Source organism: Ischnura elegans, chromosome 1 (genome assembly GCF_921293095.1).
Source record: "Ischnura elegans chromosome 1, ioIscEleg1.1, whole genome shotgun sequence".
Classification (NCBI taxonomy): Eukaryota; Metazoa; Arthropoda; class Insecta; order Odonata; family Coenagrionidae; genus Ischnura; species Ischnura elegans.
This window is the reverse complement of record NC_060246.1, coordinates 103,757,819-103,894,690: the sequence shown is the minus strand read 5'-3', so window position 1 is coordinate 103,894,690 and position 136,872 is coordinate 103,757,819. Positions and strand designations below refer to the sequence as shown.

At 37.5% G+C, this 136,872-nt stretch overlaps 1 protein-coding gene across 2 annotated transcripts; it reads left to right on the top strand.

The window, feature by feature from the left end:
- The first annotated feature begins 35,746 nt into the window (after positions 1–35,746).
- Positions 35,747–132,929, top strand: LOC124167545. 2 transcript variants are annotated; one of them, XM_046545503.1, is made up of 14 exons: positions 35,747–36,079; positions 36,304–36,496; positions 64,709–64,787; positions 68,614–68,776; positions 76,168–76,285; positions 76,690–76,769; positions 78,154–78,218; positions 80,845–80,932; positions 81,447–81,717; positions 88,123–88,257; positions 88,346–91,589; positions 95,475–95,591; positions 131,627–131,701; positions 131,838–132,929. In XM_046545503.1, the coding sequence occupies exons 2-14, from the start codon at positions 36,422–36,424 to the stop codon at positions 131,873–131,875; spliced, it is 4,548 nt and encodes a 1,515-aa protein (XP_046401459.1). In that variant the 5' UTR covers positions 35,747–36,079; positions 36,304–36,421; the 3' UTR covers positions 131,876–132,929. The 2 variants fall into 2 exon arrangements, with proteins under 2 accessions (XP_046401459.1, XP_046401468.1); XM_046545512.1 differs by lacking the exons at positions 35,747–36,079; positions 36,304–36,496 and adding an exon at positions 55,041–55,241.
- The last annotated feature ends 3,943 nt before the right edge of the window (positions 132,930–136,872 follow it).

Genomic DNA, 136,872 nt, shown 5'->3' with positions numbered 1-136,872 from the left:
GAATCAGTCGTCTATCCCTCCAATCTACACCTATTCTCTTGAGAATATCCATTAACTTTACCCAGTTCACCCTATCAAACGCTTTTTCAAAATCCACGAAACACGCATATACGTCCTGGTCGTATTCTAGGTTCCTCTCCACGAGGGACCTCATTATTGCTATTGCATCACGAGTTGATTTCCCCTTTCTGAAACCAAATTGATCTTCGCCCAAATACTCGTTTGCCCTCGCCTCCATTCGTCTGTTCAATATCGTCAGCACCACTTTCGCCGCGTGCGATATTAAGCTGATAGTCCTATAATCTCCGCATTCCACAGCTTTCTTCTTTTTCGGAAGCGGAATTAAAACCGTCTTCACGAAATCTTCCGGCCAGCATCCCTCCTCATAGATCCTGCGCACTAGTTCGAAAAACCTTTTCTTACCTTCCTTCCCTAGATTCTTCAGAAGCTCACACGGGATATTGTCTACGTCTACTGCTTTCCTAGCCTTCATATCACGAAGTGCTCTCTCTATTTCCGAATCTAATATCCCCGGCCCAAGATTATCCTCCTCCACTGCACTTTCCTCCTCTAGAGTCAATCTCTCTGGTCTGTTCATTCCGTCATACAGGTCCTCCACGTATTCCTTCCATCTACTCTGTACCTCTTCTCGCTCGGTTAGCATCCTCCCATCTTTCGCCTTAATTTTAGACATGGCTTGTCCTCTTTTGCCGCCCGATAGCGACTTAACTTTGGCGTACAACGCGCCTATTTCTCCATCCTTCTGGAACTTTTCCATTTCCTCACACTGTCTTTTCCACCAAGCCTCCCTTGCCCTCTTAGTTTTACGTCGTAATCGATTATTCAGTTCCCTATACATTCTTTTTCCCTGTTCTGTGTCTACGTTCTTCCACTTCCTCCTCTCCTCCATTTCCCTTATCATGTTCTCCGTTATCCACGGCTTCTTTATCCTTCTACAGTCAACGTAACCAATTGACTTCTCCGCCGCTTTGACTATTCCCGTTTTAATATTATCCCATCTTTCCTCAACAGTCTTAGTACTTTCAATCTCCCGTATACTAATGTCCACTAGTTCCTGATATTCTCTCCTCATACTCCCCTTCAGGGCTTCTACGTTCCATTTCTTCGCCTTCCTAACTTTCATAAGTCTTTTGAATCTTACGTTGCATTTCATGAGCACTAGATTGTGGTCCGAATCAGCATCCGCCGCGGGGAAGCTGCGAGAGTTTTTCACACTATTCCTAAACCTCTGTCTTACCATAATGTAGTCTATTTGATATCTCCCCACATCCCCTGGACTTTTCCACGTGTACCTTCGCCCTTTATGATGATTGAACCACGTGTTTGTGATGAATAATTTGTTTCTCCTACAAAATTCTGCTGCTTTCTCTCCCCTGTCGTTTCGTATTCCTAGACCAAAATCTCCTATTTCGTGCCCATCCCTCCCTTCCCCCACTGAGGCATTCCAGTCCCCCATCACTACCAGATTTTTCTTACCCGGTGTGTCTCTAATTATTTCCTCGAGCTGTCCATACACCTCATCTACTTCTTCTTCCCATATGATTGCTAGTGGGCATGTAAACTTGGACCACCACAAGGTTGGTGGGCCGCGCCTCAATTTCTACCACCAGAATCCTATCGCTTACCTGGTCTATACCTACCACACGCTTACCCATCTTCCCGTTTAATACTAAAGCTACCCCTCGCTGACTCTCTTCCCCTCCACTATATATAACCCTATACCCATCACTCCAATAGTCCCCCCCATCCCTCCACCTCACCTCACATAATCCTAAGATATCTATCCTCCCTTTATCCATTTCCCTTTTGATATTTTCTAATTTCCCCGCCCTCATCATAGTCCTCACATTCCACGTCCCTACATTAATAGCCGACTTCTTCTTTTCCATCTTCTTGGTCTTCTTTTCTTCCTTCTTCATTGCTGCTGCAGCTGATGATGATGATGATAAGTCTCTGCAAGGATTTCGCATGTTGGCGACCCCGAGGACCTTGCCGACCTCGCTGCCGTGCCCGACACCTGCCCTTTGCGGACGGGTCCCAGGCGATGAGATTCCGAGGCTCATTTGGTTGTACTCCATGTTTACAGGGAAGAGATAGTTGGTAGGGTTTCCCACTTCCATTCCAACAGTGTTTTTCACGTGACACCATCACGTGGACTACCTTTCGTCTGGCTCCTACCCTTCGACCTATCTGGCATGGGTGGCCCTACCGGGAATAATTTAGAATTAATCCCGCCAGTGCAGCTCTAGGGGTCATAGGAACGCGCAAACCTTTCCACCGCGACAAGGTTGTAGCCCAAGGGAAAGGAAAAGAAGCTATACTTGCCAACAAAAAGTTTCTTTTTATATTATTACACTTTGTTTAAGATACCTGTATAAAACATGCCAAATTTTTAGACACTTTTTGTTAGAAGAATGATCGTAGGCTTTCCCGGCGTATAGAATTGTGGAAGGTTACACGGGATTTCCACCGGGTCAGGTTCTCCAACCCCATCTCCGCCGACGTTTCGATGGGCGAGTTGTCCATCGTCTTCATGCCCTGAAGACGATGGACAACTCGCCCATTGAAACGTCGGCCGAGATGGAGTTGGAGAACCTGACCTAGTGGAAATCCCGTGTAACCTTCCACACATTTTGTTAGAACTTAACCATGTACAAGTGTCGTGTGTCATTTTTGACCTGTAATTTTAGTAACTTTCCGTAGAGCTATGTTCATGAAAATTGGCATACTTGTGGGAAAAGGTCCTAAGTTTTGTTGAGTGTAAGCAAAATTTTAAAATTTCACCATTTGACCTCACAATTTGGGTCCAAACCAAAAATTTGAATTTGCCTTATGGGGTTTCAATGTTAAAAAAATCGAGATAGAAAAATGTCTCAATTTCATTGACCAAGGTGTCAATTCTTATGGTTTCGGACCCGAGAAACCCGAAAAAACCAATTTTATTTACGAAAATTCAACCGTTGACCCAGTAAGGTCACCGTCAAGGTCATAAGGGTGGCAAAAAGAATAGCTTACCGACAAAGGTGTCGATCTATGGGTTTTATAGGGTGCCCAAGTCATTGGTATTGTCCAAATACCCGTATTATTCACTAATTGACCTACGAGGGTCACAATGGGGGTCAAAGGTCATAGCGTTAAACGTCGGGCCATCGTGGCAACTAACGTGTCAAACCATAGGTTTTGAAGGGTCCCAAAGTCGGTTAGGCAGTTCATAGATCAGTATTGTTAGTTTTTTGACCTCCGAGGGTCACAATGGGGGTCAAAGGTCATAGAGTTAAACGTCGGGCCTTCATGACAACCAACGTGTCAAACCATAGGTTTTGAAGGGTGCCAAAGTCGGTTAGGCAGTTCATAGATCCGTATTGTTGGTTTTTTGACCTCCGAGGGTCACAATGGGAGTCAAAGGTCATAGAGTTGAACTTCGGGCCATCATGACAGCCAACGTGTCAAACCATAGGTTTTGAAGGGTGCCAAAGTCGGTTAGGCAGTTCATAGATCCGTTTTGTTGGTTTTTTGACCTCCGAGGGTCACAATGGGGGTCAAAGGTCATAGAGTTGAACTTCGGGCCATCATGACAGCCAACGTGTCAAACCATAGGTTTTGAAGGGTGCCAAAGTCGGTTAGACAGTTCATAGATCCGTGTTGTTGGTTTTTTGGCCTCCGAGGGTCACAATGGGGATCAAAGGTCATAGAGTTAAACTTTGGGCCATCATGACAGCCAAAAAGTGGAACCATGGGTTTTAAAGGGTGCCCAAGTCAGTTTTGCAGTTCATAGTTCCGCATAACAGATTTTTTGATCTCCGAAATTCATAATGGGGATCAAAGGTCATAAAGAAAATATGCAATGCGCTTACCCCCCTTCCTTCCAAAAATTTTCCATTTCCTCGCAGTGCTTTCCGGCAGGCTTCCCATGCCATCTTAGCTTCATGCCGAAGTTGATCATTTATTTCTCTAAACATCATTTTGATTTGCAGCTCAAAGGGGAAGACAAAACTTCGTTTAAAAAGATATTGGCTATGTCCGAAACCATAAGGTAAAACGTAAAAGAAATGGATAAATCCAGCTTTTATTTTGATTGTATCATGCGTTGTGATAAATATACAACCATTAAAGAGAAATATCATTAAACGACAAAATTAATAGGATTATAAACTGAAATGTGAACATGTAGTTTACATTGGGCTAGTCAACCATCCAATTGCAGAAATGGTTTTGATTGCCATGCTCTTCTTCTCGAAGCTGCAACATTACACTTTCTAGGGCTTCAAGTTTAGAATATTTAAATTTTGTTATATCGCACACCTGGAATTGTCCAGTACACGCTGCGCGGACAATAGTGCTCAGCGGCAAAAGCATCTTAATGGAAAGGCCAAGACATAGCAATGAGACTGTTGGGTGTTATACCCAACCGATTTGAGGGTTTGAATGTGAAGTGAGGTCCTGATAAATTTGCAGCCAGTAATGTTTGCAGGAGGAGGGTCAGTCAGAAGGTTGCGGTCTTTACAGTCAAACTGGGACTTTTTCTTAACTACTTATTTAGCATATCTTTAGGACTTTCATGGGAAAAACTCGCAACCCTTAACTTGAGCGATACCAATGGAGGTCTAATACTTAAATGAAAAGCGGCATGAATGGGTTTTGCTATTTGCTTGTTGATCTTTAAAACCAATGGGATTTCAGCGTAGTTATAAAGAAAGTCCTATGTGGCGTTAGACCTCCATAGGACCTTCTTTGAAGAGAGATGTAGTGGAAGAATGTGGACACAGAGTCGGGAAAAAGGATATCTAGGGAAATAAATAATCAAGAACGGCGTGAAACTAAGAGGGTAAGGGAGGCTTGTCGGAAAAGGCAGTGGATATGTGTACTACACCACTCACTTGGTCACCCTTCAAAACCTTTAGTTGGGGAAATTAGTTTTCCTATTATTTCAAAACATACATCTATGACCTTTGACCCCCCTTATGACCCTCGATGGTAAAAAAATCGACAATATGCAAACTGCTACGAACTGCCACACTGACTTGGGCACCCTTTAACACCTATGGTTCCACGCTTTGGCTGTCATGATGGCCCAAAGTTTAACTCTATCGGCCGTATTCATAGTTTCCTTAGTAAGCTACTAACGCCCAAGTAGCGTTCTAAGTAGTAGCATACTAGCAAAATGGTATTCATAGATCGTTAGTAAGGGCTACTAAGCTTAGTATGCTACTATCTTAGTAGCCGGTTCTTAGTCGCCCTCCGGCCTTGTCTAAGGGAGCTACTAAATATGGCGGACCGTTGTGGATGATCGAACTCCGGTTTTATTTGTATACTGTTATAGAGTTTTTATGCATTTGTGCCAAAATGGAATACGAGAATCCATTCTTCAAGTAAGGCAGGCAACGTATGTAGTGCAATTGTTGACAGGAATTGAAAGTTTTTCGTAGCTGCGAGGAAGCTACGACTTGCAGTGAACTTGTGCCTCTAGTGTAAGTGAATACAATTTGTACATTCAGTGCGCCCCTAAGTGAATTGATTGCATATAGACGATGAAGTAAAGAGTGAAGCGACAAGTGAAGTGATTTGTGAGTGTATGATCTTCGACAAAATTATTTATTTCTTTCATACTGGTTTAACCATTTCGATCAAAGGTATCTACTAGCTGTTGCGAAGGGGATATGTTTCATATTTGAAGCAGTTGTTCTTTAGGGATACAGCAAACGCTTATAAATTTTCATTCGTTTGTACGCTTATAATTTGTGTTTGATTATATTACTTAATCTAGTCACTTTATCGTGAGTTTTCGGCAGTGTTTACATTTCGCGTATTTCGTTGCGCTGTTGTTTTTGTTTTGGTTACGGTACGAGTGATAGTGGAGAGTGAGATTGGAAGTTTGTTGATGTTAGAATTTCTGGTTTAAAAATTTGTTTCAGCCTATTTATTTCATTGTCTACGTAATGGTAATGTGAAATAACATCAACTGATTCTAAATCATTAGTGATGAGTGGGAAGTGAGATATGAAGAATTCTTTCGAACGTCAACGAGTGCAAATTCTTTTGGTGTGTGCAGAGTGATTGGAAAACTGATTATCATTGTTTACTAGAGTTACGTTATAGTGTTTTAAATTAAGTGTGAGTCAAGCTTTTCATTGAACCAGTTGATTCAGAATGTACGGATTATAAGTGTCATAAAGACAGCTCGTGAAATGTGAAGTGAAATGTTGTGTGCGTTGTAGTGCTATTTGTGATATGATCAGCAATAAATAAGTAAAACAAGTTACGTTAATTATGCTTTGTTTTTTACATTAACCTCCTCTAGTAAAGTATATGCCGTATATTTCCGCACGCTGTCAATATTTGAAATATTTAAATGTAGCGAAGCAGATTGTTGTTTCCTTGACTAACATTTTAGGAGTTGCAAACAGATGTTACTAATTGCTCGCACGTAGGTGTTTGTAACATAATAAATGTGTATCATTCTCACATTTATCTCAACGTTATTTTCTTAACGTTTCATTTCTCCATTGCAAAAGTTTTCGTTTCTACTCCGACATTGAAGTGTATTTCTGCTTTCCGAATACAGATATGTATGATACTTACGTTGCTAGTTATGTTTTTCCATACTAATCACGCATACACTAATGGAAACAAATATCGGAAGTGCAAACAATATCTAATGTATATGATCAATGAATACACGGCCGTTTGTACAACAATAACTGCATCTCAAACATACAAATGCTTCTGTATTACTCATAAATCTACCCTTTCCTAATGGTATTGCATAATTTTTGTGTACAGCAATCAAAAAATATGTCTGCAATGCGATATCACATCGAATTATCCGCTATGAATTAAAAATTTCAATGCATTTTGCTGAATCAATTGCTTTTGTTTGAAAGTTTTACGAATTTTCCGCGCCGCGGAGGAGTCAGATGCAGTGTTGTCAAGCGTAGGCTAGCGGGTTGAACCCAAATCGCTACCGAGTATCGGCTGCCGAGCTGGTTAGTAGCATACTAAGTTAGTAGCTCGTAGTAGCTCACGCAATAGAATCCATGAATACCATATCTTAGTAGGCGACTAAAAGGTCTTAGTAGCCGACTAAGTTAGTCGCCCTACTAGCGTGTTTTAGCGGAAATCTATGAATACGGCCGTATGACTTTTGGCCCCCATTGTGACCCCCGGAGGTCAAAAAACCAACAACACGGATCTATGAACTGCCTAACCGACTTTGGCACCCTTCAAAACCTATGGTTTGACACGTTGGCTGTCATGATGGCCCGACGTTTAACTCTATGACCTTTGACCCCCATTGTGACCCTCGGAGGTCAAAAAAACCAACAATACGGATCTATGAACTGCCTAACCGACTTTGGCACCCTTCAAAACCTATGGTTTGACACGTTAGTTGCCACGATGGCCCGACGTTTAACGCTATGACCTTTGACCCCCATTGTGACCCTCGTAGGTCAATTAGTGAATAATACGGGTATTTGGACAATACCAATGACTTGGGCACCCTATAAAACCCATAGATCGACACCTTTGTCGGTAAGCTATTCTTTTTGCCACCCTTATGACCTTGACGGTGACCTTACTGGGTCAACGGTTGAATTTTCGTAAATAAAATTGTTATTTTCGGGTTTCTCGGGTCCGAAACCATAAGAATTGACACCTTGGTCAATGAAATTGAGACATTTTTCTATCTCGATTTTTTTAACATTGAAACCCCATAAGGCAAATTCAAATTTTTGGTTTGGACCCAAATTGTGAGGTCAAATGGTGAAATTTTAAAATTTTGCTTACACTCAACAAAACTTAGGACCTTTTCCCATAAGTGTGCCAATTTTCATGAACATAGCTCTACGGAAAGTTACTAAAATTACAGGTCAAAAATGACACACGACACTTTGGACAGTCTGTATATGAAGTCAATAGCAACGAGTGAAAATACGAAAATATTGGCAACGGAAGTAATTTCCTACCTCAGTGTGGCCAGATTGGTTGGCGTAAATATCGCCCTATTATAGAGGAGATATTAAATATTATTCTATACAATATTGTAAAATAATGCTGGTCAATAATATTCTTGTGTTAATAAGTAGTGAGTTCATATGTTATATGATAATGTCCCTGAAAATGCATATTATATTAATACTTTGTCGTGCGAAATAAACAAATCGTTATAACATAAAATTCCTAAGTAAACTTTCCTCAGGTTTCCGCGCGGGTAAGAAATTCGAAGAGTGCTGACGTTTCGGGTGCCTTTTCGTCACACATTCTCAAGGCTACGGAAACCCGAGAAAAGTTTACTTATTCTATTCGCCGGGAGAGCGTTAAAACATACATAAAATTCCTTCTTTACGTCGCTTTTCATGCGAAATAAATGATTTTCAACAGATTAGGTAATATTGCCTGCTAATTAAGGACAAAATAGAAATCATGAACCTATTATTTAATAGTAAACTTCCATGAACAACTTGGCTCAAGCAGTCGCCAAGTAAACATCCACGATTAGAAATTCTATAAAAGTAGGCGGCACTTCTAGGCACTTCTTCTTGATGAAGTCTCGGAGGGGAAGTTGACCCTTTCGTTTTTTCGCTTACGTGATTGATATTTAATATGATGAAAATACTATTTTATTGAATTATTTGGGAACAGAAACTAATACGTAACATGATATTAACAAAGCAGTATTTAATAGAAAATCGGCTGATATTTTGAGAAATGCACAACAAGGAGAACTGATTTTGAATGAATTTTATTAAAATTTTTAAAACGTAAGGACTACTTTTAATCTCAAATTTTACCATATCCCTTTGGACGCTGTTGATTTCATTCTACCTACCCTACTCCATGATTATGCAAGAATATTCACTCGATAAATAAAACTATTGGCCTGGTTTGATTGGTGAAATTCACCCGGAAACTATTTACCGGTGCTCGAGTATTAATCATTTCAGGAGCAAGGGCCTAACAGGACGGTACTAAGGAAATATTGATGAGGAATAAAATTTTTGATACCAGAAAAGAATGATTCCCCTAATTATTAACAGACAAATTTCACCGCTTGTTGGTACATGGGTATTTTAAATAAAGTGTACACTATGAAATTTTAACCTTGATTATGTTTTAAGAAGCTAGAAATATTTTATCGGCACAAAAATGCGAGGAAATGTATATATAGTGGGAAATTTTTATAACGTTTACAAAATAAGAATGAACGCGAAAAAGTTAAACAAACTCTCATTTGTCAAAGCCAGTTATGCGGTCTTTCATACAAATTTTAAGTTTCCAAAACGTATTTTTTATAATCACCTAACATAAAGAGTGTTATTTTGGGCGCTGCTCGATGCTACTACATTGCCAAGTTGTTATTTTCGCGTTTTCAGCTTTAACGGAAAAGAAGTTTGAATTTATAGGGACTGTCAGCAACAAATAATGGGTAATAACAGGATATTTCAGCTTAAGAATTTATTATCATTTGTAAAAATAATTACCCACGTTTGAACACGAACTCTAGTTCTGCATGTGGAGAGTGTGTTACCAAAAAAAACTTCTGATCTTATTTATAGGAATCCGAACTAATTTTTCATCGCGTTATTTCAAGTAGCTTTCTTGACGGTAAGTTATGGGGCAGTGAACCCAAAGGTCCGTTGCTCCACGGAAATCTCGCTGTATATCAATAAAGACAGTTGGAGTCAGAGTTCACGTGGACGATAAAATTTCGTCCTGCCGCAATTTTGCCTGTGACCTCCATCCGAAACGGCCTCGACTCAGCGGCCTTAATTCGCTTAAATATCCTTTCCGTTTATCACTCGCAACTTTTCGGGAAGTCTGTCGTGAAATTCCGCTCAAGTAATTCCTGAGTCCGGCGATAAAAATACAGTCTTGTTCAAAGTACTTATGGATTCTCGCCCTGCTCCCTTTGGCCACTCATACCCGGGAAGAAGCGTATTGGAGGCGTTATACAACGCTTGAGGAAGCTGTCAGGAATGAGCCCGGGCGAGGTTGAAAAATCCTTCAATCCGTTCAATCAATCAATCAAGCCGTCGAAATGACAAGATGTCGTTCAGGTAGTATTGACGGTCTCTTTAGGCCGTCTTACGCGGGGCACGTCATTGCGCAGGTTAGCGCTGAAAACATGTTGAAATTGCTAGATTGCGATCTCGGCATTAGAGCAGGGGGTATTTGTCGTCTCGCATCTACTCATTCTCACATGTGGTCTAGCAATTAAACGCTTTACAGTGCGCATTTTTGATTGCGCCTTAGTGGATTGATTCGTCAGATTGCGTAATGACGTACTTCGTGTCAAACGGGGCACGGAATTGCGCAGGTTAGAGCAGCATTTATTTCTAAAATGGCGTGGAATTGCGCGAACGCATGAACGAAATTAAAACAGGGGCTATTTTGTCGTCTCACATCCACGCATTCTCGCATGTGTTCTAACAATTCACCGTTTTACACGACACAATTTTGATTCCGCCTTCGCACGTACGTCAGATTGCGCAATTCCGTGTACCGTGTAATACGGCCTTTTGTGTTTTCCCGCGGACAAGATAAAAGGTTCCCCCACAAGGAATTGATTTATTTCCTATCTGAGGGACCCTCTGAGATAACTCTTAGGGAGGGTCGTGCATGAACTACTCATAAAAATTAAAGCGGTAGGCTTAAAAATCTACGAGTAGTAAGAGGGAGGAAAGGGATCTTCGCCCGAAATTACGGAGTTGTTATAATGCTCCCCTTAATGTTCCTTACTCGTCGCCATTGCTTTGAAATAACCAATAATAGAAAAAAATGTATCGTACTCGCGGGGTTTTTCTCAAAATCAAAACTTATCTATATATCATAAAATCCCCTAACGACCACTCATTCATTCATTCATTCATTCATTCACTCACTCATACAAATGTTTGGGGTAAAGGAGACGAGATACGGCAAAAAGTCTTATGAAGACCCCCTCTAAAATTGTCTGAAACCCCAGGAAAAATTATGAAAACACTAAATTTACCATTATTTATCTGTCTATTCATATAAAATTGAGTATGGGGATTAGTTAAAAAAATGGCCACCAAATTCCAATGGCGGCGCGGCAGTCATACAAACGAACAATCATAGCAACATATTTGTTTATGCAAACAAGAGGAGCTAAATTGGGAAAGAAGATAAAGGAATTGAAACGAAAAACTGATAAATATAAGGAAGGAAATAAGGAAAATAATATTTGAAGTATCTATTTCTTTGCGTCTTCTTTCGGCTAGAACAAACATCTGTTTAAATCAAAGCGAATTCAAATGAAAAGCGGAGAAATATAAGGTAGGAAATTCGTTGTTGTGTTTGGTACACTACATCGAAAGTGTGGTGGTTATTAATTTCAAAGTTAACAAGTGCCCTAAATGCCATTTTAGAAATATGATTCGTGCTGTTGACTATAGTTCGTATCTTGTTGGCGATACACGATTGTAGTAGAAAGACTTTTAAACAAGTCTTACATAATATAGGTAGGAAAAAATGATTATATTTTCATTTTTTGTGATGGTGATAACTTTTTATTTTTTTTTACGTTTTTTTTCCGTTAATGTCTTTTTTAATGTACAATGTTATCCGTGAGCTGCAGGAGTGAATAGGCAGTTAATAATACAATATGGAAGATAAGTGCAAATTAAGGTATTTCTTATTCAATTATTTGTCTTGCGAAAATCACGTTTCCTTGAGTGACTAAGTTATTCAACTGTGAAAATTATCGAAATCTTGACATTCACAATGTCTCGTACACCGAAGGCTGTGATCCGTTACTCACCAGATTTATTGCGCATTGCGTTGGATATTAAAGCTGAGATATTTGTGTATCCCTATTCATTAAAACTTTAAATAGAGGTATTTCTGAAGTGAAATCATTCGCGATCAGGATAAATTATATTACGATAAAATTCGCCATACTTCCCCCAATTCATGCTAAGGCGCATTTGTTTCTAGATATTGATATTCAGTCCCAACGTAATGCGCTTACGAAGGGGAACAGCTGTTACATATTATTCGTATATCAAGAATTTGGTTGAGTTTTGTGGAAAATAATTAATAAACGTGTTTTTCATTGTAATACGTAAAGTCGTTATGTTATGATATTACGTATGCATTGGGTGTTACAGTGGAACGTGGTCTCAACGTTTTTTGTATTTGAATTGAATAAGTTAGAGAAACTCGTAGAAATTTATTTTACTTTTTTAGCCCCTCAGAAAAACGTTTCTCTTTATAAATATTTACATTCATATTGTAGCCTACGTACCATGCACTCGTTTTTCGTGAAAGTGGAAATATTGCTTATACCTAAGCTAGCCAGCTTAAAAGTAAACGATCCTTAAGTAACAAGTAGCAAACAAAAAGTGTAAGACCTCCCACAGTGAGCGTAACAGGCCGCAGGCCTTTTTCGGGAGGGCCTAGGGGGGGGGGGGCAGAGCCCCTCCAGCGAGCAAAGCGAGTATTAACAATAGAGCCTTCAATAATTGGAAAAAATTCTTAGCTTATAATGTAATAGTTTCATTTTTAAAGGTAAATTACAAATTCAACATTGCGACCCTAGTTTTCCATTTCGCCGTGATGGCAATAATGAAATCTTTTGAATAACTTATACAAGTTTACCCGTGATGATGGCGCAGGAAGTACTACACCGTGACGGTGGAGTAAATAAAATCTTGTGGAATGTTACATTTTTTTATTTTTTCCCATCACAACATCACATGCCGATTGTGGAGAGGGGAGAGACAGCGGATTTGTTTCGATACACCACTTACTATACAGATTGGATCTTTGATCTCACGAAGTATTAGTTAACTTAAAGGTTGCACACGACAAATTCAGAACCCCATCTACACTGAGATTCCCTGTTTTTTTGGGGGACTGGCTAGAGGCAGAGCTATACGCCTAACCTGTCAGCCTCACTGCCACCCGTAAGCGAAATCATTGCTCCCGGGACGTAAATCATATTTGGTTGGAATATTCTCCTCTCTTCAACCGCTCATCTCTCTGAAAATTCTTTCGGCCAGACGCAACAGGTGAATGTTGTGAATTGAGGGAAGCGGATTTGTCAGAGACAGCTACATGGGGCTTTGAACCGACAAGCGAAACGTAAACAGAGTGGAAAGGAAACAAGACATTTCGCGTTTCCCAACATATCATTTAATAAGTTTGCTTGAACGGATCCGTCTAATAAACAGCAGATGGCAGTCATCCCTTAGTGAGATCTCAAATAGTTTTTAAATGTTATATTTTCAATTAAATAATATACCGTAGGATAAAATATGGCTCTTCGGAGTCGTATGATTAGGAAAATTCCAATTTGATATAAAGCTGATAACACTTTTGAAATCCAATTCCTCCCAATTTTCAGGAGTAATTATTTAAAAAGATAAAGGAAAGTATGTCAACAAAGCAAAAATTTCTTTCCATAATACTCTGAGGTTGGTAAGTGTTGATGCTTATAAAAATGGTGAGGAGGATGATAACAATCAAAAGAGAAAAAAGTGGGAACTATTAGTTTATAGCTGTGCGGAATAATTTTAAAGCTAAACTCCTTGTTTATTTCTGAAGCCTGAAAACTATGAAGAATATACATGATGGCGGTCAAGGACAGTTTTCCTTTGAAGATAAGGAATACTCGCATCTTCTATTCTACAAGGTCATATTTTATAGGCAACATGCTCTCCCTTCAGTAACGTTATCCTAACTTGTGTCATTTCCCTTTGCGAAGAGTACACATGTAAGTATTTTTGTAAAAATACAGATTAGAGATGTAATACCTGTTCGGTAAAAGAGCCGAAAAGATGTAAAATATATGAGGGGATGAGAGGTCAAGAGGTACAAGTGATTATCTTTTCTAATCATAGTTACGTACAGACATTTGATCGACAAAATAAACGAGATCAACTAGATATTTAGTAGTGCACTTGTTTAGTAGTGCCACCATGTTTTTTCTATTAATTCTCTTCCTAACTCCGTGTAGAAAAAAATCACTTGCCTGAGAGTGTAGAGTGTAACTTGGTCTTAAGGCCTGGTGCTTAAAACTTGTTCTTATCTTTTTCGTATCTTCAGCAGTAATTAAGCATATGTCTCGGTAATTTCTGCGTGATTTCATGTTGTTTTTAAGAGTTGTGGTAGAAAGTAAATTGATGCTACTCTCAATGCCAATACGATTCTCCTTAAATTGTGGCTTTCATCAAAATAAATTCATGATTTTTTAATCGACTTACTGCGACAACATAAGGTATCAGGGTGGTAAATTATTCTTGATTTCATAATCTTAGCGTATTTAATTCTAAACCACAGACGACTCCATTGATTAGTGTTCAGCCCTTTCATTGTTGACATTGAAAATCTGACATTTATCATCTAATTAATTACAAATTCATAAAAATAGAACTTTAAATGTTAGAAGGTGTCGCAGATAAGTGCGATTTAAATTCCTCTGCCTTTTTCAAGCCTCAAATCATTTTCTTTTATTCGTGAAAAATCTTTTTGAGTCTGATTTTGTGAAATCACTAAATTATCGCTGATTCTTACTCTGTAACCGTGTGCCAAAGATGCTCACATTGTATTTGTTTCTTAAAACATAACCGTTATCATGCCTGTTAATGGGCCACCACATATTGGAATTTTTGTTGTACCTGGGATTTTTAAATAAATTAAAAACAAATTAAATTCTTATTTGAGTTGAGTGAAAGCAGACTATGTTTTTTTGGGTAATTTCGATACGCTAATCTTAAGTTTATGAATGGAGTCATTCAATGCCTGTGTGCTAATGCTGTCTAAAAATCAATAGTTTAATTCTGTGTAGCTAAATGAATAAATAATGCTGGTCTATGTATATCGGCCAATATTTCGTCATCAAATTGTTGTGCTACTAAAGTCAATAATCTTTATAAAACGTGATAAAAAAAAAGAGTTTTTTCTTTATTTTTTCTTTATACTTAAAAAAAATGGTAGTAATCCACTTAAAAAGCTATGTTATGTTTACCCACATATCTGTAGTGCCAAATTTATTCGTCTGATGAGCGAAAGTTGGTTTTCCTTATTCACATGTAGGAAGATAGTTCTTCAAATCTCCGCGCCTTTGGTAAGTGTATTTCTTCTCTCAATGGGTGTTTTGCCTGTTTTTTGAATTGTTTAACGTAGCATATTGGTGTATTCATTCCTTTAGCACCATCAAATACGTTCTTAGCAAATTTGAATCGGCTGTTCCATACTTCGCATCAAATGCCATTTGGCATTTGCATCAGTTATCACTTGATATTTTTATGGCCTTTTGTATATGTTATGTATTTGATATCATTGTGCATAATTTTGAGTAGTAACTTTTTCTAAAATTTAATATTAATGACTTTTTTATTGTTAAGGACCGTCGATGAATACTAATTTAATATTCTTTGTATGTTTCCTATATTATTTTCAATTTCGGTGTCAATTCCCCTATGGCAGGGAAGCAACAGCTTTAGATTTCGTAATTTTTCCGTACCATGGATCCTAGCGGTGGCAATTCCTGTATAATTATTTTTAAAGCTTCTATGACTCGCTGCTTTTGCTCTTTAGTGAAAAGGTGAGATAATATCTAGCCTCTGGTAACAGCGAACGAAACTAGTTGTTGTGGAATTTCTTCTATTTAGAGATGAACTTCAAGGTATCATGACTCGACAAAACTCTTTCGTTAGTGTTCGAGGTATTTCTTTGGATCCTAAAGCATTTCTTTTATTTGTATTCATTACATGGTGCTGTTTAGAAACATTCTGCACAGTCATTGCTCATGTGATCCTCGAAGGTCACTGGAAAATTTTCTTAAATTGTTTGTTTAAATACGGCAGCGTGAAGTTACACGGTGAGAAGGAAAGCACATCGGAAGAAATTTCAGAATAAGATACATGGATTTGAGAGTTGGTTATCGAATGTGGTACTGATAAGTTGTATTAAACGGAAAGGAGAGCAAGCGTGACAGTTCACGAAACGATGGATAAGGAGAATATTTTAGATAGATACAGAGTAGACAGAGAGTATCGACATATGGTGTGCTTACAAGCGAGGATGTAACGGCTCACTGAATATAAGGGCTCTTAATATAATGGGGAAGTTGTAACTAACAATTCAAATCTGGAAACCCGATTTAATTCGAGTCACGGAATTCCGTAATCGATATTTCGATGTATGTAATATGTTGATAAATGCGCAACAATCGAGATGTGGAAGACGGTAAATCCTCCCCCTCCCCGAAGTATGATTAGTGGTACCTCGGAAATTAGAGGATATATTTCATGTTGTTGTGGAACCTGTCTGACTTGTGAAATTATGTGCACCTGCATTCCTAGGCATTTTTCGAAATCTACCCAAAAGTTTATGTATAGTACTTTCCAACATCCTCTTTAGGGATTTTGCCCCCTCCAACGACTCGTGATCATGGTTCGCCCCATCATGCGACAGAATGAAGAAGCAAGTTGTGTGAAATTTTATGCATTGTAAGTTATAGCGTAAATATAACCCATAATTATTCAATTAGTATCCTTCATCACCTGTTCCGTGTATCTCATCGTGTGTATCCCTTTGCCGTTCTTCCCTTCCAAATATCCTCTAACCGATATTTTCCTTCGGCCAATTTTCCTGCAACCAATTACGTTAGAAACAGGAAAGACAACTTAGTTAGAAATAGGAATCGTATAATTTTCATTACTCACTGTTCTGAAACTTTTTTTTTACCCATTCTTCTGAAAACCGAAGTTTTAAGGTTTAACTTGCCGATATGTTGAAATAATTGCTGATAATTGCCATAATTTTCCAAAATTTTATTACATAATAATAATAATAAATGTCCATTAAAGGTTTTCAAATAATCATTGTAAGCACACCATGTATCGATACTCTCTGTCTCTTCTGTATATCTGTAAAATATTCTCCTTATCCATCGTTTCGTGAACTGTCACGCTTGCTCTCATGGAAAGTCGATTTTGATAGTAAAAATGGGCCAGTACGTTTTTCCTAATTAAGGAATAAATACTCTCAATCATGGAGATAAAATTCAAGGTGTGCCTAAATGCGCCTGCGTAACAACAAACTGGTAGTTATTTATTTATCGTATATTTTTATTTGAATCGACTAAACTGAAAAGAAGAGGGAAAGGCTATCGTATAAATAGAGAAGCGCAAACTTAGAGACTGAAAAAAAATACTTTTATCTCAAAATGAGAAACTATGCGACCAACGAAGGACGAAGTGAAAAATGTTCGGAATATCAGCCCATGCGAAGCGGGTACCCTACGATAAGGATACATATGCAGCGTTCATCGCAAACTCAGAATTAAGGAGGCAGCGTAGTAATATTAAATACGAGATAAATATCTATTGGAACAACCGTTCGTATAAGGAAGGCAGCTAGTAAAATTAGAACTTACATAAGGAGTGTGCTCATTTTTCTCATTGTCAGTGAAGTAATGGCGGTCACAACAGTAGGGAAGTCAGCGATGAAGCAAATTCCAAATATAGTCGTCTTGATGAATGATGAAAGTCTATTTTGCCGACCGTGCCAGTAATGAGGAATTTCTGGGAAGAGTAGGAGAGGAAAAGTCTCATGAAAACTTTGGGAGGAAAGCGGAAAAACTTATCATTTACTCCAAGAGACATGATGGAATGATGATGGATATATTTGTGAAAACAGTGGTTGAAATATAAATTAAGAGAACAGCTGCACCAAACTAATCACTTATCAGTATTGATGGACGGGAATGTTAAAAGTAATGGATAAAGGAATGCAGTAGATGAATATTTTAGGATAAGTGACCCAGTGTTTAAATTCGCAATGTTTTTTTTTCGAAAATATTATGCAGTCACTTCAATAATTTCTTAGTTTTCAAAAAATTCCAAAAGTAGATTTTAATATTAAATTTTTCTTTCATAGCGATGAGGATTTTTACTTTAATGTTAGTTGAATCAATTAGGAAATTAGAATCTTTTCCAACTCATCTCTCCCAGACGGAATATTTATCGTGAACATGTATCCGAGCGAATTTATGAGGAAATTCTCGTACAACAAGTTTAAAACCTCGATTAAAATCAGTAGTCAAGTGGTGAATTAATATCATGCATAAAATTTATGTTATTTATGGTATTAATGTAGTTTAATTTTTGTGAAACAATAAAATTTTCTGAATTTCTGTCCTAAATTGCTTAATTTTCGCGACAGGCACTTGGTCATAATTGCAAGTTCGCTAAAATTATCATGAAAAAAAATTGGCTATTTTTTTAATAAAACTTGGATAGTGAAAATATATTGTAATACGTGCAACTGCTTCGACGTAAATAGCTGGGAATTTGACAGTATTTCATAAGTTACTTTCTTGAATGTTTCATGAGAAAACCAGCTGCCAAAAAAGGGCTGCTTATTCACGTAGCAGAGAACTAATTCTGTTTATAGGGTTCATATTCAATTGAGGTGCTTAATTTGCAGTTTTGAGGGAATGGTAGACTACTATCTTTATATGTTGTCAAAACTATTCTACATTTGTTCAAGTATTTTCCCAACATTAGTGTCTGTGTTATTTTGTTATGCCCATCAAAGACGGCTATTATGACTCTTGAAGTCATGTACTTATTTTTATGCTATGGTAACTGGAACTCCAAAAAGTAAAAGATTAATTTCGAGAGTGAATGGGATCAAATAAATAATGTATGAAGTGAACAGACAAGAGTTCGAATTAAACGGAGGGAATATCTAAGGAGAAAATATTATCATATTACGATGTCAAAATGACATAGACATCGTAGCAGAGACAGAGAAGGATTTGAGGAAGATTCTGGTAAATATGAGTAGGGTAATGGGTAGATGCAAGCTGAAAATAAACCCAAAGAAAACCAAGATATCGATGTGCAATAGAAGAGAAGAAGTCAAGACTAACATTAAAAAGGAGAAAGATAAAATGGAAAAGGCGGGTGACTTGTGTCATGCAGGAAACTGGATAACTAGAGATGGGAGAAGCAAGAAAGAAATTACAAGTAGAATAGCTCTGGTGAAGAGAAAATTCCACCAAACGAAAGATTATCAGAACTTAAATTCGGAGTAAGTATCCTTATCTACGGGAGTGAGACATGGACAATGTCAGCAGCGGAAAGAAACAAGGGTAAAAGCTTTCGAAATGTGGTGCTATAGAAGGCTGATGGGTGTAAAATGGACTGACCGATTAAGTAATAAGGAAGTCCTAAGAATAGTTGGATAGAAGAGAAATCCTTATGAAAACCTCGATAAGAAGACGGAACAACCACATAGGCCATAACTAGAGACATAATGACCCGATGAAGACAATCGTCGAGGGACAGGTAAATGGAAAGAATCTAAAATAAAGGTATCGAACAAAAGCAACAAGTAAAGAAGGAAATTCCCTCAGTAATAAAACGAAACAACCCTATCAGCAATATCTGAAAACATTAATGTCCTGATGAAGTCAATCTTCGAGGAACGAATAGATGGAATAATGGAAAAGGAAGACCGCAGACAAAATGTATGGAACAGATAAGGAAGGATGCGAAAGAAAAAATATTTAAGCGTATTTATTGGATTTATTAGTTCTGAATAGAAAACAACGTGCGCGCCACACGAGCGAAGTTGTACGCCGACACAGTCACGTTTTCGGAATTTTCACAAGAAGTCCAATGGGCCTTGACCGCCAAAGGAAGTGGATATGTTTTGGTGTCACTTTTACCAGATATTCTTGGTCAAAGTTTCCGGAGGTGAAAGTTTCAATGCAGAAGTTATTTCTGCATAAGGATGAAACCTTCGGACAGGGTTGAGATTTTACTAGACCCACTTTTACTCTGATGGCAGCGTAAGATAGAATATTATTATTATTATGAACGCATGCATATTAATTTAAGCTCGATTACTTCCGATGATGTTGCTTGTGTCATTTCGGGTTGTGGAGTTAGATTTTCCTTATTTGAAAGGGATGGAATACATTCGTCATCCATGTATAGCTTTTGAAGTGAATCCTCCCATATTATTATTATTATATAGTACAAGTTACAAGTTGGCTATTTGCCAGGTGGTAACAGGTTATACAAAATAAAAAGAAAAACAAAAATATAGCAAATGAGAAATACATTACCAAAATAAAACTGGAAAGTATTAAAATTCAGTGATATTAATTGTCCAATATTAATCCTCTACACCTCTTTTTGAAAATCCTTACGTTGTTAGGGTAGGGCTTAAACAGTTCTGCAGGGAGTCTATTCCATTCCGTAATCGTCCTGTTAAGGTACGAGAATTTCTTTACATTAGTCCTTTGCGGCCGGCATTTCATCTTGAATTGGTGATCATGCCTACCAATATAGCTGGGGTATTCAATCTTCCTCCGAAGTTCCCCCCATGCCTTTTCCCCTTTCAGTGTGCGGAAGAGTGCGCAAAGCCTATTTATTTTTCTTCTCCGTTCTAGTGTGTCCCATCCCAGTTCTTTCAGCATTTTACCGACACTTTCGGTCTTTTTGTGTTTCCCCATAACGTACCTTGCTGCCTTTCTTTGCACCTTCTCGATGGATTCTGTTTGTCCCTTTTCATACGGGTCCCACACTAGTGACGCGTACTCTAAAATCGGCCGGATTAATGTCTTATACGCCTTCTCCTTTGTAGTTCGATCACTTTCCTTAAGATTCCTCATCAACCAATGTAACGTTTTGAACGCCTTTTTTGTTAATTGTTCGACATTTGCCTCCCACCCTAAATCTTTCATTAAATACACCCCTAAGTATTTACATCGGTCACTTTTTGGAATAACCGTCCCTGAATATAAATATTCTCTCCTAGGTCCATTTAGTTTCCTACTAAAAGTTATAAATTTACACTTTTTTACGTTTATGTCCATTCCATTTTTTGACACCCAAACTGTCATTTTATTTATGTCATTTTGAAGCACTTCTCGATCGCTTTCCCTTTCTATTCTCCTGTAAATGATGCAGTCTTCTGCGAAAAGCCTAATATGGGAGTTAATGCTATTTGGGAGGTCATTTATATAAATTAAGAATAAAAGCGGTCCAAGGACGCTACCTTGTGGGACACCCGACGTTACTTGTGCTTCTTCGGAGCACATTTCACCCACTTTAACCTTTTGCGTTCGACCCTTCAGGAAATTTTCGACCCAAAAATACAGTCTACTGTCTGTTTGAGGTGGTAATTTTCTCATTTTTTCTAAAAGCCGATTGTGCTCTACTTTGTCGAATGCTTTTGACAGGTCGACAATTATTGCATCCACTTCTATCCCTTCATCCATAGAGTCTGCAATTTCTTGGCAAAAACCCAGTAGTTGCGTTTCGCAGGAGTGCCCCTTTCTATACCCATGTTGAAAATTGAACAACCAGTCGGTGCTCTCCCATAGTTCCCAAAGATAATCAGCAATTATCTTTTCTATTAATTTGCACACTGTTGACGTCAAACTAACCGGTCTGTAGTTTTCAACCAATCCCTTATCTCCTCCTTTAAAGATGGGTGTTACGTATGCTTTTTTCCAATCCTTGGGTAGAACTTTGTTATTTATCGTAGCATTGAATAAATGTTTCACATATTTTGAAATTTCACTGCCTCCCATTTTGAGTAAATCTATTGATATGCCATCTGGCCCAACTGATTTATTCTTCCTCATTTTACTAATTTTTTTACAGATCTCAGAATTCGAAGTTTTAATGCATTTTACATTTGCGTTACATACCACGTTTGTTTCTCTCTGAAAGTCTTGGAAGCTGAGTTCCAAGCCCAAAGTGTCTACTTGCTTTGCTGCATGTGTGAAAACACTTGCGTACCATTTGTTCAGAGCATTTGCCTTCTCCTTGTCGTTAGTCCATACCATATGAGGTATGCACATCTTGATAGGCACCTTATATTCTAGTCGGAGCCGGAGCATTTATTGGGGTGGTTCATTAGGACCTCACGCAGATTTATAGGGGCTTCCTCCTCTCTTGGCGCTCTTAAGTCTGGAGCACAAAGCATAACCGTGTCGCACGTGATTTTCTTGTTCCCTGTATTGGGGTCAAATTAATTCTTGAAAATTACCACGTGTTAATTACTAATTATTGAAAAAATAATAGTAGAGTGTTTGAAATAAAAATGGGAAGAAATGTATATATTTCCCACCCAAGTACAAGAGAAAAAGTATCGAAATTAAAATCATTATCATTTTCACTGGCCTGATGAAGACAATCGTCGAAGGACAAGTGGAAGGCAAGAACGGAAAAGGAAGACCTCGAACAAAATATATGGAACAAGTAAAGAAAGATGTGAAAGAGAAGAAATACGTAGATGTGAAAAGATTATCTGATAAGAGACTAGAGTGGAGAGCTGCGTCAAACCAATCCTAGGTTTTCTGACCAATGATGATGATGATGATGATCATTTTCACGCACGTATTATCGTAATAAAATCGATTTCAGCCTTCGGGTAAGTTGAGCCCTATTTCCCATGATACGTTCTCCATATTTTGACGGTGAAAAATATAAACACATGCACGTTAGATACAAGATTTGCGTTGATACAAGATGTACGTTTATGAACATTTATTTATTAAGAAGTTATTCCGTAGCTAAATCATTTATCCCAATTATCTCCGAAAAGTCTAACATATTTAAAGGAGAATTTGGTAACAGTTTTTATCAAGACTTCTCGTGAAATTGGATGACATTAATATTAATTCGATTAAACTCCTGGATTTATTCAAATCTTTATAAAGTAAAGCCATCATGTAACCGTTCATGTTATTTTGATTATACGTTTTTAATATGCTCATGTTTTGGAATTATTATCTGTTTTTCATCAGTATTCCCAAATTTTCCGGACGCATTTACCGTTTCGTACGTCCCAAAATCCGTATTAGCATTGCTATCGATCAAAACGAGAAGAGTGTGAAACGTTGTCAGAGTATATGCCCGGGATTACAGAGGTATGACCCGTTACAACACTTATACCTGAGTGGTATCTTATTTCTGTATGTATGCAGTGGTCGAGTCAATGAACCTTCAAATGGAGGAGTAGGGTATCTTTGCACTATCGGAATATTCAGTTGACTGAGTGATATATACGTTTCCGGAGTCCTTCGCGAGCCAAATGGTAATCATACGTTTAAAAGTGAAAGAGATGAAATATAATACGACGCGTCTTTTATCGAGGTGAATCTAATGCAATCAATCAGCCACCCCTACGAACCTTGCTTTAAAATCCGGCTATGCACCTAGTAAAGGGCTGCGTTTTTCTATGACATATATATCACAATGCAAAATAGGATACTGGTCTCATTTGTTCCGGGGCAATGTATTCCAAGAGGTGAGTATGAGGTCATGACCTATGCGTCCTTGACCGTCCTGGAATAAATTTCAGATTTTCCTCGTAAACCTTTCAGTGCTTTAAAGGATGACCGAGCTAAAAGAATTGCTAAGCACAGCTCCCATGTCCCATACTTTAATTTGAAGGCTCTATTCAACTTTCGTTACTGAATATATAATAGCCCTGGCTTGCTCATGATCTACTTCCAAAAATGGGAAGGATAGAAAGCTGATAATCTAGCCATAATGCGTTAATGTGATAGCTGGAATATGGCATGTACTATGAATGTGTTTTCATAATAAATCTATTTTATCATCTGGCGAGAACCTTAACATATCATTTAGTAGAATTTGATATCTGGATTAGGGTACATCCACATACGCTGGTAATAATCCCTAAGTCATTCAATTCTGTTCAAATTTTCCTCTTATTTACTGGGTATCAGAATTTCAAGCTTGACGACAAAGGAATTTATATAAAGAATTGGTCGCTATTATTGGTAAACATAGCCTACTACGGTATTTATTTTTAAAACGTGGGTATATTTTCCTCCTATTGTTCTGGGAGCTTGCGATAATACCTGCAGTAGCTATAAGAGCCAATCTTTTAGGTATTTGGTTTGAAATATAATTCGAATCATCCAAATTGGTCCAAAAATTGAAGCGATTGATTAACTTTATTTATTTTCGAATCCGATGGTGTGAAAATTGAAATGTTTTCATTATCTTCTCTGTCGCCTACTTTCTAAGCTGTCGGCGGTGAGACATCGAAATTTTCTTCTAGTTCTCATAAAGTTTGCTTCCGAGGTTTGACGTCACTCGTTGCTTCCGTCGGACTACCGTGGGCGCAAAAGAGATTTTCTTTCCTTTCAATTGACAGCTAGCACAGTGACTGTTGAACCTATCTCCGCTCTACCACTGTCTTTTTAATTGGGAGGTAGCATCCACAATTTTAGTTTTTAATGTACGAAAGAGAACGCAAAAAGAAATTTTTCCCCAGGATTTCAGCTCATAATCCATTTTTTTTAATTCAAGAATTGAAGTGAAACAAAATTGGGCGGCTGAAATGAAATTTTCGAGTCTTTGTCCTAAAATTAAAGTCTTAGAACAATAAACATGGGAATGAAAGTTTCCGATACCGGTTTTATTTTGTAAAAATTACGTTGCATCAATCCACACGAGCCTTCTTTTTAGCATTTTGTGATATTATGCGGGGTAAAACGATAACATTTTTTTACCGGCAAGTGATAATGGAAAATTTTACTTATTCTTGTTAAACTAATTCCCAAAGATAAATTAATGTAACAGTGTTTCACATGACGATCTTGCTATGAGTTAACGCCCAGCATCGATGTTTTCTAGCAGAACATTCGATTTTGGACGTTATTTACAGAATTTGTCCTAAATCTAAATTAGGCCACTATTGAATTCGTTTTGCCCGTTTCATTTTTACAAGGCTGCATGATGGTGCTTCGCTCTCTCTCTCTCCCTCTCTCTCTCTATTCATCGATCTCTATTACACTCTTGTCTCACGTCTAAAGTTACGAAAAATATCCACATTCTAATTCTGTTTGTTGCCCGGGGTAAAATTTCCAAGGTAATGTAAACAATGAATTAAAATAAAAGGGTAAAAACAATAAAAACGTTGCATTTCACCTGATAACCCTTGCTGTTGCCGATACTTGGAATATAAATAAAAACCCTCGTATAAAAAAAAACTTACTGCGACTAGAAACGACAGTCGGAGGGAGATTATTTTATCATTTATTATTTTAAGGAGGAGATTATTGTATCATTCATTTATCTATTTTGCTGCCATCCACACCACTATCAATGTGATTTGTATGCATGCTCTGAAGTACAGTACGGAGGCTGGGCAAATCCACGGCCTCATAAAAAGGGAGGCAGAGAGCTTAACGACTTCGTGTGGATAGTAAGAATTAACACTTTAAAAGTATTTTAAAAAATATTTTGGACTTTAGAATCCAGATTCAAGTAAATTTAGAATTAGATTCGACTCCAATTTAGTCCACCTTGGAGATGTTTGTCTCCCCTCCAAAGAAACGTTCTAGCCAAGTGCTTCTCTGATGCTGCCATCGCCATATTCGAGCAGAATGTAATAGGGATGCGATGATAACTCCGTGTCTTCCAAAATTATTTTTAAAATTTCGTAAAGGAAATGAAATAACAAAAAAAAATAATGGATATCCAAGGAACCACATTAAGTAATATAACAGGTATAAGACAAGGTTGTAATTATTTTACTGTCAGTATAATTAAAACTCAAGCCATTTGATAGTAAAATGTGCAAGTGATTACGTGTCATGAGCATCATTTACTTGCGTAGGTCACCCGGTCATACTAATGTGTCCCGAAATCAATGGAGGATTATAATTTCAATGAAACATTCACGGAGGCAATAACAGCGAATACTATCTTCGCTCATAAACTTTGAGGTGTATGCAGTGGTGGATCTATTGGGGGGCTAAATGGGATATCCCCCCATTGGGTATCCAATTTACACTAGATAGAATGGTTAATTTTTTATCTGACCCCACTTATCCCACCCCCCCCCCTTGTCCCTAACCTGGATCCGCCACTGGGTGTATGTATATACAATATGAATACACAGAACATGAAAAAAAAAACAATATTACATTTATTCTGGCATCTATAAACCCAAAAAATCAACTAGGACGTCATATGCAGAAAATTTTCTCGGGTTTTCCACCGGTTTATGTCGTCCATGTCTCCCGACTTTTCGAGCAGCGACTTGCTGATCATCCTCAGGGGATCTTCCGCCGATCTTTTTCATTCGGAAAAACCTAAGATCATATAGAGGACGTTATATGATGGCTCATATGTCATTTCAAAATATACTTCCGTTTCGCAACTACTTTCGAAATGATATCGCTGATGGGAGTGTGATACCCTCCGCAATGCTTTCATTCTGAACGCGTGCCTCCATAAAGTGAGACAAGAAGTAGGCAAGACGCATCTCTGATGACTAAGTTATCATCCGTCGGTCAACAGGTCATGCCGATCTCATAATCAAGGATGATTCTGTTTGTATGATGCCCTCCGTGAAGGGGAGTTTAGGAGCAGAATCGGAATGGATTTTTAAAAGTATTATCAGAATTAAAATAGGGAAAAGGACAGATGTGAAAAATAGCATTTAGGAATTACGCATATCATAAATGGCGTAACTGTTTGGAAGCGGTGTTATTGCCTTGAATCGTTATCTATGTGTTGCCCGAGAGAAATTTGATCGATAAATGGGAATGATGGTTTAGTTACACATGAATATTAAGAACTAATACAAATTATAATAATTGATTAATTCTCTGAGGGCCAAACTTTGCTATTCTTCCGCAGAGGAGTTGATTTCGGGCCTCTTGAAACTATATTTTCAGGTTAAAAAATAAAATTTTAAATGATAATTCACTAAAAACATCAGTAAAATGGGTGAATAGTACATCCGATGAAAATTATAGCCTTGCAATACGTGGATAAAAAGTTCTGTGTGGGGATGTGGGAGAGCTAGTTTTTTTTCTCTGGGGTTTGGTCTTCTGCCGTCGAGTTCGTATGCATAGTAAAATGAGAACTATAAACACGATGATTTGATGGACACGTGCGAGTACAAATTCGAACTAAATCACGGGGGAGGAACATAATTCAGGATTCGGGTACCAGTTACTTTCCCTGGACCATCACCGTTTATCAATGGATATAATATAATATTGACAATATAGCACCGCGATGAATGTTTGAATTTGAGACATCCCGGTTGTAAACACACAATGTTGCTGTCTCTAATAATGCTAGCAGCACATAGGCCACAATATTAAACCAAGATTCGGATAGCTGTTCAGTTATGGTATCTGTTCAGTTAACATCGCAAAAAAAACATGCATTTTCCACCATAGTATCGACTGAAAAAACATTTCATTTTTATAAGCTCAGCTAGGAATCTGCGTGGTGATAAATTAGTGACGCAGAGCTTGCGTCAATGGCGCTTGCGATCTCACATCTGAACGGCTTAGTATTTATAGTTTGAGGAAACGTAAAACCGAATGTATCAGCGCAATACTAAATTCCTCAACTTTTCAGCATCTACTTAACGTTACCCATAAAATACTATATATTCTTGTGTACATGCTGATTGAAATTACTGGTTTAGTTAAATTAGAGCAAGTAAATCAGTTTAGACTTCGATTATACAAAAATCGAAAAAACATTATTCATTCACTCCTACCCATTTTTTTCAATTTAGACGTATGTCCCGAAACTAATTAAAGTAGAAATTAGAGTTTCATAACGCGGTTTTTCTGTTAGATGGGCAAAAATCATCGAGGAGGAGATTATGTGGTTTCAAGACGCATAGTGGATTTGCTAAGAATATACACAGGCGACGAATAATGGTATTTGATCCTAAAGCATAATAGTTATCGGCTTTAAGGGTCTCCCGAAATGAGCAAAATCCGACAGAAGTTGTTCGCAGAATAAGCGGATGATTGCCTATTAAACGGTTGACAGTGGCTTAACAGCAACGGGAATGTCAATTCTAAATATTACACGATCATTTTTTTGACAGAAGCCTCAGGAAAAGTAAAGATGAGGCGATTCTTTAATTTATCATAACTATGCGAGCTCTCACACTTCAGCACAAATAAAGGATTTTTGACTGGCCAAAATACTGGAAAGGTGGTATTACCTAGCAGCCACACCCAATATTTTATAATTATTCCCGGAAATCAAAAATAAATAGCGTGGTCAACGATTCCTGACACCAGAAGAAAGGGTATCGGCATTCAAAGAGCAGTTTTATACGGTTACCTCGATCAGAATGGAAAAAGCGCTTCGCAAAATTCTTCATATGCATAAAATATTCTACTAATAGTCACGGAGAATAAATTTAAGAATATTAAACCCATTAAAATTTCGATCATGAATATTAAAATAATAATAATAAAAATTAGGGCCAAAATATAAGCAGTAACCCTGGTATTGACTCTCCTAAACTTACTACTATTGCTACTATTTCTATTTTCATCTAGATTTAGTAAACGTAAGCTAGATATAATAAATTATCGAAATCCTTTAATCCACGAAGGTTAAGAATACTGGGAAAACGATATTAAAGTATATGAAAAACCCGCTTGTTTTCTGAGTTCCATCATCTTTTAGCGTACTGCCTTGATAGGCATTTTAGTCGGTGGGAGTCGAAGAGAGCGTCGGATCTACCTACGAACTTACTTATCACGTAAGTGAGGAATTTCACTAGAGTTTCTTCAGCACATTGCGTTCTAGCAATGCCCGTACGTTGTTTTTGTCAACACTTCAGCGAAGGGAAGCATCAACCGGAAACGAGAGAGATTATTTAGTCGTGAATGTTTAGCCGAGAGTGAGTGTTTAGCCGTGAACTGCTTGGTGCATCAAATGATATCTCTACTTTAATGTTTTTTAAATGAATCAACCCTTGATTGGTTTTATCGATAAGAGTTTCATTTTTTAATCAATTTTTATCTCATTACTCACTCCAAATGCGTATATTTCTGTTTGGAATAAGTCACGTATTTGGCGTAAGTCGCGTCACAGTAATATACGTGTGTTTGAATTGGCTGAGACTGTAAAATTTTAATTGGGTTATCTAATATTATTCTAAAATGTCCTCTTATGACACGAGGTTATAAAGGCCTGTAGAATTTAATATCAAACCCATATGCTCATTCAAACGTTCTTTATTTAGTAATTTCAGCTATCGTTTTGGCAATTTTAATTTGTAAGTTCTCTTCTTTCTCATTTTTTTATTTTGTAACGGGATCACAAAATGAGCGATAATGTTGTAGAGGTTATGGCATATTTTGGATCATTTATTTCCTGAGCTGTTTAGGCGTGTTACAAGTGGAAAATTCAGCATGTTTTCATTAATACGTAACATACGGCCAAATATATTTATTTCGTATCCACTTGCCTTAAAATTACTCTTAAAAAGATTGTTAGTTTAAAATATAAACTTCCCCTTTGCTATTGAAGGCTCCACTTGAGTCATCGTGTGCATTATTTGAAGGTTATTTATCCTACTTATGATCTTGAAACGAAGACAAGATTATCAGTGGATACAAATGAGACATTGAATGTAACGCATGAGATAGTAAATGCACTTAAATAACGTATTGCGCATAAACGCTGGCAGAGGATAAAATTATCTGTTGGCCAACGTTTGGAACTGGATAGACCAAATGGTCACCTTGTTAAATGAAAATGGTGAGTAATTGGTGCCACAATGTTTGAAAATTCCGTATGTTGGACTGCAAATAGCTGAATTACCCAACGCATAGAATAGAATGCCATTTAAAAATAAATCGAAAAATGGCCCTTTTGGCATGCAGTGGGGAATATTATGCAATTTTAAAATGCCCATAATTTTCACAGAAATAATAATGGCTAATGTTCCTTTATTTTTTGAGTGATTTATTACTATTTCACTAATTTGTTAAAGCAAAGATTTAATAAGAATGGGAAGGGTTGAGTATTTCAATCAGTATGAACATCATTAATTCTTGAACATAAAAGAAATTTTCTTCGTAAATTCTCTTATTCCATGCTTCTACTTCAATATTTTGATGAATACTTAGACCAACAATGTTGGTCATTTTATCGCGAAATATCTAAATAAAACAAAAATTACTCGCTACATTATATCTGGCTAGTGACTTACAAATCTCCATGATAGCTATTTTGACATTTTAATGTTTATGTATTTGAGTTTTTGGGCCTCTCCTCTTGTAATCAAAATACTAATGCCTAAACATTTCAAAATATGAATTTTGATGAGTATTGTGTAATCGACAGAAGTTATTCGGATATAATGAGATAGTATACCCTTCGTTTAAAGCAGTTAGTTTACTGTGGTTCCCTATCGTTGTAACACCCATAAAAATATCGATAAGGAAACCCTTGTAGGATTTGAGGCTTGCTTTTAGCTGAGGAGCGATTAGGGAGCTGAGAGCGACACCACTGCCTCTGGCTGGGCTTTGAGGAGTTAAGCACACTCCGTTGTGCGATGCGTGGGGTCGGTGGCGTGGGAGATATGTTTAGTCTCCATTTCGTATCTGAATGCGACCGCTTGTACGGGCTGCTTGAGCTCAGCACGCGTGGAACCCCGCGGAGTGTGAATGTCACGCATTACGGTCAGTGAGACTCCTTGGGCTCTTGAGACCAAAGACTCTCGCAAGTTGCTCGCACCCATGCTCGCAGTATATTTTTCAGCAACCATTATTTCCTTATTTACATGTAGTAGGGTAGTTTCCTTCATCAAAGAAAACGAAAGGCATTGATTGCGATTCGTTACCCACCATTGGTGTATTCATAATATACAAATTATTTGGTTTTAGAAATCCTAGTTTAGGCGAATGGCAATGGTCAATTTTAACCGCATTTGACAAAGGTCAGATTGGCGCCCATGCGATGCCACTCCACGTGACGTCACAGTTTCTATACGAGTAAATAGGAGTTTTACATCGTCTGAGGTTACCAATGCATGCATGAGGCACAGAGCTCAGGGAAACATGTCTTAATGATCACCTATTAAAACTGGCTAAGGTCGGAAAGTTTTCTTCGTTTGATAAGGTATTAATAATCCTTATTTAAGCCAAGCGCTACCAGCTAGCAGGGTACTCGGCTACCTGCTAGCATCCTGCGTCGTATCAGCGCTCAAAGCTGCGCCCCAAGGTCACCTCACTTGCGGCAGCGGGAACCAGAACGACGTCATACGGAGATTACCCGGCATTCATACTTCGCCGTCGCGTTTTCGCGCGCTTGGAAATTTTCACTTTTCATTTAATCGTGAAAAATAGATATCGTCATTTAAAAATCTAAAATTGTGAAATACATACTCCGAAAGTAATAATCTTTCGATTTAGGAAATAAAAAAATAATGGGAAACCACTCTGTTCTGCCGGTTTGATTTTTGACAGTATTCGAGGCGCCTGGAGTCTTTTCTTCCACTTCTCTAATCTTATTCATTGATCGTGAATATCTTCGCCTTTCCAATCTTTAAAGCTTTATTTTAGAAAAGGTATACGTATCTTGGCTTTTCAGCTTTTTTACTCAACAAACGCGAGGTATTTTTAACAGAATAGTTCGGTTGGATTATAAAAAAGCGGAAAAATCCGTTTCCTGTAGTTTAGCGCACTCCTCAAGCATCTGCTCTTTTGTGTTTTAGTGATGGATTTTACGCATAGCGAAGTACAGAAGATAGTATGCAGGTACGAAACTGTCAACAAGAGGGTTTTGAGGCTAAACTTGGGCCTGAACACTCTAAATTTCAGTTTTGACAAAAAGCGGACAAATATGCTACTCCTACTAATGCTTCTCTTCCATTTTCATTTATTCCAGACCGTATTTGTTATTTCTGGGAAATTGTTCCAAGGCTAATGTACTCTCAAGTAAACCATAAAGTCGTAATCGGGGGAGTGTATCCCGTTTACCTGACGGCCATCTAGGATCCCGACAACACAAATACTCAGATAAATGAATTTGTCACTGCAACTTCAGACTAACAATTATCTTTTAAGACACTGCTTTGAATCACTGTCAACTTCACCTGTATTAGACAAGCGTCATAGTCAACGGGTTTTAAGTGATTCCTAGCTTTTCACATTCGCTCTTCATCCTCACTGACCATGGGTTCAAAATGTAATGTTAGTTCCGGATACAAATATTTATTGCAGCCATAAACGGACACAGTAGCAAGGACATCAGGAAGCGAATTGCACTAGCAAAGGAGGCGTTCATGAACAGGAAGGAGCTTCTGAGAGGATCGTTATGTAAGAGTTTGAAGAAAAGGTTAGTGAAAAGTTTGTTCTGGAGTGTAGCTCTCTGCGGTGCGGAAACGTGGACACTGAGGAAGGAGGACGAGAGAAGATTGCAGGCATTCGAGATGTGGGTATAGAGAAGGTGAAATGGACGGAGAGGAAAAGGAACGACGAAGTGCTGGATATGGTTGGATATGGTTTAGAGGAAAGGCGGCTTTTAGATGAGATACGGAGGAGACAGAAGGTATGGTTGGGTGGAGTACTTGGCAGGGAGGGGATGTTTAAAATGGTGCTAGAGGGTAGAATGTTAGGAAAACGAGGGAGGGGAAGGAAAAGAATAAGATTTTTAGATAGATTGAAAGAGAGTAGGCCTTACAGTGAATTGAAGAAGTCAGTGCTGGAAGAAAAGGGAGGCTTTAGTACTCGATGGAAACCTACCTTAATCGGTAGAATACTTTAATAAATAAATAAAACTTCGAATTTAGAGTCCCTAGTGGATTTCAACCGAGAGGGAAATAATTGGGATAGAAGGATACAAATAATAATTGGGATCATTTAAGGCATTTACCATGTGAGTTCATTGGATTTTCATTGCCGTTTGCTTTTCTAATTTTGTAATGTAACCTGAGGAATCATGACGGTGTGTGATAAAATTATGTTAAAGACCCTAATATAAATATCGAGACTTTTTTTGCCTTTAGTGAATTTTTACCACGTTGAAATGATGTATGATGAATAAATAAAAACTGATGACAATACGTCGCTACTCGTAACAGGCCTCTATCAGAGGAAATCTCCTGCACAGGTATTTTGTTTTCTTTTTCCTATTGGAAAAATGTCGCTACACACCAGTGATGATCATTATTGATTATCGAAAGAGGGAATTTTTTTGACGTGATGGACATATCTTTTACTTGTATTTGACATTTGTGATGAGTAGATGCTTTATTCTCGTTTCAAACTTGCGACACAAAACCCTTGCATTGTCATGGAAACCCAAAATAAACTAATCTATAACCGTAACTAATGCATTGAATTTATCAAGGACCAAGTTATACGTGTATTTGAATACAAATAAAAATGTCATCGCTCTTATAAAACTTCGGCTACGAATAGTATGGTAGCGGTGATGATAAAAAAGTAGGATATTTATGTAATTTTTTGTTTCTACCAGAACCTACGCAATAAAAGAACTTTTTGTCAGACTTTTCACACACGATAAAAGAATTTTTTTACTTTTCCATCATGTTTTATATTCTCCAAGTATTTTTTTCCAGATTTGTCAATATATGAACCAGTGCGTTTCCATGGGAAATATTTGTAACCATATGGGCAAAATGGCGATCATATCACAAGGAAAAAATCATCGAAGACGGTTATATAAATTGGCCTGCACCGTTTTCATAGATGGTCAATAAAACCAGTAATATCCCTATCTCTTCCCCGTACCATGAATGTAACGTAGATTCTTATTTCCCAGCTATATGTATGGAATAATTGCTATGAAGAAGTCGATGGATGATATCTTGTATGTGCAACGCGTTGTGACGGTAATAGAATTACGATAGGATTCAAAGATCACCAACAGTAGCGAAATTGCCGCAAAAAAACTTATTTATTATAGACCAACATATAAGAAGCTTTCTTCCTTACCTCCTCCTTATATTCTTCTTACAAAAACTCGTAATTGATGTCCATTTTCAGGAAGAAAATAATGTAGCGAAAATAAGTGGAAATCATTGTTTTTACTTGGACAGCTGAGTAATTTTGTGCCACCATACGCCCTAGAAAAATAAATGATTTTAATGCCAGTTGCCACAGATTTTATTACCAAAATGTACGATTCCGCGGACTGAATGACATCTTTTTTTTGGCTCTTTTTGAAGGAAATGCCAACAATAGTTCAAAGGACAGCTAAAAAAACATCGATGACATGAACCATTTCAAGAATAGCGGCGATGACAATAATCCCTATCCTCTTTTCCTCTATTTGAGCTCCGTCTCTGTTTGACCATTCAGAGAGCAATACAACGAGCATCGTAAACATTTGAAGACAGCAAGCGGGACGATGAAGATGGCCGAGTGAGAGGTGAAATAATAGCTTTAGCCATGATTTTCGCATTTCCTGAATATTGGAGCTTATGGAGGTTCACTGCGGTCATATCAGTTCGAGAACGGAATTCAGATATTATGATCGTATTTTATGAATCCCGTTCCCCCTCGTGACCTACATTAGTAATTGGAAAACCGCTAATTGAGATTGATAACATTGATTCATTTTTAATTATATTTTAACTTTGAACTTTTCAGCGAAATCCATCAACTGCAGCCTATCATCGAACTAAGACATTTTGAGCGCAATAAAGGCAATGGTATGCAGCTGTATGTCGCGGAACATCCTGCCAAAAAATTATATGAGAGTGGAAGATCATTTTTATGATATCATCCAATTATTTTTTCCGCAATTATGACAGTGAACCTCTGAGGACTAAGTCAAGTGTTTGGAAAAATCCATAGTTAACCCTTGGGTATTTAACTTCTTAGGGCATTGTATCATTATTTCAGTTTTGAATCCTTTTTTAAAAACTTGTTTTCCCCTAATTTATAAGCATTAGAGAGAAGATACTTAGTTATAAAATAGTTTATTAGTTATAGCAACTTTTATTACAACTGAGCTTCTTGTAGTGTAAAAAATGAAGAATTAAAAAATGCTGTCATGTAATGCCATAGCCATTGGGAGACGATACATTTCCACTACTTGTCGCAAGTACGAAGAAAAATTACTATTTCTTCGTCATAATTACGAATGATGGAATAAGAAAAGGTTTTTCCATAGTCACTTTGAGACAGCTTCTATTCAAAACTTGGGTCGAGCATGAAAAAGATTACATTCGCTTTATTTAATGCAAAAACTCCTTAGTGGCCAATGAACAGTTGAACGCCCACTTCAAACGCGATTCGCACTTAATGACCGCGAATGCACGAGGAGACATTTGATTTTGGGGAGATAGTCAAAATGTCGGTTGGTTATGCAGAATAGCGGCAGTCATGAACGCATCCAGGATATTATTTTTCCTTGGCGGAGGTGGAATGGGGTGGATGATGAGGAGGTGGAGGCGGTGAATATTGGAAGGGTGGGGAGGAGCACCATTGTCGATGTTGGTGGAGGGCTGTCCCTAGCAACGTCCCCCTTCGCGTCTGCGGAAAATCGCAACGACCCGGCCGCCCCTCCCGGCAATGAGCTGCCTGCGAAATAGCGATACCTTATTTCTCGCATTCAACGCACTACCGCGCCGACCTGCGTTCGGATCGTACGTACTTCCTCAGTCTCCGCTTCAACCGCCACAGCGAGCCCGCCTTTTCTCCTACCTACTCCTTCCGATTGGTGGAAACGAAGATCCATTCATAAAGGCACCGTGAGATTGCGCGAGATAGAAACTTATCCTACTTTCATTGACCATTCTTCAATGCTTATTATTCTTTACGCTCTCATATAATTGATTATTTCTGAGGAATAAATTTATGAGTCGTCCTTTTTTTCATTGATTGATTAATTCAGTTTTTTGTGTTTTTTTTCTCTTCAGATCCTGACCTTCCTCCGTCGCCCGGGTCGCGTCGCGGCTCAAGATCTGCCGCCTTGACGGGTGGGAGCGGTAGGAGAACCTGTGGAGCGTCTGCTTTTGTCAACAGCAAGCAGGGTGCCTTCGCGGAAGACCGCCCACCGCGAGGGGTTTTCTCCCTTCCCGCTGGCCATTTCAGCGATATGTGCAGGGGTGCACAACAACGTTTTGGCCTAACGATTGGTCGACTTTCCTGCGTTGATTGATACGAACCGTCCTGGAATCGAGTAACTTCCGAGATGTCGACCGAAAAGAAAGTGATTCAGGGATTTCTCTCTTCTCTCTTTTAGGGCGGCGGATCAGATTGTCATCAGAGGTAAATATGATCCTCAAATTTTTTCCTTGTAAATTTTCTCAAAACTTGATCCTGGCCCAAAAATGCAATTTAGCGATTTGTGTTTTTTTTTCCTTTTTCTGCATCTCAGATAACCGCGTCATCTGAGGTAATCATTTTTAATATATTCCTTGTCATTTTTCTATTGCCTAGTCTTCTTAATTCAGGGTTTTTGCTGAGGATTCTTCTCGCTTGTTCTTTATCAGTGGACCTGATTTGGGAGGCGTGCATTAGGTTCTCGTCCCGGTCCACAGGGTTTTTGGGCGGCTGCCTGATACCAAGTCGTCTGTGGCCTCCTTCTCTCAGTCTTCATGAGGCCTAAGCATGGTTCTCTCTTCGTGGAACTCGATGCCTTTCGGTGCGGACTCTTCGCCCATCCTAGATCGCGGCACGTTGAAGGTGAGTCATCGACGACGTATTACACCTCGCTTGTTATCGAAGCATGCTGGCTGTGAACATGCGGTCGAACGCATTCACTTCGGTATATTTAGATCAATCTAAGTGCATGGATGAGTTACCTAACGTGACAGTACAAGGTTGTCCCCTAGACGTTTAGAAAATAGTTTCCATTTCCGGCTTATGAAAAATCTGTGATCACTGGTACCTCTGTACAATCAAAATTAGTAGTGATTCAAAGGGTCCTCTTGATTGCTTTCTATATTACATACAGCCTCCTACCCTTGTACTTTTAATCAGATTGTTAAAATAATGAAGCCAATTAATTAAAAACTAAAAGTAAACTTGTAGATATATCTTTATACTTGTTGCCATGTAAAAATTGCCTTATTTTTTTCCAGTTCTCCAGGATCTTCAGATACGTAATAATCCTTATCGTGAACTTTTCCAACCAACTGCGTATATTTTAGTTGTTTTACTAATGTATAAAATGTAACCAAATCGATTTTTTTAAATTTTCAGTCAATCTAGTTTTTAATTAATTAACTTATGTATTTGACGGTACTTATTGGGCGCATTACACTCTAAGTCGATCAGCGTAATGCTCCAGGAAGGTTTAGAAGCTGGTTGTCATGATAACCGTCTTGCTATTTCTGGACGCAGACTTCCGTCGATCAATACGCTAACCTCGCGTGGGGAATGAGAAGCCGTTGCTAATGCTTTGGTGTACTTCTCATTTCTAATTTCCTTGAAGAGTAGTTATCGCCGAGACTATAATGGCAATGCGCTGCACTTCAGAAGCTGTCAATGGAAATAAGCTCCGAATGTCGATCGACGTCTGAAATTCCTCACTTTACAGGCATTGCAGTGGGTACATCCCCTCTTTGAGGAGCGGGCCACCCTGATCCTCTTAGAGGGATTTAGTATAGGGCAAGGTTTCTCAATAAAGGGCCAGCGAAATGGGTGGAGAGCACCGAGGGATTTCAGGGGAATTAATATTTGTTGTAATAAATTTCTTTTACTCGCGGACATAGGCGGTAAATTATTTTCTAATTGATTTTAAACGGGCAAATTAAAATGGCTTAGACTTAATTGTCAATAAAATTGAAGTCATGGATCTTTCCTCTGTTTTATATTCAGTAAATACCTAAAGTAATTCCGCGAATTGTCCCGCTCCACTCATAATCCTAAGACCCCCACGTTTAGGTAATTGGATTGATGACGCCCCACATATATTCGAAGTCGGACTGGATAATCTACTGAAAGACCGGCTGATTCGAATCGCTTTCTGCTGTATTTATAGTGTTTACCATTACTTTCCGTCATTTGATGGCTGAAAATTACCTCACAAGAAAATACCACACATCATTTCAGTTACATCGGGTTTTGGAGGACGTCTTATGATTGTAAAATGATGCGCCGCGTTTTCATCGCTCTGATATAAGGTGTTTTAATATTTAAACCTAAGGACATAATAATCGAGAAACTAAACGATGTAATTTTCACGAAAATCAAAAAGTGCCTTTTACAATTGTACTTTATGGACTGAAACTGACAATAATTAGGCTTTCCTTAGTGTATTTTTTTGTACTTAATTCTGAAAAACTGATTGTTAAATAGGATTTAATGGAGATTCTCGTCCAAGAATAGGAAAAATTTTTGAATGAAATAAATAACTTTGTTCCAAGCAATTCCACAAAATAACGCCTGAGACCGTGTTTTTTAGGAAAAATTTTGATCTACTCAAATGTAAATGTCATTGTGACGAAAAGCGGAAATACGTTCTATATAATAAGTTCGTAATACAATAATAATCGTAATAAATATTGCACCTTTTGTATGTTCGTCGCCATACTCATTTTAGAGTTGTTTAAAAGGCTTTAAGAATTAATTGACGCCAAGCACGCCGGTTCCATTAAAGTGTAGCCATAGTCGGCTCATTAGGTTTGAAATAACATTGGTTTAAAAATATAAGCTGCGAGGTCTCCACATTCTCTATACCCTTAATTTTATTGGGAGCATCAATGGAATTCAAAATTATTTCTTCAGGAAGTGAATTCTTTTTAGTCGTTCATTTGCAATAAAATCGTTTTTACTAAATTTAACAGTTAAATAAAGTTAGAATTAAATTAATATTTCTATAGTATAACAGAGCATGACTTCCTAGAGAGCGCTCATGACTTGGTCGGCGACGGAGATACGAAACACTTCGAGATCAAACTAGTAAATGCACTTATTTTAACGACGTGACTCCTGTAAAATTTAGTCAACATTTTGGTAGCTTTCGATAAGGTATCCTGAGTGTTGTTCGGAGGGTTTCTGGGAAAAATGAGGAAGAGGGAGAATGACAACAAGGATGATGAGCCGTATTTAGAACTAGGTAAAGAGGAAATTAAACTTGAGATAGAGTTATCCCAGGAAGTAAATACTGTAATCATCATGACATTTTCCACGTAAATCAACTTAAAAATTTTCAAATCATTGAAAATTTCGCGATCCTTATTCGTCAATATTAATGGCTTTTGGAGCAACCCGCGTCAAGATTTTAAAATGGCGGAGTCTTCCTCTTCTTTACGGGAGACCTCATCAGGACTACTTACCGAGTCACCTTTATTTATCGTCTCTATCGAACTTATTCCTATACGATTTAATTTCCATGGCCTCCCGGAATATTCTCGTTTCGAAATGTTTTTCCCTGGCAAGAATTTTTGGGTAGTTTACGTCGATGGTGTGGTCTTGTGCCGCATGTTCTGCGATCGCTGATTCATCGGGATTTATTGGCGTGGCCCAGTCCATCCTGGCGCTGTGCTCCTTGACTCTAGCACTTATTGTGCGTCCAGTTCCAGCTACATACACTTGGTAGCATGTGCTGAAAAAGGCGACGCGGTCATTAGCCCCAAGGGTGTATCCAGCATTGTTTTCTGGGGGTGGGGTGCACCAGGATCTGAAAGGCTAACGGTCTTCTCGTATTTTGGATTAAGAACAACATACAAAAGTGACTTTACGAAATATTCTCTTTGTTTTTATATGAAAGTTATGAATGTGAAATGAAGTTATTGAGACTGCGTAATGCACAACACAAAACCAACGTAATTTTAACCGTCTGGCCTGCTCCGGTGCCATCCACCTATGATTTGTCTTTATGAAGTCTCCGGCTTAGTAGAGGAAACGCTGGCCATTTTATACATCTTGACGCGGGCTTCCCGAAAGGCCATCAATATTGACTACTTCAAATGGTATTTTGCCGCAGAAAATTATTACAGATTGAAATTTGTAGAGAGATGCAAATACAGCATTCTGAATGAATATTGCATACTGATTGACATAATGATTTAACCGTGAATTTTTATTACGTTTGCCTGACGGCGAAGGTTGATAACGGATGTCCGCACTATAGCGTTTTTGAAGCCACTACATATCATTTGGAATTTTGGTGGTGTAGCGATCGTTCGTATTAGACTTTAAGCTCGCTTCCTTTAACTAATCGCTTGAGACTCTTAAGCTATGGTTTTAAAGAAACCAAGGCCGTGGGTAGCGGAAAGGGGGAGTGGGGGGGTTTTAATGCCCCCCAATATATTTGCGGGGGGTTATTTGAACCCTCTCCATAGATTTTGGGAGATAACCACATTTAATGAAACTCTCCTTAGAAGAGTTGAATGGACAGAAGAATTAATTATGCTGCGGGCGTTTAATATCGGATTCATTAATTTATCATTACTAAGTTGTATTTCAAAATGTAATGATTTATGAGTTTTTCCATAACTTACTTTTGGTCAGCTAATGTTTGAGATATTTTTAAGGAATTTAATATGAAAAAACAACGAATTTATTTAAAAACACGGGTGAAATGAGTCTCATATTTGCCGTTGGAAAAAGTTTCCCAGGAAGCATAATGGTCAGCCCATATTGATACCATATTATTATAAACTATTTTAATCAATTTCATTTTTATTTGAGACTTATTAAAAACAAAAATTCACATGATGCGCACCTGTAAATTTGTAGAGAAATGCAAAATGCCAAATTTATACTGAATACTCGATAATAATGATTTAACCGTGAAATTTCACTACGCTTAAACTCGGGTCACTCCAGTGTGTATTTTTTCACTTTCCTTCGATTTCATATTTAGGCGTATAAATCTCAATTTATAATTAGGCTTATATTATTACATGTGCGGGTCAATGGCAGACCTATAAGGATTTCATTATTGCTTACCAATCATGAAAAATGAATCTAGATTTTTAATGCCTAAATAAACAATGATTTTATATAAATTCTGGTGTCATAAATTAGGATTGGGGAATAGGGAGCTGTAGAAGAAACCCAAAGAAGAAAGTTTTCTGTGCATTAGTCATGCAATCCCATCAACCAAATGAGATTTCAGAGTCGATGCACCAAGTTTCAATTCATAGCCGTCACTCGTAGGTATTGAAATGTATTTATGTATGAATTGAGATGTTCGTGCTTAGGGAGATTTATGTTAGATTTTGGGGGGCATGCAGATACGTAAATAGTCATAGTGGCTTCGTTAATAGGGTGGTTTCCTACTATTTTTTTATTGCCTAAATCGAAAGATTAATAATCCTGGAGGATGACGATATCTATTTTTCGCGATTAAACGAAAAGTGAAAATTTTCAAGCGCGCGAAAACACGACGGCTAAGTATGAATGCTGGGAAAACCCCGTGTGACGTCGTTCTGGTTTCCGCTGTCGCCAAGTGAGGTGACCTCGGGGTTTGAGCGCTGATGCGACGCAGGATGCTAGCAGGTAGCAGAGTACCATGCTAGCAGGTAGCGCTTGGCTTATATAAGGATTATTATTACCCTATCAAACGAAGGAAACTTTCCGACCACAAGCAGTTTTAATAGGTGATTATTAAGAGACATTTCCCTGAGCTCTGTGCCTCATGCATGCTTAGGTAATCTCAGACGATGTAAAACTCCTATCTACTCGCATAGGAACTAGGTCCCTGCGACGTCACATGGAGTGGCATCGCATGGGCGCCAATCTGGCCTTTTTCAAATGCGGTTCAAATTGACCATTGCCATTCGTCTAAACTGGGATTTCTAAAACCAAATAATTTGTATATTTTGAATAAACTAATGGTGTGTAACGAATCGCAATCAATGCCTTTCGTTTTCTTTGATGAAGGAAACTACCCTATTACGGAGAGAATCAAAACGTAAGAGGTAAGGATGAATGGTGGAAGTGTCTTCATCATGAGAGTTAGCTCCAAAGGTTTGTCAAAATCCCAAAAATACTGCCTCGTTAGTGTCGGAGGAAATGTACTGTGCCTCTAGCACCAGTCGAATAACGTTTCCTTTTCTCCGTACTCCATAAATGCAATAATAATTCAATTTCTGTGATAGGTTTTCCTAATGCGTTGTAAGGTCAGTATTCATCTCTGTAATGAAGGGAAATACAAGCATACTTCCCGGAAATAATGTGGTGCACTGTTTTTCGCCTACGATTTCCTATCACGAAGCCGTACCATGGTAAAGAGCTTCGAGTGAGGAAACTTACATTGACAAAAAATAAGCAGGGGCTTCGCCGCTTTTCGCCAGGTGAAAAAAATACTTGTTGCTTTACCAGTTTTAATATTTTTCGCTGATGACTTACTTCATAGAACGTTTCATCCCCAAGCTTTCTCGCTTCGTGAATTAAAAAAAAGTTATGGAAATTCTTAAGGAAGCATAATCATCTTAATATCTTCAACATATGTGCCGTCAGGCTTAGGGTCCTAAAATCTTCATACTTCTCTGATATTCTCATTTTGGGAACAGTAATGATGATTTTCTTCTCGAGTACGTATCGCAGATGATTTTTTACAGTGAAGTTTAAGTATTTTCTCCAACATTTTTAGAAGCTCTGTTGAATTCCAGTGTCAAATTCCGATCTTAACGTGCTGGCTCCCATGTCATCCTTGTTTACCTCACTTTCCTCCTCAATAATTTTTGAGCTGAGTTTGCTTCCGTTGCATACGTCATCCAGGTAGTCTTTCTATCTCTTCACCTTGTCTTCATTTTCAATTAAAACATTTCCATACTTGTCCCTTATGTTTATTACATCTTCTACTCCATTCCTTTAAATGCTGCCTCATTATTCTATAGGCCGCTTCCACTTTCCCTTGTATGAGGTTATTTTGCTTATAATCGTATGCGTTCATCATTCACGCTTCTCTACCTTTCCTCGCTTTGCGACAAATCTCGTTCCTTTTTCTCTTGTTGCAGGCATGTCCTTCCTCCTTTTTCACATTTTTGTACTTTTTCCGCCCTTCATCCGTGATCCGTAGCTTTTTCATCAAAACTTTCCGTCTCCCTAGAAATTCTTTAGCGGCCTCTTGAAGCCCACTTTTTATACTTTTCCAGCTCTTTTCCACTGATTTACATCTCTGACCTAATCCATCTTTCTCTCTACTACTTTTTTATGTGTTTGTTCATTTTTTAGTACCACTACGGTATCTGCCGGTTAAATCTCTACCTTTACCTTAAGCGTTTCCATGTACTGCAGGAGCCTCTTCACACGCTTCCGGCGGTCTTTTTGAGCACTATCCCAACCCCAGCATTACCGCATTACCAGCATTATCCCAAACCCTATATGTAAAAATCCTGAGGTCTCCAGAAGGCCACTCCTCTTCAGGACACTTGATGTCGTTGATTCCTTGCACGCCGAAGTTCAATCTTTGCATTTCCACCTTAAGGCTTAGCCTGCCACACGTCCTAAACGATCTCACGTTCCATGCTTCTATCCTCATAACTTAATCACAGTTAACCGATGCGACTCATCGGAATAATAATGCGGTGATTTCCCCTTGCCTTCCACATTGCAGTGCTATAGCCGTTAAAGTAAATGTTAACACGCCTGCAGGGAACTGAGTGTGTCTGTACTGACCACTGTGGACTCCACCCTCACTCAAATGAAGGACAGCTGCTTCCCTTTCCCTCTCAGGTTATGAAAGGCATAATTGTAGGCGACCTCCCGTCGCCTAGTCACGGCTCTTTCACAGGCTTCAGGTATCATTTAGGTGGCCTATCTTACCTAGCCCTTTCATTGCGTAACATTTTCTCAGAGTTGTTTCACGTTGGCGGAGAATTTTTTTTCACTGCATTCACTTTGTTTTTCGAAAATATGAAAACAATTTCAATAAAAAAAAGGATTTTTATATTCATTTGACTTTTTATTAAACAATTTGTTAATGGCATCACAGTGATGCCATCCGCACCCATGTGATAAATGCTCCTGATATGTATGCAACCAGTTACACAAACATTAGGAACGACGGACAACATATTTTTACGTAGCAACTAAGAAGCTTGAAATAATTTCTGTAATGATGGCGGAATTGAATTATAAATTAAGATAAATGTTTTTCAGATGTCATCCACTATCCATGCATCAAATTTTGGGTAAATAAAAGTTTTTGAATTTTCATTTTCACATTTCAAGAATTTTAAATTCACTAGTTTATACTATATTTTCTATAACTTAGATTTGCATGCAAACATATGAAATTTATTTTATCTTTTTGACATTTTTTTTTGCATTAATTCTGCAAAAATTAACTAATAATTGTGAAATTCTTTGAAAAAAGGGTTCAAACACAGCCCTGTAAAATTCTGCACATCATACACCATCAGAGATATACTGATTCGCCACTTTTTATTCGTTCTTAGGACGTGAGGAGGATTAGGTATTTTTTTTCTGTTTGTCCTTAGAGTTTCGGCGGTGTATAAGTCTTTTTTGAGTAACTCAATGATATTTGAACAGATTATTATCATTTCCACGCATAATCTCAGTAGGGTAGCCATGTTATGGTTGACAACCCCCATTGAAGCGCCAAAAATGGGTAAAATGGTCCCCGCACCCTCCGGAAGGGCCCCAAAATCTCCGGCAAAAACCCCCCATTTAAAAATCGTGGCTACGCAACTGTATAAACTGTGCCCACAGAGAAGAAATCTATTGATTAATTTTCGCACGATTTTGTTTGCATGTCCCCTGCCTCCAACATCAGGATCCTTCGCCTCAGAGTAAATTATAGCATCTTGCACGAGGCCATTAGGCTCAGAAACCATATATAATGTTATGCCATGTTTGTGACGCCAAAGCAGCATGGACTCATGAAGCAGAGTTCTATACCCGGATAGAAAATTTCGTTCATTCTTTGAGTGAATAAATTCAAAAGGGATCGAATTTTATGCAAGGGGTCTCTTGGTATCGGATCATCTACTATAGGGTTCCTGCCAGAATACATGCAACGGAAAATTAGTTGAAATCGGTCTCGGGAAAAAGTGCTGTGAAGGAAAGAAAATTCGAAGATGTTTTCCTAACTTTTCCAATAATCTGGAATGGATGGCCATCTTACAATACTTCATACAATCATTCATTAGGTATATCAGACCAAAAATGTCTCCCATTCCCCACGAGTAAGATTCTTATGCTCGGTTATCCTTGAAGAACTGCATGTTGAGACGCATTGGCAAAATGAACCAAAGCCTTTCAGACGAGAATATTTCCTCCAGCTCCCACATACTTGCATCCTCAACGTAAACCTCAGTTAACACCTATAAAAAATACTAAAATAAAATACTTGACAACTATAAAATACAAAATACTGATGAGGTTGCTCTTTTGCAGTCAGAAAGAGATGTAAGCGTAAAAATTTAGAACCGACGTACAAGAAATATCTAAACGTGTATTTTCCAGATAAAACGGCAACGCATAATAATCCAAAAATAATTGTTTCTTTGCGCATAGGAATTTTGCTGACTTTCTTTTCTGATTATTACAGCTCTATTTGGTCGAAGTAAAATATGTAAATTGCTTCAAAGTTAAAAAAAAAACCTTCGCGGAGAAGACCCAATGCAGTGTTCCATGTATACACTTGAGTAAATTGTGCCAGAGGTAGTTTTATTGCGAGGAGGTTTTCTAAGCCTAGTTCACCAAAGGATGATACATAAACGGTCCATGGGGTTTGAAAATAGGAATAAAATTAAAAATAAAGGTTTCACCCATATTCCACATAAGTGGCTAAATATATGGTAAATACTGAAATGTCCAATTGAAAAAGGCCATACGGTAATATTAGAAAAAATAAAATCTCTATAGAGGAGTGAAAATGCACGCAATCGAAAGATGTCCGAAGAAGAGACTGTACTAATGGCTAGAGTCGCAAAAACTGAGAAGGAAGAGCTGACCTTCTCCACGACATGCTCACAACAGAATACTTGCATGCATTTCTAATATGTGGCAAAAATACTTCTAAAAATAGAGATAACAGGCGACACAGAGCGACTTGTAGTCTATTCCGCGGTGACGTAGAACGACTCCTTTATTTGAACCCCGAAATTCGATCATTTTTTCCCCAAGGATTTCCCCAATTCTAATTTCTCATTCAGAATGAAAAAATATAAAAGTTTTCCAAGAACCTTCACTATTTCCCGTGAATAACAAAATGGTGGTCATAATTATTCCCACCTAGCTACTGTAACAAACTCATACGAAATAAATGAGTAAAAGTCGAAAACATCTATTTCTTTTTCCGTAACCAATATAATCAAACCCCTATTGAAAGGATCGTTCAGAAAATGAGTGGCAGATATATTATGGAAGAAGGTTATAATTTATAACAGTATTATGTAAATATTAAGTTTAAACAATAATAAAAACAGCAACAGATTATTCAATTGTGTTTAGCGTGTGTATAGTGACCGTATTTTAAAATACTAAAATATTATTCGTCGATGAGATGGAAGGAAGATTATGACTAAATATTGTTTACAAAAATTTTGATATTACTAAAACGAGAATAATAAACTGCAAATGTGGCAACATTTAGTACAAATATTCAGAAGAGTAAAGAAAATATCACATTTAAAATTTTTTGTAATGGCGAAAAATCTTACAAATTAAAAAGTACTCCATATACTATGTAAAAAATTGTACAAAAAAAATTTAAACTATTTTTCAAAAACGGAAGGCATATCCAGGTTCCCTAATCCATTGTGTACGCGGGAAACCATCATGAGAGTAGAAAGAACAGAGCGGAGGAGCGTAGGGAGCGATTGGAGGACATAGGCCGGCGTGGCATCAATGTGATGCCACCCGCCCGTTGGCAGGACCTACGCTGGGCATCAATGCTATGCCATCCGCACTCAAAGGGCTAGGGATAGACCCACACCGCCTAGGAATGCCTTCGCTTTTGTCCATTGCTGCTTTTCCGACAAATAAACTCCCTTCTTTCACAGCTAACCCCTCGACTCACCATCCGCCACTCCGTGAACGCACTCGGTGGCTTAAAGCTCAGCCGTGAGATTATTAAGGAAATCGGTGTAAACTGGAGGGATCAGCTCTTACCTGTTCATCAACGCCTTCTTAGCTAAAGCAAATCTCTTCCTGATGTCTTTAATTCTGTGTCCGTTTTCCTCGAATGTCCTGACGAAATAGTTGAACTGATACACCTGCTCAAGTTTGTGACCACCTACTTAACTACTAGGTACCACTACGGTATCTGACCACCTACCTTGAACCTCACATTCCTAGCTCGAGTTACTTTACAAAAGCTTATAATCTTGGTAACCTTCCGATTGATCTTCATGCCATATTCATCGTACCGTTTTTCTAACCAGTGCCCGCAAACCTTTCGCCGACTGGCTAATCAATGCCTGATCATCCACTAACGTCACTGATTTAAACCTGAAGTTTAGATTACGTACTTTTAAATGAAACGCCCCATGTTTTCCCATTGAGCGAGTGAAGAGGTGTGCCTACCCGGGAGGATATCCAATCACAGAAGTTGTATGACGTGACGTAACAAATGGTAATGAGAAAACGACGCGAAGGACGCATCTTACGCAACCGAAAATAGCACTACGGAGTTTGGGTGAACGAGATGAACCTACTAAATTTGGTTGCAATCCATGCAGCCGAATTGAAATGCATAGTGGGCAGACAATTATACATCATCTTTTATATATTTATAATAGTGATAATGTAGATTATCCGCACGGAACAATTAGCGTGGGATTACAGTACTCCATTCCAATAAAATCTCCCCCAGAAAGCTGTAAATCTCGCCATTTTGAACCTTAATTCTTAAAATTTTTGAAATTCGAAATTTATTCTTAAAATTTGGAGGAGGGCCCCCGCAACTCCTGCTTACCCCGGTGGGTATGCAATACCCCAATACCCGTAAGTACTATTTGCGCCTGAAACCCCTACTAGCCATTCTTCGCTGCGCCCCTGCAGTGCTCAAATGTCAATGGCCTTGAAAAAACAATTAGCGGAGAGGCTGGTGAAATTTGCGCGAAAATTACCGTTGGGTCTGGTTGATTTTGAATGAAAGGTAATTTTGATGTGAAACTCAGGAACGCGCAGTATTGTAGTCAATTTTTTCCTGCGCTTTGCATTCGTCTTATTTAAGGTCTAACCGCGAATCGTGGAAGACGACGACTCGGAATGAAAAATAACATGGACATCATATGATTTTGAAAAGTAAACTCAAAAACATCAATGCGGCCATTGGCGTCAATAGCAGTATTAAATTTTGTGGGACAGGCTTTCGGTGGGCATTGAGTACCGCCCAGTGAAATAGGAGTCCGGGGAGGGGAGAAGTCCTTCCCCCGGGAATAAAAAATTAATTAATCATGGAGATTGAGATTCCAAAGCATTTTTACCACATTTACGCCAATTCATAATAACCTCATCAAATTCTCTGGGGTACATATCATACATATAAAATATGGGGGGGACGAGTCCCCTTCGTCCCCAACAGTGGATGCGGCTAATAAACAACTCTACTCAATTGAACTCGAATTTCCATTGTGCATTGCCTCCCTTTCTGATGTGCCTCAAATTAACGTTGTGTGCTGAAGTTTAGTCCTATCTGTCTAAAGAAGAATGTATTTTTAGAAGAATAATACTGGGGAAAAACAATTTGTTATCTTAGATCTTGTTTTTGACTAACTTTTGGCCTCTGGATAAGAAAATAACCCCACTTTTTATCTATCACGCCAACTTTTTAAGCAACAGGATACCCTTCCCTTGTCTCACATCAGGGGCGGCTTCAGCCAGGGGGCGCGGGGGGCGCCCCCCCCCCCCCCGGGTGGTGACTGACGGAAAGTTTTTGCTGCTTGCAATCTCCTCTTACCTATACCGGGAAAGGCGAGAATGAAATGATGGCTCGAAACCCATTGTTCTACAAATTATCAATTTGTGAAGCGACGCGCGTGTGACCGAAGTCACCTCATTCCACGGTACATACATTCTTCCTTCCTATAGCCAAAAAGAGTTTTTCTTGAAGTTGAAATGTTCCGAATAATTTGTTTCACTATCGGCAGGCGAGTTTATTTTCTTTGTAGAAAATTTCTGCAAATATATATTCCTTAGATGAGCTTGCCAGATCTATGATTCGAATTTGAAAGTCTGCAACTCCGACAACAGATTCATCGATCGTTTCCACTCGTGCGCACGGTAAAGCAGCACAAAGGTGGAGCGCGGGTATCTGTTTTGCTGGCCTGCTGTTTGAAGTTGGAGCTCTGTACAATTACGAGCAAAAATTGTTGAAGATTTCCTCTGACGGCACATTCTAAAGTTGAAGATAAAACTTTCTCTCTGAAACGGTTGGAGTAATTCATCAATCACTCGTGAGCTTGGACAGTTGCATTCGTGTTGGGGTTGTATTCTTTTTTTATGTCATCAAACTGATTTCTCTTTCTTTGTGTACGTGTAGATCTAAATTTATTTGCATAGATATGCAAAATGGATAGGTGGCTAATGAGGAAGAAGCCTCGGCTAGAAAATGATTCAAAGGAACAAGATTCGACATCTCTTCCCACGACTTCGAAAGACGTGAATCATTCGGAAGTGTTGTTTGAACCTGATGGAGCTGAATGTTCTCCACCCGTAACATGCACCGGACTGCAACTATCTACGAGCAACAACGAACAAGCGTCATCGTGCTCACTGGAGGTAAAGTTTTGTAAAAAAAAGTGCGGTAACGGGAAAAGTCGGTAAAAACTGGGGAATGTATGTGCTCCGGAGTAAAAATTGTTTTACAGTACCCTCTTTCTTTGCAGTGCGAAAGTCATAAACAAAAAGAAATTATTCTGAATAAAACTCAACGATTTAAGAAGGTCCCAAATCCTTTTGTTATTAGAGAGAGATAGCTAAATTCGGGAATCTATTTACTTCTTAAATATACATGGGATGGAAAACGCTTTCAGTTTTTGATGCAGTTTGAACATTTCAACTTTATTTGACCTAATTTTTTTGGAGGAAGAAGTTCATTACCGTTATATCTCAATAATTTCACAGAATTCGCATTCATTTTAGCATGAAATCTTACAATCTTCGAGTAAAAATTTTTGGCTGGTTATCCCACGTTATTGCTTGCACTATTTATCTTTTGATAACTAGTATATACATATACTATACAATATACTATACAACCGCTGGTGTAACTCACTCACGTATACAAATTCTAGGCCACTTCCAGTTCAGCTAGAGTCTTGAAATTTGGCACACTGGTAGCTCATATCGTGTAACCTACGGGAAAAGTCGGAAAACTCTACTTTTTTAATTTTAAACCCTCCAAAACGGAAAATATCTTCGCTGGGCTTTTTGCATGGCACAATATTTACGTATTTCACCTAACTTCTCAAAAATATTTTCCAAGATATTCAAATGAAATGCGGCAAATGATTTTACTGTCGACTTCAGTTGTATTTTCTTCTTGATCATTCATACAGTAGTTCCTGAAATCCAAAAGTTAAATACTTAGGGGTAAAATTGGAATTGAATATATTGAAGTGAAAACTTCAATTCGCCCGCTAAGCACTTTTGTCAAGGGGCATAAAATGCGAACTCTTATCACGTACCGTAGACTACCCTCTATTTATAAATGTTACGGTTATTCCTGCTTTTACTCTCTCAATTTTTGATCTACAGCGATGGGGTTTGCAGCATTTGGTGTGGATTATCTGTTTTCATGATTTTATCATAATTGAAAGTGCATAAATAATACATGAGTCGTAAATTATATTCACGATTTTCCCATAAGATTGCACGGCGTTTTTTTTATTTTCTCGCCTTACTTCCCTCAACTCTCCATCGAAATCTACGATTCGAACGTCTATTCAAAGCTTGTGTCTCCCGCTTGGAACGAAAAATATACAGATAGTTTGAAATTCCATGCGTAAATCGGACATTACATTTACAACTTTTTCCACGGGCATTTGCAATTTTCTCGGTGCATCGCTTTCTTAATTCGCTCATTAAAACCAAACACTTTGTACCAATTGCTTCATTCTTTCTCAACTATAATGCCGAAACTCCTATCTTATTTTGACGCTTGTATGCCACATCATCTGGTTAATGATTATTTTTTATCTTTGAGCGAAATTCGTAGTACTTTGAATGCTACTTCCATTGTTGTCCGAGAGTCGTTCCCAATTAAAGCACGAACGGCTCATCACCCTCGTCACAATCACGATTTGACGTGTGTGTATATCAGCCCGTCGCACCCCTCCCCCCTCATGGAAATCCTAGAGCCTCACATGCCATACCAAATTAATTATATTAATATAATTATTTAAACATATTGTAATATATGGCATTTGGCCCACGCTAATTTTTTTCTTCTGTAAACTGTGAGACTAATGTTTTTGTTAATCTTAATTTATCTTTGTTGCCAATTAATTCTCAAACGTCCAGCCCTGGAAGCGTCGTCGGACTCCTTATCCACGGCGGAGCCTCATTTCTTTCTCTTTCCCTTCCTCCTCCTCTTGTGGCCAGGGCGTAACAGTGTTTTACTCACGAGACCGGCCTCAAGAGTGTCCCCGCGTAATCCGCAAGGATCTCGATCCAGTTCTGCTACTATATACTTAATCGAAAGTGGGCCCATCCCGATTAGGTGTGGGTCAAATGTACTAGAGTACTCACATGGCACTTTGGCATGTATTCTAGTACCTGAGTATTCGAATGGGCGCTCGGATTGCTAGACGAATACATCAATACCCAGGCGAGTAGACAAATTCCATCCTTCACTTACTATTAAAGTGGATATTAAAGTTCCTTCGTAGGAGTTGGATCTCTTCGATGAATACAGCGCTAATTTCAGGGACAGTAAACCTGCTTAATCATATATTTGTAAATGTCTGAGTACTCATACGAACAAATGTATACTCAATGTACTGTAATGCACTCAATTGTCTTCCGTGTTCAACTACGTACCTGAGTATGGAATACTATCTAGATTCTCGAATATCTTTGGAGAAGTCCTACCAGAACCCAAGTTTAATTATGTTGATTGAAAAAATTCCAAACCCAGAGTAATATTAAAGTTTTGCAAGGATTATAATTTAAAGAAGTACAAAAAGTCCAGATATTAAACGTATTATAATAGGGTAGTTTCCTTCATCAAAGAAAACGAAATGCATTGATTCCGATTCCTTACCCACCATTAGTGTATTCATAATATACAAATTATTTCGTTTTAGAAATCCCAGTTTAGACGAATGGCAATGGTTTTCAATTTTAACTGCATTTGAAAAAGGCTAGATTGGCGCCCATGCGATGCCACTCCACGTGACGCCACAGTGACCTAGTTTCTATACGAGTAGATAGGAGTTTTACATCGTCTGAGATTACCAATGCATGCATGAGGCACAGAGCTCAGGGAAACATGTCTAAGGGTGCTTTCCAATCATCTTGCGCAGATTAGCTCACATCGCAACAGATTGAAACACACTAGCGCAGACGAACAATGGTGCAGGATGTGTTCCAACCTGTTTAGCGCAGATGACGTCACACCTGCGATTGGAAGACGCTCTGAGCTAAACAATTTAAAACAGATCAGCGCAGATACGCGATTGGAAAGCACCCTAATGATCACCTATTAAAACTGGCTATGGTCGGAAAGTTTTCCTCGTTTGATAAGGTATTAATAATCCTTATTTAAGCCAAGCGCTACCAGCTAGCATGATACTCTGCTACCTGCTAGCATCCTGCGTCGTATCAGCGCTCAGAGCCACGCCCCAAGGTCACCTCACACGGCGGCAGCGGGAACCAAAACGACGTCACACGGGAGTTTTCCCGGCATTCATACTTACCCGTCGCGATTTCGCGCGCTTGAAATTTTTCACTTTTCGTTTAATCGCGAAAAATAGATATTGTCATTCGAAAATCTAAGAGCGTGAAATACGCACTCCAGGATCTTTCGATTTAGGCAATAAAAAAATAATAGGAAACCACCCTATTCAACTACAGGGAACTTTTCTAGAGAAATCAAGCAGCTATGAATTTTGTGCAGGGCGGTTACATTAATTTTAAGGCCAACAGTTAAAAATGTCTATAGAGTTTAGTTTGGAAAATGCAACCAGAAATATTTTTGAATAACACGAATCGAACATTCATGTAGTTCTCCGTTTGAAATGAAAAATAAACAACCTTGGTAACTTTTCACTGGAAAATTTTATTGGTACGACGCCTTTCAACGCTGAAGCGTCATTTTCAAGTACAAGCGTTGAATTTGATTCCAAGGTTGTTTATTTTTCATTTCAACATGGATTTTCACGAAGTTAAAGCCGAATCGATTGAATTCAGTGCTGCTTTTATTTATAAAAATAACTTTCATGAATAAGTACTCTACTCACGAACAGTGGCGGATCTATGGGGGGCTATCTTACAATTAGACATCCAATTTACATTGGATATAATTCAATTTTAGTTCGAACCCGCATACTACTGGGAGTTTACCCCAAACTTAGCCCCCCCCCCCCCCCCTTGTACCTATCCTGGACCCGCCACTGTTCACGAATAACTATATTAACTTTCAAGTTAATGAAATAATACTTAAATAAACTAGGGAAGGCTTAATACAATGCATTAGCTCTCAAATTGGCTGTCGTGAAGCAACTTCGCCATCCTTGTTTTCCCGGAAACACATTACTTGCCTGCCTTAACGTACTAGTATGACGAAAATATAAGCAGCAGTTAGTAGTTTACATCACTAATTTTGGAAGTAAACTAATTATCTCTCTCTCTTGCGTATCTAATTTGCCACTAGAATTTTGGGAACAGGAAAATGAATCTCAGGTAACATCAGTATTTTAGCTAACCTCATAGAATATTTTACTAACAAGGGAAGACCACGTACCTTGTTCCGCCTTTTCAATGCCGTATTTTTTATGGCATTCGGAATGGCGAACACATATCTGAACTGGTAGTGGTCCCATTGAATGGGCCTTAGTTTGGGTATAATTAATTGATTTCCATGCGGTACTTTCAACAAGCCTTATATAATTCCAAAATAGCGCACCCTTCTACAGATGGGTCGGTTGGTGTTGTGATTAGCGTCGTCGACTCTCACCTCGGACCACTGGGTATGAGGGCAGAGGTTGTTTAAACTCAGCAATACCGATTGGTGCCTTGAAAAACATGTTTTTGGCAATTATAACCATCGCATCGCGTCATGCATCGAATCAAGTAAAATTACCGTAGTTATTTTTCGATTCTTTATACAATAATTCTTGGGGTGATTTTTCTATATGCATGTGTAATGACTCAATTTCAGCGCTGATAGATTAAAAATAAACTGAAATTATAGACTTCTTCGCACAAAAGAGAGTTTTGGTGACATTGGAAAAATTTTGCTTTCATAGGCCCTTAAATAGGCAGCATAGGCAGAAAAGGCATAAACGGATACAATAAGCATTTTTAAGCAGTAAAAAATTGCCTTAATTTCGGCATAAATAAATCTGAATGAACTTTGACCTTCATAAAATTTGTTTCCGCTAAGTAAAAGAAAAATTAGGCATTATAGGCAATGTCCCCAGCTTAGTAATGCATGAAGTTCTACACTTTGAATATAGCGCCTGAGGGGCAGCACGTTATAGCCATTATAGCTTTCTGCAGAAAGTGTTGTAGGTTTTAAAAAATATAGAAATTTATGGTGCCGCGCTATTCATTGTGTGATAAAACATGGAGAAAATACTTGTGCAAGGAATAGATAGTGAAAAGACAATTATTGATATTAGATCCAATGCTGACGCCTCATTGCGTCCGCAAAATTTTCATACAGTGAATATTTGTCCTAAATATCCTTTTTCCCTAATTATCGAACAATGACGCTGAGTCCATAAAGTTAATCTTTGCTATTTATGAGTTATTATTTAATGCACTTATGTTAAATTGTAGATTCGTTTTCAATGCCAATATTGGAAAAAAAACCAATGCCGCCAATGCTGTTTCAGCTACGACTCATTCTTTTCGCGCTTTTCGCATTGCTGTATGTGGCACAAATGATGTTCGACAACAGTTAAGCTCTAATGTCATGCGCTACATTATTGGCCTGTAATTTTTTTAAAGATGCAAAAGCGTTCAAAATGTTATCTCATCATTGTTACTTCGTGGTTCAAGTAAATACAGGAATTTGTCCTTAATGCGCGAAGATGGGCTGGGTGTTGGTTGGGTACGTTGACGTGTTTTCGATGAATTTCTCATACCAGCCATGTTAAAAAAAGAACAACGATTGTTAAATTTGTGTTTTGAAAATCAAATGGTTTTTGCTACTGCTGTACATTGTGTATTATCACCTTGGAAATTTGCCTGTAATTATGGAAATACTGATTTATTAGTTAGTTTTACCAAAAGTTAGATGTTTGTTTTCACTGAAGTATGAAACCCATGGTAAACACTCCCGCCCGCCAGACTGTAATGGACATGGTTGTCGACGGCGACGATTTTTCAGGTAAATGATAGTTAGTAAAGCTGGGTTTGGGATCCTTTGCTGTGAGCTTGGCTTAGTGCTCATTGCCAATTGTATCGGAATTGTTTGAAAAGTTTCGTCGATAGGTCCTACTATTGCCTATTATTCCGCAGCGTCATCGGGTGCTACTGATTCTGGTGCAAGTAGACCAATGTAAACATAGCTCGTAAGATGACGTTAGAGTGTAATAGATGATTTATTATCCCCGAAAATTCTTTGGCAACGACTTTTAATCCCTTTCGCCCACAAATTTGCTTCCTTATACCCTATGTTTTATATACAGTAGCCTCATGTCTCATCGTAATGTTGTCGGTATTATTACCCGTTCATTTGCAGTTCTCTTCTGTACGTCTCGGGCTTACCCTTTTAATCGACATAATGATTTTGCACATCTTTTAAGTGATGAATGTCACAGTAACGGACAATCCAAAAGTCATATGCGATTGGCCTAATTCAAAATGAAAGTCCTCATTGTAATCGAGAAATATATCATAACCGTGTGTACATCCTCCAAGATATTGGCTGTTTTGTTTAGGAGCTCGATATTAAATTTTTTTGGTATTTATGCGCGATATATATTTATGTATGTTGTCCATTTTTACCTAATTACGATTTTAAATGCTGGAATGGACATGGTTGTCGACGGCGACGATCTTTCAGGTAAATGATAGTGGTAAAGCTGGGTTTGGGATCCTTTGCTGGTTTTACTTACAAAACCTAAAATTATGTCATGCAGCTACTTCCAATTGTGGTCTTAACTAGCATTATCAATTGTGTAATCTCCGATTTGTAGGTGGTAGAGTGTAGAATGAAACGAATGTCAGTGCGTTGTTTGGAATGCAGCACTGTAATGAAAAAGTTTGTGGGAAGAAATCGGACAATCAGCGAACAAATATGCTTTGCTTAATCCATTAATGTCTGTTTAGGAATTATACACTCATTATAAGATCTGGAAAATACCCACGCCGAACGCGCTTTTTCATACCGAGTCTATTTTCGAGAGTGTATTATCCATGAGCAGTGATATGGAATAAAAACATTCCTGCATGGCGTGCCGTGGACACAATTAAATGCCCAGAGTTTTTCTTCACTCGGCCTTTCGCGTAAAAATTGAGTTTACTTAGAAAGTTGAGTTTAAAATGCGCTCCGGTGTTATCGTTATTATAATAAGTGTTTTATTTTATTAATTATTACATGAATTTAAATATGTTTTAAGTTCTTACTGTAATTTCCCTGAAATCATAATTAATTTAACATAACCTCATATAATTTTTATGAAAACAGTGTATGCACTAGTTCTTTCCTTCATTTTGACTTCCGTCTTATTGCATGTGAGTGTTATATTCATTATGATTGTACTGAAAATCAATTTGAAGAAGCTGCTTCTTCAGATCAATCTTTCAATTCGGTGTGATCTTCCTTATTGATGTCCATACGTAGAATGAAATGTGTTAGGGGAGAGCTAAGTTGCCCCCCTCCCCCAAATGAGGGGAGTTTAAAGGCCTGGTTACACGGTACATTAACACGTACAAGTTAATGTACGTTTGCGTGAATCATTTTGGTGGACCAGAACGGAACATGTACGGATGCATGAACCAAATTAGAACAGGTTCTATTTTCCTTTATATTCTTGGATAATCAGTTGCATGAATTTCTATTCCAGAACCTGTAAATGTGTAGTCATTTTCAAAAGTTTTAGGACAAAGCTTGTGGCACCACTTCTGCTTCTCGAGGAATTTTAGTTACCCTTACTCTTTGTGTCTTCCTTGGTAACTCACCGAAAATATTTCATTTGCGCATTATTTATGCACTCACAAGGAGATGTTACTTGCAAACTGATCATTCTGTTTTGATTTTTGTTGGATTTAATAATAATTTCGTGTGTATTAACAGTGTACTTGTCCCGGTTTTCACGGTTGTTTTATATTTTACATATTATAATACTTGCACCACAATCAGTTGCTGTGGCCTAGTGGAGTAAACGTGCGACTGTGATGGTAATTATTGATAGTTTGAGTCCCTGACATGGAAACTATGCTCACATTTTTTTTAACTCGTTCACTTGTTTTGTATTTCTTTATGCATTTCAAATCATTTTAAATTCACTGCAACAGCATCATATACATTTTTTAAATTGCAATAGACCACATAAAAGTTAGGGCAAGTGTGGTTTTATCTTCTTCAAGATGGCCTACTTTTGAAAGGCAAGGGATTCGGAAAAGAGGGTGAGGCGGTGGTTAAGGTCGGATGAAAACCCGGCATTGTGAACAGTTCCAAGACTGGTGCAAGGAGTCACACATTTCATTTTATTACTGTAAACTTATTATTCTTTTTCGATTAATATAGATCTTAATTATTTGCAAGAATTCAATTACGTCGCACTCTCTTCGGTTTCCTCTGTTGCGCTGTCAGATTTGGACACTTATTTGCTCCTTCATGGGGTGTGTGCATTTTGTGAACTTTGATAGTGGTGAATTTATAATGAAAGATGATTTGCAATTTTCCACAAAAATAAATTTAATCTGACCCGAGTTTCGATGTTACTACATCATTTTCAAGGTACAAATGGTGGTAAGTGCAGTTAATTTATAAATATTTAGGAGGCGGGAGTGGGAGAACTGAGGGGAGAGAGAGGAGAAATGGGATGGAAAATCCTCAAGGAGGTGGCTGGAATGGGTAGAAGTGGAAAGCGTGGGGGGGAGGGGAGAGAGGAGAGGTGTTGCTTGGAAAAACCGGAGGAGGTAAAAAGGGTGGAAATAAAGGGTTTTTTTTCAGGGTTAACAAACTTTGAACATAGAAACGAAAGCATTTAAATTCACGTGGTGGTCTTCTTATCTTCGGGTGTTGTTTCCGAGGGCCATCGGTGAATGGTGTGGAATTTGTGTGTTGTCTTAGTTAAGTTATACAGAGTAAATAGCCTTAACAATCATCACATGGTACTTCTATAAGGTTTCGCATTGAATGTGTTCTCTGGTTCTCAATAGGGTAGTTTCCTTCATCAAAGAAAACGAAAGTCATTGATTGCGATTCGTTACCCACCATTACTGTATTCATAATATACAAATTATTTCGTTTTAGAAATACCAGTTTAGACGAATGGCAATGGTCCATTTTTATCCTCATTTTTAAAAGGGCCAGATTGGTGCCCATGCGATGCCACTCCACGTGACGTCACAGGGACCTAGTTTCTACACGAGAAGATAGGAGTTATACGTCGTCTGAGGTTACCAATGCATGCATGAGGCGCAGAGCTCAGGGAAACATGTCTTAATAATCACTTATTAAAACTGGCTAAGGTCGGAAAGTTTTCTTCATTTGATAAGGTATTAATAATCCTTATTTAAGCCAAGCGCTACCAGCCAGCAGGGTACTCAGCTACCCGCTAGCAGCCTGCATCGTATCAGCGCTCAACTCCCCTCAAAGTCACCTCACAAGAGGCAGCGGGAACCAGAAATACGTCACACGGAGAGATTTCCCGACATTCATACTTCGCGTCGCGTTTTCGCGCGCTAGAAAATTTTCACTTTTCATTTAATCGCGAAAAATAGATATCGTCATCTAAAAATCCAAAAGCGTGAAATACATACTCCAGGTGTAATAATCTTTCGATTAGGCAATAAAAAAATAATAGGAAACCACCCTATTAATTCCACAGTCCAACTAATCCCTCAGAAAGGATTTGTCCAATTAATCATTGAGCTGAAAAAGAAAGCTTGTTAATGTAGAGTGCCCTGTTGTGAATGCAAAACCTAGAAGGCCTAAATCTCACCATTTATTGTAGTGACACCCCTTTCTATCGTCATAGGGTTAGGTTGAACGCATTTTTGAGTATTTCAATCCCATAGGAGTCATATATTGTTTTTAGTAGTATTTGCTAGCTTGGATTTTGTAATATGATTATTACAGCTCACATATTACAGTGACTCTCCCCAATTCATCTTTTTTTTTCTTCGAGCTTGCTCTGGCCTGAGACTCGATTTGCTATTATGGTACCTGTCCCTTCTTTCCCTATATTGTTTAATATTTCGTGTAGTGGAAGAGGTAAACAGGTGATAAAAATAAGCAAAATTACCCTTGGAAATAGTTTGAATCAGACACAGAACCACAGATTGGCCATGGCCTAGCTCTGAACAGGGAAGAGGTGTATTCTTTCCCTGAAACACTTCAAAGTCCATCGCTATGCCCAAAGAAGATGTAATGATGGAATTCTTTAAGTCCACAGGTTAAGGTTTGTTTTTTTGTGTATTGCATAAGTATGGGACTATGGCCAGTAAACAGAATCATTTGCTAATCGAATGAATAGCAGTTACGATCCCGAGGAATATTAAGGCGTGTGTTACACACTGCATTAATTACAGGTTGTACCTTCCACGACTTGTTAATCTCAGAATCAGGTGGAGGGATAAGTATCCACAAAGTGTAAATTCATCCTGAAGGTCAGGAAACAATCTCTAGTCATGTTCTCCGATATCTGAGGAAGACGAAATCCTTGTTGCCAGTACATAGGCAGCCTTTGATATTTAATAAGAATGCTGATTCCGAAAAACTTTTTGCTTTTGTTTGGATTGGTGTCTATCGATTTCCCTGGTCAAACAAAAGAATACATACAGTAGACTTGCGATTATCAGGCTGCGGTATATCCGTGTTGCAGATTATCCGTGCATGATTTTCACTCTCACTCAATATTTTCCACGATCTTTATCAAAAAGGTAAATCAGACGCAAAATCACCAGAATAACTGCTTTAATACTAGGATACACCAGGCTTATTATTTCCGTTAGAATCCCCTTTGTAAAACGGAAGTGATCGCCTGCTAGCTGCATTCATAGGAGCACCATGTTCCTATTTTCCAAGCTTCGCAGTGCGCGACTGCACTCTGTGATCACGGATACACGTCCCGCAGCAGTTGCAATCCAGGCAATTTGTGCGAGAGGCGACGTACGTGGTGTGGTGCCTGACAGTGTAGTTTGCGACGTTGAGCAGTGGTTTTGAAGCATTCGTGCTGACCACTTTTCGGTATCCGTGATTACAAAGTCATGGATGTGTGGTTTTCGAAACCAAGCCTTACATTTGGCTTTAATAATACGAGTACAACCATGTTGTCGCCGCTAAAAAGATTGCGAACTGGCAAAGAAAGAGCTCTCAATGAGTCCGGGAAGCACTCTAAAATAACAGAATAATTGCATAAATAATAATTTATTGTTTTTTACGTAAATCATGAACATTACAAGATATTAAAGTAAACGTTTGGGTTATCCGTGTTTTCCGATTATTCGTGCCGTCTCTCCCCTTCATTAGCCCGGATAATCGGGAGTGTGCTGTATTGGTAAAATCTGCCGCAAGCTGAAAGAAAGCATTCGGGAAATATTTCAGCCAATGCTGAAGAGGGCTTGCAACTGGATCAGGGTTCTGAAAATGATTTTATCATTGTCAGTGGGGAAATACCAATGATTAGGTCAACTATTATTGTAAAATTTAACAAGGTAACTATAAGTTAATTAATAAGCATATCAACAGTAACATACCACTATCGTAACCTCACCAGTCTTTTGGCTGGATTTTTCTCTGGTGGATGAACCTTCACCTCGAAAGCTTTTGGCTGGGCTTGCTAATGAAAGGAGTGCCATCTCAGATTGCAAGGAAGGCTTAGAGATAGCCGTAAACTGTATGCTATTCTGTGAAGACGTAGGAGCCAATGAGAATGTCAAGGATACTTCTTCCTCAGTGGAGTCTTCTGAGCACTCGTCATTAATTTAGACGAGGAGGCAAGTATGTTCGATCTATGTCCTCATCACCACTTAGGTCACTTATCTGTGAGTCATTATCAAATAGCTCCAAGATCCTTTCCATTGTCAGTGGTTGTGTACGCTTTGCCATCTGCATACCAAATCAGAACACTGTTATCATTTAGATGCCCTACGTTATTTTCATTGCATGATTTTAACAACTTGAAACAATGTACTATTTATTGTATGAAAACTAATTAGAAGTTGCAAGAAAAAAATTATGAGAAATAATTCCTCTAGCTAGAAGCGGTGCCATCATGGTCACTCAATGAAAATCAAACTTTGACTTAGCAGATAGGTCCCAGGTACCCATGTAAAGGCGTTTCACTATCTTCATTGTAAAGGCCAGCTCAAGCGCAAAAATCCCCAAGAGTTAAATTGTAACACATCATGGAGTTCGATAATACACAACACGGTGTAAGGGATCCGACTACGAAGACAAAAGTTACACAAAAATATAGAACTGTCCACATCTCAGACATCCATTGGTGTAAGTTACGAGTTATTCGTCAAAATCGTGTCATCAATTCTACGAAATTCTGACATGAGCAAGGTCATGTGGGGTATTGTTCACCAAGATGGTCAAATTGAGTTCAATGTAACTGGGAATAGGAGAAAGCAAGATACTAAATACATAATTGGGGAAGTAATTGACCATGGCTTCTATTCTAGAAGCTTATATGTGCAGCAACAGGAAACAAAATAAACATTCGAGACAAGGTTGCTATTTGATGGGTGATGGGTTTCATTACAGAAAATTTAAAAACCAAGAGTGATTAAAACTCCCTTTTCTGAATCCCTTGCATTTCAAATATAGGGATTCTTGAAAGGTACAAAACCACACTTGTTTTAACTTTTATGTGGCTCACTGCAATTCATGATCGTCTATTTTATCCCCTGTTGCGGTCCTTAAAGTAAAAATGAGCAAAAATTAGTCTCGTGAGATGATGAAAACACTCAACTAGGACATCTGTAATAATGATTTCATGTTCAACAAAAAGGAAGCGAATTATTAGAATCGCAATATAAGAAGAGGTAAGTGTTTAGGAAAGAATAAAAGATTTACATACGGCATCGAGGCTGAATTGTACAGGTGAACTTTATGGAGGACATGCAATTCCGAGTGAGTGAGCAGCTGGAGAAATGACTACTTGTGAAACACTAGAGCCATCCGTTCGATCACTATGATATTCGGCTGAGGACTTTTTAGTAACTGATCAATTAGGATAGAAAAATGTGATTTCAATGCATGTTTACGCCACTATTCATAGCATCATCTCAACTACAATGTCCATCATTTATTAATAACATTTTCCTGGCGGAAAACACTGCCTCATGTTTATATCATGGCTTTTTATTCTACCCTCAATCTTGCTGATAAGGGACATGAAAATATCTTCACTCATCGTCAAGTAATGTCGATAATTTATGGGAATATCGGCAACCAACTCCTTCTCCAACATGGGTAGCACATCTACTCCAATGCTTTCATCTCCTCTTTTTGGCCAAGTCCAATTCTCTCTCTGTTTTCTTTTTTTCGCCTCTTTGATATTCAAGAGGCCTGCTAATACAATTTCGACTGCAAAATAAGACAGAAACCTCCACTTCACAACCTTCCACAGTTGTTTACTTTACTATCGTCTTTTGTTTGTTTTCCAATTTTTGGTCCAAATGAAATGCATGGTGGGAGCCCCATCCCGTTATATACAAATTTTTGGACCAAATGCGTTTGCATCAAAATTTCTAGTACATGTAGTATTATTTGGTTTAATGCTAATTATTAATCACAATAGTGCTCAACATACTGTAAGTCATTTCTACTTAGTGTCTGGTCTGTTGGATTCCCTTAACACTTCTTAATAAAAATAATTTCATAGTTACCACGCTGTGCCATACTCCACTGGGTTGTATGCCACTTCAACCAATGATTATCACTCTCCTTTCTTGCAGTGGATAATTCCTTGTGTGTTCAACGGCATCCTCGGCCTTGTTAATTAAATGTAAAAAGAATGAAGTATATTTCCACTTAGATTTTTTCATGCTCAACTAGTTTTGACTCAAGTCATGTGTCATCTTTGCTAGAATGCTTCTGGTTTTTCTTATCTGGCTGGTCTGGAAGCTGACTGGTTTTTCTTATCATGCATGTTAAACCACAATGGCATTACAATTGAAATCAACGGTCTGAGGTGAAATGTTGTGGAAGGTACTCACTTTTTGAAATCTTTACTTGGAGACTTTTCTGACCTTTATAACTGGAGTCCTTAATAACCTGTCCACTGACTCCACGACATTTTCCTTGGGTGTCAGCTGACTGGTTTTTTCTGTGTGTGATTCAAGAACCCATATAGTGACCTCTAAGTTATGCTGCGAGTGTCTCCTCTGGTTGTTCATTTGCATCACCTTATCCCCTACCCTTTTATCTTGGGATGATCCATCACTTTTTCATTGGTGGGCTTCATTATGACAACCCGGTTGATTATATCTTTTTATTGTTCTCCCTATCCCTTCTTGAATTTGCTGATCGAGAAACAAAAATTGGTGGCATCCAGGGGTGTCAGTGCCAAAACGCTGTTCCGGCACTGGTTAAAAAAAGGAATAACATTCAAATAACACTTCGTAATATAACTGTGATAAAACTTCAATATAAATTCGTAATCTAGGCAAAAAATTTGGTAATAAAATTTAATTAATTACTTGTAATTAAAAAACACACAAATTAATATTTCACCTCTAAAAAAAGTTAATGAAAGTGCGTTCCACCACCTCTACTTTTTGCCATGATGTCACTGGTGGCATCCAAATGTTACTTGGCCCCCATGAGGCGACATTAAATAAACATGGCTATTTTTGCGATATTACAGTCAGCAGTATTTTTGTATTATATGAATTTAAGTTCAAGAAAAAATGTGTGGTGATTCGAATTAGGTCAATAATTAATCTTTTTTTGCCATCCCTCCAGTTAAAATTTGGTCCATACCCCTACTGTTTATGATTTGATTGATTCCCTGCAATCCTGGGATGAACAAGTGTGGAGTAAATTAATTTTCATGGGGCAAAGTTTTCAGTGTTTTGTCTAGCATATTCCTATTTCATCACTTTGTAACATATGGCAGCTTCTGGCAATTGAATTTTTGCACGTCCAGTTTTCGTATGGAGGTGGCTATCGTAGTTAAGTGTGTAATGCCGAAACTGATTTTTTTGTTTGATATCACTGCGGTTTTGATCCTAATTATTGGACCAAAACCGCCGAGTATGGCATAAATCTAGCCATTTATTAGGAAGTGATGGAAAGCAGGCAAACTTTTCAGACAGAAGTTCTATAATTCCTGTGGCATTTTGGGCTGTATCATTAGTAGCTTTGAATTGTATTTTATTCGTATTCCTTATCAAAATAGTTTATTTTTAATTGCAATGCATTTGGGAATTTAATAATGTCTCAACGTCAATGCACTTTTTGAATACGGTGATCAACTGGCTAGAGTATCGATATCATCGATATATCGAAATGCGTATATGTGCGCATGCGCATTTTGGACATGTTCCTGCAATGGGTGGAAGAAATACACATCCTTACGCAGAATTGGATATTAGTTTTTTACATTTTTGTCGCTGATGGCTATGAAGTTTCATGGAAATAATCCACAATATGTGCTCTGTTCCTAGACTGGCAGCATGACACACTCTCAAGAAGCCAGGGTGTCCAGCTCCGGGGACTTCCGACTCGGCGAAGAAAGCAGATCCAGTGAGTACAGCCATTATCCAAGAGAAGTCTTCAATGCTTTTCATCATTTCTATTGAGTCTGCTTGACATTTTAACCTACGGGTAATGGGGATGAAGGCGGTGGAATGTGTTATTTTACTCACTTCCTTGTTTGCTCGACCATTTCTTATGGAAGTACATCCCAGAGGCCGTTGTTAGTATGATTACTGTTATGAACGATGGACCTAAACGTTGAACGTCAGGTGTTACGTCTACTTTTTGTTGTTTAAATGGTATTTTACTATTAAAGTTTAAGTGTATGTTTACGTATCACCCGTAGCATTTTGTAAACGGTATCCCAGCTAATGTCGTTCACCCCCAGCGTACGTATCCGATCTTGCAGGTGATCCAAATATGAACCTTTCATCAGATTGTTTTTACACGATGATTTTCTTTGTTTTTCGGTATTTTAAACCATATTTCTGTACTAAAGTGGAATATATCCGCTTATTTATCTATTTTACGCCGACTTGATGTAAACATTGCTTTTGTTGACGTTCGTCATAGGAGGCCAATGGTAGGTCTTTCCATCTATCGGGTACTAGAACTGAATATTCCGTTTTAATTCGCACGTTTGCTGTTTCATAGAGTTTCTTCCTCGTAAATTTTCAAATGTTTGATGAATTGATGTATTTATTATACTATCTTGGTGCCATGAGTCGTTACATCCCATTATTATGGGCTTTTAATACATTTACATAATTAGTTTCCTGCTGCTCTCAGGTGTGAACTGCGGCACTCTATGAACTTGTTAATTTTGTCTAATGGTAAATTGAAGCTGTAAACTCATCTCTATTAATGGATTGTGTTGTTAATTTCAGCGTGCAAAGAAACTCAAACTTTTCAATTGTATGAGGTTTCATTTTTTTATTTTTAGTTGTTAATGTACATGGAATGTTGATATTTTTGGTGCCAGTCTGCATTTTATTGGATGTATCATTAGGAAAACTTTCTTGAGAAGTGATAAATGTAGGTCTCCAATGAATAGGCCCAGTATTTGGCCTATAAAACCATGAGCAAATAAGTTAGTGGGAAACATTAAACTGCATTGGTGTTGTGGAGGAAAAGCTTTTTGGGAAGCGACTGTGTAGTTGCTGAAGTACGCTTACATGTTTATCAGTGTTCATTCATGCTTCCTTTGATGCTGGATTCGTGTTGATCACCAGTGCGAGATTCACCTTTTGTGTGTTTAATTGTGTTCATAATCCAGTACTGCTGTTGAAGTAAGTGGTAAAGCACTCTTTCAAGGTCTTATTCAGGAATGTTGTAGTTAATACATTAGTTTGGTTCCCATCTATCCCCTTTCAAGACCTAAGATTATTCTGTCAATGGAATGTGGTATGGCCAGGATTAATTTTTAAGCTGGTGTTCAGTTCCAAGTCAATGTTATGCCAGCCAGCCAATGTTTTGTTGATATATTTTCTACTTTTCATGTAAAAGTAATAGTTTTTATCCTTTAATATGTTGTTTTAATTCAAATGGACTGCTAATTCATCTCTATTAGACATTTTTGAGATTTTCAACTGTCAGTATCCAGATTCTTCATTCATGTTGGTTGACTTGTACAGCTGTACGTTCTTAAGCCATCCTTTCATCTACTGGTTGAAAGTGGGAGGAACTGCATTGTATGGAAATGGACTCTGGTAGATATATCATAATCAGCATTGACGTTGTATTACTTTTTAATCGGATTCCTCATTCAGACACCCAAAATCCTAAGGAAGACATTTGAACCTGGCACCATAACATTTTTTACCCATGTTTTTATTTCCATCTTTTTCCTGTTTTAATGAGAATTTTAGTAGAAAACTGATGGAGTAGCTATGAGATTGTTGCAAACTTTGTCATGGATGATTTTGCATAAGATGCCCTCAGATTGATGTCACAACATCCCAAGTGTTTCATTCATTATGTAGATTTCCATTAATTAATGGAAATATTCCTACCATATTATTATACAGGATGAGGACCAGTTCAGATTTAAGAAAAGCAAGGGCAGAAGAGAAGCAATTTTGGATCTTAGGCTACTCATAGAGAAGAAAATGGAGAAGAACAAATTGACTTTCATAGCCTTTGTCAGTTTAGAGAAGGCATTTGATGTGGAAAGGAATTCAATGCTTAGAATTCTGAAATAAATTGGAGTGCTTTACTATGATCGTAGAATTGTTCATAGTTTGTATAAAAAGCGAGTAGCTGTGATCAAATGTGATTTCAACCGATTTGGAACCACGGGCATGAAGAAATTGAATCACTCCGCGCACAACAACTCGAGACGGAACAGGCACCGAGGTGGCGGGACGCGACGTCGAGGACTCCATTTCAACGAGTTGCTGTGACTCTGTTTTCAAGGCTACTGAGCCTATCTTCCTCTCATTCTATTCAGAAGATTCCCTTCTTTTGTACAATGTAGCCACATTTGTCAAAAAGTGCCTCTAGCGATCTACACACCAAAACGGAACTTATTTTCTGGATGACCCTCGTACTAACTAAGGGAATGGGAGTTTGCCACTTGTTCAGGGTCAAGCATTGGTACATTTACCTTAAAACTAAAAAAGATCTGTCAGTGAGACTGGGGAGGGACGAGTTACATTTCCATTCGCATGTAACTTGATATTTCTCTTCTAAGCTAATGATTTATGATCTGTTTGGGTTTGGAGAGGGAACAAAAAATGTCAGGAGGCATGGGCCGAGGGTGGGGGCTAATGGTTTTGTTAAATCTGCAACGTAGTTATTATTGATGTGGTTATTATCCTACAGTGCTGACTTGTTCAATCTCTTGAAAAGATTCACACTATGTGTCAGTCATATTTTGCCTTTTTGTTTTCCACGGTTTTAATTGTTACATAACCCGTACAAAAGCTTATAAACGGAATGGTTCATGAGTAGGACACTGTAAATCAGAACTCTTTCCACTCTTATGGGCGTTGCGTTCACTGAAGCTTTAATTTAAAATTTCGGATTCATATCCAATGTCTTCCACGTCTTTGGATAGGATGTATCCGGTGAAGGGCAATATCTGCGGATATTTGGATCCGATGTATCTGATCCGACCATCCCCAATGGAAAGGTGTTTCATCCCTACCCCGTCTCACCAACTGACCTTTTTTGGCCTACCAGCTTCAATTCTCCTCATTTCAGGAGGCCAAATGCTTTGTTGGTCACCTTGTGGGTCCAAAGATGTCTAAATAGATTTCGGCAGATTAGATGACACGCTCGAGGTCAAAGAGAAAAAGAATGAGACCAAATACAACTCATTTCTAAGAGTATTTAAGTTTTAAAGTTCTAATTCATTGACACCAAACATTTTAGTTACAGCAAGGCTATACTAATATTCAACTTAGTCCTAAAAGCACAATTTTCAAAGAAACTATGGCAGCATGAGCTCACTCAAGCAGGACGAGACAGACTTGAAACGCAAACTGTATACATCACAAAGCTGCATAGCTAGCCTGCCTTCGCTTTGAAGGCAACGACATCACATGCAAGATCGCCCATGTTTGTCCTTTGCTCCCCCATCACAGCCTCTTGCTTGAAAGACAAATGGAGTGTATGCCTTCCCCTCTTTTGTTTATCTTTAATATCTCCTTTTACTTTTGAAAATAATGGTCTGAATCCAGTTACAGAGTTTTTTTTTATTTTTCAAGTTTTTACCAATGTAAGACATCTTTGTGGTAGGATGTTGTCAATGATATGGCTAGATTGTTCAAACATCGCCATTCCTTACTGTTGGTAATTATTGTAAATATATATTTTAATTTTTTCTATGTTAAAACTATTTAGTTATCATTATTACTCTTCTTTTCCCTAGGTGTATCAGCACTAGTGAGCCGTTTTTGTGATTCTGCAAAAATGAAAGACCAGAAATTGCAAGATCCATTCCCATGGATGAATGGATTTTGTAATCTTTGCCAAGCAGCAGTGGGCAGCAGGAACATAAGGCATCTCGAGAACCTTCTGAATGTGTACCTTGAGTAAGTACTGTGCTGCATGTTTATGATTAGAGTTCCTTGAGTGGCAGGGATACAAAGTCACTATATCAATTGATTTTGGGCATTGGTTTTTGGGTAATGGAAGGAACAGGAAAACCATGATAAAATTCAAAAAACGAAGTAAGTTGCTGATTCCCTGCTATTTCATATTATATTCCAAATGCATTCATGGCGGTGCTCCCGATGCCAATTTAACTGAGAATTTGATAGTAATATTTCAGTTGCTTCAAATTCCTTGTCTCCTCAATCTCCCATACTCATACTCGCTCTGCGGAATAGCTTCAGAGTATGATATATGCGATTAAATCATGTACATATGCAGTAAGTCTTTGACATACAAACAAGACTCGTTCCGTGCATCCACACCGTGGGGTGTGGATGGTGGGTCAAACTCTAGATATAGAGGTTAGCTGCGATATAAGCGAGTTCTCTCGTCGAAGAAGCAGTCGTGGGCAAAAAGCAGCAGCATTCAAAGGTGGTATGGGTCTATCCCTGGGTAAGATAGACCATCTAAATGATACATTAAACCTGTGAAGATACCGTGACTTGGTGATGGGAGGCCGCCAACAATTATGCCTCACGTCACCCGGGGGAGAGGGCAGAAGCTCTTCTTCATATGAGTGAAGGTGGAGACCACGGTGGTCAGTACAGTGACACTCATTTTACTTCAGGCATGGTAACATTTACTTTAACGGCACCATTACTGTGATGTGGAAGGCAAGGGGAAACTACATTATTATCCCGAGGAGTCGCAGGTACTACAACTTTAAATTATCTGACATGATGGTCTTCTCTCAGGTAAAAATTTCGGGAGGTAAACTAGTCCCCCATTCAGATCTCATAGCGGGGACTACCAGAGAGGGTACATCGGTCAATTGTGATTAAGTTATGAGGATAGGTACCAGGAACGTGACATCACTTAGGACTTGTGGTAAGCTGGAAAACCTTAAGGTGGAAATGAAATGATTGAATATTGACGTGCTAGGAATCAGTGAAATGAAGTGGCCTGAGGCGGGAGACCTTTGGAGTGGAAGCTATAGGATTATACACACAGGATCTCTAAATGGTAATGTTGGGGTTGGGATTATGCTCAGAATGATTGCCGGAATGCATGTGAAAAGCTTCCCTCAGTACAATGACAGGATAGTCATGGTGGAGTTAGAGACTAAGCTGGTAGACACCGTAGTGGTACAGGTTTACATGTGTAGGACAGACTACGAGGAGGAGGAAGTTGAAGACATCTACAATGATATCAGGGAAGTATTCAAACAGGTAAGGGTTGATGAAACCTTGTTCTTTTAGGTGAATCTAACGCTGTCATCGGCAAAGGTCAGGATTGAAAAATAACTGTAAAATGTGCATTAGGAAAACAAAGAGGAGAAAGGCTCCTGGAATTCTGCACAGAACACAAATTAGTGGTTGCCAGCACGCTTTTTAAGAATCCTTTGCGAAGAAGATATACATGGAAAATGCAAGGAGACAAAAGAAGATTTCAACTAGACTGTATTTTAGTGAAGCAGAGGTTTAGAAACCAGATAAAGGACTGTAAAAGCTACCTGGGGGCAGATATCGACAGTGATCATAAACTAGTGATGATGGAATGCCATCCGGAATTCAAGAAATTGAAGAAATCAGTGAAGATCACATGGCAATTAGAGAAACTAAGGGAGCCAAAAAATTTACAGGCCTCTCAAGAGGTATTGGAGAGCAAGATAGGATTAGATCTGACTGAAAAATCAGTGGAGAATAGCTGGACAAATATCAAAAGTGGATTTCAGAAGGCCACTTGAGAAGTTCTAGGGAGAAGAAAATGTGTTAAGAAAAAGCCATGGATCACGGATGAAGTTCTTGACCTCATTGAAGAACGGAGAAAGTAAAAGAATACACATACTGAGGAAGGACCAGCTTGCTACAAGAGAATAAGGAATGAGATTTGCCTCAAAGCGAGGAAAGCCAGAGAAGCGTGGATGAGGAATATATGCGAGGACATCCAAAATAACAGCGTGCAAGGGAAACAGCCTATAGAGTGAGTGACCATTTCAAGGAACGAAGCACAAGATGCAATAACATAAGGGACAAGAATGGAAATATTCTACAGTGGAACCACTATCTATCGTTCCTGCATTGATCGTTTTCCCACATTCATCATTCGCAGTTCCTGGTCCCAAATAAAGTTCAATATAGACAATGTAATTTTTTCCTGTGTCTATTGTTCCTCGAAGTATCGTTTTCCCGCATTGATCGTTAGAAGGTCGTGGTCCCGACGTATAATTTTCCCACATCCATCGTTTGACGAAATTGAGACAAAATATATGCAATGTGTCATTTATGGCTAATAACGATAGGCGCATAGTTTGAATCTTCCCCAGGAGATGTAACTACCATAGGGAGAAGCTCAGTGCAGTGGGAAAGTAACATTTGTGCATTTCCCAAGATCTGATATCCCTCTCCACTCAGCACTCACCTCCCCCCCTCTGACGCTTTCCTCTTTTCCATAAGCAAACAACAGCTCGCGCAGGAATCATATTACGAAGACCTTAGGTTCGAAAAAAAATGTCAAGTTACATGAGAACAGTAGAAATGTGTTTCACACTTCCCCTTTTCATGCCCACTGAACTTTTTCAGCTTACCTACTTCAAAGTTCCCAATTTGTGGGGGTCAACTGCTGCATGAATCACATGTATAAGCCCAAAAGATGTATAGCATTGAATTTCAGCTATTGCTATTATACTTTTATTAGATTGAAATGTTAGTAATTTGCACGTAATTCATAAAAGAACGATACCAAACATGACGTATTTCTAACGTTTTTTTTTAAGCATTTTAAGCAAGGAAATAGTTGGAAAATATGATGGTGATTTATGGCGAAACTTGATGCAGTGAGTCCTCATTTAACGTCACTTACCGTTCCTGAAAAATTTGACGATAAACGAAATGACGTTAATTGAAGCATAATATGCCATAAATAACAATGTAAAAAGTGAATATCAGCTCCTAGACCTCACAATTCCTATGCGAAAAAATTTTAGCGTATCATATCTGGGGCATTTTTACCATGGGAATGCCAAACTATGGCATAAATACGAGTTCCTGTTTTCATCGAAGACAATAGCAACAGTGACGTAAATCCTTCTCCATTTCTGTATCTTCCCGCATTTGCTTTTCGGCTTTGCTATGGGGTGCGGTCCAATGAATGCTACTTCCGCTACCAGACGCTACAGATGGCGCTCCGGAGCACCGTCTACTTCGCTACGAGAATTTCTTTTCGGACCGGTCAGGAGCGAAATCCAAAATGGCGGAAATGAACGAGGACGTGCAAACTGGGATTATGAAATGGAAGAGATGGTTTTAATTGCGAATTGAGGCGGGTGGGTGTCGCCTGGGCATCATCATCGCTGAAACATCATCGCAGTAACAGGAACCAAAGTTATTGTGAACATTGCTCTCTTGGACATTTTCGTGGAAATGTCTCCGATGCTAAAATTTGCTAAAACTGTAATTGCAATTAACAATTTACACACCGTTTTACACTTTGTATAGACTGACTGTATTACCGCCCACGAAACGAACAACCTACAACGCCTGCCACTTCGCCTTTATTCTCGCGCGAAATTTAAAAGACTTGACGTTATCGCGAAGCGAAGATTCAATAAACGAATGGCGATCTCAAAATTTTTGTGACTATAAACAGGGTGACGTAGAACGAGGACTCATTGTATCCTCGTAACTGAGCTTCTCGGTAGTTGATGCGGCATTATTTTTCCAAAAACGGGATATCAGGTTATTATCAGTTATCAATTTACGAGTTACACTATAAGTCACACTTGTCAGAGTTACTGATGGAGGGATTTCTTCTCAGGATGTTTTGTTTCTCCCTACTAACAATCGGCATTCATCTGCTCATCTGGTGTCATAAAGTACTAGTATTCCTGTAATTAGCTAAAATCTTGTTTGAATCCGATACCGAAAATCATAATTATGTACAAGGAAAAAATATATCCTGTTTCCTGGGCAACCTAGCCAAACATTCCAGCATTGATCGTTTTCCCGCATTCATTGTTTTTTTCGTCCATCCCCCTGAAAAACGAAAGATCGAGGTTCCACTGTAATTGAAAACGAAGACCAAGCAGAGATATGGAAGGAATACCTGGAGGAATTATACTATGGAAGCAAACTTAGCTCAAAAATTATCGAAGAGGAAAGTGAAGCTGAAAAGGATGACATTGGAGCGAGCATCTTAAGATCGGAATTTGATGCTGCTGTGAGATACCTGCAAAAGAATAAGGCCCCAGGAATGGATGACATTCCAGCAGAGCTAATAAAAAATGCAGGAGATAAGGTCTTAACTCGACTGTATAAAACTATCTGCGATATGTACTCAACAGAAGATAAACCTAGCAGTGATAGTCGAGTCAGAGGAGGATTTGAAGAAGACTAATGACAAATATGGAAAGGAAAATGGCCAGATATCAAGTGAAAATCAGCAAAAAGGACACTAAGATATTAGTTTGCAGCAAAAGAGAGGAGGCTAAGATAAAGATTAACTGAGGAAAGCTTAAGCTTGAAGAGGTGAAAGAGTTTTCTTACTTGGGAAGCCAAATTACCAACGATGGACGAAGCTAGAAAAAATAGTCAGTAGAAGTCAGTCAGTCAGTGGAGTATGATTCTCTATGGAAGCGAGGCTTGGACGTTGACTGCAGCAGAGAAGACAAGAGTGGAAGCATTCGAAATGCGGTGCTACCAAAGAATTATGAAGATAAAATGGATTGACTGTTAGTAACGAGGAAGTGCTGAGAAGAGTGGGAGAAAAGAGAAGCCTCCTAAAAACCTTAATCAAAAGACGGGACAACTTAGTTGACCACATTTTGAGGCACGATGGCCTGATGAAGACTACAGTAGAAGCACAAGTGGAAGAGAAGAAGGGCAAGGGACAGCCCTGAATGAGTTACATAGGACAGGTTACAAAGGATGTAAAAGAGAATAAATGCTTCGCTATTAAAAGGTTAGCAGATAGGGGAAAGAAATGGAGAGCTGTCTCAAACCAATCTTAGGATTGTTGACTAATGATGATGATGAAACACACCTCCCTTCCAAAAAAGAAGGAAGTGCATCCATGTGAAACTCCTTGGCTGCTGCGATGCAATTGAAGGTTGAATCCTCCCGAATGCAGTAAGTCCTCGACAAACGAACAAGATTTGATCAGAGGCCTTGTTTGTAAGTTGATAAATCTATGTAAGTAATTGAAAAGTGTGGTTATCTTGCACAATACAACACTGCAGTAAAATGTTGCATAATCACGATTCTGACGAACTGATCTAGCTGTGCATGTGATGTGGATGGAGCCAAATAAAATGCGCTGTCCGTGGAAAGGAAGAAGGGGCAAAATGCTGAACAGTTACTGATTTCACAACCGATTTAATTGACACTGTTCAGACTGTGCCCGAAGTGCAAGTTCATCGCATGCCAAATGCCACACTGTCGCATTGGCCAACTTCAAAGGTGCCAAATTTGAAAGTTATGGCACGCTTGAATTTTTCGTATGTTTATATCTCTGGAAGTTCAGAAATAGAATGTTCGTAAGAAGAGGACATACTGATTGTAATTTACTGGTGGGTCACCATGATTCCACAGGAATGAAGTGTATTATATAATGTTTCGTGGATACTGAAGTATCTCCCACTGGAGTATGAATTATAATTCATGCTCTTGGGCACAGTGCATGAAGAGAACTCAAAGTAGTAAAGTCGTAGTGCAATGATAATGACGTAGTGTAGTTAATGTCCACCTTGAAAAATGCTGTGAGTGTTTTGCTTATTCGTGGAACTTCTTATAAAGTTCTCTTTATATAGCCCCTGACTGAACTGGAACTGAGGTTTGTAATTTCATAATAACGAAAGTTTTGTGATAACGTTTCTTTTACTATAGATTGGATAAGTCTTTTTGTCGGGGCCAACAATTTGCTTCATTAAACGAGAACTTCGTTATAACATTGTGCATATTAGCGAGAGTCGATCGTATTAAGCCAGGCACAGAAAAAATAAGTCACTTCCGATGAATATATATGTATATATGTGTGCATCTTATTTTTTCTTGTTAGATTTTTTGATTTTTATTTGTGATTTTTGTATTCTACCTACCAGGAGTACTAAGTTTGCCAAAATACTTCATTATTAATTATGTCTGTTTAAGCTTCATTCATTTTTTCTCTGAGATGTATTCACGTGGGAGTAATGTTGAAAGTCAATGCAAAGTGAGTCAATGCAAGTAATGCAGATATCATGAGGTTCAAACGTCATCAACATGGCATCGCTGGAGAAATGCGTTTTTGGTCCAGAATTCAAGTTGAAACCTCAAACTGCTCTAGAGGCAAAATTATCGAGTGCTCAATGGTTAAATTTGTTGAGAGCCTTCATTACATCCATTGCATCACAAATGAAACATAATATTTGGCAGTGTAATCCCTTCTATTTGCTGGATTTGGGGTGTTGGCAGGATCAGGGAATTCCTGATTTAGAGTGCAATTGGACAAAAGGATAATTTGAGGAGAGTTCAGTAGGTAATGCAATACTTCCCCACCCTCTCTCCCCCTCCCCCGCTCCGGAAAAAGGGGTTGTTTAATTCAGCCTATTTTTTATTCCCCAATCTTTTAGCTACACAACACAATTTTTCAACATAATATCCATTCAACATCATCCCTGTAGCGGCGTTGATGAAAAATGCGTTGCCCAACGACTTATGGTGCTTTTGCCGCGACCAGATCACTGAAGACATGCTGCAAGCGCCTATGAATATCTGAGATACCCTGGTTTTCCACCAAAAGAAACTCAATCACTGCTGGTTTTTGGAATGCACCTCTGTCACAGACGCCATTTTAACAGCTCCGTAGAGCATGTAGAGAACTCAATGGAACTTTTATGAGACAAAGGGGAAATATTTGAAAATGTACCACAAGAAATGCCAAGTTTTTTCAACCAAAATTGGAGGTGAAAAAAAAATATGTTGCATTACTTATTGAACTCACCTCGTAGAATGGAGAGCTGTTCAAACCATTCTTAGGATTGATGACTGTTCACTGAATGTGAACATAGGTAGATAAGTCTATGATTAATTATATTTGGTGGTTCGATGCTATTAAGTTTACAACAAAAAGCACTGTACAATTGCAGCCTTCATGTGCTAATAGGATTTTTGGGTTGTTCTTTGGTTACATTGTTGAGCACAGTGGTGGTGACTGTGATTATCAAGAACGAGTGTTGTTGAAATTAATTTGATTGCAAGGGGTTTTTTGTAGTCATTAAACTTGGATACTAAATTATTTTTGTATGAATTATAATGTTTTACATTTTATATTGATTAATTTTATATTTTTTCAGGAATGTGACGCCTAATGTTAAGGATTGCTATACAAAGCCAAACCGTGCTGCCAAACTGAAGAAAAGCATGAATGATACCTTGATTTTCTTTCACCTGTTCTATCAGGAAATTAAGGAGGTATGTCTTTAGTCCTTGGTATTTTATATTTAATTTTAGTGCGTAAAAAAGATTTTGGGATAGTGAAAGGCTCGGTGAAAATGTGGAGCCTTCATTAGTGTCTTGTAATGTAAACCAATAAAGGAACTCTTAAAAATGACCCTTTTTTTGCCTATGAAATAAACCTGTGCTTGCAAGGAAGACCGTAGTGGATTTAAGTCCTTCTAAATGGCTAGGAATCAGTGTATCCTTATAATATACTTTTTTAAATAGAAAAAAAGTGAGGTGCGTGCTGCATGAGTTTATGCTGTTTATGTATTAGTCAGAGGTTTAAACAGCCTGGATGTGGATTTGTTTCGAATGGAATGGATTAATGTTCATGTAGTTACATACCCTGTTGTTACTTTCTTTTATGTCTTTTTCAGACCCTGGAGCATTCATTCTACCTAGAAAAAATGACAGCCTTAGTGTCTATGTTCATGGACATGGAAATCAAAGCATCTTTGTAAGTAGAAAAATGGCTTACATTAAATTCTTGAATTATCTACTTCTACCTATGGTTATATATTTTCACTTTAGTGATGAAATACTATTAAAATTTGGACTGTGCTTGTCTAACTGTGAGTACATAATTTATTGATGATATTAATGGGAAATGATCTAACCCAATTTCATGAGTTAAGATGAATAAACTATTGTTGATTATACTGAAATATGCATACCTTAAGATGATGTTAATGGCAAATGAATCTCCATAAGAGCCTGTGCTGACAACATAATGAAGAAACAACTGTAGTTTTTCAAAGCTATTATTATTTGCTCTATTTTTCCTTTGTTTTGTGAACTTCTATGAGCTCCCGTGATGACATTGTATACTATATTCCATAAGGCCGCTTTACATGGTGAATTTTCATTTGAATGATCTTGCGAATGAAATCATTCGCGTGATCGATTGAAACACCCACTTTACACGGTGAATGATTTCAGCAAATTTCCGGTGCAGAAACGATGCAAACTGGTGTGACTATCAATAATGCATAATGATTATAACATTTTTTCCGACCACATGCAGATTTTTTAAAGCCTCTGGAATGGCTATCAGAAGTCTTTACGGTTTTGATTTAGTAAATTAGAAAGTAAGTGAAAACATAATTTGGGGAAGAACTGGAAGATGTTTCTCGCTCATAAAAATCCTACTCTTTGGAGACGAAATATTTAAAGTTCCTCATTGACACTGAAGTGCCCAGCTCCTCAACCCTTGCATAAAATATACTGGAAATTAGCATAGATCAAAGGCTCTGCAAGGGTGAAGGCCAGTCGAATAAGAGTTTTTATGTTTGGGGTCCCATCGGGTGCACAGCCTCCACAAAGCAGTTGAACAAAGGTCATTCCTAGAAAAGAAAAAAAGGAAGGGGCCTGCTCTATTTCCGAAGGGGTACACCTTAGCATCCGTCTCCTTTCTACCATAAAGTTGGCTCAATGTTATCTCAGTGTTTGCTTCCTCCTAATTTCCATAATCAAAAATAAGTCTGCAGGGATAGAAATGCTCTCAAAAGATCTTTGGGAAATTATGCAAAGCAAATTAGAACATGTTAATATGCTCTAACATGAATTTGAATAACGGAAATTTCCATTTTACATGGTGGGTGATGGTTATTTGCAATTCATTCGAATGAAAATTCATGGTGTAAAACGGCCCTAATGAGGATCAGTAAAGATAATATAATCTGAAGACAAATTGAGTTTAAGCTCATATGCTTGCTTTCCCATCATTGTACTTTGCTTTTTTAGTTGATAGATGTTAGTTAAAGTTACTGTATTGTTTATAGTTTTACCTATTAAGATTGTTTGATGCGTATGTGTTAAAAGTGGATACTCTCTCTTTTCAGGCGGGGTAAAGAGAGTCATAAAAAGGTGGCATCAAGGTTAACCTCGTCCCTGTATATATTTCTGGGTGAGTTTTTAAATATTTGCCGATCTTTATTTTTGGAAACAGAATTTTTATTGGACATGGATTCCAAATTCTCAATTTTTTTGTTACTACCACATCGCTTGCTGTATAGTAAAAGCCAACTATATCACCAGCCTTACTGCCATTGTCTTCAGGTGGAAGATGCCAGCTGTCAGGGCTATCTCAATCGATTCACAGACAAGTTTGAGATAATATATACCATCTTTCTCTATGATTCTGGCATAGTCAAATTTCACATCATGTCCCAGAGTGCAGGCATGCTCCAATATGGCTGGCAACTAAAAGTGTCTATTTTTTATGGCTCTTAGGATGCTGTTGCATTAATGCTTTCAATGAACAGCTAGGCTTGCCAATATTGTTTTTCAACATGAGCAAGACTCGTTATGAACTCGTTATTCATTTAGTTCATAGTGAATTTTGTCTTTGGGGGTGGGTGCACTAATTTTTGTTGCACATGACAAGTACACAGTTTGACTCTTCCAAGAGATTAAACAACCACTGGGGGAATCTCACCGCCATATGATAATAACTACATCAAAAGTAACTACGTTGCAGATTTCACAAAACCAACCTTGGCCCGTCATCAGCCCATGCCTCAGGCATTTTTTTTTTCCTTTCCAAGACCACACACACAATAAATCATTACCTTCAAAGGAAAATATCAAGTTACACAAGAGCAATGGAAACGTGTTTCATCCCTACCCCATCTCACCAACTGACCTTTATAAGCCTACCTGCTTCAATCCTCTGTTTCTGGAGGCCAAATGTTAGGTGAGTCACCTACTGTGCTCAAAGGTGTCTTGATAGCTTTGGGTTATTGGATGACATACAAGAAATTCAAAAAGTATTAGATCAAATGCAACCAATTTCTGAGAGTACTTAAGTTTTTTAAGCTCTAATTGATTGACACCAAACTTCCTAGTTACAACAAGATTATACCAATATTCAGCGTTGTCCAAAAAGTATAATTTAAAATAAACAAGCATAGCATGAGCACACTCACACAAGACGAGATGGACTGGAAACGTGAGCGGCCTATATCACTTACAAGGAGAGCCACATATCTTGCTCCGCCTTTTTCAATGTCGTATATTTTATGGCAGTCGGAATGGCAAACACATCATTGAACTGGTAGTAGTTCCATTGAATGGGCTTTAGTTAGGCTGTAATTAATTAATATTAATGCGGTACTTTCAAGATGCCTTATAATTTCGTAAAATTACAGCGCACAAGTCAAGAGTTGTGTTGGTCTAGTGGTCAGCGTCGTCAGGTTAACGTGGAGACCTGCGTTTGCAACCCGGTCTCCTCAATTTTTTCTTTCCTTGATTTCTTCATTTTTTCCCCTGTTTTGATGTAATTTCAATTACAGCAAGAATACTAAACAAGAAAGGGTTAGTGTTCCCCCGAACTTTAATGTTTTGTGTAGCTTATACTGATCAATTTTCAAATAAAAAATGAAAACAGCTTTTTCCGAGACCACTTATAACTAAAGCTGGAGGTGAGCAGCGGCATGCATAAAAATGTTATTAAGAAGCACACAAAAAGGATAAAAATTACCTTGTCACTCAAACACTATTGTAATTCACATTGCTGAAAAAGGAGTTTACTTGCAATTAAGCTTATATTATTTCATTAAATAAATAGTCAGAAATAAAAGTCTGTTATTTCAAATCAATGATTTAAGCCGCATAAGAAAGTACCCCATGAAAATTAATTAATTACAGCAAAACCTAGGCCCACTCAATGGAACCACTACCAGTTCAGTGATGTGTTCGCCATTCCAAATGCCATAAAAAACATGACATTGAAAAAGGTGGAGCTAGGTACGTGGTCTCTCCTTGTTAGCAGGCCCTGCTTCACTTTGAAGGCAACGACGTCACAAAATATCAAGATATTATGTGTTCACCCTTGACGTAGCGTTCGTAGCCTTGTTGCTTGAAAGATGGAGGGAGCATTTTCCTTCCCCTCCGCCTCTTCTTTTCACACTTGTGCCGTCCCCCCTTATCTCGCCTGCTGCTGCCCAGTCTTTTCTCGCCTCCCTCTTTAAGTGGCCATTTTTCCGCAAGATTAAGTGCACTCCACATCAGTCTCATCACTAGCCTTCTCTTTATAATCCTTCCAAGCAATCCCCTCATCAGCTCATTCTTATTCATGAATGCCTCCTTCTTGAATTTGACATGGATCTTCATGGAGCAATGCCACCATTTCAATGTCTTCAAAGGTTTTTGGTCTTCCTTCACGTGGACGGTCGTCAACATTGAAATGACCGTCTTTGAAGCGACATAACCAATCACGGCACATTGTTTAAACCTTCATTAACTGGTAAAATACTTGATACTGTATGGAATACTGGAATAATCATGGGTCTTTTGGTGGTATGTTACCTCTCTCTTATCATGTCATACTTACTGTATGTGGTACTCGCAATACCAGGCTTCTTGAGTAAATACTTAGTTTTTTAGTGAATACATGAATAGCTAATCATGTGTATGGCATTATTTATGGTTATGATAAATCATTAGTTTTATAAGCTAGGAATGCATGGAAGTTTTTTTTTTTATTCTCTATTTGTATTTCATCATTTCTGCAAATTATGTCTTTATTTCAGATAACTCAGAGGATCATATGCTTGATGCCATTCTTATGACAAAATTTATCACCAAGAATTACCGTGAAGTTTGCCACCCTTTGTTGTGGTGAGTACTATTACAAAAAAAACCGATTTTGAAGCTCTAAGCTATTTTGACATTTTTGGGTATTGATAGAGGGGCCAAAGTATAGGTACAGCGTAAAATTATAGCATGCAAAATGCAGAGTTGGTGATGGATTTACCTCATGTTAGGCACACCAGCTGGAGTTAAGCATTGCTAACTTCTAAGTAGCTTTTTTTTTGTCTCACAGATAATTTACTGAGCCTAAAAATATTTCTGTGATCTTCGTTGTGTAGAGAAAAGACTTGGCCGTGGTACCGAGTGCACATAAGAAAATAATATAAGTATCATTAAAATTTCTTGAATGTTTCAATTGTGGTGATGATCTTTTGATATTCTTTACCTCTTCTCGTGTTCTTGAACAGAAAATAATTACATAAACAGATAGTGCTATGTCATTGTTGTTTAGAATACTATTAAGTATTGGTGCTCAAACTAAACTTTGTGTGACTTCTTTGTGTGTTTCAATCAACTGCAATATGTATCTCTTTTTATTCAGGAAACTTCTAAACAACTTAAGCACCTACCCAATGCATGAGATGCTATATGTGAGGTGTTTGTTGGCTTTTAAAAGGTGGAAAAATATTTTTCGTGATGTTGAGGAAAGGAAGCGAATTAACAAAACAGCTTTGCAGAAATTGCATACTCCACCACATTTAATGGAAAGCATCAAGGCAATGGACAATGTATTGCCTAGAATTCCAAAAACTAAGAAGAACATCACATTATTTTTAATGCAATCAAATTTTAACGTGAAAAATGCGTGTCAAGTAAGTAGTGTTATTAGTATATGTTATATTTTTCACTTCCAGTGCCTTGGTAGAGAAATCCTGGATTTATGATGTATGAAGTGCTTAGGGTCCCTCAGTATATGCAATAAATGCATTATTTTTCCATCGCATTTCCTCCTTTATGAAGTGAGATGCAATGCCAGTGAAGACAGCAATGTAGGGTTCATTTTTGTTAATATCTGATCAAGTTGAAATTTTTTGGACCTTTTAATGCTGCGTATTAGACTTTAATGAATCGTTTCATAAATAATTTCTGCACTCTTGCTAGGCTGTGACCCAATTTCGCCTCCTTTTCCATTTTTGAAGGTGGGTAATTTTTTGTGACTACAGTAATGCCTTGTTAGTGTAATTCAAGGGACCCAATTATTAGTGAATTTCCAAGGCAAAAACTGAATTAGAAAAGCTGAAAGTTCTTACTTAAATTCTCTTTGGTTTTAGCTCAAAAATTAATTAATTAATTTCTTCTTTTAATTAATTAGTAATACTTTAATTAATTTAATACTGTAATTAATTAATTAAAGTAGTGTCCCCACTCTGTCCTCAATATCTCCCAGGATAAAAGTATGGGGGAATATATTGAAGTGCAAGTGATTCTTTTTTTTTCCTGGGTCGATTACTTAAAATTTTTGGTGGGAACTACATTCAGGAAAGTTATGAAATTCAGAGGAATGTGGTAAGTAACATTAATACTAGTTATGTTAATTTAAGTTTCACTCACCCATTTCCTGTTAAATCTGTTTTCTTTTAATAGTTTCCTTATATATCACATTACTTACAATTTGTTCTGAATCTTTTAGCTGCAGCTATCAGAATAATTCTCTTGTGAACCATTATTTCACTATAAAACTGTGTTCTGATTGTTCTCTCTGATTGAAATTGATAAGAGGTTGATTGCTTTTTAATATTCTTCCTTGTTTAATTCAATTGATGCAGGCCAAGTGAGATCATTTTTGTTAACTTAATTGTATGTATTCACCACTATCAGAATATCCATATCACTAAATTCTTCTGCAACATTGTTGGAACTTTCCTATCCATGTCTTGATTTCGTAGCCATTGAATATAATATCCAATCCTGATGAGGCCTTGGGACTGCTGTATTCATTGGTTCAGGAACACCTTGAAGAAATTTGTCGGATCATGAGCAACCTAGGCCAGATCCAGAATTTGATCTGGGGGGATGTCACAATAGTACCCCATAAACACACATCAAAACAAATGCAATGATAACATATGAAAAAATCATGCCTTATGTTATTAAAATAATCATTACACAATGTTAGATTGGAATTTAGTTGCGATAGCTGTGTTGGCCGATGGACTTAAGGGTCCTTTGTGCCAAATTGATAAATCTTCTTCTGTTTTAATGTCTGCAATGGAAGGTTGCCACCTTTGATGGCAGGCAAAAACTCATTATGACTGATTGTTAGCCACCATAAACTCTCTTAACTATTCTTAGCATCCAGAAATAAAGATTAAAAAACAAATAGTATTAAAAATTTAAAAACAATGTTTTTCTCGCTAACTAAAGAGATGAAAATAAATTTCTCTGTCTATATCTGAGTCTCGTTATGAATAGTTACCCAAATGGTGACATACTTTATGACAATTTACGACCAAAATGAAAAACTTTGGGCGCATAAAGTTGGGATCATGGAATCTTCGGAATGAGTACTTTCTCATCTTTGAATTTTCCTTTGAGTATAGTCCCGTGAATCACATTCATTATCAGTTTTTTTTAAATCACCAAACGCGTTCCGTTTGATAGTTTTTGTTAGTTTAGGTTTCGAATGATCATGAACACAGAGCCTACCTTAAGCTGTAAATCGTGCCGCGGTAAGCTAGTTATGTCCAAGGACTTTAAATATTCAGATTGGTAGTTGGTGACTTCGTCTTTATTTAACAGTTAAAAGATTTGAATTCATGCAGAGTATTTGATCCTGATTTACCTTTTTTAGTCATCCACATCTTCGTGCTAGGCCGTCAAAATTTCTCGCTCAATCAACCATTTGTGATTTTTGTGGTGATCAATCATATTCGGGAACACTTTGTTGATGAGCTTCCAATGAAACTAATTAGCAAATATCCCGCTGTTTTGTAGTCATCCACAGTCAAATTGATGCTGTTTTGTAGTCATCCATATATAATGTATGGCCAGCATCAAGGTGGCCCTCAGATTATTTACAGCAGTGTCAACGTGGCCTCGGCCTCCTACATCAGCATCTATAGATCCTGTGTAAACGTTAAATCTGAAAACTAAACCGGAATGTTCCGTTAGCACATAAATTTCGATTCCCTATTTATGTTTCTTCCCCTTCAAAAACATTCGAAAAACAAGTCGCCCCCTCCAGAGAAGCATAGACTCATCGTTGCAGAGTTTTTGTGTCGGAGTCACGGCATTAGTTATGGAGTCATGAAAGAAGTCGATTGGGGGGCAAATTTTATATAGTCAGTCATTTGTCTGAGGCTGACCAGGTTCTGGGTTTTCGGCAAATCGCAAAAATTTCAAAATACTCGAGAACCTGTCATGGCGCATGCATCCCCGAAAGCAGGGAAAGTTAAATATGAAGTCCCTGCTCCAAAAGTCAGCTATCCTGTTCAATGGAATTGTTCCCATGTGATACAGGACGCCTAGGAAAACAAGGAATTCTTCTCTTTCGTCGACGGCTTCCATTTAACAATCGTTGCTTTTGAGGCTACATTGTGCGCCTTCTGCTCGTCAGTATATCTATTTGTCTCTCTCTTTGTCAATTCAAGAATACTGTCAGACAGTAAAAGGTTAAACAAGTTGGGAGGTTGGTCTCCTTGAGGCGAAGCATTCATACCAGGGGTCTTGGAAATTGGAATGGGGGTCTTTTGCTGGTCTGTCAGAAGGTGTATGTGGTCTCTCTCAGTCTGGCAGTGGTGGTTTCAAAGAGGTGCTTGGGAGGCCTGATTCTGGCAACAGTAACACATTACCCTGCAAGGGATCCCCATCCTCCTTTGATTCATTGTCATCGCTCCTGCTCCACACAGTGTCACCGGAGAAGTCACTACCTTCATCCTCATCAGTCCCACTACCATCATCTTCCTTTTCTAGGAGCCTCCAAAGTTCCTTTGAGGAGATCATAACTCCAGAAGTTCCCATTCTCTTGGACTTCGGTGGAGGAATGTCCTCCGGAATAGCCTGAGGGACAGGAGATTGCAGGGGACTGACTAGGGACGCCAAGGGTTGAGGACTCTCCCTCAGGGTGGATTGCTCCACTCTTTTTTTTCATCATCGTCTTTTAACCATTCTGAGATATGATAAATGGAAGCTTTTCATACTCATATAGTACAATGACATACTTTTATGGATTTTATAAAACATTTTGGACAATGATCATTTTCCACTATTTGTAAGATCTTGATAAAAACAAAAAGACTTGATTTTAGTACCATTTGGTTCAGTGATGAACGGATAAATTAGGGAACATAGCAAAATAATCTTTGTTTACTTTTATGAAACTATGGCGCGTTTGGTGTCATTTTCCATGATTTTAAAAAATGTTTCTGAATATGGTAAATGTAATTTAAATATTTATGATATTAATTAGTAAACCTTCGAGTGTGTATTGCTATGCTATTAAATGCTGAAGAATAACTCTATTTTGCATTCTGTTTAACTGATATTCACTCTCGCTCAATTTTTTCCGAGATCTTGATAAAAAAAATCTGACCCTAAATCAGCGGAATTACGGCATTAATGCTAAGATACACTGGGCTTGTTATTTCCGTTAGTATCCCCTTCGTAAAACAGAAGCGATCACACATAGCTCCATTCACAGGAGCACCATGTTCCTGTTTTCCAAGCCTCACGCGACCGTGCTCCTTGATCACAGATACAAGTCGCACAACTGTTGCAACCTGGGCAACTTGTGTGAGAAGCGACTACGTGGTGTGGTGCCTAACAGTGTTGTTTTTGAAGTTGAACAATGGTTTTGAAGCATTTGTGCAAACCACTTTTCTGTATCCATGATCTCGCCACGGATGAGGGTGTCTTCAAAGTTAGGCGTTACGTCGACGCCTCGAGAGCTCCCACCCCGCTAGCAAATTTTGCCCTTCACAGATCTGCATTGCGAAAACAAATGACAGGCAATAAGCGTCAGCTCCTAAAAATCGGCCCAGGAGCATATCATCTTATGATTTCGAGCCAAACGCTCAATACATATGTTGTTTTGTGCATTTTTACGCAATTTCATTTCTTAAAATATTCTTCTTAACTACAAATAGCAATGGAAGTTAATATGGCGACCATAAAGTCGATAATAATGTATGTAATGACGGCCCTTGCCTATTATGACCTTTAAATTTTCTTTCCTAACTCGTAATATACAAAAAATAGCAAATTTCATACACTCAGTGAACATGAGTAACGTGGAATGATATCAGGAATATTTATCTATGGTAACTGTTGTTCAAACAGATCGTCCCGGACATGTTATGTGAATAGCTTCAACTGAGAAGATCATGGGTGCACAATTATTGTACATGAATTGGAATTTAAATGACCGTAGTCACCAACAAGGAGCTATCACACTGTATTTAGCTTGTGATACCATTTACTAGTATGTGTTAAGCTAATCTATGCTCCTCAGTGATTATAATATAATTTAGGGTTAATATTTGTCATATGTTTAGGAAAGATACGAAATATCTGTACTTAATACTTAAAATAATGGTAAATAATGAAATCTTAGCATTTGTCACTCCCATTAGAACTAATCTGGCATATTTGTATACCTAAACTTTCTATAAATAAACACCAATTTGAAATCATCGGCGTCCTGACACCTTCGCACAGAGAAAATGCGACAGTTTCAATTTTTCTGCGTCGACACAGCGAGTTGGCGACATGACGTCATCAATCCTCAAAGACGGGCTCTGATTGGCTCACGAGCCACGGCGTCAATGCAACGCTGAACTGTGAAGGCACCCTGAGTGGTTTTCAAAACCAGGACTTACATGGAGCATTAATAATACGAGTACAGCCATGTTATCGCTGCTAAAAATATTGCAAATTGGCGAAGAAAGCAAACCTCACAAGTATCTCTCTTTTAGTTTTCCTCAGTTCCCAGCCAGGATTCAGCTGTCTCCTGGGTGTTTCATTTTTCTTGTAGTTTCTTGGAGCTAAAGACAATCACTTTTTAAATTTTAATAACAGAATAACTGCATAAATAATGAAATATTGTTTGTTTTACGTAAATTATGAACATTACAAGACATTTAAATGAAAGTTTGCATTATCCGTGTTTTCCGATTATTCGTGCCGTCTCTCCCCATCATTAGCCTGGATAATCCGGAGTGTACTGTATGTATATGTAGCATATATATCAATACACAAAAAGCTAAATAAGAGGCAAATCGCACACATTTACAACAGATAATGAAATAGTAAAAGAAAAGATAATGTATACATACTTCCAATTGAAAGCGTCTTCGATCGTAAGAATCACAAAAACAAGAAAAATTGACCTTCCTCAAGCAATGGTAGAAGTGTAACAGACGACTGTGAGCCCACTAGAGCCCCTCCGAACGACTTGGATGTAGTGGTACCGGTATAAAAGCCGCTGGGGAGGGGACAAGAATTCATGTCGTGTCGCCCTTTAGCTAGGATTCCGTGGAGGAGAATTCATGTCCAGCTGCGCGGAAAGGGTTAAAGAACATGTGACATCCTGGCAATCTTAAAATCTCATTTGGGTAGGATTATTATAAAGTCATAATTCCATAGTCTTTTGCAGGAAAACCTCTATTATCCATATCTCTATTTAAAGTTATCTCCAATTAAACACATAAGTGATTTGTTTGTGGCCATTTTTTCATGTGAACAATGCTCATCTGCTTTACATTTTTGTTAATTTTGAACTCTCTTCGGCAGACTCTTCAAAATTGTTTTATAAAAGTTAATGTTTCTGCAGCTATTATCTCTAATCGTTTTTTTCAAGGCATTAATTTAGCTGTTGTTTCTTAATTTCAAAGTTCAGGTAGTTTCAAAATGGTCATTCTTCTGAGATCCCATGTTTTCTTTACCGTATTTTTAGTGGTGAGTTTAATACTTAGTTTCTTTCTTATACTGTCTTTAGAAATTATTTTGCTTGTTAAAACAATCTCAATGTGGTAATTAGGGACTATTATTGAAGTTTTTTTTTAATTTTCTTTATCTATGAACGTTTCATTTGAAGATGTGGTTTTATTTTTATCTACCTTCTTACCAATTTATTAATGTATTTTTGATAATCTTTCATGGTAATTTTGGGTGAAATGTTGGCAGACTTCTTCAATTTTCTTGGTATTGCCTTTAAGCTATGTTATTTTTTTAGGTTTTTACAATTTGTATTATTTTTAATTTTCTACTTTTATTTGCAGGAATTTTTAAAGTCTTTGAAGAAACCACCTAAAGGTGCTTTTAATCAAGTTTTAGGTGTAGAAATTGATAAGCCACTATTCTTTGGTGGTCAGTCAGGTGATTCATCTCCTCAATTCACTGAAAAAGAAGATGAAGTAAGTTCTGTCCGCCATCTTGATTTTTGCTGCTGTACTTATCTTTATTTGAGTATATACCTTTAACAAATCGTTATTTAAATTCCAGAGTGACAGTGGTTGCAGCAATAACCTTATAAATGACATTTGGTCGAGTATATCCATTGTGGAGTCAAATACTCACCAAGCTAAAAGGTTGAATAATATAGCTGCTGAAAAGCCAAGTGTAGTGGACTCTGAAGAACTTCCGAAGAAGAAAAAGAAGAAGCTTGGGAAAAAGAAAGAAAAGAAGCAAAAAGTTGTGAAGAGTGTAGGAACCAAAAAGAAAAAGAAGTCCAGTGAAAAGTCTGGAAAACAGGCTAAAAAATTGAGTAAAGTAAAAGGTAAAGAAGGTAAAGAAGTGAAAAAGAAAAAGAAGAAAAAGGTAGCAACTAGTGGTGATCAAAGCCAGGTCAAAACAAAACAGGCAGCTTCACAGCAAGCTGAGGATAAGAGTCAGGCCAAGCTGGCAATACCCTTGCCTGTAAATGATGATAGCTCTCAAGTTACGGTGCGGTCTAAATCCCCTGTGGCAGAGGAGCATAGCCAGATGGGAGCTATAAAGGCTGACCAAGTTAAGGCAGTGGGAGAGGAGCATAGCCAGATAAAAGCTGTAAAGGCTGACCTTGTTAAGGCAGTGGGAGAGGAACATAGCCAGATGAGAGTTATTAAGGCTGACCACGTTAAGGCAATGGCAGAGGAAAATAGCCAGATAAGGGTTATAAAGGCTGACCATGTTAAGCCTGATTCTTCTGTAGATGAAGAACCTGAAGTTGCAAAGCTACTAAAGCAACCTACATCCATTCAGGAAGAAAAGCCCCCTTGTGAAGTTAGTGAGGCTTTGCCTCGGGTTGAAGTTGCTGATCATACATTAGAGGCCATTCCTAATGTGGGAAATAAGAGTGATAAATCTGTCAACCAACCTCCTGTCATTGAAGAGCCAAAAGTTAAAAATGCCAGAAAGAAAGTTTCTCAAGTAGAAGAATCTGATAAAGTCTCTTCAAATCAAATTCCCTCTGTGGTAGAAGAGGTTGGTTCAGGGAAGTCTTTAGCCTCTCTCCCTAAGGCTGATAGTACTCTTCAAGTAACATCTGATACAACAACTGAAGTGGCCATAGCGAAAACCACTCAGCTGGTAAACAAGCCAGATGAAAGTGAAAGTAAGACCAAGGCTGCTAAATTGGTTGCAGAAGATAGTAACCAAGCGAAGTTCCCTCAAACTCCACCTCAAGTTGATGAGTTAAAAGAAAGTAAAAGGGAGCAAACTCCTCCTTGTATGGAGGATTCAGACATGGTGGATATTAAGCAAGCATTCCTTCAGATAGGCGATAGTGATAATTTGAAATTGAAGCAAGCTATGCTTAAGATTGGGGAATATGATGAAATGAAGGTTCAAAAGGTCATGGAGCAAATTGAAGTCTCAGAAGGAAGGAAAATCAGGCAAGCCCTATGTCAATTTTCAGATTGCGACGGGAAAATTAGAGAGGCTAAAATAGAGCCTCAGCTTGAGATACCAAAAACTGAAAAGTGTGATAGTCCTCCTAGTGCACAAGTTCAAGAGTCAGACTTACTGAACACAGTCATTGAACCATTGGTTCCAAAGGTTAAAAAAGAAATAGTAAACAATTCAACAGTTGACTCCTCATTTGAAACTGATAACACAGCAGCATCAGAGGTTCTAAGTAGTAACGTGGATAACAGTTGCTTACCTTCTGAAAAGTCTGTGGATTATACGAAATCCCCCTCGCTCACAAAAGAGTCAATTTTAACTCCCAGTGAAATAAATGCCAAATGTGTGCAACCCGATGAGAGTGGAAATTCATTTGACAATGCAAGGCGAGACCTATTCTCTGTGGATAGTAATAAAGACCCACTGAGTGAAAGAGTTCTAGAGAGTCAGGTTTCTTCCTCTCCAATTATTTTGGAGGAAGGGAAGTTGACGGACCAAAAATCAAAGACTTTGGAGAATATCACTCCTGTTTCTGTTTATGCCGTTGTTGAAGTATGTGACTCTTCATTAAAACAGGAAGTATGTGACAATAGTGAAACAGTAGAAAATGAAACTCCAGATGCGAACAAAAATTCTCAGATGGATTCTTACTCAGATGTTGAAATTGTGGAAGACCTCAGGCCTCAGGGTTCCAAGTGTGATGTTCCAGCATCTGAGGATGAAATAGTCCTTAGTGATGATGGAGATTTACTAACACGGCAACCTCCTTTAGATAACATTTTTGCCACTGGCAATGAGGATTTGGTTATTGAAATGTTTGGGTGTTCAGAAAGGCAGTATTCATTGAGTAGAGATGTTCTCTCTGGAGAAAGTATTGAATTTGAAACTGACAATCCTCCTGTAAATGATGACCTTGAGCCAGAGCCTTCAGCTAACTTAAGTGGGTATGAAACTGGCATTGTTGATAATTACTACTCCAAAACTATAAAAGATGATAATCCCAGTTTATATGATTCTCGAAGCCTGTATAGAATTGATGAATGGATACATTATGATAGACACTTGAAGTCATATGAATTGGATAGGCCAGTCCTTCCTTCAGTGTGGATGGAGGAAGAGGAAGATGATGACATAACTGAAAGTGACATGTCAAAAAGTTTTGAATCGACGCCAAAAAGGGGGATGGGCAAAATGTCTTACCATGATGCTGTCATGTCTTATAGTCGTCAAAGAGAGCTTCGTGCTTCTACATCAGGGAGACACAATTCTCAGGGTTGTCTCATGATGAATTCCAGTGAAAGTGGGAGTGCAAGCACAGAGGCATCTCCACTTTTAACATCTAGTGCCAGTGGTTCAAGTAGTCCTCGTAGTGAAAGTGCAATAGATCCTGTGGAAAGTGTCCACGAAACTATGGATTCTTGTGATAACCTTACGAAAACCTCAGAACATGGTGTATCCAGTGAGCGTGTTCCTGATGTTTCTAGCATGAGTTATTATCACTCCAACTATCCTAAATCTCCTGATATAGCCTCTTGTACAAAAGATGTGGGCTATAATGCTCAAATAAGTTATACGCCTAAGATTGGTAGTCACCGTATGGACAATGCTCGTGTTGTTGTGGAACCTATGGAGCATAGGTTATTAAACCAAGCTATTAGCGATAGACTCACTGCCTCTTATTCAAGAGCGGAAACCTCCTCCAAAAGGAATATAAGTGAGACAAGTTCCCAGCATCCACCTTTGAAGAGGAGGAAATCTTCTAAGTCGCATCCAGAGCAATCAGTCGATTCTCGCTCTCCATCTGGAAAACGAGACACCGAGGAAGCAGGGAACTATGCAGCTCAAAGTAGGGCTACATTAAGAGGTATGTTATCGGTCCCTATGGGAGTAGAATTGGGAGGTAACGGTAAGTCCTCTCAGTATGATTCTACCCCTAAAGTAAATTCCACAGTTCCATCTGCACAATATGTGCAAGGTTCCTTTGTAAGTGCATCACAGACTTCAAACATTCCAGCAAGTGCTTATCCCTCCATTAGTACCAATATTGGACTTGGTGCTGGAACTGCTTTGCCCCCAATCTCAGATTTGTGGCGTTGTAGCTGTGCAGAGTGTAGTGTTGGCAGTGTCAATTTTGGCTCAAGCAACTTGAGCAAGACTAGTTACAGTCAAATAGAAAAGGCTTACAATCAATGTGAGAAAAGTTATGAATTGGGTGATAAAAATTTCAGTGAAAGTGATAAGAATTACTGTGAAAGTGATAAGAATTACTGTGAGAGTGATAAGAATTACAGTGTGGATAGTAAGGCAATTGGTCTTTCAGAAAAGAATTACTGTGTCTCTGAGAAAGACTCCAGATCAGCAGACAAAGGCTTTGATCTGACTGAGAAGACATATGGAGCAAATGACAGCAATTACAGCACAAGTAATAAAAATTGCAGTGAAAGTGAAAAGGCCTGTGTTGAAAGTCAAAATGCATATTCAGTTGAAACTGATGAGAGTGCAAATGAAAAGAAAGTTAGTGTGATTGATAAAACTTTTGGTGAGGATGATAAAAGTTATATACTTGATGAAAAATCCTATCCATACTATGAAAAAGTGCCTGGAACTTATCAAACTCCAAGTGAATGGAGATCTCAAAATGAAAAATTGTTGCAAAAGATTGAGCAGTCATTATCAACTCCCACGTATGATTTCAATTCTGATTCATCTCTTCCTCTGAAAAAGCGCTTAAAAGTATCAAAACTCTGTTATGAGCCAGCAGCCGACTCAAGCATGATTGATACCCAGCCAAAGACTAAGCTTGAAAGCTTCCCTTCTTATCCCACAGCTCCAATGATAAGTATAGCAGACATTGATTTTTCAAATAATGATTTTCTGAAGAAGTGGAATAGCTTATATTTGGCAAATAAAGCTAGTAAAAGTGTTATTGTGGATAACCGGGTGTGCAGTACCCCAAATAATATGCAAAGTTCATACTTAGGTAGTCAAAGTGCATCACATTCTATCTCTAATTCTAATTATGATGATACGCTGGTGAAAAATTTGCAGCGTAACCTGTATGCTCATTGTGGGCAGTGTGCTGAGGAAGCTGTCAGCAGTGTCTGTGATTCAGCCTTGTATGGCAATGCCAGTAATATTAGCCAATTGCATGGATCTAATTTAAATGTTTCAACCTGCATCACCACATCAACTTACAGTTGCAGTTCCTCTTTGGCAAATTACAGTGTTGCTTCTCTGTCCTCTCCTACTAGTTCCTCATCCATGCCGTCATGCTCCTCATCCTCCTCGTCAATGTATGGTTGTTCATCATCCTATAGTTGTAAGCCTTCTTCATATTCTGCTAAGCCATCATCATACAGTTCTCCATCCAATCCGTCTACATACACTTCCAGTCCTTCGACGTTCAAAGTTAACAGTAATGAGTACCATGGTCAGCATGCTCAAAGTTCTCAATGTTACCAAATCCCATCTAGTTCATATTATAAAGCACAGACAAGTTCACATCCCAATAATTCAAAGCAAGAGCTTTACAAATGTGATACCAAAAGTACTGTTGTGACCAATGTTAAAGTGAACCAAAGTGTTAGTAGTAAACAAACACAGGAGAGGAGAAAAGAGACTCCAGATAGTAGTTACCGAGAAAAGGTTGTTCACCCTGATGCATCAGGGCGTGTGAATAATGCTTCTCACCAGCTTGATGGGAGGCACGTTGCTCCAAACAGTGGTAGATTGCGGCACAATGAAGTTGGTAAACATGTGTCGCAAAACTATGGCGAAGAAGAAGATGATGATGATGATGAAGAAGAAGGAGATGAGGATGATGATGAAGAAGATGACGATGATGATGAGAGGGAAGCTGCCGATGGGGATGAGGAAGAGGAGGATGATGAAGATGATGATGATGATGACGATAGCAGGAAGGAAGCTCCTCGATACACAATAGTGCAGAAGGCTGTGGAAAAGGGAAGCTCGTCAGAGTCAAAGAAAGAAACCACTCGCATAATGCCATTCAGGATCTTTTTAAATAAAAACAAAATTCACAAAGAGCTTGCAAAGAACAGTTGTGGGAATTGCAAAATGGTGGACTGCAAAGGTAACTGCCCCAAACCAAGTAGTGGCAATTCTGGTGAACTTTCTTTTCCTCAGAGTGATAATGATACAAATGACGACTCCTCGTCGGATGCTAAGTGTCATCGAAGAAGGGGCAGGAAACCTAAGTCCAGCAAAGATGCAGATGAATCATTAAGGAAAAGTAAAAGAATTGGCAGCAAGAAATGTGGTGTCGAGTATTCTGACTATGTGATCAATTATGACAAAAAAAGAAGAAAAAAGAATGTATCAAGGTAGCATGAAGCATATTATTGGAAGTAATTTATTTTTTTATGGCTGTTTGATAGATGAATCAGAATTGAAAGATGTCATTTTTACATCTCAGTGATTGAATGTTGTGACAAGAAGTTTTTGAATAATAATTAGTGAATGAGCAATTCCTCATATTTCCTCATCAGCATTTTGAAATCATAAGTGATTTCGGTGGAGCCAATGCTCATGTGTTTGCTAGCCTAAGTATTTGGTTGGCTTAGTGACATAATACTGAATATGTCTTACCAAGGTTTGTTGAAGGAGACTATTTTACATGATAACAAGCATTTATATAACTTTATATATTTACTGAAAGTTATTCAGTTAACGAAAAGTTACCTTAGTTTCTTCACTGAGTCAAGAACTTGAGAAGTTGAGACTGATATTATTTGTTTTAATTTTATTTAAAATATTCCTTTGATGAAATATCAGTTTCATTAATTTAATAGTTCCAATAACAGTGAATCACCACATGCTGTGAACAGGTGACCACTAAAAATGATAATTTGTGCCTGTGATCAAATGCATGACATAGCATTTTTATATTATGGCACAAGCAAAGTCTGGGAAGATACCAAACTTTATAAATGTGAAACCAAGTTAATGGCATTTTTATAAGTGGCTGGTGAGAAGTCATGCTCTGGTCATACTCTTCGTTTGAAGCAATGCACAAATATTCTGAGAAGTGGATATCAGTGCTTATGTTGGAATTTAAAAGTATTCTATCTTTGGCATGAGTGTTGAGAGTATTTCATCAATGCAATCATGAAATGATTTTTACCCATGGAATATGGTTATAATTGCGTCTGCTCTTGATGATTTCTATGAATATGAATCATTGTGGGAATAAGAGTAATCATAACCCTGATTTTAACTTAAGTGATTTATCCGTGCTTACTGGAGAAGATAAAGAGAGTTCAAGTATTTTCTCTCTTAAGTTTGTGGTGCACCACTGTTGTGAAAGATCGAAATTATTTTAGTGAAGGAAATCAAAATTCAATAAGAAAAATTTAACACGTATGATTAAGTGGTTTATTGTGATAATATAACAAAGTACCAGGATCATGCTTGCTCTCTTACTGGTATAAAATGTTATGTTCTTGATGTAAATAACATTTGAATGGATATGAGCACATTTTGAATACAAGTCACATCTCAACAATTAAAGTCAGGTAAGTTGTGGATTCATGAGAAGCAAGACATTCAAATCAAAAAAGCATTATTGTCTAAATTTATTACAATGGCTTTTTGAAATGATGGTTTATATCATTCTGGACTTAACCTATGCCCAATTTGGCCATACTCATTCAAAATTTGCAGTAGAAATGAAAAATTGTGTGATTATTATATGTACAAATTGTGAAGCAGGCAATTGTTTCAATTAAAGGGCGAGGAAGAAGAGGGAGGCCACCCAGCAGAGGGAGAGGTGTTTCCTCATGCAAAGTGTCTTCTGATAAGACCCAACGTAAGCATGGATATAGTGGCAAAGGCAGAAATGACCCTGGTACGCATTTTATTTTTAAACTATTCTTTTCAATCCGTGTGTGTGCAAGCATACTACAGATTTTCCTAACCAAAAAATTTTACTTTCTCCAGGTTTTTATAATTTATTTCTCTTGGGATAGTTTTCTTTTCATGATAGTTGATTATCTTATCATATGCCTTTTGCACTTCAAATTTCATATTTTTTTCTGATACTTTTGTCTCTAGGTTTTGCATTAGTAAAATAATTGTTGCTTTGGGCTGGAAAGCTAATTAATTAAATACGAATAAAGGACAAATGTGCTAACTTTCAGGTTTATCTCTTCAGAACTACCCATTCTTAGACATGTGAAGTCCTTTATATTTTTCAAGTGTTAGCTTGAATGTAGAACTTAAAAAGGCAACTTACGCCATTTATGTATCATGAAGACCCAAAGCAAGTAGTGAATTGAATTTATGTGATGAAATGGCTAAAATTCTGAGCAGCTTTAATTGTGCGGGTCATATTTTGGATTTTATTGCAAGGAGTAATTTTTTATGTTTTAATTTATTACCCCGTAAAAATTTTATACAGGAGGTTCTTTACTATTGTGAGCCATGTAGGCAAATGAAAGTTATAATAATTTTGTCTTAAATTGAGTTCAGTTGGATACAGCATATCAAAATTAATAGTAAGTGTCTTTTTCATGGGGATTTAAGCCAATAAATTTGCAATTACCTTCAAGGAAGATAATATTTTATTCGTGTAATATCTCAGTTTGGGGATGCTTCATTCTGTATGTAGTCACTCATTTTTGGATCAATTGTTGGCATTCATTTTTTCCTAACATCTGTAACAGCTATTATTCCATTATGTTACCATTCACCCATTAAGTTTTGGTCGCGATAGTTCCATGAAATTATTCCACTTAAAAATCCACTAAGGATAATTTTGTAGTATCATCTTTTTGCACAGCATTTAATGGCTACTGATGAGAGTACATAGTTTTGTTTACTTTTACCTGCCAATTATGCTTTTGAGAAATGTGATTTTGTATGTAGGAGCAGAAGTTTAATTTTGAAAACGAATCAGGCCCATTTGGCTACATTACAGTCAATTAACCACAATTGAATAGAGTATGACGAGATGTTAATGTATTTAGCATGTGATTTTACCGAAATAGGAAAATATCTTCCTTGAGGGTAATTATTTTCCTAATATTTTATTTGTGATTGCTGTAGCCCCTTATGTTTATGTAGTATAATGATCCCAACTTTTGGAGATAATTAAAAATGAAAGTGCACTGTTAAGTATTCTTTAACTCATTTTTTCCATGATTTATTCTTGTTTTATTTTCTTCATTGTAAAGGACTCACAGTATTACACAACCTACGATGAACTTCTACACTTTTCTAAATCAGGCAATACAAATAACACAATATTTCGGTACTTCAACACATATAAAACCATCAACATTTATTCACAAATACTCCTCATATCATTTTATGTAGGAAGGATTTTTCATATCATGAGATTTCTTCATGGAGAGTGAAGTGATTTTTAGCATATTTACCGCTCTCTCTTTCTCTCTCTCTCTCTCGCTATAGAAATATTCAAGGATTTCAATTGCAGTTACAGACTTATGTTTCTTTCAGTGTAATTATTGCCTTGCTGGATATTTGTTAGAATTATGTGCTTTTTGTGCATAGATTTTTTTAAAATCATGTGCAATCTTTAAATGTTTAGTGCATATGCTTATTTGAGCTCTTACTGTTCATTTTATTGTGCTGCTGTTCCTTTTTTTTTTGATGTGCCTCCATTTGTTGTAAATTTCTGTTTCAGCATTTTTTCAATACTTTTCTCCTTATTCATGTAGGTACATTTCCCTTACTGTTGTTTTTCTCAATGCTTGTAGCTTTTACTAAATAATTAATGGAAAACATTATCTGCTAGAGCATAGTGAATTAATATAAATTTTCAATCAATACATTTTATCTCTGTTGTCTGAAATTTATATATTGGTATGTTATATCTTCTAGCTAGTTATTTTATTGAGTTTTAACATGGCTCCGTGAAGGGTGTAAGTTTTGTTCAGTCATATTGATACTATGTAGTTCTGTCACATTTGCTGATTATAATATTGTTTTTATAAATTTGCTGTTAAATTAGGAAATCATCACTAATCCTTATAATATTGATTGCTGAGAATAATTTAGAGATGAGTATCAATGATATCATTTTTGCACATGTAGCTATGGCCTTTAATTAGTAACCAAGTTATAACTGGCATTCATGGAAAGTGAGCTTCTATTCAACACTATGAATAATGCAGTGTCGATATAGTGTTGTCACTGCATTATTGTACTTCGGAATACAATGTCTTGGATAGTCCTTAGATTGAGTAGCGTGTGTCATTGGATTTCTAAAATACTACCTAATTTTTATATAGGCTTCCTCAGCTTTTTTGATGCTAAATAAATCGTCTCTTAAATTCCACCATGAGACCGCTTGGGACTAAGTTTTTCACTGCATAACTGGTCATATTTACCTTTAAAGAATGAGGAAAATTTGCGGAATATTAGTGTTGTCATGGCTTTATCATTTGATAACAGGAAATCTAAACTAGTTGACAAATGAGTAGGTTACATTTGTTTGGAATATTATCTCGGTTATGACCCACAATTTTTTATGGCATGTGTGGAGTATAATGTTATTTTAGCTTCATTTCTTCAACATATGTTATGTCTGTTATTAATTGTTTCAACAATATTTTTTGAGAAGTCAAAAAATACAAGCCAAAGGTATTTCCCCATTGATTTTGCTGTCACTTAGATGTGAAATAAAATGGTGATGGTGGCATTGTTTTAAAACAGTTTTTAATTTGAGTTTGCCTGAGAACAAACTTTGACTTGGATTTTTAAAATTGCCAGAAAAATTTTTTTTTCATAGTGTCACTTCTAAGTACGGTATAGAATTTTACTTTATGCTCTAAATGATATTCATTGTCTATTATCCTTGTTCACTCTTTACGACAATGATTCTTTCTACCTCGGGCATGAGTGCAAACAGTTCTTCTTGCATTTTATTGCATCTCTAGGAAAGCAATGTTATCTCCATGGGTTCATCCTAAATCATGTGTATATGTAGCAATTGTATCTACTGCATTTGCTTGGAGGAGTGAATCGTTGACGCACACATTAACAGATATCACTAATGGAAGTGGCATACTAGCTAGATGCATGTTATGATGGTGAAGCAGTGGTAGAATGTGAGGGCTCTTATGCAAAATACAACATTCAGAGTCGGCATGAAAATAAGTAATTTTAGCAATGAAATTTACACACAGAAATACTTGGAAATGAAGAAAAAAATAAGATGAAGTAAGTGCTATATTAGGAGGCTCACTTACGGTGGTATTTCGAGTTTGATGATTATATTTTATCGAGCCATTGTCAGGAAGAAAAATCACAAGTATCAAAAGTAAATGATAGGAGTGGATATTTTCAAGAATTCTTTAAAGGGTCCTAAAGAAAAGAATCTTTCTTATTGCTCACCTGCAATTTATGAATGGATGGTTGTGCAGTTAGTAGCTTAGATAATTGGCATTACAGCATGCTCCCGATTATCCGGACTAATGATGGGGAGAGGCAGCACGAATAATCGGAAAACATGAATAATCCAAACTTTAACTGGAATATCATTTTATTTTCATAATTCATATAAATCAAGTGATTAAATATTATTTATGCACATCGTCTGCTATTTTAGATTGCTTTCTGGAATTATTAAGTTTTCTTTTCCTGACCACTATCTTTTTAATGGTGAAAACGTGATTGTACTCGCATTCATACTGCTCCATGTCATACCTGGTTTCCGAAAACCATGCATCCGTGGCTGCAAAATCATGGATTCAGTAAAGTGCTTTCCATGAATGCTCCAAAACCACTGTGCGATGTCTGAAACGACACTGTCAGGCACCACGACGCGTAGTGGCATCTCGCTCAAGTTGTCCAGGATATAACTGCTGTGGTATGCAGATCTGTGATCACTGAGCACCATCACACTCCGCGATGCTAGGAAAACAGGAATGCGAAACTCCCGTGAAGGCTAAAGGCATGCAATCACGCTATCGCACAGCAGTGGTTTTGGTAAACCAGGACTTAATAGAACATTGTCTAAGCAGGCGAGTGCCCGACTATGACTCATGCTATCTCTACTTCCACTTCCCTTGCTGCCTTCACTTCTACTATTCCCTTTCTCTCCAGTTTGACCTAGACTCATCGCGGCGTAAACATACCCAAGTTCAACAAAATCTCCGGTTCCCATGGGCCGTATTCAAATGCATGCGAGGCCACAGCAATAATTGCGAATTTACGATTGGTTAAACATTGAAGAATCTCTAAAAAATAATCAAGAGTTTTTCCTGCGGCTGATCGTCATCAGCAGTGCTAGAGCAGACATCCAAGTAGACTTAAAACATTCCTTGTCAGCAAGTAAATAAAATAATTCCATTTTACGAAGGGAATTCTAATAGAAATAATAAGTCCGGTGTAGCCTAGCATTAAAATTAGGGATGATCGGATACCTCGGATCCAAATATCCGCAGATGTTGCTCTTCATCGGATACATCAGATCCAAAGTTGTGGAAGACATGGGATCTGGATCCGAAATTTTAAATAATAGCTTCAGTGAATGCAACGTCCCGTAAGGGTGGAAAGAGTTCCGATTCTATCTTCGAATGCGCCGTCGCATCCGATTCTTGCCCTATTTATGAAACGTTTTGTTTGAAAGCTCTCGCAGAGGTTATGTAGGATAATTTCAGCCTTGGAAAATAAAAAAGGCAAAATACGACTGGCACATAGTGTGACTCTTCCCAAGAGATTGAACAATCATCAGGGTAATCTCAGCGTCAGGAATTTGAAAATGCATTTGGATCCGAAAATATCCGATCCTAAAGATCCGGCTCCGAAAATCAAGGGTCCGATCCGAATCCAGATCTGAAAATAATCCTGGATCCGTCCATCCCTAATTAAAATGTAAATATGCTGGTGCTTCTGCGTCATTTTCATTTTTTTTTTAAAGATCACGAAGAACATCGGAAAAGTGTGTAACTCATGCACGGGTAAGCAGCAACACGGATAAACCGCTGCCAGATAATCGGGAGTGTGCTGTATTTCGAATCAGAGAGAGCTAATAGGATTGTTGCCTGTTCTTTTTCTCACCTTTGTTGAAACTTAATAATGTCTGGTGTACATATTTGCTTCAAATTGATTATATTGTGACTATTTCTTTTCATTATAATTTATCTAAAAATTAAAATTTATTCCCACAAAAACACTTCTGTCTTCTGAGCATCATGGGAGATGTTGTTTGATTTTGATGATCCTGTGAACACCTGGCTGAACACCCCACTATTCTCTCTTCTGTCTGTTTCACCATTCCCCCACCAGCTTTGCCGGGTTATCTTGATGAGGCGCTCGCTGAGTCAGCCTCTCTCTCTCTTGCCATCATTGCTGTCGGATGCACTTCTCCTCTCCTCACAAGGAGCCCAATCCTTGGCTTCTCCCTAAACGTATTTGAAAGTCACACAGATTGGTGTTTTCAATGTTTTTTACACCACAAAAGCATTAAAAAGGGCACTGCTGATTAACCAAAATACAACTTTTTCTGGCCACTTCATAGAAACACCAAGACTTCCAAATTCGTAGGAATTTGTTCCTGCTGAGCAAATTACTAAAATGGGATAAATTCATCTGCCCTACAATATTCCTGGATTGAATCTGTCCTGACTTCACTCATCATAATAAAAATTTCTCAGGAAACTTTCACCTCCCCTACCATTACATTTTTTAATTTCTCAGTTTTCTGCAAAGACTTGTATCTGCCTTCGTTCTTCATGTGATACAAATTGGTCTCATTGCTCATCATTTCAAGAAAATCATATTTAAAAAAACAATTTTACTACTTCTAAAACACATTTACATTTATCAGGTGCATTGATGATTCCTGCCATTCCCTGAAAATCTTCCAAACTTCTTGTAAGGTCAATTTTATTCCATGTCATCTATCATTATTTTAAATAAGCTGTGCAGCTTTTCTGTTAGGTTGTCTTCCATCAATATCGTAACTAATTTCACCATCTGAGCTCTGAGCTGACACTCCAGCATTACACAAATGCACCATGACTAGTGGACACCATTGTTATAGATAAGGACTGGAGTAATATTTAGTAGGAATAATATTACTGGAGTAATATTTAGTAGGAATAATATTACTGGAGTAATATTTAGTAGGAAAAATACACAGGAATTATTGCTAAAAATTATTGACTACCTATGTATTTGCATAAGGTAAACGCTCATAGCATTTCATCTAAGGAAATTATTCCTCATTAAACAACATGACTTCAGATCTCTAATGAAGAGAGCAAAGAACATCCCAGAGGGGGCCAATGTGCACTCTTAAGTAGGGTAAATGAAAGAGACTAACAAAGATAAACGTTGTAGCCATCTTGCCCTTATCTATCGTGGCAGAGCGCTTAAAGGACCCTCAGCTTCCTTAGCCCTCGGGAACTTATTTGTTTATGTTGGACAAAGTGAGAATTGAGATAATAGCACGTGTGAAGGCCATCCGTAAATATTAGAGATGTGCGAATTGTATCCGCGAATACTCGAATACCTCGAATAATAGAAAGTATTCGATATTCGAGGTCTCGAATAGTTATGCGAAAAGTACCGCCTCGAATACTTTGAATTTCGCGTCGTACACTGTCGCACGCACGTCGTTGATAGTAGACTCGGAAAAATGTACAGAACTCTAGTCTTTTAGTGCATACAGCGCCTTTATAAGCAAGTTGACGAACTACATCAAATTCGCGGGTCAAAGCGGTGAAAAGAGTTCGACGTGGGGAACCTAAATTGATCCGGGTGAAAAAATCGGAAAATCCCCGGTTTCTCCCACCAGGAAACTTCAGTGCCGTGGGATAGTAACATCGGCGCATTTCCCACGATCTGCTATCCCCCTCCATTCAGCACTCGCCTCACCCACTCTGACGCTTTCATCTTCTCCGAAATCAAACAAAAGGTCCTCGCTCGGGCAGGGGTCGTATTACGAAGACCTTAGCTTCAAAAAAAAATATCAAGTTACACGAGAAATATAAAGACATGTCTCACGCCCCCCTTTTCTGGCCCACTGACCTTTTTCTGCCTACCTGCTTCGAAGTTCCCCATTTATGGAGCTCAACTGCTGCATGAGTACCGTGGGATAGTAACATTAGCGCATTTCCCAAGATCCGCTGTCCCCCTCTGAGGCTTTCCTCTTCTCCGAAATAAAAAAGGTCCCAGCTCGCGCAGGGATCATATTACGAAGACCTTAGCTTTGAAAAAATATCAAGTTACGCGAGAAAAAGCTTTGAAAAAATATCAAGTTACGCGAGAAAAATAAAAGCGTGTCTTGCGCCCACCCCCTTTTCTCACCCACTGACTTATTTTACCTACCTGCTTCGAATTTCCCCCTTTCTGGAGGTCAACTGCTGCATGAGTCATCTACTAGCCCGAAAGGTGTCTAACAATGACTTTCGGCAATTATTATTACACCTTTATTGGATTGAAATATTAGTAATATGCACGTAATTTAAAAAAGAGCAAGACCAAACGCGACGCATTTCTGACTTTATTTAAGCATTTTACGCGAGGAAATAAATGTCAAAATAAGACGGAGACTTGGCATTCTGGCGAGACTCGATATGAGCAGCAGAGCTTCTCGGAAGTTGATGTGGTATTTTTTTCCGAAAACATATATCAAGTTACAATTTATGAGTGGTGCTATAAATATTTATTGTTACAGTCCCAGACGAAGGGATATTTTCTCAGGATATTTGGTTTCTCCCTGATAGCAATTCCAATTCATCTTCTTATCTCGTGAGAACTCCCAAAGATGGACTGAAAATAATTTAAGAAAATCCGGTGGAGAAGAGCTTGTATTTTACAAAATGCCTCAGATTGTCAGCTAGCACTTGGCAGCAGGAGTGGAGGTAAAGCGACCTTAGTTAAATTAATTATATGTCCAATTGTTTCCATAAAATTAAATTATTCCATTAATCAGCTAAATTCGTGTTCGAATCCTTTATAGGAAATCAAAATTACTCCCCAAAATCTTGTGTTGCCTGCTGCATAGGCAACCGAGTCAAACATTCCAGCATTCATCATTTAGTATTCGAGGTATTCGAAATTCGAGGTATTCGAATATTCGAGCAATGATTTGATATTCGAATTCGATATTCGAGTTCGAGAAATCTGCTATTCGACCCATCTCTAGTAAATATGCATCCAGAAAAGACATACATTATTCACTTTACGCCCTATGCATAAGGCAATCAGGGAATTACCGACAAATGGATTTTATATTAGACTGATTGGAAAAGAACCATCTGAACATAGCTCTTCTTTATTAGCTAAAAAATTATAATTCATTATTTTTGGACACTATAGAATTTATAGGGTTGCTTTATTGGAAAAAGCAAATATATAATCGAGTTTTTATTTGCAATGTACGACTTGGTGAACTTTCATTTATACTCTTTACTAATCTCTAAAAGTGACCGATGTTCACTTAGAAATAGTTAAAAATTCAAAATTTGAATTTTATAAAACTAATCTAAACCACTGAAAGAACATTCGCAAATACACTGGAAGCAAATAGTAGCATAAATAACTAATATTAAAATAAGCGGAATAAGTTTTGTAATCATACATCAAAATACGGAAATCTCCGTGACCGGTCCTCAGCATTCGGCACGCAAAACACGGAGATCTCCGTGATCGGTCTGCTACGTGTTAAGTCGGTCAAAACTACAAATTAAATTATTTGTGTTTTTTTACCTATTTAATGACTGAGCTTTGTAACAACATAGCATTTTAATTGTTAAATATTTTTAAAATGTTAAAATTATATTTAAAACATTTAATTTGACCTAATTGTAAGCCCATCTCTAGTTGACACTTCACTACCATGTTTGTAAACAAATCTCCAAGCAATTGTTGACTAATGGTAATATACGTGTCACTGTCAACGAATCGAGCAGTTTGATTTCTCTTCCTCGGAATGTTTAGAAAACATATTGTGGCTGACACAATTTCCCTAGTTACGTGCATACTAGTAAACATCACGCTGACAATACCTCTTACTTAAACATGTGAGGAAGGTCGTGCGGGGTATTTCTTACACTCCTACATAAACCCTACATAATTAAATCATACCAAGAAAATGTGACAAGTGCATAAAATTGCTCAAATTTCAACGTTCTTGCCGGTAAATAAACGAAACACCAACTTTTATGTATCAATTATTTTATGTTCATAGGATTAAAAAATTAGCAATCTGCTTAATATTTGAAAAGGTTGAGCCAAAACCTGACATCAATCTGAAGTTATGAGCTTATTGTTTTGGTTTTGCTAACCCACTACAAACATGATCAACAAACTTAAATAATGCCAGAAGTACGTCGTGTTTTGGGCTGATTATTTTCTAAATAATGTGTAGATTTAAAATTTTGCAATGTTGGTTTACTTCCATGAACTCTTGAAAATTAAAGCACATTATGTTGCAAATATTGCCTCAATATGTATGGAAATAAATATTAGTGTGGAAGGAAGAAAGAAAAAATTAAATAATGATAGAATTAAATTCTTCTTGGGTGTCTGTCCGGGTAAGGCGCTCCAACTACCTCTCAGCCGACGAGTCAAAGACTTTTCCATCATCATCAACGCCATTGATATCTACTGGGTGTTAGGTGCTGCGATAATAAAATTCTCTCTCATCTTCTCCACAGACTTTCAATAGAAATTACAGTGGAACCTCGATTTATCGTTTTTCAGGGGGATGGATGAAAAAAACGATGAATGCAGGAAAACGATCAATGCGGGAATGTTTGTCCGGGTTGCCTATGTCCCAGGAAACGCTGGATTTTTTGCGAATTATGACATTCATTGATGGATTCAAAAAAGATTTTAGCTGATTACAGGACTATTATTACTTTATCAAAACACTTGTTGATTCGGATTATATCTCTTTCAAATATCCTAAAGGAACACTAAAAATGCTAAAAAATTCTTGCTAAAAAATGTTTCACTCCACTCGGAATTTTCACTGCTATTTCACTGTAAAATTCTTATCCATCAAATGCCATTTCAAGTACACGTATTTACGAGAGAAATGTGCGTGTTATGCCTCAAACAACTGATTTCGCCGTCGCAGTGATTGGTTATGAGATGGATCAAGAAGGCCAAAAATAGTTTATTATTTGAAATGTTCCTTTCTTGCAATTAAATTTTTAATATGATTGAGGCAATATGGCGTTAATCGTCAGTGGCACGCCCACCTGATCCTCGGCTTCAACCCACTTCTTGTTTTCACCAGGAATCTTGCTCTACCCCCACCCCTGCAGTCATGTACTGTATGTATGTAACGGACATACCGAGGCGTGCTGTAATATTCACGCATTTCTAGCCCAGATTCTTTTCTTCGTCTTCAATTATTTTCAGTCCAACTTTTAAAGTTCTCACTTGTGTCTTCGGAAGGGTCATGGTCCGAAGACGAATAAGAATAAAACTAATAAAAATGAAACCGGACTATTGAACCCACACAGAAAACACTCGCCGGTTTTAAGTCAACCCACCCTGAAAAGTACGGAACCACTCGTACGAGGTGAAGTTCGGCACTAATGCTATCGCGTACGGCGTAAGCAGAGCCTACTGCAGAGGGTGAAGCATGACCATAAAACAGCGCAAATTTTTTATCCTATAGAGAAGGCAACTTACCCACTCATTTCTAACAATTAGTAGCGTAGCTCCAGATGAGCAGATTAATTCAGATTGCTAGTAGGGAGAAACAAAATATCCTGAGAAGACATCACTTCGTTAGCACCTCAGACAAGTGAGACTTGTAGCATTACTCGTAAATTGTAACCAGTTTTTGAAAAAAATCCGCATCAACTGCCGTGAAGCTCACTATCAGCTGCGAAGATATCGATATTCGCCAGCAATCACCATCTTATTATTCCAACTATTTCCTTGCTTAAAATGGTTAAATAACGTTAGAAATACGTCGTGTTTGGTATCATTCTTTTTTGAATTACGTGAACATCACTAATATCTCAATCTAATAAAAGTATAATACCAATTGCCAAAATTCATTTTTACACACCTTTTGGGCTAATCGGTGATTCATGCAGCAGTTGACCTCCAGAGGTGGGGATCTTTGAAGCGAGTCGGCTAAAAAAAAGTCAGAGGTCAAGAAAGGGGGAAGCGTGAAAAAGGTTTCTTTTGTTCTCGAGTAACTTGATATTTTCTTTCGATGCTAAGGTCTTCGTAATACGATCCCTGCTCGAGCTGGGACCTTTTTTTTATTTCAGAGAAGAGGAAAGCTTCAGACAGGGAGAGGCGAGTGCTGAATGGAGGGGGATACCAGATCTTGAGAAATGCGCTAATTTAACTATTCCACGGCACTCAGCTTCTCCCTATCGTATTTCAATCTCCTGGGGAAGATTAAAACTTTGTGTCTGTCGTTATTAGCCATAAATAACACGATAACACGTTGTAAACACCTAGTCTTATTTTTGTCAAACGATGGATGCTGGAAAATTATACGACGGGACCGCGATCTTCAAACGATCAAAGCGGGAAAACGATACTTCGGGGAACGATAGATGCGGGAAAAAATTACATTGTCTTTATGGAACTTAATTTGGGACCAGGAGCGGCGAACGATGAATGCGGGAAAACGATGATTGCGGGAACGATAGATCGGGGTTCCACTGTAGTTATTCGCTTCGTCCTTTCCACGCTACTATATATTTTACGATAATGGCGCAACTAATTTTTAGTGCTAACATAAAGAAAATCATTTCCCTTGATTAATGCTACTTAGCGTAATTTTCAATACAATGGAGAAAGAAACACGAAAACTATATGAGGTTATTACCTAATGGACCAGAAGATTTAGTTTTTGGCAATTGGATGTAGTGCATGAGATTAAAAAAAGAATGAGACCAAATGCGATATACAGTGTAACTTGGTTAGTACATTCCTCCTTTGTATATTTTCCTCCTTAGTACGGTGATTTCTCTTGGTCCTGGTACCATCTGAACTAAATATAGGTAAAATTATTTGGTTAGTACGTTTGAAAAGTTGCGTTTTCCTGGTTATTACGCTCAATTGCTTGCCGTGACGCAACCCGCAATTCGTTCTCTAGTACCTCCACATTCATGATTTAATTTATTATTATCAGCCATTGACATTCTTACATTCATTCCACATCTCTCTTTCTACAACCATGATTTATCCAATTGCATTTCTCAGTTCTTTTGACGTGATGAATAATAAAATGCGGCAATTATTTGGGTATGTCTATGACTATGTAAAACTGCAGCCAATGAGAAGCCCCAATTTTCTCCACCCCGAGCTCCTCACCTTCTGTTGCCTTTGGAGTGCCACACTCCGCACAAATTTTGCGAGTAGGCAGTTGTTACTATTACGAGGACAGTTAAATTAAAATTGAAATGGAGAGAAAACGAACAGTGAAGCAGATTACAACTTTAGAAAAGATAGAAATCCTCGAGGAAAAGGACCGAAATCCTTGCTGGAGAGGTGAATTCAACGAGTATTGCAAGTGTGATGATGATCTCACAGTTTGCCAAACCATGTCAATCGATGAAATTCATGAACAGGAGTTGAAAGAAAACGAAGATGATGAAGAATGCTGAAGTGATGAAGATGATGCTGTGGAAGGAAATGAGTCTTATCCAATTCCCACTTTATCTAAAGCAGTCTAGGCTATGGAGTAGGTGCGTCATTACTTCACTACTGTTGCAGGAGCAGACGATGCTTTGGATCTCCACTCAAAGCTTTGCGTAAAAATTCTTGATCTCGGCACGAGAAATAGAAACCAGACTACATTAGACAAATTTCAACTGTGTAATATAAAAATCTTCATGTAACGATGTTGTAATGTAATAATCTCGTGAGTTATTATTCCATATATATATCGATCGATACAACAATCGATATGGTTTCATTCCAGAAGCAAATGTGTACTGCTGTAGCCGTAATTTAAGTTCGATGAAATTTTGCCCAATTTTAATGATGTTTAAAAACAACCAATTGACATACTCAAGGTTGTCGTTATACGCTCAGAGTATGCTATGAGAAAGAAGAAAGGACTTAGCTTCACTTGTCCTCTTTCCATAAATATATATATAGGATAAATCATGGGAGATAGACGCCATTTTAATGTCATTATCTTAGGGAAATCTAAGAAGCATTGTGATTTTTATTCTCATGGTATTGTTTTTCAATGCAGTGTTCATTTTCTTGATTTAAATGTGAAAAAGAGTTCAGGAAGGCGATCCTACGAGAACTTACGATAGTAATTGTAATTATGAAGATTTTTCCAAAGATAGCAATTACCCCAACTGCTATTATTTATTTTCCTCGTTAGCACGGTTTCCTGGTTAGTATGTTCATTTTTTGTGGTCCCTTCAGAAACGTACTAAACAAGTTCTACTGTAAATAGGTTTTTTAAGCTCAAATTGATTGAAAAAAAGTTTTTTTTTTGTTATAACAAGACTACACCAATATTCAACATTGTCCGAACAGCACAATTTTCAAAGAAACAGGCGTGGCATCAGTACCGTCAAACAAGAAGATACGGCCTGGAAACGCCAACTGTATGTTTCACTTAGGTCGCCCAGCTTTGCTTTGAAGGCAATGACGTAACAAAATAGTAAGATCTAACATGTTCGTCCTTGACTCCCTCATTCATTGCCTCATTGTTTGAAAGACAGGGGGAGCGAGCTCCTTCCCGTCCATCTATCCTTTACACGCTTCTGATGCCCACCCCTTCATCTCGGACATCTCATTCTGTTCCCGCAACTCGTCGTACGTGACGCTAATGTTATTCTAAATATTGTTAATCGTGTTACAGATTGCACAGTTGCAATTTAATTCTTTCATTTTGTGGAAACATTTTTATGCACATAAAGAGAACCATGTGCGCGCACTGGGATGTGAAACTATCGTGAGGAAGTGCAAAATCCATTTCTCTGCTACTAAAGCATTTGGGGGTGAAACACAAGTCGATATGCAATGAGAAAGTGAAAAAATTCGGGGGAACTTATCTGAGGAATATTTAAAATCAGTCAATGGTTTATCCGAAGATTGAAACCTATTGTTATTTCCAAACACAAGCGTAACAGTATGGATCCTGAGCATGTAAAGATTTTATCATTTTTAAATAATAATTTGAAAGCTTATAAAAATGATTTTAATAAGTAAGAATATTAAAATGTGTATGTAAATCTAAAAAGAATTGCTCTGATTGTATGTACCCAGAAGAAACTTGAATAATTACTTCATTTTATAGCAGAAATTAGATAATGTATTTGGATCCGAAAATATCCAAAGATCTCTGAAAATAAATGGTCCAATCCGGATCCGGGTCTGTAAAAAATCCTGGAGCTGTCCATCCCTAATACAGTAGACTCTCGTTAATATAAACAACGCTATTACAGAGTTCTCATTATTACAATGCAAATCGTTGGTCCCGACAAAAAGGCCTATCGAATCTATAGTAAAAGAAACGTTATTACGAAATTTTCGTCATTACGAAATTAGGAACCTCAGTCCCGATCCTGGAAGTTATGAAGTGGAATTTATTACAAAGTTCCATGAATAAGCAATGCCATTTAGGTGGATATACACTACGATAAGTTTCTATTAATTGCGCCACGTTTAATTTCTCCTGATATAATGTGCCCAAGAGCATCAATTATTGTTCTTTCTCCAGTATACACGCAACATCATATAATAAGCTTCATTCCTGTTGAATCATCGTTACCCACTCACAACCACTCGTAAATTGGACGTAAAGTTAGTCCTCTTCCTACGCTCATTCAATTTAGGAACTTTCAGAGATCCGAGCATTCAAAAATTACAAATTTCGAATTTGGCACATTTCAATTCAGCCGACTCTACGTGGTGTGGCATAGAGGAACTCTCATCGTGGGCATAATCTGAACAAAGTTTCATTGAATCAGGTGTGACTTTAGGAACTGTTTCGCCCGTTCTTCCTTGCCGCGGAGAGCAATAATTTTTTCGGCTCCGGTTGCATCACACGACCAGCTAGATCAGTTCGTCACAATTGTGAGTTGGCGCACATTTGTGATGCAGTGTTGCATTCTGCAGGATAACTGTACTCCTCGATACCTTACATATACACCCATGTCTCGTATAGCGCAAGGGATGCGTTCCTTGGGGTCTTTGCGCTATACGAATTTGCGTTATACGAGAGCGTTTTAGCATTGGGAAGATAGGGATGCGTTCCTGGTAGCATAGGTCTTGGGTATTGAATTTCCTCTAAAAACATCTATATTCCCATAAAAAGTCTTAGAAAACATTATTTATATAAATTTTTATAGTTTAAAACATCTTTAAAGATAGTATGCACGCATTCAAAGACTTTTAATCACGTTAAAAAATAATTCTTACGTGCTTTTGAAATTCCCTCGTGTCGTGCGGGTGGGCTAACATCTGCTATCTCAGGGGATCGTAATGCGTTGCCGGCAGTTGAAGATTTTTCAAACTAGTCTAAAAACAACTATTGTGTCACTCAGGCCCTTTTGTCGCTCATTGAAATGACAGAAAAATGCTACTTTAGATGCCATTTCATAGCCAGCGGAGTTTATGAATGATAAATCATTTTAATTTGAAGTCCTTCGAGTCATAAGCAGCTACGTGAAACAGTCTTTAAATGCCTTGAAACCTGACCCAGGTTTTCCTTCCCTGAAAATGAATGAACGAGAAAGCCTTCTTTTCCAATAGAATATCGTCTCGTCAACACTAAAAACTAGTTGAGGGGGAAAAGGAGCCACTTTCAATTACAGCTTGGAGTTCATCAGAAAATGTTGTGGTGGCTGCGCTATCAACACTTGCAGATTCACCTTATTTCGCCGCACTGAAAATACCTGCTTGCCGTTTAAATTCTGGAACCAACCGGAGCTTTCACTAAATGTCTCGGAGCGGTTACCACTCTCGTCTTTTTGTACTGATTCGCCATGAACTTTCCGTATGTGTAGACCGCTTGGTTGAAGTTGGGGCGGCTGATGTTTTAACTTCGTCTTTATTCAGAATAAGGCATCGTGAGTTTTAACTTCCGCGCAATATTGCTTTGACACTCTCCATTTTCAAAGCAATTGACCTCTTTCAAATCCTCTTCTAGGTTTATGGTTTTTCTTGATAAATTCTTGATTTTTCTACACGCATTCCTATTTTTTTGCCATATTCTCTTGGTTTTTACTCTCTATGGCTCTATCTAAATCACCTTTTACTGCTGAACTGTATTCCTGACACGCAGAAGGCCTACGACTTCGGGGAGGGAACGAAGCCATTGTGTTTGAGACACTATAGCGGACCCTTTTATGTGTTGATGCTATTCAAGCGCAACTCGGCCACCGCTCCATTTCTCCCCCGTGAATACCGATGACCTTGAAGGCTTTAGCGTAGACCCTCTCTACCTGGAAGTCAATCGCCCGATAACCTATGACGGCAAAAATACGTCTCAAACCATATTGCTGAAAAAAAAACTCATTTCCACTTGCCCCACGCTTAATTAACGGTCTAAATTATTTATTATCGTTCTGTTAAGGAGACGAGATAAATTACTTCGGTAGGCCAGCTATCTGGACCCTATGACGAGTAATACTTTTGGCCATTGCACAGCTATGGATTTCGATTAACATGTAAACAAAAAAGAAGATTTGAGGCAAGAAATAACATTAATATGCGTAAATTGATAGAAATTTCGTGTGTACTTAGCGCAAGTTCACGTTTTATCACGAGAGCGTTTAAGATTTTAGATTAGGCTACACTGCGTTGCAATTTTTCTCCGAGGAACGAATTTGCGCTATATCGAAATTGCGCTAATCGAAATTGCGCTATACAAGACATGGGTGTAGTTGGGCCTGCAAGAGTTGTCCGATGTTGGCACAAAAGAAGGAGCAGAGTACCCTTCGCCAACACATTTTGCTGCCAATCATTGCCCCTAAAATGCACGGCATACCCTCGCCTAGTCATACAATGTTGTCACATGCATATGAAGCACCGAAACAAGCTTGAATCACCAAAACAAGCCCTTTCTTCGAATCGCCAAAACAAAAGATTCTTTCTTTGGGTCCCTAACGCTTGTCATCCCTTCCGCTCCTTTCTTGGAAATCTTTTGTTTACAAGTGATGTAAGCATTTCGCTTCCTTATCTGGCAACCTTGCTTCCTATCCCGAACTAGATCCTCCTGCCTTTCATCTAGTTCTAATATCAAGGACTTACTGTATTCGAGAAGATATCAACCCTCAATTTCATCATGCCGCATTCTTCTATTGAGAAACTTAAACAAATTTTCTTGTTTATATATATTTGCGCATAATTTAATCACGTATACTATGCACTTTTTTTTCGACCAGACTTAAAAGAAAAATTCATTTGAACTGCGTTATTATGTACCTCCGGTTTTTCGGTCCCGTGTACTTTGTAATAACGAGAGTCTACTGTAATCACTATGTTGCAAAAGCCAGGGCACAACTGAAATATAGGGACCATTTATGTCTGATTGCAAAATCACTGTTTCCCTTGGGCTGCATTCAACGCCTTGGTAGGTCACTACAATAATGGCACATTTGTGATGTAGAAAAAGGCATTTAAAGATCATAGTTAACATTTTCTTTATTTGCGATTGGTTATCCACAGAAGAAATCCTCTAAAATGAATCAAGAATTTTTTCAACCCATTATTTTCTTGTGCACACTTGACATATTCCCTGTCTACAAGTAAAGGAAATAATTATTTTATAAAATAGGAATTCTAATGGAAATTATAGGCTTTGTTTATCTTTACATTAATATACAATATTCTTGATGTTTTTGTGTGTGACATTATTTTTTATAAAGATTGCAGAAAACATCAAAGAAGGGTGAAACTCGTGCCCGAATTATCTGAAATAGGGATAATCTATGCACAGATGGTTGGAAGTTTACTGTTAAGTTGGGAACAAATAGAAGTATATTACCAGTCACATCAACATGTTGGAAACTATTACAGTGGAGCCTTGATCCATAGTTTTTCTTAAAGGGGGGACGTAAAAAAACTATGATTAATTAATAGTAGTGGGCGTACGCTTGTGGAAATCTCTTATTGTAGGAATAGAAGAAATAAAAACTTTCTTTTATTCCTACAAAAAACGGGAAAGCAATTAATGGAGGAAAGTTTTATAAGGTTGCCTATGGAGCAGGATTTGGGCAAGTGATATTCTTCAAGGGATTGGCACAGGAAATTAGCTGTTTACTGGAAAACAATGTTAGCATACGACCTGACGAATATCTCTTTCAAATGTCATAAGTGAATGAGGCACCTCACTAAAAAATATTTGCATGCCATCTCGGCATTTATACTGCTATGATGGATTTATACTGCTATGATGGATTTATGTTTGATGTAAAAAAATTTATCAATCAAACGTCACATCCAGTACTCATATTTACGATAGCATGATGTCCATATTATGCCAAAAACAACGGTTTTTGCTGGCACCGTGATTGGCTGTGAGATGGATCACATGGGCCAAGTAGTTGAACTATTTGAAATGTTTTTTTCTATTAGGTGTATTTATTGTATAATTGAGGCAATCTTATAAAGCAAGAACCTTGTCACATTAATCAGCTGCAGCACCCTTACCTGATCCTCGGCTTCATATGATTTCTTGTTTTCATCAGTTTGTTCACTCTACCCTCATGCCGACCATCATGTGCTAGTGGACAACCAAGGCGTTTTGCAATACTCACACGCTTCTCATCCGGATTCTTTTCTATTTCTTTAATTATTTTCAGTCTATATTGCACTTGTCGCTTTAAGTTCTCACTTGCTTCTTCAGAAGGGCATTGGTCCAAAGATAAATAAAAAGGAAATGTCACTTAACTAAACCTACATTGAAAATACTTGCTGGTTTGAAGTCAACCCACGCGGGAAAGCCTGGAACCATTCGTAAGAGGTGAAGTTCGAAACTGACGTTATCCAACTGCCGAGGGTGAAGTGTGACCATATGATGGCCCTGCAAAAATTTTTGCCCTGAAGAAAAGGTAACTTACCCACTCATTTCTAAGTAGTGTAGCACAAGATAAGTAGATGAATTTGAATGGCTGGTAGGGAGTTACAAAATATCCTGAGAAGATATCCCTACATCAGTGAGTCTCGCAAGTGAGATTTATGGCATATTCTCATAAATTGTAAGCCGATACAGTAAACGCCTGTTATTATAAAGTCCATGGGACTGAAAAATTTGAGACCAGAAATTGTCGCAAATTTGCCAATAAATGAGCAGTAATGAATTGGTCACCATGATTCCACAGGAATGTAGCTTATTAAATCATGGTGCAATGATACTACGATAAGTTAAGTATCACTTACTGAAAAAAAGAACCATAAGTGATACTCTTTGGCACGGTGTATGAGGAGAATTTTAATGTAGCATTTTGTATATCCATCAAAACGCTGTTACTTATCTGTGGAATTTCGTAGTAAAGTTATTTTTCTAGTCGTCGGCACTGGGACTTAGATTTGTATTTTCGTGATTATGGTTCTTTTACTATAGATTGGATTAGCCTTTTTGTTGGGGCCAATAATTTTCATAGTAAAAATGAGAACTCCGTAATAAGGTTGTTGGTATTATCAAGAGTCTACTGTATTCTGTTTACTGAAAAAGAAGTGGTGGATCAACTGCTGAGGAGCTCAACTGTGAGGGTATCAAGTTTTGCTGTATTTTACCTACAATTCCTTGCCTGAAATGGTTTATTAACGTCAAAAATACATTGTTTTTTGTGTCATTCTTTCTTGAATCACGTGCATATTACTAATATTTCAATCTGATAAAGGTATAATACCAGTTGCCGAAAGTCATTGTTAGACACTTTTGGGGCCGATAAGAGATCATACAGCCGTTGGCTTCCTGAAACGGGGAATACTGAAGCGGGTAGGCTGTAAAAGGTCAGTAGGCAGAAATGGAGGAGTGGTAAAATATGTTTTCATTATTTTCATATGACTTGATATTTTCTTTCAAAGCCAATGATTTTTGGACTTCAGAACACAAACCTTGAGCAAGCCATGATCCAGTAGGCTGGCGCTTATTTCTCAAAAATGATCAGATTTTAGAATTCGTGGTCTCAAAATGTGCGAATCTGTGAGAAAAAATTATGTAAAATATCCAGGTTCGTGCAACATCGGATAGCCGTGCCTGAGGCGCCTATAGAGCCTGCATGTAGTTATTTTTAATATTGAGGTTTTTGACCCGGATAAAACATTACCTAGGGTAAACATGAAATTTTAGACGCCTTTAGGTAAAACTTCCAACCGTTTTGACATATCTTGATTCCTTCATACCAAAATACTACCTCAGAGATGCCTGCCACCCGCCTCCCTATCTCTTATGGAAGATTAAAAATATGAGCCTGTCATTATTAGCCATAATTTTTCATTGTAAATACTTTATTTTATTTTTATCAAGCAATGGATGTGGGAAAATAATACATCAGGACCATTGTCTTCTATGATCAATGCAGGAAAATAATCGCTCGGGGAAGTTTAGATGCAGGAAAAAATTGGATTGTCTGTATGGAACTCTCTGTCTTAATTTGGGACCAGAAATGGTGCATGATAAGTGTGAGAAAACGATCAGTGTGGGAACAATAGATCTAAGTTCCACTGTATAGAGGGTCAGGTTTTATCCAAGTAGTCATCATTCTCATTTCACCACTACTTCTTTAATAATCTCCTCTAACTCCATTTGTAAAATGGTTTACTTCAATGCAAGAGTTTCAATTTTGACCATTAACTAATACACGTCGATCTTCTTTTATGTGTCACCTTACATTTTAAGTGGAGAAAGTCATTTAGCTTTCGTAGTTGGTATGTCTTCGGCATCATTCAATTTTTTTAAATGTGGTACATTGTGTACTACCTTTCCTCTAGGTCTTAACTTGTGACTTATATCAATTATTATTGCTCCCACCAGTCTTGGTCTAAGGTATAAAGGAGTGTTCTGGACAGTCCTCTTCATAAAGGTTTTAGGGGAGGCCAAATAAGGACATGAATTTTTTTTGTTTTTGCTATCTTATTGATGAAACTTGAAAATTATCCTAACTCGCTGATTGAAATCTTAGAAGAATATGTTGATGATTGAATTAATGCATGTGCATGTTTGTTGTTACCCGAATACAATTAACCCAAATACGAAAGACAATTGAAATTCTTATAGGAGAAGAAGAGCTAATAATAATTTAATCCTGCTCATATAGTGATACGACTACTCATAACCTTAAGATGTGAGTATGGCAGCCTTTTCATGCCTGCTGATACAACCCATGGAAGTCTTTTGCCCTAATTTTTATGTTTTACTTGCTGCATTGTAGTCCGCCCTATTATAATTGGTCTCTGCTTTTAATGTGTTGCTATAATGAATTTTTAAGTTTCAATTGCTCAGCATGGTCTTAACATTTTCCAAGGAACATGAACACACTAGAATGCATCACCTTTTTTTTTATTACCTACTAATTTAACTTTTGTTTTTCATCTCATCATGTCACCTTTAGATCCCCCTTATGAAAATATTTAGCTTGTTCAATTTGGTGTATCCAGAAATTTGAGCTCTTTTTGTAATCTGAGCCAAGGGATCAATTCGTCTGCCTCTGAGCCATTTGCGTTACTTAAAATACCTATCTTTCATCAGGGTGGCCTCTCACATGCTTCTCTTGCTTAACTTATAAATTCAATGCATTTCAGGTAAACCAGCACTCATAGCTACAGAATGATATAAGTATCTGGATTTTTTTTTTAATTTCCAAAACATCTCAATGCTGATTGGTAGACAATTATCTTGTGATCACTATGTAAGCACCTTGTTCTCTCCCTTGCTATTTGTATTTTTGTTCTAGCACTGTCGGAATTAGCTCTTTAGTAGATCGAGGGATTTTCATATTTTACCTTGCTCAAGATTTTATCTTCAGACATGGAAGTCCTTAATGACTTCAAATAGCTGGTCTAATGGTGTGAATTTGGGAAACATTTTAAAAGGATTTTTGCGTGGTTTAAATGTTTTTTTTTCCTCTTTTGTCAAGATTGATATTTTCCTTTCTCTTCCTTTAAACTCTTTGTTCTCATTAAGTAATTAGTTTGTCCCTTCTTTTTATTTTAAAATAGAACAAAAAAATGAAATCAAGAAAATATTTGCTTGATTATTTTGAAGGCATTTGATTTATTTGCCCTGAGATTAATGAGATAAGTTAAGAAATTCGATAATTATAGAATCTACGTTTTAATGATTGTAGAACGTAAGATAAAACTTCTGTGGATAATTAAGGTTAAGGAATCATAACTAATTAAGTATTTTCAGTGACTATCAGTAGGGTTGTTTGTTAATCCATTTGAGTAGCATGAGTCATGCTGTTATGGCTTTTTTTGAGTGATTATGTCGCAGGTCAATGGCTAATGTATGTATAGTGATGCTGATGCATTGTAGGTGATGGTATCCCATTATAATGTTTAATTTGACGTACTAGGAGTTTTGTCTGCCTTTAGGCCTTGGGATGGAGGGCTTCATTTCTTTGGCATGGTTTCAATATGGTTTGCAGTTTATTATGTAGTCCTCATTTGAAAGAAATGAATTTTGACGAATGACTGTATCTCAAACTATGCACATGATCCTTGGAATGTTCGCTAGGTGTTTGTCTTTTAAGTCTGAAAGTGTAGAAGTAAGGAAAGTGTCTGAGAGTGTATTTTTGATATTGAATAATTGGCATCTTAGCTAATTTTTTGGTAGGCAAAGATCTGAAAATTACTCTGAATGTATTTTTAGGAAAGGTGTCATGATTTACTTGAAGTTCCGTGTATGAAGATTCAGCAAATTTTACTGTTGTTTATTCTACATTAAATTTTGTCAAAATATTTTATATAAATAGTTATGTATGGGAAAAATAACTAAATTTTAATTATAGAATTGTCAATGATAGTAGGAACGCATTTCTTATGGGTATGTCCAACTTTTTATACCAATATTGTGAGTAACATAGATATATATTTGTTTTCTGTGTATTTAAATGACATTATAAATTATGTATTTTACATACTGTTTTTTAATGTTGTTTTTGTCAAGTTAGCCTTGAACCCCCTCTGTGGTTTAGGGCCCAGGCACAATATCTTGAAGCTCATTACCAATTAGTTAGTACTTTTTGAGGAATCCCCTATTACTAATTATACTTTGATGCATTTATTTCATAGAAATTTGAATCTTTAATTTTATTTGGTGTGTGGATAGATAGTTTTTATTTGAGCTTTGGACCAAAGTACAAATTCTATTTATTGCGTCTTGAGTGTTGAACCAAATGGCATCATCAATATTAAATTTTCTGGTGAAGCAAATCGTTGAAGATGTGAAAGTACAAAACTTATAAAATTAGATTATTGGATAGTACGGCAAGGGTACAAGAACTAACATAAGCTCTAGGCATCCATTTTTGAATCTTAAGTCCTCCATTTTTAGTCAGTGTTGAATTGATTTTAACTTATGTATTATTTTTGTGGTGGACATTTATTCTTTTGGTTCTATCAGCCGAATCTCTTGTTCATAGTTCATTACAGAAAAGGTCTGTATATTGAAAAAGAATACTCTGGCTCCAACCAAAAAAAGAAAACTTTCATCATGGTCAACATTTTAAGGCACAGATTCTCCATCCTTAGGGCTGTAAGGTGTTCTGTGTCATGTGGAATGTTGGCAACAATGGAAGCTATAACCTGGTGGAAGTCCTGAGTAGCCCTCACAAATACTTCAGAATAGCATAAAATATATGTACACACTTCTGTATTTATCCTTTCCCTGAGAACGGATTTCCCAAGTATGACTTGTTATATGTGAAAAAATAGTGCAAGTTTCTCCCATGTGTTACACTTCCCATAAAAATATATTCACTGCTGTGAGTGGGTAATGGTGAATGAGGGTAAGAAAGCAATTGTGATAAAAGAGAAAATGAATCTGTTGGTGGTAGACAAGCTAGTAAAATACTCCCGTTATAGCAGCTAAGGACCAAATTTAGTCATGAAAGTGAAACATTTTTTTGTCGTATTCTTTTATTATGCCAGCAAATTAACATCGTCACAGGGTATAGGTCAACAGTTCTCCATACGTGGGTGGTTAGATTTGTAGGTGGGTCTTGCGTGTGTCATTCTGCTAGGTGGAGTAGCTCACCATGAGGCCACATTTGTCTTATTCTTGACTGTTTCGATTTGGCTCTGGTTGTTAAAAAGTCAGTCAATCATTGAAAACCTATGGTACTGGTTAGATCAAAGCACTGTGCAAAGCAAAGTGGCAGCCATTGTTATCACTTGGATTTCATGTCATATCCATGCATTTTTCATTGCTCCATTGAAAAAATTAGAAAAAACCCAAAATATTGCTATGATATGTTTTTAATGCAGTGGAAAGCAACTTAGCTTGTCTTCTTTGTATGGCTGTGTTTACATAGAGATGTAGGTACACATACTGCTGGCAATGGCCATTGGAATAGGGTTTCAATTTGGATTACCATCCATGTCAACGTATTCTTCCTTGTTCCATTTTATGATTGGTTGTCGATCATTAATTATTTTCACTGGATATTAATGGAATTTTCATTGTGTTGGTATTTTCTTCTTTACAATGTAATGAGTCATAATGCCAACTCGCATGATAGCATTGATCATATCATAAATTGAAGCCAATTCCTAAACAGCACTATGAGTGACCATCTTTTATGCATATTTTGGGACCACTGGATGTGAGACTGAATATTCTCTGATTTCTTAAATGGTTAGTATGAATTGTTGCTTTTGACATTAATAGCTACTGTAGACTCTCATTAATACGAACAACTTTATTACGAAGTCCTCGTACGAAGCAAATTGTTGGTCCTGAGGAAAAGGCCTATCCAAGCTATTGTAAAAGAAACGTCATTAAAAAATTTTCATTTTTACGAAATTACGAACCTCAGTCCCGGTCCTGGCGGTTACAAAATGAACTTTATTATTACAAAGTTCCATGTATAATCAAAGGCGTTTAGGTGGATATTCACTACGCTAAGTTTTAATAATCGTGCCACGTTTACGTTCTTCTCATGCACTGTGCCCAAGAGCGTCAATTATGGTTCTTTATTCAGTTTACATGCAATGTCATTTAATAAGCTTCATTCCTGTGGAGTGACCCATTCATTACTGCTCATTTATTGGTAAATTTGTGACAATTTCTGGTCTCAAATTTTTCAGTCCCATGAACTTTATAATAACAGGCGTTTACTAAATCAGCTTACAATTTACGAGTTGTTGGATGCAGAGTAAGTCATCTTCCTACGCACATTCAATTTACGAATTTTCAGAGACACGAACATTTAAAATTTTGAATTTGGTACCTTTCAATTTGGCCAATGCTACGTGGTTTGGCGTAGTGGAACTCTCATTGTGGGTACAATCTGAACAAAGTATCATTGAATCCGGTGTGAATTTAGGAACTGTTCAGCGTTTCGCCCGTTCTTCATCACCACGGGGAGCTATTTTTCCAGATTCGTTGCACACCCAGCTAGATCAGTTCGTCACAATGGTGAGTTAGCGCATGCGTGTAATGCAGTGTTGCATTTTGCAGGATAACAGTACTCCTCGATTCCTTCCATACAGTCCGGCGGGCGAGAGTTGTCTAACGACGGCACAATAGGAGGGACGGATAACCCTACACCGGCACTGTTTACAGCCAATCGCTATCCCCCAAACGCACCTTACACCCTCGCCTAGTCCTGCAACGTTGTCAAATGGAGCACCTAAATAATCCTGATCCACCAAAACAAGCCCATTCTTCGAACAACCAAAACAAGTGATTCTTCCTCTGGGTCCTTCACGCTTGTCGTCCCTCCCGGCTCATTTCTTCACAGAACCCTTTGTAGGCGTTACCCTTACCTTGCCCCCTACCCCCACCCAGACAATTCTGCCGGTTATCGGACAACCCTCGGCAGCTGGACTGTAGGTTTATCAACTTAAGAAAAAGGTCTTGGAACGCATCTAGTTCATATATCGGACTTACTGTATTCTGGAAGATATCAACCCTCGATTGTGTCATGCCGCATTCTTTTGTTGAGAAACTGAAACGAATTTTCCTGTTTACATATATTTACACATAATATAATCTCGTTTATTATGTACTTTTTTTTTCGACGATTCCTAAAAGAAACGTTCATATGAACTCTGATATTACGAACCTCCAGTTTTTCGGTACCATGAACTTCGTAATAACGAGAGTCTACTGTATTGGGTAAAGTCAAAGTGTGTCCGGTTAGTAGTAGGTTAATCACCAGTTTTCCCAAACAAATTTCTATATTTTCTTAGTTTGAATTTCTTAATGTTACGACACATTTTGACGCTAAGGCGTCATTCTCTGGAATAAGGTACTCATTTCTTTTATATTCATTTTGTATGTATCATTTGCAATGAAAATATCAGACTTATGGCAGATTCGAGATTTTTTGTGCAATTTATTCAGAGTTTTTGCTAAAATAAGGGTAGCCACGACTTGACTGGTATATGGTCAAGTACAAAAAAGAATCAAATGCATTTTTCTTCCTTCAATCCAAAATAAAAATTAAGATTTTCCTCATGAAAGTTGTAGTCTTAAAAACTTAACTCTCCTATCATTGGATGAAATTTTTGTTTTTTTATCATGAGATCATGGTGCTAAAGTACTTTCAATTAATTTTTTAGACATAGTAATTCTGCTTTGGCCCGTATAGAAAGAAGAAGAAAGTCGAGAAAAATGTTTTTCCCAAAAATAGGAATGTACTTGTATTTTTTTAGATTCATGGCATCAATTAATAATATTACATCACTGGAAAAAGATTCTATCTTCATTGTGAGGAGCAGTACTCTAGTCAAATAATTTTTATGCCTACTTTAATTTTGGTGACATAAATTTTGTACACCGAACAAACAGCAATGAAAAAATGGAATATTTTGTGGATGCGATGAAACATACACAGTGGAACCTCATTAAAGCGAGTATGGGCTATAGCGAGACCCCCGCTATTACGAGAGACTACCGATGCACCGTCCATTGACCCTATAATAAGCTTGTTAAAAAATTCGTTTTTACGAGGCCCTTTTGGCGTTGGCCTTCGCCATAGCGAGGGTTTCGCCGCCGAAAAAACTTACATCACTCCTTAATCTCTGTCATTGCTAGCGATCTGTTAGAAATGAAGTTAATGGAGTGCTTTTGAAGATAATGGGGAGAATTTAGTGATGCAAAAAAGCATCACCTTTCGTCTGGATTTATGCTTTCGTTTATCGGATATAAATTTTCTGTCGCCGCACCAATCCTGTTCCTGTTTAACTGTTTGCATCAGGTATATTGGCTATTATTTGCTCCACCTCCGGAAAAGGGACAATTCGCTGTAGCGAGTGTTTATTGGAGCACCGTGGGTTGTCGTTTTATCGAGGTTGCACTGTATTAAGCTGCTGTAAGATGTGAATTATTTCATAACCATGTAGGAAAAATGAAACTCTTGGTAAATTTCATGGGTGTGTGAGGAGTAACTATACTTTGGTAAGAAATAATCTGTCATCTAATGGTCCTTAAAATAGCGTAATTTACCAGTGATTTCCTTTCTTTGAAGATAATATCTTCGGATTTCCCTTTGCATCTTTACACAATTCATTCCATCGACATTGTTTCTGTATAATTTATGGTGCCAGTTGTTTTTGTTTACTATAGAATTGTACTTGAGCAAAAATGGGGATTGAGGTGGCAGATAACAATAATTTGAGCTTTTGTTGACCGTGATTGTCTCTCACACTTTCAATTACAAATAATTGTGAAGTTATTAATATTCATAGTACTGTTCGAATGCCCTCCTAATTAATTTCTTGCGAAAATTTCAACCTTTAAATTTGAATGATGATGACGGTAAATACTGATCACAACAGGTGGTTAGCACATGTTTTTCACTAGGAGTGTGAATGTTGACATAGTGGTGAAATAATAGATCAAATAGCAATGAGGTAATTTCATTACTGACTTGAATGTGTAATGTTTATATCAGTTGGCATCAACCTTGGCCGTGATTCACAAATTGAGTGTCATTTGTTTATGCTAGATAGGAATTTTTAAGCTATGCAGCTCTGCTTCAAATAATCTGACCAATATGCTCAAAGAAAGAGTTTCATGGTAAACAAGAAAATAATTGAAATAATTAGGAAACCAAATTCACTTTGATTGGTAATCTCTCCATGCTGAGGTGAAGACTACTGACTCTAAGTCCAGTGTTAGCCAACATCGTATTGGTCTTAGGTTTGAATGCCTTTTTGCTAGCATTTTAATGGTGCGAGTATAACTGTCTTTAAAGGGGAGCAAGATAACCGGGGGGCGAGAGGCTCTGTCTTCCAAAAAGTTAAATCAAATTCAATTTAGTAAAATGTGTTAGAGAGACTGCTAATTTAAGTTCGGTTAAGTAGTTTTTTTATTCCGCCTGTAGCTATTTCTTGTATTTAATTTTTTTTCCTGCAAGAAGTTCCACCTGATTTTGAGTGCTTGATAGTCTAACTATTTTATTCCAACAGCCTACAGTTAACATAAATAAAAGCAAGGTTATTTCTTTGGAGTAATCTGTCTAATTCTTCAACCATTATTGAGAGGTTACTCAGCTTCCTCTTGAATGGAACCATTCAGCCTTCATTGTTTTTCACTTATCTCATCCTACTCTCACCGCCAGATTTATAGGCATTTATATTCCGGGTATGTTCTCAGCTTCTCGAAATTATCTGTTATGACATGCTTCCTCATTAGTGATGAAGGAGACATTTTAAAATGACGGTAGGGGTAATACAAACCTACTTGCCATGGGCATGGAGCGGCTTTGTGGTTCTAAGCATGGCCTTTGTCTGTAAGAGTGAACAGGAGATGGGTGCAAACTGGAAAGGGAGAGTTGGGTAGGGAGTGGAGAAACTTGTCGTTATACATATTGTATATAACATTGAATGAGTCTGATGATGAGTCGGGGATACAGTGGTTGGCTACTGATTAAGGGGTCCCTGGTACAAATCCTGGGCGAAGCCTTCAGACATTCCTAAACAAGCATCCTCAATATTTGAGGTGGCCCAGGGAAAGGAATTGCCACCGTACCCTTAATGTAATTCCCATGCCTGCAAATTAGTATGGGTTAAGCTTTACAGTCATGGTCCTAGCCAACCTTTTGATTGAAGGCATGTGTATTAAAAGCAGGTCCACACTTACAGTCGGGACTGAATATTTTGGTTAGTGAAGACAAATCTTTTTCCAGGGTATGTTTAGATATTTCAAGTTCAGGACTGTTTCTAAATACAGTAGAAGTCTGTTATAATAAGTACTGGATATCAACAGAAAAGCAATAGTTACAACGGTAACATACACTGTTATATGTATACTATAATTTTCATTTTTAAAAGTAATAACATTTTAACAAGAAATATAGCCAACATCTTGCAAAAAAATTTGCAAATCACCTGTTTTCACCCAAATACAGTTATACATTACTTACCTTACTACAGAAGACTCATTATTATGAAGTTCATGGGACCGAACAATTTGAAGTTCTTAATAACAAAGCTCGTAAGAACGATTCTTTTAGGAATCATCTAAAACAGCACACCTTGCTAAAATTTCTTGTCTCTTCCTCCTGTACTTACAGTTGTGTAGCAGAATAGCTTTAGAGTCTATGATTTATGCGAATATCATAGACTATCTAATCTAATCATATTCTAATATGTATGATATACGCCAATGAATTATGTGCAAATATAGCGTATTTGTTTGATTTTATCAATAAAGGAGCGTGAGTGATGCTACACATGGTTGTCATTTCCAAATGATTAATATGGTGAAGTTCAATAAGGAGATGAAGCTTATTATACGATGTTACTATGATACCAAAGTATCTCCTGCTGAAGAAAGAAAAATAAATGATGTTCTTGTGCATAGTGCATAAGAACAACTTAATTGTAGTGTAATGATAATGTAGCATAGTGTATATCCACCTAAATGCTGTTGCTTATCCATGGAACTTAGTGATAAAGTTCTTTTTGTAGCCGCAGGGACTGGCACTGAGGTTTGTAATTTCTTAATGAGAAAATTTATCTGTAAAATCTCTTTTACTATAGATTGGATTTGCGTTTGTCAGGACCAACAATTTGCTTTGTAAAAACAAGAACTTCGTAATAAGGTTGTTCATATTAACAAGAGTCTGCTGTAATCCCTATTAGTGTCATTTGTGCTATGATGGTCGAGTCACCTATTTGGTGTAATATAACGTAAGAGGAAAATTTTTCCATCAATGTGATATGTCTGTGGGATAGCATTTTGCACATGCAACATTCAAGGAAGAATGAATGTAACAGGGTTCCCACTCGGCCGTGAAAACCTTAAAACCGTGAATAAGCCGTGAATTTCCTCTACCATGAAAAAACCTGGAAATAGCCATGAATTTCGTCATAAAACCTTAAAAAATCTCTCAAACTTGATTGCAGAACTACGATTGACAGATAAAAAGAAAAATCGGTGCGTCGATAATGTTTCAAGGTCAGTCACGCGCAGACACTGTCCACGCATTTATCTCCACACGCATGTTGGAAGCGCAATTATTGGTCCGGGTTCCATGACGACACATTCATCATGAGCCTGTGATTGGAAGACCGGTAAACAAAGTGTTCATTAGCCCTGGCAAAAAATCAGACACTTCTTCACTTCCCTGCCACCCTGCACCCTCCATTTTCCCACTCTACCTTTAGCCAGACCTGAATTTTGATATCGATAGGTGATGTCATAAGAGATAGCACTTTCATCGCTGCATTTGCATTCACGGCGTCCATTGTATTTGATAAATTTTTAGTTAATGTGCGGCCGGTGATTGTTACGTCATCAATATTTCTGCCTACAATGGCTTATCAACTGACCGTGAATTTGACGACATTTAGACCGTGAATTTTATAATTTAGTTAGAGTGGGAACCCTGTGTAAACACGACATATTTCCGAGATTATTTACGCGAGATTATTTACGTCTGTTTCACTTGTGTAGGTAGTAATGGTGGAAATTAAACACAAATGTGGTGGGTTAGCATAAGATGGCTCAAAAGTCTGCTAAAACCTGGATAATCATCACAGGAACCACATTGATTCTGTGAGCAACCAGCTACATTGTGCTTTACATAAAGGTTCAGTATTGCTTTCATCTGCATTTGTGGAAGTCCCTAGGCAAGAGAGTAAGACTAAAAGTAGAAAGTATATCTGATGATGATATCAATAAATTGTAAAGGAGATAATGCACTTGCGAAAACTAGAGCATTCGTTTCATGCAGATGATCACCCAATGCTTTTCAACAGGCCATCAACACAAAAAACACTTGCCTTAGTGCTACACTCACTATAGACAGAATTTATTATAACAGACTACGACTGTACCAGTAAGCAAGCTTTCTGAGACAGATCTGAGGCTGAAGACGGGAAGTTGGTCACAATTTCAAACTTAACCCATTACTTTGTACACCTCTCTCCAGGTTATATTTACCATATTTATATTCTGGGATTCTTCACTCTTAGGACTCTTCACTTGTAGTAGTAGTGCAATGAGTGCCATGAAATGAAGATGTGACTGGAGGGAGGCCACGCCTTGTTCCTAAAGTCAAGGCAAGGTCAGTGAATCATCTTCTTTCATGAAGAAAATATTCCGGCTTCAAATCAAATTATGTGGCATGTAATTGGTGTTAAGATGTACTTCTCTTGGCATTCCCCGGATGAATTTGCGCTAACTCCTACTTTTTCATTTCAGCTTGCTGCTTCACAAGCTATCTAGCATTTGCTTAGTGCTTCTTATATTTATTTGAAAGCACAGTTCTTGGTCTTACTGAAATGTATAATGGCATTCACTCTAATCATGTCTAAAGATGCATATACTTATCTTTTTTGTCTGTACATTATGTTTGCTAGTAACTTATTAGGTACTTTATGAATTTTATCAAAAAATGAGTGGAATGGAATATTATGGAAGATGCTAGGGGTTTTTCTTTTTAGGGGAAAATTCAACAACTTACGTTATCATAATTTATCTTTCTGCTTTCTGAGTGCACTGCCAAAGCGGTTGTCTGCGTTAATTTGGCCCCTTGTTTTTCCTGTTCAATTTGTCGCACCTAATTTATGTGAATATGGGATCTAAAATTATCTCCTTCTGTTTTTAACTGTTTGCATGCCTTCTATTTATGCCCCTATGGCAACTAACTAGTTTATGTATGTATGAAGAGTTAACCTACATCTTTTGCCTTTAAAGCATCAAATCATATTTATTGTCATAGTTGTCATAAGTTTTATTGGCCTTGCAATATTTTACAACATAGCAAAGTAATACAGTAGACTCGTTACGACAAAGTTCACTGGACTCAAAAACTGGAAGTTCGTAAGAACAGTTCTTTTAGAAATCGTCGCATTAAACATACGTTTCCAAAATTTCATGTCTCTTCAATCTCCTGTGCTTACAGTCGCACAGCAAAATAGTTTCTGAGTTATATGTATGATATACTCGATTAAATTAGGTGCATATATATATATAAAAAAAAGCACATTCGTTTGATATTATCAATAGAAGATTTTGTCTGAGTACGTGTGAGTCATTAATCCCAGCACTTCCTCAATCATAATATATCATTTATAATATATATATCATTGAGTAAATAATACATAACTGTAATTAAACTATAGAGCAATCGCACCCACCAGGGATAGCTTGTGAAGTATAATTGGCAAAAGATGGATCTGAAATGAAAGTAGCTTCTTATCATTTAAACTAGACTTGGGACGATACCGATAGCGGGTATCAGGTATTGGCCATTTACTTGGCCAGATACTGTGATAATTTCTAGTATTAGTTTTTTTCGGGTACTTTTATTCGAAAGTATTCATTTTTAGAAAAATGTCTAAAAACATCGAATTTTAAAATCCTACCTTCTTCAATTGGCTGCGGAATGTGTTGTGTATTTGTTTTCATCGCTGCGACACTGCTGCCCTCAAATATCTGCATGACTCTTGTATCCATGTGACTGGTTCAGCGAGTATTTGAAGGTATTTTATTAATGAGTATTCCAGGGCAATTGAGGAGTTATCTACTGCAATCCAAGTTTTGAAGTACAACAAAAAATGTCGCGGTCATCTGTGTGGAAATTGAACTGTATTTATCTGAAGCCACTCAGTCCCTCCTATGTGATCCTTTGACCTATTGGCATCATGAAACTAGATTAAGAAATTTAAGGCAACTTGCTTCATGCTATTTGGTTGTACCTGCAGGTTCAGTGTTTTCTGAGCAAATTTTTTCAGAGACTGGTGCAATGGTTTCTGATAACCCTCTTAACTGCTGAGCACGTTCAGCAGCTCATATTTCTTAAAAAGAATTTCCAGTATTCACAAATGCAAGAGGGCTTAGAGTTTGAAATTTAATCCCAGTGATTGTAAGAGTAAGTAAGAGTTGCAAAATAAGAGTTATCACAATGTCATTTCTCTCATTAATTGCTCTTATATCACACTTTGGATTACAGAGAAAGATTTCATGAGAAAGAAAGCACATATTAAATTTCTTGGGAAAAATAAGTAAGGTATCGGCAAATAATACTATCAGTAGCAGTTGCTGGTATCGGTTTGGTATCAGAAAAAGTGGTATCGGTCCAAGTCTAATTTAAACAAAATTAAGCTCTCTAGAATTGTTTTTAGACTGAAGAGAAGAACTGTTCTTACAACATAATGTCTATAAATATTTTCATTTGGCTTCGATGTCATTGGCTTGAAAAGTGATCCTATGAAAAACTTAATTTTAGATTGTCTAGCTCTCGCCCTCCAAATTCATTAGGCAGTTCCTTGTCTTTTTCCCATTGTCATGACCATCTGGGATCATACACGTCCACATGAAACTCCTCGGCTGCTGCATGACACAATCAAGGGTCGATATCCTATCGAATACAGTAAGTCCTCGACAAACGAACAAGATGCGATCAGAGACCTTGTTTGTAAGTTGGTAAACCTATGCAAGGATTCGAAAAGTGAGGTTATCCTGCATAATCCAACTGTGCATTACATTTTTCCCTTAATTCACAATTGTAGCTGCATCTTGGCCAAAATATACCATTTAAAACTATAAATTCCATTAAGTTATCATTGGTCCAATTATTCTGATCTCTTCAATATATTTCTATCGATTTTCCTGGATGAAAACATCATGGCACATTTTAAAAATGTTTTTGACGGTTGAATGCTTACATTTCTCATAAGTGGTTATGTTTATTATTTTCATCACATTTGAAGACACTTTTTGTAGAATATTTTGGTTAAAGTTACATTTTATCCTTCTAGTGTGTATCAGGTTATTCAGTTTTCATATATTAACCAATGAAAACAAAATATATATTTTGTTTGTGTTATACCATGTATAGTACACTATTTGTTCATAGGGTGAATTCACATTGTCTTATTCCTCATCCACTGAGTCCACACCCATTCTGACATGCGTGAAGCAAAATTATTCAAACCATTTTCCTGTAGCTACATAAACTTAGGTCCATTGTGATTAATCAGATGTGTGGAACTGTGTTTAAGATTTCCCCTGATGAGTTATTGATTAGTATATTTTTACAGTTTGAAGTTGTATTTTGCATATGCTGATGTTAATTTGAATTTTCTTTGCATGCTATTCAGAACTATTTTTGTAGATTTTAATTATTTCCTTCAAATTAAATGGAGTTACAATAGCTTTTCATTTGCATGGACGTAGTGTGGTGGAACCGAAGTTGGTAGTAAGAAGGATAATTTGGGCTGTAAGAGAAGCTCTAAATATGCATTTTGTTGTAGACGAATATGGCTGGCTATGTCTATTTTCTATAACAGCTTTCGATCACAGATTTAATGTGGTTGACTGGGATTTAAAAAATTCCTTAATTCATCCATCACATTTGCTTTCAATGATAGCTATAAAGAGATGAGGGGGAAGCTCAACTCATTCCAAGAAAAAATCTGGTGAATGCAAGCAATTTTATTTCCTTTGTTATTATTATATTTGGCTTTGAATCAATTGGTATTGGTTTACTCAAGAAAATATGACATTTTTAGAAAACTACATCATATCATTTTCGCGAAAGAATATTGGTATTGTGAATGTGGGTATTGGAAATGAATGATTCCGGAGAAAATTTATACCCTGTATATTTTCGTTTTTAAACACAAAAGAAGTCGACTGGTTTTAAATAAGGAATGTACAGTATTCATGTATGTATGCAACTAAAATTTCTATGAGCAAAATCATATTTATAACATAAAGGTGGAACTCTTTGCTTTTTTATATACTGTCTGATGTTATCCCTTGCCCTTGAAATGTTGTCTTGCATGTAATATCAATGTAATCAGCTAAGGGTTTATTGTGATTTCATGTAATTGTGTGGACCATTGTAAATCTTTCAAAATGCTATATAAAAGAATGTATTATTGCTAGAATAAGCGCAGCATGACATATATAGTAATTGTTATCTAATTTTGGTGAATGTTATAAGTTTATATGGATCATTTTTTTGCCTATCATGAAAACATTCTTGTTTCCATCCATGACAGATACATTTTTTTTAAACTACTACAGCCATATATTATTTTTGTATGTGAGAGAGAGAGAGGTAAAAAATCGGATAAATGATAAGAGGAATAAAGAACTTGCTACATTTACACATTTATAGATTAGTGGTGTTACAAACATTTAAATTGGCAGGAGGATGATACAACGAAGCTTACATATTCAGTGCATTTTCATGATTATCATTAGTTTATTATATTTTCCCCTTTCCTCTTGATTTAAGTTGCAAGTTGTAAACATGTTTTTCCTACATTATATCATTTAGTAATTACTTTTTTTTTTGGCCAAATAATTTACAGAGTTCCAGATTTCCTCATCGAAGAAATCTCAGCCGTATGATCCCCCCCTTACTAGAAGCATATCCAAAAAGTTTGGTAAGTTTTAGTTTGGCTGTCTTTTCCTAGGACTTTGTAGTTTTTCTTCTGGAATTTTGGTTAGTATTTTGCCTCCGACTTGAATAATATTAAAAAGGTGTTATTGAGCTTAATTGTTTGAAAAATTATATTGTAGGTATCAGTGAAACAGACAACATGTTCGATCGCCTGTAATTACATCAAGATATTGGAATTTTTTTATATTGGTGAAACTGAGTGTCAGTAATGGTTATGATGGAATTTTAAAAACATTTTCATGTATTATATTGTACATTGTATTTTATCCAGTGTGTTATTATAGTTCCATCTTTTATAACTGGTCAACATTATGTTATAAAATCATGTGAAGTGTGCCAATGTGTATTAAATGCCTTCTTGTTCATTGTAAATATTTTCCAAGACAGAATCTCTGGGGATAGAGCTTAGAAGCTGTTCCTGCAGAAAGAATGTGAGAGTTATTTTTATATGAGTAACTTGGTGTAGAAGGGGCTTTGTATTTAGAAGGGAAAGCTTTCTAATACTGCAGCCATAGATTCTGTACTTAACTGTATCCATCATCATCATGGCACATTACATGTGTAATAAACCAAATGTTTTAAAACTATTGTTGTAATACATTACAACATGACTAATTTGTACCTGAGTAGTATTTATGTGCTGTCTTGATTGTTTTGAATTTTTATGAGAGAAGTGTTTGATATGTTTAATAATTTTCCAGTTTCATTTGCATAAGGGTATTTATATGAAGATATGTGTATCATAATGATTCCATGTACTTCTAAATGGAATTGTCTGGGGATATTTTCACATTCAATAATAACTTGCATCACAACAGCATCTGGGTGCAATCTGTATTTTCATTGTACATAATACATAAAGAATTGCCATCCAAATAGGGTAATTGAAAGTATAAGTATTTCATTTCAAAACACTTGAGCATCATATGCCAACCATTATACTGGTGCAGGTGTAATGTGAGGCATGTAATGTGAACATTCCAATTTAAATTTTTTTAAACTCCTATTTGCCTCGGTATGAATAGTAATTTTGTTGAGCCAATTTCAGTAGTGTGTAAAAATTTCTTTTAATCGCCAAATTTTATAATGACTTCGTACTGTATTGTTTGCTAATTTGGTGCATCTTTGCCTCAACATTGGAGGAAATAGATTTCGTAAATGAAATGGAAATGTGTATTTTATATAAAACAGAAAGAAGAATTGAAAACTTATCATGGTGTTGAAAATTATTTACATCATTATTTGTATTTATTACAAGGCCTTCTATTATGAATTACATATTAGATTTTTTAAGTATGAGAATTAATGCAGCGATGTTTATTATTTATTGATTGTTAAATTTTGTGATATACCCCTCTTGTCTGTTTTAATTTATTTCTTGTTTTTTTTTTAAGATGTAATGGTGAGTGCCTAGTGGAATGACTGGGTGTCACATTACATTTTCGTTAACTTGTCATACTTCCCTAACAGGGCCATAATAATGGCTTCATTCATATCATAAATTTCATCTTTTTCTGATGACCATTAATGAAATGAGTTACTCAATAGAAGATGAGATAAAGCTTTTGAATTTCATTTAATCATGCACAGATTTATAGCTGAAAAGTTTTTCTTTTTTCACCATTTCAAATTAGGTGAATAATTTTACTGAGCATCGAGTACATTGTTAATTGTTAAAAATGTACATCTCAACATTATATTAAATGTTGAAACTGGTATACTTTTAGTTATACAGCATACTCCCGATTATCTGGGCCAATGATGGGGAGAGGTGGCACGAATAATCAGAAAATGCGAACAATCCAAACATTCACTTAAATTTCTTGTAATTTTCATCATATACGTAAATCAATCGATCTATTATTATCTATGCATATTTTATGTTATATTAGATTGCCTTCCGGAATAATTAGCAGCTTTATTTTACCGACTGCGATCTTTTTAGCGGTGATAACGAGATTGCACTTGTATTCTAACTGCTCCGTGTGATACATAGTTTCCGAAAACCGCGCATCCATGACTGCGAGATCACTGATTCAGAAACGTGGTTTGCACGAATGCTTCAAAAGCACTGTGCGATTTCATAAACTACAGTCAGACACCACGCCGCATCTTGCGCAAGTTGCCCAGGATGCAGTTCCGTGATTATTGAGCGTGATCGCACACTGTGATGCTTGAACATGGATCTCCTGTGATGGCAACTGGCGCGTGATCACTTCATCTCCCAGATGTGGCTATAGGAAACCAGGGCTTATGGCAAACTGTCTATGCAAGCCATTGCCTGGCTATGACTCATGCTATTTCTACTTCCATTTCCCTCGCTGCCTTCACTTCTACTATTCCGTTCCTCTCCAGACTGACCTTGACTAGTCACGGCGTAAGCATGCCCAAGTGCAACGAAATCTCTGGTTCCCTTAGGCCGTATTCAACCATATGCGAGGCCAGGGCAATAATTGCACGTTCGCGGTATGAAATTCATTTTTGGAAAATGGAAACATATTTTCGTCATTTACAATTCGTTTACCATTCAAGAATCTTCGAAAATTACTCTTTAAGTAATTATTTTTCCTGTTGCTGATCGTCGTCTGTAATTTTAGAGCAGACGTCCAAGTAAACTTGAAACATACCTTGTCAGCAAGTAAATAAAATAAATCCATTTTTTGACGGGAATTCTACAGGAAATAATTGGCCCAGTGCAGCCATGCATTAAAATGCAAATTTCCTGCTGCTTTTGCATCCGATTTTACTTTTTTTTTACCTAGATCACGAAAAACATCGAGGAGTATGAACTCATGCACGGATAATCCGCAACACGAATAAGCCGCTCCAGGATAATCAGGAGTCTGCTGTAATTCCTATATTAGTCATTACATTACTGTAGTTAGTGTAATTATAAAATCGTTTCAGGCATGATTTTGTGGAAGTTAGCTATATCCATGATAAAAATACAAATGGTAATTTCCACACTATTTAATTTAACACTCAACGACTGGCCATGGTTTCAACACTTTGTGTAATTTTCAAGGTTATCTAAGTTTCTTCTGAATACACAATCTGTTTGCACAATGAGTTCACATAGTGAGAGAGTATGATTTTCAGGAATTTCTTCCTGTATTCCCTTATGTCACTTCACTCTATCAATATTTTTCTGTCATCATTTTCCAGCACACATCTTAAACCCTGGTTGTTGAATGTTTTTCTAAATTAAGAATATGAACCACAATATCCTGCAGCTTCTTGGAAAGCAATTCTCACCCTCTCCTTTATTGGATAAATACCTATGTGGTACATATTGAGAAATATTCGATGCACTAAATCTTCATCGAATCGTCAATTTCACTCATATTCGGATATGGCCCTCTCTTCTTCCTTTCTATTTCTTTCCCTATGATCTTCTGTAGCAAATAAACATAGCAGGTGGACATGCTGCATGCCGTGGCTGTTTTTTTGACAGCTTCACCGTTCTCATTGCGCGAGCATCCAAAGCTGACAGCCACGAAGTTACTCCAATGCACCTTTCTACAGTTGGGGACGTTCTGGTCATTTTCACTTTGATTTGATGCTGTTGGAGGTGATGCATGTGGATATAAATTGAATCTAAGGATTTTATAATGCTCCCTACTCGCCACTTCATCTAATCACAGTCTTTCACCATCTATGACGGAATTATCACTCAGAGTATCTGGGAGAGTTGCATTCACTATTTCCTTGCAGAAGTAGTGGTAAACAGTAATTTTAAAAACCAGATAGCTCATTAACAAATTTTATCGTCCTGAAAATCTATTATGTAAAAATGACCGTGGAAGTGGACAGCTTTCTGAAAACTAAGGGTAGTGCGGATTATCTTCATTTTGAATTGCCCCCACGGAGTGCCCTGCAGCTTTCCTTTAATGGTCATACACAAAAATCTCTAAGGTTCATGCCCATGGCACTTGGAAATAAATACCTGCTAATAAGTTTTCCCCAGAATTTGAAGTGCAGCTTCATGCGACTACAGAACAAGGCAGTTTCTTAGTAGAAGTTATTTTGGTTTTTCACTGTACTGCTGCAAAAATTACAGTGGTAGAATTTCAGTTGAATGGGTTTTCCTTCAAAACCTGAACTTCGGACCATCAAGTAATGAAATGCATGTGTTCGAATCAGTTTTGAAATTTTATAATAAATTAAAAAGGGAAATTAAATACTGCAATAAATTTTTTGAATGGCTTAGGCATTCAGTTTGGTACTAGACATAGCTCACTTTAATTTATGATAACACAAGTGACAAGCTGTCTTTTTGAATTTAATATAGCTTGATGAATTCCTGCTTCTTTTCCAGTGGTACAAATATTAACATTTATTTGTAATTTGTGTATTTATATTTTTTCAAAGAGGCATTAGGTTGCTTTCGATGATTCTTTTGGATCGCCACTTTCAAAGGTTTATCGCTCTTGAGTCAAGAACCATTTCACGGGATTGGACGTCATCAGCTAAAAGACTTCTTGCCTGACCCACATTATTTTCTTGATGACTTTTCATCAATCAAGAACGTCTTCAGCTGCTGCCTGTAGTTCTATTCTAACTTTTTTCCAACTCTCTTCAGCTGATTCCTTTGTCACATCCTCTTCTATTTTTGTTCCTCACTGCTTCTTGTAATGCCAGTTGGTGCTGGGCCTTCTTCAATTTTTACACCTGCCAATTTTTGTTACTGCTATTTTCAGTTCGTTTTTAAATTTCATCATGACTAAGTTATGCTCAGTATCAAGAGCCCCAGGGTAACTTCTGCAGTCCTTGTAATCGTCTTAAGTCTCCTGGTATTTTCCATGTTTCACTGCACTTGGGATTTTTTAATAATGTGTTGGTAACCACTAGTTTCAGTTACTTTTCCTCTCTTCCATTATGGTTTCCAAATTCAAAGTATTTTTCTGTTATTCTTCTGTCTAGACTTCACATTCATTCATTCTTGTTTTGAAAAGGCATTATTCATCCCTTAGGCTAAAGGAATATGGTTCGTAACTAATGTACCCCCTGATGACTGGAGACTACCACAAATTCCTGTTAAATGATAAAAAAATACTGTAACAGAAAAACTTATTCATTTCACTGCTGTAAACAAGCGCATTTCATTTTTAAAAAATATGATTCATCTACGTACTACCTCCCAACCTGCCTATT

Bases quoted from the DNA above. Each gene is read 5' to 3' on its own strand.
- LOC124167545 (XM_046545503.1), top strand. From the start codon at position 36,422: ATGGTTCTCTCTTCGTGGAACTCGATGCCTTTCGGTGCGGACTCTTCG. The intron at 64,788-68,613 runs GTGAGTACAGCC...TCTTTTCCCTAG, and splicing joins CGGCGAAGAAAGCAGATCCA to GTGTATCAGCACTAGTGAGC. The intron at 95,592-131,626 runs GTACGCATTTTA...AATAATTTACAG, and splicing joins CAAAGGCAGAAATGACCCTG to AGTTCCAGATTTCCTCATCG.